The 144,179-nt window shown below is 41.5% G+C and overlaps 1 protein-coding gene and 1 pseudogene across 2 annotated transcripts; one reads left to right on the forward strand and one right to left on the reverse strand.

The window, feature by feature from the left end:
* Positions 1 to 6,547: 6,547 nt before the first annotated feature.
* Positions 6,548 to 85,835, reverse strand: LOC105942607 (cytochrome P450 3A6-like). 2 transcript variants are annotated; one of them, XM_058680836.1, is made up of 13 exons: positions 85,765 to 85,835; positions 77,416 to 77,509; positions 71,207 to 71,259; positions 58,007 to 58,106; positions 53,221 to 53,334; positions 52,789 to 52,877; positions 50,708 to 50,856; positions 16,889 to 17,016; positions 16,605 to 16,671; positions 13,504 to 13,667; positions 10,892 to 11,118; positions 8,222 to 8,384; positions 6,548 to 6,625 (listed from the first exon to the last, which is right to left on the reverse strand). In XM_058680836.1, exons 1-13 carry the CDS (start codon positions 85,833 to 85,835, stop codon positions 6,548 to 6,550), a joined length of 1,497 nt encoding a protein of 498 aa, XP_058536819.1. The 2 variants fall into 2 exon arrangements, with proteins under 2 accessions (XP_058536819.1, XP_058536818.1); XM_058680835.1 differs by having other exon boundaries at positions 77,410 to 77,509.
* Positions 85,836 to 101,834: 15,999 nt separating this feature from the next.
* Positions 101,835 to 108,711, forward strand: LOC131477938 (cytochrome b5-like; annotated as a pseudogene).
* Positions 108,712 to 144,179: the final 35,468 nt, after the last annotated feature.

The raw sequence follows: 144,179 nt of genomic DNA on the forward strand, positions 1-144,179 counted from the left end.
AAAGCAATATATACATTCAATGTAATCCCAATCAAAGTACCCAAAACATTCTTCATGGAACTGGAAACAATGATCCAAAGGTTCATCTGGAAACACACACACACAAAAAAAACACGAATAGCTAGAACCATCCTGAAGAACAGGAAGTTGGCAGGGGGAATACCAGTTCTGGACCTCTGGACATACTACAGGGTGGTGGTTAGCAAAACAACCTGGAACTGGCCCAGAGATAGTGAGGAGGACCAATGGAGCAGAATAGAAACAACAGATGGGAACCGACGCAGATACAGCCAAATAGTCTTTGACAAAAACCAGACGACAATCCAAGCAAACGGGAAGGTCTTTTCAATAAATGCTGTTGGGACAACTGGTTAATAGCCTGTAGAAACAAGAAGATAGACCCACATCTCTCACCATACGCTAACATCAAATCTAAATGGATAACAGACCTAAACCTACATCCAGAAACCTTCAAACTTTTGGAAGAAAAGGTTGGAAACACCCTACAAGAGTTAGGGGTAGGTCCCGACTTCCTTACAAGGACACCAAAAGCAATAGCAATCTAGACCAGAATAAACAAATGTGACCTCATCAAACTAAGAAGCTTTTGTACAGCAAGGGAAAGAATCAACAAAGCAAAAAAGCAACCCACAGAATGGGAGAAGATCTTTGCTCACTACATAAGTGATACAGGGTTAATCTCCAGAATATACAAAGAACTACAAAACAACCAAACTGCCAAAACAAACAAACCACTCAAGAAATGGACATGGGAAATGAGCAGACATTTCACAAAGGAGCAAATCCAAATGGAAAACAAACGTGAAAAAATGCTCAAGTTCCCTGGCAATAAGGGAAATCCAAATTAAGACATCAATGAGGTACCACCTAACACCAGTAAAATTGGCCCACGTACAGGGAAACCACCAACAACACTTGCTGGTGAGGATGCAGAGAAAAGGGTACCCTTCTTCACTGCTGGTGGAGTCGCAGTTCGGTACAGCCTCTATGGAAATCAGTATGGAGAACACTCAAACAACTCAAAATCTGCATAACATATGATCCAGCAATAGCACTCCTAGGAATATATCCAAAATGTTACATAGAAACCAACATGCACCCCCATGTTCATAGCAGCACAATCAGTAATTGAAAAAACATAGAAGTTACCCAAATGACCTTCTCCAGAAGACTGGATAAGAAAGCTGAGGTTTATTTACTCCAGGGAATACTACTCAGCTATTTAAAAAACGCAAAATGCAATTCTTTGTGCCGAATGGGCCCAACTGGAAACCATAATGCCAAGGGAAATGAGTCAATCTCAAAAGGTCAGATACCACATGTTTGCCTTATTTAAGATGAAATGATGTCAGTATGTAAAATAGTACATATAAAACATAATATTATCTCTACATTAAACAGCCTATCACCTATCGCACATGCAATAAGACTTTGGGAAGTCAGACTGCTTATGATCTACATCAAAGAATTGCACAACCTAATATACTTTTTAATGCCCTATATTATTTCATAACAGTGCAGGAGAGCGGAGTAATATTCCATCACCCTACTAGATGTGAGGGAGACATGAAATATTAGTTACTCCTCACTAGGATATTGAGGATTTCTCTGCATACCTCTGCTGTAATTGTTCTGCACCTAAACTGTTGACAAATGTCTCCTTGGAGTTATTAGCCAGTCTGGAATATCGGAAAAAATCCCAAGTTCAGCAAAATTATGCCTCAATGCTATAAAAGGCTAAATATTATAATGATTGGCCCGGCAGCATGGCCTAGCGGCTAAAGTCCTCGCCTTGAATGCCCTGTGCTCCCATATGGGTGCCGGTTCTGGTCCCGGCAGCTCCACTTCCCATCCAGCTCCCTACTTGTGGCCTGGGAAAGCAGTTGAGGACGGCCCGAGGCTTTGGAACTCTACACCCACGTGGGACACCCGGAGGAGGTTCCTGGTTCCCGGCATCAGATTGGCGTGCACCGGCCCATTGCGGCTCACTTGGGGAGTGAATCATCGGACGGAGGATCTTCCTCTCTGTCTCTCCTCCTCTGTGTATTTCTGACTAATAAAATGAATAAATTTTTAAATAAATAAATAAATAAATAAATAAATAAATAAATAAATAAATATAATAATGAAAACAGACAGAAGACAGCTGAACAGTAATCTATAGCTATTTTAAGATGTATAGAACCCAGTTGTATTTAAACTAAGATTGAAATGTCAATGAAATAGTCACAGGATGCGGTTAAGAACTTGCATTTATTTTTAACATATTGGTTGCTCAATACGATGTCAATTAATTCCATAACATTATAAATTATTGCTGATGTTATGTTGGAGCTTCTAATTGATCAGGATTTTACTCAGTTGGCTCTACCTTCAGACCAGACAAGGTCTCCCCAAGAAGCCATTGAACTTGACTGGACAATAAGATGCTGGACTCTGTGCTTGGTATATGCTTGCAATGAAGGAATCTCAACTGAACTTGAATTGTGGTTATGCAACAAGGTGGAGGAATCCATCATGGGGGAAGGTCAGGGGAGGGTTGGGGTGAATCCCAGTGCCTATAAAACTGTGTCACCTAACACAATGCAATTAATAAATTTAAAAAACAGCTAGGGCTTGTTGCATGTCTGCAAGGCCTATATCCCAGGATCTGACAGTGAGTGTCAGAACAGGTGATAGGTCACATTAGGCTGGCCCATGACACAAACCAGCATGCAAGATAATCAAGTTCAGGGGTAGATTCTTTAGGGGATATGTGGGTCTAGCCTTGTGGAATTACAAGTCCCACTGGCTAGTTTAAGAGTTTGGGAGGTGAGGCATTGAGATAGGCATGACCATGGAACCTGCCAACACTGGGGTTCTGTGAATAGGCTCAGGCTAAGCAGGTCCAGACTGCAGCACCCACATGAACACAATAAAAGAGGATGTAGAGCAGACTGGGATACAACATCCCCTAGCTCATACAAGGCTATGGTGAGGGTAGGCCGCCAGATGTCTAGGCAAGGGCCTAATACCCTCTGGTATGTGTGACATGTCTAGGAGCAGGCTAAATGGGAGAACTTGGGAAACTCCATTGGTAGCTCAAAGCATCCACTGGTGAACAGGTGGTCCAGGTCTGGGTTGGGCAGCCTAGGCAAGATAGTTCCATCCACTGGCAAGTTTGTGGGTTGGTTTTGGATGTGGGTGGAATAGGCTGGCTGAGCAAACCTTAGCCTAATGGTGAGTGCAGAAACCAGGCTGGAATGTCAGTCATGCTGTGCTAAGGTGTCACACCTACTGCTTTACATGAGCCAGGGATGGGAGCAGACTGAGCACGGCCAGATTGCAGCACCTGCCTGCAAGTATCAGGACTGGTTGCAGGCAAGATCAGGCCTGGCTGTGGCACCCAAACCCAAAGTCAAAGGCCAAAACAGGTACGAAGCTATACAAAGATGGGCCTGGTAGGGGTTATTCTACCTCACTCTGACTAGGCTGCAGCTCCCATTGGTTTGCATGAACGCTAAATGTGTGTGGTGAAAAGGATGTGGCTAAGCTGCAACACACATTAATTTGCTCAGAAGACAGGATTTGAGACAGCTGACCCAGCCATTGGCATTAACGCTTTGTGCATAGGTTGATTTGGATGACAGACTGTGCCAGACCCTGTATTGGCAATTGGATCTGGGATTACCTCAGATAAAGTTTCTTTTGGAATCCCCCCAACTGAAGTGCTGGCTAAAAAGCTCCAACCATGGAGGAAATTGCAGGTTCCATGGTCTGAACATGGAATGTATGTGTCAGATCTGGGCCTCTTCAGTGGTTTTGAAGGAGCGGTGGACAGTATATTCAGATGCATATGGAGGATATGCCTTACACTGGAGCCTGCAGAGAACAAATGGAACCATAGTAGAGGATGGAAGATTTGCTTCTGGCCATACAGTGCCTGGAGGCAGCTTGGTTTCACCCCAGAATCTCTTAGGCAGCCTCGGGTGACCTATGGACTAACATGGGAGATAGAGAAGTCAGCCTGGGATCTTGCTCAGATGAACAGGGGATGGCAGAGTGGAGGGGGTCTGGGGTCTTTCACTCATTCTCACTCTCTTCATTTCATATTAAACAGAATTTAAAACAATGCCCAAAATGGAAGCAGGAATTCCTTAGGCCAAGAAATTCTGTACAGAAAGCCATGAAAAAGAGACACAGGGAAAAGCCTCAAAGCATTTCTTTAGGACTGATAACAAGCAACAAATCACTTGTACAAGGGACACAAAGTACATTTCTGTGCTGTTTTATCATTGGATTTCCAGTTTGCATTTGGGTGTCTGCAAACACAGAATCATTGTTGTGCATGCCCTGAGAGGAAAAAAAAAAATTTATTCAATTCCTTAGGATCCAACAGTACACCAAAAGAAACATAATGCCTGTCCCTAGAACAGGGAACACAAAAAAGCACAGTATATACCAAATGTGCACCTAAGTCAAAGCACATGTTTAAAGATTTTCTGTTACTAATTTGACTTAAAATAAAAAGAGCACATGGGAATTTTACCTTCTTCTAACTATACATCACAGAGATGTGAAAACAATGCAGCAACAATTATTATTTTCACTGTCTTCACCACAGTTCCCAACTGTTGCCACCAGAGTGAATGTCTCCTTTTTCCAGTTTGAAGTAATAATGGACTTTATATTCAGAATTGGCTCGCTAACAGGTTCACATCTGAAGCTTCTCTATGAAAAGACAAATTCACAGGAGAAAAACACACGAAATGCAAGAGGATGTAACATGCAGAATCTATTTAACCATAGTCACCTCTGTGTCCCTGGTCATTGGGAACAGCAATGCTCCATTTATTAAAATACAGAGGGGCACACTCAAGCAGGAGCATTATATGATCTGACTCAGGAGAAAATGACTAGGGTAGGGTCACTGACCTTCCTTCTGCCGCTTTCCCAATGCCAAGAGTCTGTACGGTAGAAGTACGTGTCCTGAATAATATCGATATCAACACAATGACACCAGGAGAGTCCCTCACTGCATTTCTTTGTCCAATCAGACACTGAGTCCACAGAAAGAGAAAAATCATCAAAATGCGTTTAAGGGATAACCCATAACTCTGCCACATGGCACAGAGATTGGGAAAGGAAAGGGACAATTAGGGGGGAGAAGATGTTGGGGTAGTTCTTCAGTCCAGAAATACAAGTAGTCAAGAGTGTTGCCATAAAATTCTCTTCTTCACAACTCACAGGGCAACATCTCTGAGGCTGATAATGGGAATGACTGAAACTCAGAAATTTCTCTCCAGAATCCAGCTAGTCACTCTGAGCAGTGACCTCCAGGGATTTGATCTGGAACATTGAACTTACCACATTGTTTATGAAACTTGTTGAGCACTCTAGGAAGAAATGATTTGATTTGCACACATCAATGATACAATAATGAGCCACACTATGATGTCTCAATACATCTATACAGCATGTATTGATCAAGTCAGATTAATTAGCACTGACATTGTACACCACTGCTTTACACTTGGGACCTTTAATCTCTTCTAGCTCTTTATTAAAAACAAACAAAAAAAACTGTTAGTATGAACTGCAGTCACCCAGCAGAATGTGATGTGGAGCATTCACAATTATACCTTCCATTTAGCCATTTTGGGACCTGTTGTCCAATCTTGAAAAACACTACCTCTTCTAATTCTTCTCCACAACTTCACAACAATTTTTATAGGTTTTCTTGAAAATAGCCATTATAACTGGCAGGAGGTTACTTTCCATTGTAGTTTTGACTTCCATTGCCTGGTTACTTGAAATATTGACAATCTACTCATATTCTTTATTCTATTAATTTCTTAGTTTTTGATCAAGGTACTTGGGGTTTGCTGTTGAGTTCCTTATATAATCTGGAAAATGATGAACAGTGTTTAAATATACTCTCCCTGTAATATACCTGAAGAATCAATCTGGAATTCCTGAAGTGGCATCACACAGTGTGTTCATGTGGATGTAAAATGTCAGCCATTGGTTCTCACTGATTCAGTACCATAGATTGCCATTTAAATAGGAAGAATATATTAGAAGAAAAAATTTTTAAAGAAATTGGCATATTTAATGGTTATTCTAGTAAATACAAGCAAGAAAAAATACAAATGTCGCTACTACGGTGACCTCATTTATTCAAATCTTTGTTTTTAGTATTATTGGTAAACTACTAAGAATGTTATATTGTGTGATCCAGCTAAGCAAGTGATGAGAAGACTAAAAGAAGAGGAAGAGAGATGATCAACAAGAACCAGAGTGTTTGAATCTACATATCTGGCACTGATTTAGTCAGCTCCTCTCTATTACACAAAAGAGAGTACTCTGCACACACAGATGGTTGTATGTGCCCATTCCCTGCAATGCTTCTTTGTGTGCCACAGGTTAGTAACAACATTATTTCCAACCATTATTATGAAAATGCATTGTGGTCTCTGATGGTTTGTGTACATCTTTCATGAACAGCAAAGACGAACTCCACAGATAATCAAGCACAATGTACATTTCAATTTCTTGACACAATCTTTAGAATAATGGGCTTCTCAGGCTTGAGGATTCCTTGTGTGGTTAATTTAAGGGGCATCTGCAACAATGAAGTAAACATACAAAGGAACAGAAAAAAAACACAATCAATAACAGAAGCAAAACAGAAAAGCTACAAGAATAATGATACTGAAAAATGCTAACATCATTCCTGACCATATGGTTGACACATTTAGAAAAGTCTCATGAAGTTAATTTTTCTATGTTGAAGCGTAAATTACTCTTGAGTGGATAACATATTTCAAGTGTATAAATAATTCTGACCTTATGGAAAAGTCAATTGCATTTAATGATGCAAAAGAAAATATGTGCTTTTTGTTTCTAACATTCCCTCTTGTTTTCCAACTGTACTATGAATTGTAAATGCGGGAATTCTGAAGTTCTGAAGAGCTTTCATGAATCCTCTTAGCTCCATTATCAGGGATCCATTCAATTAGTGTGGGAAAGCATGTAATAGGTCTCATCTCAGTAAAGAGAAGCTGCAGCAATTTCTTACAACGTGAGGAAGAGCAGTATGAAGATGACTGGAAGCCTACCAAGGAGGAGGTATCCCATAGCACGTGTGGCAGAGACCTGCTTTCCCAAGTGATGACTCCATTTCTTCACACACTTATAAACTTACACACTGGATTTCAGTTGGTGACCAATTCTACCCTCCTAGGTTCCTCTACAGAAAACATACTGAGGTCAAGGAGATGAATATTAAATGCAACTTAAACTCTAGACATAAGTTTCTTAGGGCCTTCCCTGGTAGGAATCAATGTGCCCATACTCTGTAATGATGCTCTGCCACAGTTCGTCACAGGACCAAATCCAGAGAAAGATGGAAAAAGATGAACCCTGGACAGCTCCTGACAACCACTGGAACTGGGATTTTTAGCAGCCATTCCACACAATCACATGGCAGTTCAAACCTCTGTTACTGCATTTTCATGGCATTAACAGTTTGCAGTTGAAGATAGAATCAAGAAGGCTATAAACTGAAACATCCTGGGAGAGGAATTAAAAGCACTAAATCAGAAGTAATTGTAAAAATGCTAATATTCACCTGAGGGTTATGAAAGTATGTACTTCAGAACATCAAAATATAACAATTAATTTGCCTTCTAAAGCATAGGCAAAGTCACAGATTAGTTCTCATCTATCTTGATCGTCACATTGAAGTTCTGAAACAAACCCTGACAGATGTGATGCTGATGATCAAATATAATGAGCTATTGATTCTCACTGATTCTGTTCTATAAATTCTCACATTAATGGACATGAAGGCAAAAGATCATTGTTTACTATGAACATAACAAGTGATCATATTTAAATTTGAAATTCCATTTATACACATCCATTGGAGAAATACAGAGATCTCTTGATAATATTGTTTCAAGTGAATTCCAAATCAAAGTCAAATCATTCTTTAATCATGTTTTTTGCATGCTGTAAGTGGGATGAGCCCCCTAAAACACATTATTGAAGATTTATTCAAGGACAATAGATTTAGGGAAGCATTCAGAGATGTAGGAATAACCGAACCAAACCTAATGATGTAATGACAAAACATTCTATTCGAACACAACAACATTCAGTTTTTTTTTTTAGAAAGTTGCCAGAAAAGCATTCTTACTACATGAAGTACACTAACCTGAGTTTCCTCACAAGGCTTGAAGGAGAAGTTCTGTATTAATCTGACTAGAGCAAGTTTTACATTTATGAGAGCAAACCTCATGCCAATGCAACTTCGAGGACCAGCTCCAAAGGGAAGGTATACATAAGGATTGATTTTGTCCTTGTTTTTCTTATTGAACCTGATTCCACAACAGAAATGAGCACACGTTAGTGATGCGTAGAACCACAAGAATCACTTAGTTGGAGTTATCAATTGGACCTTTGAAATGATTATGGCTTGGCCATTCAAATCTTACTGTTATTGAGCTTTAAGGGTTCTAAATTGGAGAGGTGTTCCAGTTAGCAATTACCCTCACCACACAGGACTTTTCTGTCTTGTTGGTGAGATAATGTGAGTGCTGTTTGAAAAGACACTTACCTTTACACCTTAAAATTACATTAAAGGTGGTGATGAGCTCACATTTTGGAACACATATGGAAAGTAAGGATGGTGAAAGGAAAAGCAGGTTCCTGCTTCAACTGACAACCATATGAACATATGTTAACTAAGGAAGAAGATGATGCCTTTTAGCATCTAAACAAAACTAGCCCCAATTTCTCTCTTCTCCAGCCTCCTTCTCACCTGCTTCCTCCTCATTCTCTTTCACCGTTCACTTCACTCTTTTTCTATATACTTAGTTTCTTTCCAAATTCTCCATAAAATACTTTTTGACATTACTCCCCACCAGCATACTCCTTCTCTCTTGCCATAATTGTTTAAGTGAGATACTGACACGACATCTGATGCTATCATACTTTAATGACATCAGTGATATATATCTCTTCATTCAGGCCATAAATTATTTGAATATAAAGCTATCATTTATTCATGCAATTCCTGATAGTTGATGGTTTTGAGAAGATAATGTTTATATTGGAAAAATGACCATGGAATATTGTTCTTTGATTTTAAAATAGAGCTACAGTTTTGTACAATATTCTTAGATTTCTAGATTTTTTTTCTTTTTAAAGATTAACCTATCATTTTTATTGGGAAGTCAGATATACATATAGGAGGAGTGACAGAGAGGAAGATCCCCATCTGCTCTTTCACTCCCAAAGTGGCCACAATTGCTGTAGCTGAGCCAATTCAAAGACAGGAACCAGAAGGCTCCTTTAAGTCTTCCACATGAGTGCAGGTTCACAACCCCCTGGTCCATCCTTGATTGCCTCCCTGGACATTAGCAAGGAGCCAGATAGGAAGCAGGGATTCCAGACATTAACCAGCACTCACATGAAATCCCGGTGCGTGCAAGGCAAAGACTTCAGCTTCTATGCCAATGCACTGGAGCACTATAGGTTGCTTTGCTCACAATATCTTATCAACAGAAGGAGGGCAGTAAATATTTCAGTCGCAATAGCATATCATCAGAGCAATGTAGTGTATGAGAGAGCTGACATAGGTGCTTGGTATTTTTACAAGTATTAGGCCCATGCAGATGCAGTAGAAGTGCCCCCATAGACTTGTATTTCTCTGTTACATATGGGAATATTTCAAACATTCTCCAGCTTCAACATTGATAACATCCAATGTTCTCATTGCTTGGCCCAAGCACTGACACTTAAAGGTTGGTGACTAATATATAAATAAATTTTTAAAAATCTGAAAAAAAAGGTTGATGACTAAAGCAATCAAAGAGAACCCTACGGACTTATCACTGAACATGAATGAAGCTACAGAAAGTAGAAGTCCTGGCCTCAGGACACAAAGAATTCATGGCTTTGAAAATAAAGGGTTATGAGAACACTAATTTACTTGACTTATAATTACCACATGAGCACTCTGTGTCATCAGTAAGGTCAAAATGCCCACAACAAAATTTCTGTCAGCAGAAAGTCCATCTGTTGGCGATAAAAATGTCTTCATTCCAAGACTTCTGACTTGCCAGCCAGTGTTCATTTTTCCTTGCCAAAGCAACAATGGTAGCTGAGCAACCACTTCCAAAGTGTACAATGTCCAAAAGCCTGGCCTATATTACTATTCCAAGAATAGCAAACAGCTTTGAGAGCCAGTGACTTCACAGTGAAAGAAGGATTCACTCACTACTAAGTAAGCGTGTGGGCTGCCAGAAGATAGCAAGTAGAACCAGGATCAGGGTACCCAGACTCTCCTGACTTGACTGAATCTTCTGTCCATCCATGATGAGGACTTCTCATTAGCACAGCCTGTGGTTTTACAATTGGTTTACAGGAAGAGGCCACCAGATTCAAGGTGGAAAGCTTTTCTATAAGTACTGTGACATTTCACCGCCAAAGTAATTAGCATAGGAAAACTGGAAAGAATTTTTTAAAGCCTGTACACTTAAAATAAACTACAGTCAATAAATTACAGCTAAATGCAAATATTACCAAAATTGTATCAATAGTCCCTAATAGAAAATTACATAGCATTTTCAGAGCCTCCTGTGTAATTTAAGCTCACCAGATGCAACAACGGTTTGGATTCAAGGATGACAATCGTACCCTTTCTCCAGTTACCACTTTGAACAATTTTGAAAACAATCATTATTTTTCCATAAGAAAAGCTTCTAAAATAACAGACACAAATGATTCTGTTCTCATGAGTTCCTCGTCTTCACATAGATTTACCACATATGCTTGAGCCAGATTGTTTCAACATAGGTTCCCCTTTCCAGGGATCCTGTACCTTTCAGGGCGGAATTCACAAGGCTCTGTCCAGTACTTCGGATTCCGGTGGAGGACATACATCGGAATTGCCACAATTGTCCCTTTGGGGATGAATATCCCATTTATTTCAATGTCTTTCTTGCATATCCTCTCAAATCTGCTACCAATTGGGTATAATCTGAATGATTCATTCACCACCATGTCCAGATATTCCATCTGCATGACAGCATCAGATGTGACAAGTGTCTGGGTAGAAAGAAACACATTTTGACAAAATGAGATTTGAAATTAAAACAGATGTGTCCTCCATCCTGTTCAATGAACAGTGCATTCCGATGTGGAAAGTAGTTGTGAACAAGGAGATTTTTTTTTTTAAATAAAGCAAACATTTATTAAACTGTGATGAAAACATTCTATCAAATTACAAAACCTGAGTAAGAAAAACAAACAGCACATGCTTAACTGTAGTTAACATTCAAATAAAATTTGCATTCCCAAAATATTATACAGTAATTAGAAAATACCAGCCAAAGTAATATTAGGATACTTTTACGTGCGGTCTCAACAAATTTGAACAGAAGCAAATTTTAACAAAGGTAAATTTTACAGTGAAACATAGCAGTAGATTAAGGATCTTAACATGTTTATTTTACTGCTATTTGACACTATGATACAAAAGTATCAGAGTATTTAAGTATAAGAGTATTTACTTGACATTTTTAATAAATATCTCATGGGCTGTTGAGTGCCTTACTGGTGAAAAGATTTAACTGGCTAATCTCATCAATCCATTTTGTACATTTAGTAAGCATCAACTCTGCCCTACATAACTCTTAATGCAATTCACAGCACACAAATGGCTGTCATATTAAATACATAATCAACCCGGACTTCTCAACAACGAAGAAATTAGTAAACCATCAAATGGACTGCTTATCATACACTTTCCTCATAACTAAATAACACACAAAAAAATCAAAACAATATTTGATTTAACAAGTTGTGAACAAGGAGATTTTGAGGACAAACCCCTAACCAGGCCCAGAAAACATAAGCATGGCCTTACAACACTCATGCTGCTTCATGTGTATGAAAGAGATAAACACTGGGCATGGTGTGGTTGCCTAATGGCTAAAGAACTCGCCTTGCATGTGCCTGGGTCCTCTATGGGTGCTGGATCTAAATATGGCAGCCCCACTTCCCATCCAGCTCCCTGCTTGTGGCCTGGGACAGCAGTTGAGGACAGCCCAAGGTCTTGGGACTCTGCACCTGCATGGGAGACCCAAAAGAAGCCCCTGGCTTCAGATTGGCTCATTTCTGGCTGTTGCAGCCACTTGGAGAATCAAGCATCAGATGAAAGATCTTCCCCTCTGTCTCTGCTCCTCTCTGTATATCTGACTTTCAATTAAAAAAAAAACAAAAAATGACAAATCATTTTTAAAAAGACAGATGAACAGAGTAGAACACTGTGCTTAAAGAAAATATGCAAAGTCGCAGTCACCTCTCAAAGAGAGGCTACAATACTGCCAACAAACTGGAACATTAAAAGCAAAGAATCCCTTAACCTGCCTCAGAATTTTCTCCTCAAAAATTCGGGTTAGAAACTGGTTTGACCCCATATAAAATATCAGAAAAGGCCAAGATTGGCATGTAGCAGGCGAAGCCACCACTTGCAATGACACCATCCCTCATGAGGGTCAGGAGGTATCTATTCCATTTTCATCCGTCTCACAGATAATGATCTGGAAATGGCAACACAGTGCATTCCAGGACTTTCTGTCCCGGTCACCATTAAGGGAGCCCATAAGCAACTCTGACTCTTGCCTTCATCTTGATGTCACACTTGGCATTGTGGACATAAAAGAGTGGCAAGAATATGAAATCTCTCTCTATCCCTCCTTCTCATTTTTCCTTTCTCTGCATTTGTCTTTCAAAATAAAGAAAGAAATAGTTTTTCTAAATAGTCCTACTAGGCCCCCATTATTTTTTAATATACATATTAATATGACAATAAATTCAGGTCAAGTGAGGTTCTACAGAGAAAAGAAAACACTTTCACTTCACATATTATTTCTAGAACAGTCCCTCATGCATAGCTTAAGGCTATGTTTATCTGGCCATCGAACAGCCATGTCACGCTAGATTTCAGGCTCCTTCACAATCGACAGCAAACACCCTGGGTCATCTCATGTCCTCTTTAACACTGGTGGTGTGAATGGAGGATGAGAATGGCAGGAAACAGAACACAGTCTTCCGCCCTAGGCAGTCCTGGACAGCCCAGGCCAGCTTCACTCAGCCAGCAGCCCAACCAGACTAAGTTCAGCCAATGGAAGCAGAGCTAATGACCACAGACTTGAGTAACAAAGACTCCTTCTAGGTGCCATTGTGGATTCTTGTAACTGACACGCAGGACAAACACTGATTTACCAAGTTGTTATAGTTCTGTGAGTAGCACCTTCAGCCCTTTTTCCAAATGAGTTTTTCTCTTTAGATTATTCCTTTACTTGTAAATGAAGTATCTTCACTTCATACTTTGCAAGCAGTCCCCTGAACAGTGCTCTGGAGGCATTCTATCAAGACACTACTCCTGCCCCACAGTGCACCCATCCCAAGTACCACTCATTCACTCACCTTCTTTTTGGAAAAAGCTGCATCAACCTCCTGCTGCAGTTTCTGCTGAACATCAGGGTGAGTGGCCAATAAATACATGATGAAAGAAAGAGTATTGCTAGTGGACTCATAGCCAGCAAAAAGAAAAGTAATTGACTGAGCTACCAATTCTGTATCAGTCAGAGCTAACAAGAGAAGAAAAACATTTTAAGCAAAGTAGGTCATTGTGAATCACCCTATAGTAGATGAAAAATCCATATATGAACAGATGTTATTGTACATCAAGTTAAGCTACTGCCTACAGAGACAGCATTGCATTTGACTGCTGGATTCACGTCCAGGTTCCTGATTCCAATTCAGCACTGTGGTAGTGATTCTGGAAAGGAATAAATATATGGCTACACTACTTGTGCCCCTGAACATGCACAGAAGATTTCCAGGTTCCTGGATTATCCCTGCCCAGCCCCAGCCATGGCAGCCATGTGTGGAATCAACCAGTGATGGAGAAATACTCACTCTCTGGTTCCCACTTTAATTCTAATTTTAAATAAATAAATACTTAAAGGAACGAAAAGATTACAAAAGTTTCAAAGTTCTGGTAGGAAAAAAATGTGTAAGTACCCAGCAGGTTGGCTCGATTGGCTAATGCTTCACCTCCCATTGCCAGCATCACATATGGGTGCCAGGACTTATCCTAGCTCTTATACTTCCCATCTAGCTCCCTGCTTACAGCCTGGGAAAGCAACAGAGTAGGATCAAAGATAAGGGTTATGCAATGGAATGGGAGAGTACGAAAAAGCCCCTGACTCTCGGTTTAGGATTGGCTAAACTCTTGCCATTGTGGCCCTTCGAGAGTGAATCAGTGGTTCAAGTCTTTTCTGTCTTTCCTTTACTCTGTAAATCTGATTAGCATTTCCAATAGACATTTTTAAAAAGAAAAAAAATAAAGAAGAAATTCAATGTCAACAGGTGAATGTTATTCACACAGTCAGGAAAAAAATATTTCCTTGAGTTCACTTTATCCCAGCCTATCCCATGCACTGCTATCCTCTCTTTATTACACTATCCTTATCACCAATTCAGTTAGGTGATGTCAGGAGAAAACTTCCCTGTCACACATGCACAGTGCAACCAGTACACCATTTGGATAATATGTGGTAGCATTGTCCTTAAGGAAAATACATCGAATTCTTTTTATATATATATATATATTTTATTCATTGATTACATTGTATTATGTGATACAGTTTCGTTGGAACTGGGAATCACCCCACCCCTCCCCCTGCCCTCCCCCCATGTGGAATATTCCACCTTATTGCATATCCACTGATCAAGTACAGTTGAGATTCCCTCTTTGCAAGCATAAACTAAACATAGAGTCCAACATCTTATAGTCCAATCTAGTTCCTCAGCTTCCTGGGGAGACCCTGTCCGGTCTGAGGGCAGAACCATCAGATTATCAACCCAATCAATTAAAGGCTCCAACGTATCCTCAGCATGTTGCTCGGGGTTTGTGGTCCGCAGCCCCGAGCTGTGTCAGGAGGCTCTATGCCCCAGCCCTGGTGCCAGGCCTTCCCCCTGCAGCTCCCACTCAAAGTCGTTGCCCCGCTGGGAGACACACTGCTCCACGCCTCCGTCCGCGTTAGTTGACTCTGCTGAGCTGTGTCTTGCCTCTTGGGCTCAGGGCCTCTGCGCCACCTTAACCCACAGGTCCACAAAGTCTTGTCTTGCCTCTTGGGCTGGGGACCCGTGCTGCACACTGCGGGGGTCTCTGTCCTGGGCCCTTGCCTCCTGTGGTTTGGAATCTACACCCTAGGCTGGGTTGGAAAGATCCATCAAGTTCTTCTCCCTGGAATTCCCACTCAAAAGAGTTGTCCCACTGGGAGATGTACTACAGCGACTCCGCTGCCAGGCCAGCAGGCTTTGCTTAGCAGCCTCCAGCTTCTACGGGCTGGGAGAACTTGCCCTGTGGTTCTGCAGAACCCAGAACCGGCTTTGCTTCGGGGTCTCCTGCTGAGCTGAGCACAGCAGGGGATCTGCTCGAGTTCACAGTCCTGCCCTGCCCCCTTTACAAGGCTTTTCTTTATTTTTTCTCTCTTTTTTTTTTCTTTTTTTTTTGCACTTTCTCAAAGGTGTTCCGCCTTTGGGAGCAGAGCCATGGGAGTCATGTAGCCATGCTTTCACCAGCCTGCACCTCTGTCCAGGGAGGCTCTACCAAGTGTTGCCCTGCTCCTAGTGCTCAGGCTGAGCCCAGCAACAGTTTCCACTGGAGTCTCTTGCAGCTAGTCAACCATTCGGAGCTGAGTTGGAGATTACTGTAACCAGGTCCCAGAGTGCAGCTCCAGCCCCCTCTGCACTCTCTCAAAGTTGCTCACCTGCTGAGAGGCACGTTTCTGGGCAACCCCCCCTCCCCCACTTATCTTCGTGGGTTGATGGCCCCTTTGTTCAATCCAGTAGCCTCCTTAGGGTCTCCTGCACTCCAGTGGCCGGTGCCCCTGTCGATGTGGACGCCTGTCCTTCCAACCGCCTTTGTCCTCCCTGGAACGGCTGAGATTCCACCGCCTTCCCCCTGACTGGGATCGCGACTCATCAAAATTCTCACAGCATGCTGTCTCCTCTTTTTTCCTTTTTATGGTTGTCTCTCCACGCTGTGTAGATCTTCTAACTTCAGTGAACTCCAGTGACCTTCCTACACCTATCCCCACAATTCTGTGTCTCCTGGTTTGTTTCTCTGCTGGATTGGTTCCCCTCTGTTCCCACTCTGCCCTACACCAGCTCTCTATGGTCGGCCATCTTCCCACACATAGAGAATACATTGAATTCTACTTAAAATATTTGAAAACACTGAGTGTAAAATAATAAGACTTTACTGTATAAAAACTAAAGGATGTTTCACTTACGTATATGTGAGTTAAATTAAGGGGACAAGAAGGGGCTACAGATAAAATTGTGACATTTAGAATGTAGTCCAATGATGAACTGCACCTAGGAGCTCATGAAAAATTCAGATTTCCAGCAACAATTACACAGGTCAACATGGAAATTCTTCAGAATTCTGAAAATAAATCTACCATCTGACACAGCCATTTCTCCCTCTGAGCTTCCCATGTATTCTTGGTTACCTTTGTAGGAATCAACTTCCTTGGAATTCTGGGAGTTAATCATGAGTTGCAGAAAGTCCACTCGGTGCTGAAAGAGAGGTCAAAGACAAGATAACCCCATATCAGAAGTCCATCAGGAGCTCAGCACTGCGGCTTCTCTCTGAGGAGACCACACTCAAGTCTAGAGGTCTGCCTGGAGTGGCCTGAGTCATCATCTTAATGCTATATCTCAAAACAATCATATGGCTGAAACCCCAAAACCTGGGGAAAAAAGAACATCCTCATGCAAGTAGCATCAGATTTACCTTTTTGTTATCTTTGAGACGTTCTTCTTTAATCTTTTCAACAAAGGTTTTCAAAAAATCTGTAACATCTCTGGGGTACCTACTGATATTCAATGCTTCACATACTGGGGTAAGGAAAGGAAAGAGTGCTACAGGAGAAAGAAAAACAGAAATGATAATGAAAAGCAAAATTTATGTGACACAATTACAATCTCTGAATCAGGACAGTAAAAGTCCTCAGGGTTCTCAACAAGGAAGCATTCCCTCACCATTTTCTTTAGTTTTCCAGAACAAACACTGAGCAATTGCACAACCACATACAGAGGCCATTGCTAGAATGGACCATCAATGACCTTTTCTCCATTTTTGCAATGAAAGGGCCCTGGACTGAAACTCACTGGATAGAATGGCACAAGTGACTGCAAATGAAGAACAGGGTACTGAACACATTCCTTAAAATGAACTGTAGACCCATGGTGACGCAACGTAGAAAACAACCTAAGAGAAATCTAATCAGAAGTGCAATGACCAAGAGCAAAAGAAGAGACAGGCACAATGAATAGTATAATGCCTCCCCCACAAAAAGAAGTAAACATTTTTATCAACTGTGAAGTAAACTGAGGAATGCATTGAGGAAATGGGGGATAAAGAATTTTAAAACTGAAATTCCTTTGCTGAGATGGTGAGGGGATGGGGAGGGGTCAGTAACAGCTCATGGGAGTCTGAGGATATGGGCTTGGTAGGGGGAGGAGGACATATCACCAGTGGGGCACATGAGGGCCTTAGAGTTCACATCTAAGCAGGCAAGCAAACCAGGAGAATTCCTCATGTTCTTGGTGCCAGGTGAGGTGAGGATAGGGGCAGGCAGAGCCACAGGGCAACATGCTGCCATGGTGAGCTGGCTGACTGGGCCTGGAATACTTCAATAGGCATGAATTATGGGTGGGTAAAGGGGTAAAGCAATAGGCTAGCACATGTACCAGGAGCTTGGGACTTCGGTGGGCATGTAGAGCTCTAGACCAGCACACCACTCACTACGCTTGCAAAGGTTGAGCTGCAGAACACAGGCACTGATGGACACAATGATTGTGGATTCATTAGGGAAAGGGGTAAAGGGATATGGGGAAGGCAGGACCACTCAGGGAGTTTGTTGCAGTAAGAAATGATTCCTGAGGAACTCCCAGCAACAAGGCCATTGTACTTGAGAGCTGACCATATGGAGGGAGAGGCTAGGTCTGGGTCTGACTGATGGACTGCAAAATGGCAGAACTGAGTTGGGCTTGTTAGCATGAAACACTGCTGACCACCACATGCCAGCTCACACAAAAGCTAGGGCTAGGGTCCTTCCTGGCAGGATTAGATCACAGTATCTATCAGTGCCATCATAGGGGAAGGGTAACATTAGGCTGGCCCATGACACCAGCACAATAGAGAAGCAGGTCCAGGGGTCGATTCTGTGGGCAATATGTGGGCCTAATCCTGTGGAATCACAAGTACTGCTGGTTAGCCGAAGATTTGCGATAGTGCTGGGCTGAGCTAGGCATGACCATGAAACCTGCCAGCACTCATGGATAGTGGGGGTAGGAACAGGCATAGCAGGTTCCAGTTGCAGCACCTGTATATGCACCACAAAACAGGGTATGGGGCAGACCAGGCCAAAACATTAACCAGCTCATGAAAAGGCTGGGATGAAAGGGCAAGTTATGCCAGGTATGGATCTATACCACCTGGCCTGTGTGAGGTCTAGGTCTGGACTTGCACAACGTGAGGAACTTTGGAAACTCCCCTGGTGGGCCGTAGTTCTCGCTAGTGAACACATGTCTCAGGTCTGGAAAAAGGGCATGCTTTGCATGGTAGCTCCACCCAATGACAAGTGTGGAATGGTTTTGAAAGGCTGTGGAACAGGCAGGGCCAAGCAAACCTTAACGAAATAAGAAATGCAAAAACTATGCAGTAGTTTGGGTCATGCCAGGCTTGGCTATTATATCTACCAGTTTACATGAGGCAAAGATGGGAATAGACTGGTAAGGCCTGGATGCAGCACAGCCTACAAAAGTTGTGAGTAGGGCCATCCAAGTCAGGCTAGGCTATGGCATCTGAAGGCAAAGTACAAGACAGGGGAGGGGATATACCAAGCTGGACCAGAGCAACCAGTGCCGTGCACATCATCTGTGCCTGGGAACAAGCCTGGTTGTCGAGTTAAGGGAATGATCAGGCTGAATAATGTCATAACTGGTGAGTGTAAGGTTAGAGTGGGGGCTGTAATCTGGTCTGGACATGGCTGTAATGTACCTCAGCAAGGGTGTGGACTACATATGGTGTGTGACAGACTAGATTACAATTCAGAACCCACTGGTGCTCATGAGAACCAGGGTGGAAAAAGGACAGTCATGCTTGAACCATGCCTGGGTGTGGACCAGGCTTTGGTGGGCTAAGCACCCAACAATGTGTGAGGTCAGGTCAGGAAAGGCCATTGTTCCTGTTAGGATAGGGCATATTTTAAGTTGGCTGGGCATGGAGCCACCTGTATGTGAGAGACCTGGCACTGGAACAGTATCTGAGGGAGGAGCTTAGGGAACTCCTCTGTTGGTACACAGTCCCTGCAGGTAAACACAAGATTCAATGCAGGAAGCAGCCAAGCCCAGGCTAGTTTATGGCTCAGGTCTGGGGCAAGCCAGGATGGGCCAATTCATATGACCCTCTGGCGAATCTGAGCACAGCAATGCAGTGTGGGTTGGACAAGTTGGACCACAATACCAACCAGTTCACATTATGGCCAGGACGGGAGGAGGAAAGCAAGGCTGAGCCATGGTAGAACACCAACTAGCAAATGCCGATGTGAGGGGCTCATGCTAGACTGCAAAACATTTAAAGCAATAAAGAACAGCACATAGTGATCAAAGAATCCAAACAGCAAGGAGATCAACTGACAGGTTTATTAGGATTTTTTTTTCATCTCTAAATTAACTTGTTTTTCTCTTGCTTTTCTTTGCTACTCTGGGTAAAACAGTGCTTTGTTCAACTTCTTTTAAAAAATAGCATTTTCCTGAGAACAAGGACTGGAGGCAGACCTGACTAGACAGGTGCTGATACCCACTGGCAAGAGTGTGGGGTGGAGGGTGGAGTCAGCTGAGATGAGTTAGGCTGCAATGGCCAATTATGTGTACAAGAGCTGAAGGGAAGGTAAGACAGACTGGACCAATCCATTGCATATGCTGGCAGACACAGAAACTAGGACTTGGGTCCAGCTCAGTGGAAGTTTTTGGAGGTCACTCTGAGTGGACTGTACTTCCCAATGGTGTACATGAGGGCTAACTATGTGGAGGACAGGGTTGGGGTGGGCCACAGCACCCATTCTTTTGTGTAAGAAATGGGACTGGAGAAAACCAAGCTGGTGGAATAAGGCTATGACACATTTGAATAGACAAATATTAGCCAGGGTCAAGCAGAGAGGACACATACCAGGAAATAGGAGAGGACAGACTAACATCAGAGGGGCATTTGGAGACTGATAGACATAGTAAAGCAGTGAATACAATGGTGTGGTGCTACAGTGACTGAATACACCAGTAGCATTCAGCAAGTGGTGATCTGAACTGCACCAGGAGCCAGAAATCCACCAGAAACCAAGTGAGAAGTGGGACTCCTTGAGAACTCAGGAGGTGAACCCAGTCAAAGCATTGCCCAACCTGCTGGTTTGTTTGAGTTGACCAGGAGCAGAGAAGGAGCAGCAAATTTCAAATAGGTGGTGCGGGAACATGGTGGCTTTTATAAACTAAGTCCACTAAAGCCAAATCGAGTGCCCTCTTGTGTAGGGAGGTAATGGCTATGGGACAGAACTGTGCATGAACTAAGTTGTAAGTGAACACATTTGTGGCTCAATGAACTACAACAATGTGGCATCCTTCAAGTTTCACCCAAAATGGGACCAGGTGGCCCCCAGACCTAATGGCCAGCAGATGCAGAACTCCACAATTTTCACATGAGCTGTCATTTGGTACAGTGTGGCAAAAGCTTTGCCACTGTAGGGACAAGAGTGAGCTGCACATATGCTATCATCTTGGGAATTACGTAAATTGAAACTGCGAGAAGCATTCAACAGACAATGGTGCAAGAATAGTGCAGGGTTACAGGAAATAGAGAGTGGTGAGCCAGGAGCTGAGATACGCAGACCGTGGTAAAAGTCTAACATAAGAGCACAGATATGAGACTAGCTGAAGGAAGTGGTAAAAGTGACTGCAAATGAACAACCATGTACCAACCACGATAAGTAAAATTGAGTTGCAGACCTGTGGGTGACAGAGCTTGGAAATCTGCCCCATAGAGATGAATCTGATAATCAGAAGTAAAATGACCAAAACAAAAGATGACACAAAAGCACAATTTATATTACTGAAGAATCCCCTGCAGAGGAGCAAAAATCTTTGCCAACCTCAGGAATCATTGAGGAAGACATAGAGAAAATGGGGGATACCGGATTCAAAACACTTGTTATAAAGCTTCTTATCAACAACAAGAAGCACTTAAAGAAGGAGTTCAAGGAGTTTAAGGAATATGTTACACAGGAAATAACAGGAATGGATCAAATGAAAGCTGATATATCAGAAATTCAGAATAGAGTGGAGCAAATTAAAAGTCCAGTAGAGAATCTCCAAAATGGAATGAAGGAAGCAGAAGAAAGAATTTCGGAATTTGAATATATTTCCTTTCAGCAAGGGGAAGCAAACAAAAAGCTGCAAGCAGACCTGGGTCAAGCTGAAAAATGTATTAAAAAACTGAGAAACACTATTAAAAGGACAAATATAATTGTTATGAGAGTCCCAGAAGGTACAAAAAGAGAAGCTGGTTTGAAAAAACATAGTTAAAGATATAATAAAACAAATCCTGCATAATCTGGAGAAAGAATTGGGAAACAACATTCTGGAGGGGCACAGAACTCCCAACAGGATTGAACCAAAGCAATCTTTACCATGACACATGGAAATCAAGCTCTCTTCAATCAAACATAAGGAAAGGTTCCTTAAATATGCTAGTGAAAATAATCAATTGACATACAGAGGAATGGCAATTAAATTGACAGCTAATCTCTCACAGGAAACTCTACATGTCAGAAGAGAATGTTGCAACATATTACAGATTCTAAAAGCTAAGAATTGTCAGCCCAGATAATGTTCACAGCAAAGTTGTCCTTTGTCTTTGAAATGAAATAAAAATTCTTCCACAATAAATAAAAGTTAAACGGATATGCCTCTTCCAAACTTGCCCTACAAGGGATAGTTACAGATGTTCTCTTGACAGAAAAAAAAGGAATAGCCCCACCAAAATGAAAGACAAATGTGAAGAACATTGCAGTAAAAAACAACAATAGACTAAATCAATGAAGAATCCATTGCTAAAATGACAGGACCACATTGCCACCTATTTATATTCACCCTGAATGTAAATGGCTTAAACTCATCAATCAAATGTCATAGGAAGTAGACTGGATTAAAAAGACAAAACCCATCTATTTGTGACCTACAGGAGATACATCTCACCAGCAAAAATAAGCAGAAACTAGATCTCATGGATTTTGATGTTTTAGTTTAATTTCTTCAAAACAGTTTTATTTTTCTCATTAATCTTTACTGAGTCAGGTCATACAGTAGCATCATTTTATTCATAATGGTTTTTTATTTCCTTTTTTTATTTCTTCAGCAACACATTAGTCACGCGGTAGCATGCTACTTAACTTCATGGTATTTTTAATTTCTTCTTTTCTTTCTGTTGTTGATTTTATTTTGTGGCCCTTCACTTTGGGGGATTTACACTGTGTAATGGAGAATAACATGTTCAGATGTGAGGATACCGTGCAGTATACAATTCTACTTCTGGATCGAGAATGCACTTCCAGTGAAACTGTTGAAAATGTGCCTTAACAATGGAATGCTGTCCATGCCCACAATGATGGATTTGTGACACTCTAGTTTGAACTATGCTGTTGCAGTGGGTGGGGTGGGGTTAGAGAACGGGATAATGGAAATTCCAGGGTTGATGGAACTGTTTCATAGAATGATGATAATAATAAAAATAAAGCATATAAATAATTAAATAAAACTAAAAAATAAAGGGGGCTCAAGATGGATCTTACCTAGTAATTGCAATTATCAGTGTGAACATAGGATGATATGGGAGAAAGAACAATCTGTACCCATGTAAGTGGGTGCACACAGAAGAGTTGGGTCTGAAACCACAGGGGACAAGAGTGCTTCCAGGATCCCAGAGCAAAACTGCTAGACTCATAACTCCAACCATGGAGAGAGTGGCAGTATCAGCAGTCTGTCAATGGAGGTGCATGTGTCCCAATTAGGCCTCCTCAGTGGCTTTGACAGAGCAGTGGACAGCACATCCAGAAGCACATGGAGGATATGCCAGGCCATTGGAGCCTACAGAGGACACCTAGTACCATAGCAAAGAGGTCAGAACAAACTGGACAACTACCCCAATGAAGCATGACAGCACATATCAGAGCCAACTTAGAGGTGGACTGTGCCAACCAATGAACCTTGAAAAGATATCCTCATCCTTGCATCTGTGAGATCAATGTTGAAATCTCTTGAGCAAAACCCTTGAGACATGCTTCAATTCAATGACTTTGCAATGACATCGGGTGCCATGACCCATTCCTCGGGTACTGAGGTGTTTTGGAGGCTGGGTGTGGCTTTTCCCTTTACTCTCTCCTTCCCCATATACAGGAAGAAGGAGAGGAAAATGTGGACACAATGGTTTCACCCATTTCCCCCTGATCCTACACGTTTTCTACATCAATTGACTTATAAACATCACCAAAAAACTTTAAAAAAAATAAAAATAAAAACTCATTCTCGTTGCAATGTGTAGTTTTTTAGTTTCAATTCATTTTTTATCATTTCCTGCTTCCTGTTCACTTTTTCTGTTTTAATAATCCTTGAGATGCATTATCAGGGACTAAGATGGCTGACTGCGGAGAGCTAGAATAAGGTGGAGTAGAGAGAGAGGGAGACCGATCCAGCAAAGAAACAAAGCAGGAGACACAGAATTGCAGGGAGAGGAGAGGAGTTCACTGGAGTTCACTGAAGTAAGAAGATCTACACAGCGTGGAGGAACAGCCATAAAATGACAGAAAGGAAAGACAGCACGCTGCGTGAAACTTAGTGAGTTGTGGTCCCAGGCAGGGGGAAGGTGGCGGAGTCTCAGCCGACCCAGGGAAGACAAAGCCGGCTAAAAAATAAAAAAAGTACCCACACCTGCAGGGACACAAGCCATTGGAGTGCTGGAGACCCTAAAGGTAGCTACAGGACTGAAAATAGGGGCTATCAACCCGTGCTGAGGTAGTGGACAAGCAGAGGGGGTTTTCCAGCAACGCGCCTCCCAGCAAGTCAGCAACTTTGAGAGAGTGCAGAGGGGATTAGAGCTGCGCTCTGGGGCTGGATTGCAGCAATCCCCGAATCAGCTCCGAATCAACTGTGGACTAGCTGCTAGAGACTCCAGTGGAATCTTCTGCTGTGCTCAGCCAGAGCCCCAGAGGCTGGGCAACACTCGGCAGAGCCTCCCAACCTGGACAGTAGGGCAGGCCAGCAGGGGCATGGCTACGTGCCACCCACGGCTCCGCTCCTTTGAGAGAGTGCAACAGGGAAAGAAGCCTAGCACAGGAGCAAGGCGGGGAGTTGTGAACTGGGAGCAGCAAACAACTGAAGACTCAGGCAGATTAGCCTGCAGTGTTCAAACCCCAGAGGCGGGACTTTGCTCAAAAATCTGCCAACCCCAGCGGGGCAGCACTTTTGAGATAAAGCCCCGGGGGGAGGAGCAGGGCACTGGGGTCGGATCCACAGAGCTTTCCTAGCCAGCTCAGGGCTGTGGATACCTAGCGGTGGGCAGCTAGAGGCTGGGGCAGAACCCCCTGCTGGGGTCGGTTCAAGCACCAGAGGCAGAACGCTGCTCAGCAGAGTCTGCTAATGTGCACTAGTAGAGACACAATAGTGTGTCCCCCAGCAACTGTGGGTGGCTAGAGGCAGGAACAGAGGCCCCTACTGTGCTCGGTTCAAGCTCCAGAGGCAGAACGCTGCTCGACAGAGTCTGCTAACGTGGACTAGCGGAGACACAATAGTGTGTCTCCCAGCAGTGGCAGGCGCCTAGAGGCTGGGGCAGAACAGCCTGCTGTGCTGGATCCAAGCTCTGGAGGCTGCTCGGCAGAGTCTGCCTATGTGGTCTAGCAGGGACACAATATTGTGTCTCCCAGAAACACAGCGTCTTTGAGTAGGAGTTGCAGGGGAAGGGGCCTGGTACCAGGGCTGGGCCTCAGAGCCTCCCAACTCAGCTTGGGGTTGTGAACTACAGACTCTGAGCAACAAGCAGTTGGAGAATCAGGCACAATCCCCTGCTGTGTTCAGCTAGAGCCCCTGAGACAGTGGTGCCATCCAACAGATCTGCTGATCCGGCAAGAAGTACAGACAAGCAGGGCAATAGCAGTGTGCTTCCCAACAGGGGAGCACATTTGTGAGGGTATAGTAGGGTAGGAACCGCATGCTCTACATCTGCCCAAAGCAAAGATAAGAAGCCCGAGGTTGCAAAGTCTCTCATCTACACCATATCCCCGCTGGCATACGCAAGACAACACCTAACCAACTAGCTGCAATGGAACCAGATTGCAGAGATATAAACCCAGGCACAAATGAAACAACCCAACACCCACCCCACCATCACCTGCTGTCACAAATAGAGTAAGAAGAATTACGCTTATGCCAATGTTCCATGCAGCAGCAGGTGGGTCACACTTCCTATAGGCTACAGCACGGAGGGCAACGGCTCTGGACAAGCAAGTCAGAGATTAAAATTCCAAAATGACAAGAAACAACACCACAATGAGGAGAAGTATCAGAAAAAGTAATGACTCAGAAGAAAGATCAAGCACTCACCTCCCCAAAAAAAGACAAATCTCAATATCAGAGATGCAAGATGAAGACATAGAGGAATTACCAGATAAGGAATTGAAGAAATTAGTGATAAAATTCATCAAAGGCAGCGAGAAGCGCTGAGAAGAGTCCAAGAAATTAAAAAATCATGTCACTGCAGAAATAAATCAAGTCAAAAAGGGAATCATCGATCTAGAGCACAAAATTGAGAGCCTAACCAACAGAATGAATACATCAGAGGACAGAATATCGGAATTGGAAGACAATCAGAATGAAAGGCAGCAGCTCATCAAACACTAGGAGACAAATCTGGAGAAAGCCAACAGGTCCATACAGGAAATGAAAGACAACCTCAAAAAATCAAATATAAGAATAATAGGCCGGAGACAAAAAAGATGGCCGACCTGGGAGGATGGGCATAGAAACGGAAGCACTGAAAGAGAGACAGGGTGCAGCTGGAGAGAGATCTGCAGACCAAAGAACCACAGGAATGAGTGCCAGAAGCTCCCTGGACATTGAGCATCCAAGAAGAAACACATAACTTGGAAGAAATCCAGAGAAGGAATGCAGGGAACACAAAGACCCGGTAAAAACGTGGTGAGACATCCCAGGAAAAGGGTGCATCAGCGGGAAGCCCAGAGGACCCAGGGCAAATAAAGACAGCGGGACGGGTTGCCTTTTGTGAAGGCCCCCACCAGCAGCAGTGACCCCTCCCCTCCTGGCGGAACACCCAGCAACCAAAGCTGTGAGACTGCTTGGCGCTCTGAGCAACACCGGCCCCTGGAGGCACCTGGCTTAGCGGCTTTGTGGTGCTGGCACTGGTGGCGCCGGGACGCCCAGGAACCCAGAGAAGCGGAGTGCACCAGGGGTGGAAAAACCCCTCGATTTTCGTGATTTTTGCTCCCTGAGAGAACCATACTGAGAATGACCCTGCTCAGTGCCCCTCTCTCCTACAGAATTCTCCCAGTCTGAGGCTGTGCAAGAACTGAACACTCCAACTTGTGTGGGGGCCAGGGCGTAGAGCTCTTACGGGTCCCCCAGTGGTGCAGCGCAAGAGGCTTGCACAGCCTAACTTTCTCTACGGGACATCGCTGGTTGGACCACACAGCACAACAACGTCTGGGGTGTGTACCAGCACAGCTTCTCACTGCTGTATGCCCGTGACCCCACAGAGGCGGGCGCCAGCGGTGGGGAGTGCTGCTTCAGTTCCTCTGAGGGATCTCCCTAAGCAAAACCCTCAGCACAACAACATCTGGGGTGTGCCAGCACAGCTTTTCACTGCTGTACGCCCATGGCCCCGGAGACCAACACAGCTTCTCACTGCTGAATGGCTGTGGCCCGCACAGGCGGGCAACAGCAGTGGGAAGTGCAGCTTCATTTCCTCTGAGGAATCCCTCTGGGCAAACCCCTCAGCACACCAGCATCTGAGTTTCACATAAGGACAGGGTTGGGCAGCTCCACAACTAAAGGCTCTGAAACACTGTCTCAGATACACATAGCTAGAGCCCCTGACAGACTGACACATACTCCCACACAGGGCTGAGGGACGCTAGGGGTCTTCCAAATCCACCCCAGAACTAGAGACCAGGGGCCCTGAAGCTACAAAGTGCTGCTACTAAGCTCTACCCCTGAAGACGCACACAGGACGAAAGGTCTAACCAACAGACCTTAGAGAAACCAAGCTACAGAGAGTTATAGACATCCAGGTGTTGATAAAGCTATCCCCCCTCACCAAACGTCTCCAATAGAACTCAAAGAAATTCTCCACCGAATGTAAACCAAAAGAAAGCAGCGAACTCACACCTACTCCAAACTACTGCACAGAGACCAGAAGCTGTAGATTAAACAAATCAGAGAATACATCCCCGAAATCAACAAGAAACAATAACACAATGAGAAGAAACTTCAGAAAAAGCAATGATCCGGACGAGAGAGCCAGTACCCCACCAAAAAAAGACCAAAAGCCAATATCTATTTTAGATAGCGAGATGAAGACATAGAAGCTCTACCAGACAAGAAACTTTAAAAAATAATGTTAAAAGCTGTCAGAGACAATGAGAAGAACTGGGAAGACTTCAAGGAATTCAAGAACCACATAGTTACAGAAATGCAGCAAGTCAAAAACAAAATCCTTGACTTAGAGCACAAAGTTGAGAACCTAACTAACAGAATAAATGCAGCAGAAGAGAGGATCTCTGAAACTGAAGACACACAAAATGAAAGTACCCAGCTCATTAAACAGCTAGAAACAAGCCTGAACAAAACCAACAAGACCATACAGGAGATGAAAGACAACCTAAGAAAATTGAATATCAGAGTTGTAAGACTTTCCAAAGGAGCAGAAAGAGAATCAAGAATGCAAACGGTGCTCAATGAAATTATACAGGAAAACTTCCAAAACACTTGGAACATGAACCAAGGATGGACAGAGAACTCCAAATAGATATGATCCAAATAGATCCTCAACCAGACAGATGGTGCTCAGTTTTCACTCCAATGAAGACAAAGAAAGAATCCTGAAACAGGAGACTGAAAAAGATGGCCGACTGCAGAGAGCTGGTGTAGGGTGGAGTAGGGAAGGAGGGGAGCCGATCCAGCAGAGAAACAGGCCAGGAGGCGCGAAACTGTAGGGAGAAGAGCGAGAAGGTCACTGGAGTTCACTAAAGCAAGAAGATCTACACAGCGTGAAGGAACAGCCGCAAAAAGTAGGAAAGAAAATACAGCACGCCACGAGAAACCTGGTGAGTCACGATCCCAGGCAGGGGGAAGGCGGCAGAGGCTCAACCGCCCCAGGGAAAACAGAGGCGGCTGGAAGGATAGGCGCCCACACCGACAGGGGCACCAGTCCCCTGGAAGGCAGGAGCCCCCAGAGGAGGCTACTGGACTGATCATTGGGTGCATTATCCCTGCAGAAGTGGAGGAAAAGCTGGGGAGATTTCCCAGAGGCTTGCCTACCCGCTGCTCAGCGGCTCTGGGAGAGTGCAGAGGGAACAGGAGCAGCGCTGTGGGACTGGGGCTCAGAGATCCCCAAATCGGCTCCGAGCTGTGGACTGGCTGCGGGAGAGTCAGTGGATCCTGTTGCTGGACTCGCCCTGAGCCCCACAGGCTGGGCAACGCTCGACAGGGCCTCACGTCCTGGGCAGAGGAGCAGACTAGTGGGGGCACGTCTCACCTAAAGGGCTCTGTGCCTCTCAGAGATCCGCTTCCATCCCTGAGAGAGTGCAGCTGAGGAAGTGGCTTCTTCAGGGAGGAGTCCCCAGCTGGGCTCAGCTAGAGAGGCCAGACCGGAGCAGGCTCAGCTGAACTGGCCGGACAGGTTTTCCCAGCAGGAGCCCGCTCGGAAAGACCTGCCTGTGGTGTTGCAGCCCTCAGTGGAGCAGCGCTTCCGAGTTTGGCACTGGGGCCGTGGAGATTTCCAACCCAGCACAGGCCGGGGTTGGGGATTTTAGGCTCCGAGCAGCAGGAGCCCTTGCTGTGCTAACCTCAAGCCCTGAAGGAGAGTCTCGGCTCAGCACTGAGGCAGAGACCCCCGCTGTATTAGCCTTGTGACCCAAAGCCCAGGCGCGGCTCGGCAGAGTGAATCTGTAGGGCACCGCCTTTGAGAGGGAGCCACAGGGGAAGGGGCCTGGCACTAGGGCTGGCCCACAAAGCCTCCTGACCCAACTCGGGGCTGTGATCTACAGACCCTGAAAGCAGCTGGTGACTCAGGCAGTAAGCCCTGCTGGGCTCAGCCGGAGACCCCAAACCAGAGCCGGCTCAGCTGAATCACCGCTAAAATCTCAAAACAACAAGAAGTAAAAACACAATGAGGAGAAGTATCAGAAAAAGCAATGACCCAGAGGAAAGATCAAGCACTCCCTCCCAATACAACCAAAAACTAATCCCAATATCTGAGATGCAAGATGAAGACATAGAGGATCGACCAGATAAGGACTTTAAGAAGCTAATGATGAAATTCGTCAGAGAGAGTGAAAAGCGCTGGGAAGAGTCTAAGGCATTCGAAAACCATATCACTGCAGAAATAAATCAAGTCAAAAAGGGAATCCTTGATATAGAGAACAAAATTGAAAGCCTAACCAACAGAATAAACACAGCAGAAGACAGAATATCAGAATTGGAAGACAATCAGAATGAAAGGCAGCAGCTCATCAAACAGTTGGAGACAAATCTAGAGAAAGCCAATAGGTCCATACAGGAAATGAAAGACAACCTCAAAAAATCAAATATTAGAATAATAGGCCTTCCCGAAGGAGTGGAAAAGGAGACAGGCTTGCAACGAGTGCTCAATGAGATAATACAGGAGAACTTCCAGAATACTGGAAATATAAATCTAGCACAAATCCAGGAAGGACAAAGAACCCCCAGTAGATACGACCCAAACAAATCGTCTCCCAGACATGTGGTCCTCAAGCTACCTTCAAGTGAATACAAGGAAACCATTCTAAGACAAGTAAGAAAAAAGGATAAGATTACTTTCAGGGGAAGGGAAATCAGGATCACAGCCGACCTATCAGAAGAAACGCTCCAAGCAAGGAGAGAATGGGGTAAAACCTATCAAATCCTGAAACAAAACAACTGCCAACCAAGAATAATGTACCCAGCAAAGCTCTCGTTTATATTTGAGAATGAAATCAAATACTTCAACAGTAAAGAGAAACTCGAAGAATACATCAACACAAAACCAGCTCTGGAAAATCTCCTCAGGAAGGTGCTAAACCCAGAAAGAAAAAATACAAACCAAAATCAAAGATGGCAAATGGGAAGACCTCCCCACTAAAATCCATACAAGAAAAGTCAACCAATCAAAAACTCTAATAGTCGCAAATACACACTTGCACACTTACACTCATGGCAGCCCAAAACCAATTCCTCTCAATATTATCTCTAAACACAAATGGCTTAAACTCACCAATCAAAAGGCATAGATTAACGGAATGGATCATCAAACAGCACCCAACTATATGTTGCCTACAAGAGACACATCTAACCAGAAAATCCTGTAAGAAATTTAAAGTGAAAGGATGGAAAAAGACATTTCATGCCAATGGACGAGAAAAAAAGGCTGGCGTAGCTGTTCTAATCTCAGATGACCTAGACTTCAAGCTGACAGACATCAAAAAGGACAGAGAAGGACATTATATATTGGTGAAGGGACTGATCCATCAAGAAGTAATTACAATCGTGAACATATATGCACCTAATTCCAATGCGCCTAGCTTCGTGAAGCAACTACTTACAGACTTAAGGGGAGACATAGATACACACACAATAATAGTGGGCGATCTTAACACCCCGCTAACAACTATAGACAGATCAACAAAACAAAAACTCAACAAAGAAACAACAGAGCTCGTACAAACATTAGAACAACTGGACTTGGTAGACATTTATAGAATTTTTTATCCTAAGACCACAGATTATACATTTTTTTCAGCAGTACATGGCACCTTCTCCAGGATCGACCACATGATAGGACACAAAGCAAATCTAAATATCTTCAAAAAGATAGAAATCATACCATGTACCCTCTCAGACCACCACGGAATGAAACTGGAAATCAGCAATTCAAAATGCCCAAGGAAATATAGAAACTCTTGGAGGTTGAACAATATGCCATTAAATGAACAATGGGTCAGGGAAGAAATTAAAGATGAGATCAAAAAATTTATGGAAACCAATGAAAACTCTGATACAACATTCCAAAACTTGTGGGACACTGCCAAAGCAGTGCTACGGGGTAAACTCATCGCAATTGGAGCTCATGTCATGGCCCAAGAGAGGCGCCAAATACAGGAACTAACCACACACCTCCAGGAATTGGAAAAGCAGCAGCAGATGAGCCCCACACAGAATAGGAAACAAGAAATCATCAAAACAAGGGAGGAAATCAACCAGATAGAAATAAAAAAAACCATACACAAAATCAACAAATCAAAAAGCTGGTTTTTTGAAATGATAAACAAAATAGACACACCGCTGGCCCGACTGACAAAGAAAAAACAAGAGAAAGCAAGAATTAACAGCATCAAAGATGAAAAAGGCAACATAACAACAGACATTACAACCATTAAGAACATAATCAGAAATTACTACAAAGCACTGTACTCCAACAAATCAGAAGACCACCAAGAAATGGAAAAGTTCTTAGACTCACACAACCTGCCAAAACTTAGCCCAGAGGCAACAATCAACCTGAACAAACCCATAACTGAAGCAGAGATTGAATCAGTGATTAAAGACCTCCCAACAAAGAAAAGCCCAGGACCAGACGGCTTCACTCCAGAATTCTACAAAACATTCCGAACAGAACTAACCCCAATCCTCTACAAACTCTTCAAAACTATACAAAAGGAAGCAACCCTTCCAAACTCATTCTATGAAGCCAACATTACCTTAATCCCAAAACCGGGCAGAGATCCTACAGAGAAGGAAAACTACAGACCTATCTCTTTGATGAACATTGATGCTAAGATTCTCAACAAAATCCTAGCCAAGAGAATTCAAAAACACATCAGACAGATCATTCATCCAGATCAAGTAGGATTCATCCCTGGAATGCAGGGATGGTTCAACATTCGCAAATCCATAAATGTGATACACCACATCCAAAAACTGAAAAACAAGAATCACAAGATAGTATCAATAGATGCAGAAAAAGCTTTCGACAAAATCCAGCACACCTTCCTGCTAAAGACACTAACCAAGGTAGGCATAGATGGAAAAATCCACAACATAATCAAAGCAATATATGCAAAACCCAATGCCAGCATCATACTGAATGGAGAAAAACTGGAACCCTTCCCACTGAAATCTGGAACAAGGCAGGGATGTCCGCTTTCTCCGCTGCTATTCAACATAGTTCTAGAGGTACTCGCTGAGGCCATAAGACAAGAAAAAGAAATCAGAGGAATCCAAATGGGAAATGAAGAAGTCAAACTTTCACTATATGCAGATGACATGATTCTTTATATGGAAGAGCCAAAAGGCTCAACACAGAGACTACTAGAACTTATACGAGAGTTCGGTAGAGTGGCAGGGCACAAAATTAATGAACAAAAATCAACAGCCATAGTGTATGCTAACAGCCCCAAGTTGGAAAAAGATCTAACCAGCAAGATACCATTCAAAGTAACAAAGGAAAGCATGAAGTATCTGGGAATTAACCTAACCAAAAATGTAGGAGACCTACTTGAAGAAAACTACAAACTGCTTAAAGAAGAAATTGAACAAGACCTCAAAAGATGGAGTAACATCCCATGCTCCTGGATAGGTAAAATCAATATCATTAAAATGTCTATACTGCCAAAAGCAATATATACATTCAACGCAATCCCAATCAAATTGCCCAAAACATTCTTCACAGATCTGGAAACAATGATTCAAAGGTTCATCTGGAAACACAAAAAACCACGAATAGCTAGAACCATCCTGAAGAACAGGAAGTTAGCAGGGGGAATCACAGTCCCAGACCTCTGGACATACTATAGGGCAGTGGTTATCAAAACAGCCTGGTACTGGCACAAAGATAGAGAAGAAGATCAATGGAGCAGAATAGAAACACCAGATGGGAACCCACACAAATACAGCCAAATAATCTTTGACAAAAAGACAAACGACAACCCAGGCAAATGGGAAGGTCTGTTCAATAAATGCTGTTGGGACAACTGGTTGATAGCCTGCAGAAACAAAAAGATAGACCCACATCTCTCACCATATACTAAGATCAAATCCAAATGGATAAAAGATTTAAACCTACATCCAGAAACCTTCAAACTTTTGGAAGAAAATGTTGGAAACACACTGGAACACTTAGGGGTAGGCCCTCACTTCCTAAAAAAGACTCCAAATGCAGTAGAAATCAAGACCAAAATAAACAAGTGGGACCTCATCAAAATAAGAAGCTTCTGTACAGCTAGAGAAACAATCAACAAAGTAAAAAGGCAACCCACAGAATGGGAGAAGATCTTCGCACACGACTTAGGTGATAGAGGGCTGATCTCCAGAATATACAAAGAGCTACAAAACGACCAAAATGTCAAAACAAACAAGCCACTCAAGAAATGGGCACGGGAAATGGGCAAACACTTCACAAAGGAACAAACCCAAATGGCAAATAAACATATGAAAAAATGCTCAAGTTCCCTGGCAATAAGGGAAATCCAAATTAAAACATCAATGAGGTACCACCTAACGCCAGTAAGACTGGCCCACATGAATAAAAGCACCAACAACACTTGTTGGCGAGGTTGCGGGGTAAAGGGAACCCTACTTCACTGCTGGTGGGGCTGCAGGCTGGTACAGCCTCTATGGAAATCAGTATGGAGAACATTCAAACAACTCAAATACAACATACCGTATGATCCAGCAATAGCACTCCTAGGAATATATCCAGAACACTTGTTTTATGAGAAACCAACATGCACTCCTATGTTCATAGCAGCACAATCAGTAATTGCAAAAACATGGAAGCAGCCAAAATGCCCATCAACAGAGGATTGGATAAGAAAGCTATGGTTCATCTACTCCATGGAATACTACTCAGCTATTAAAAAAAACAAAATGCAGTTCTTTGTGGCCAAATGGGCCAAACTGGAAACCATAAGGCTAAGGGAAATGAGCCAATCCCAAAAGGTTAAATACCACATGTTTGCCTTAATTTGATATGATGTTATGTATAACAAGTTATGTTATGAATGTTATATGTTGTGTATAAACCAAAATTGAAATGTCAATGAGGTGGTCACAGAAGGTGGATAAGAAATCGCATTTACTTTTACCATATTGGTTACTCATTACTATGTCAATTAATTCCATAATGATGTAAATTTTTGCTGATGGTATGTTGGAGCTTTTAATTGATCGGGATGATACTTTGCTGGCTCTGTCTTCAGACCAGAGAGGGTATACCTAAGAAGCCGTTGAACTTGACTAGACAATAAGATGCTGGACGCTATGTTTGGTATATGCTTGCAATGGGGGAATCTCAACTGAACTTGAGCTGTGGTTATGCAACAAGGTGGAGGAATCCACCATGGTGGGAGGGTTTGGGGAGGGGTGGGGAGAATCCCAGTACCTATGAAACTGTGTCACATAATACAATGTAATTAATAAATTTAAAATAAAATTAAAAAAAAAAGTTAAAAAAAAAAAAAGAATCCTGAAACAAGTACAAAGCAAAGATCACATATAGGGGAAAACCAATCAGAATCACTGCTGACTTCTCTGAAGAGACCCTACAAGCAAGGAGAGAATGGACAAAGATCTTCCCAATCCTGAATCACAACAACTGTCAACCAAGAATAATGTACCCAGCAAAAATCTCATTTATATTTGAGAACGAAATCAGATACGAACATAGCAAAGAGAAACTCAAAGAATATGCCAGCACAAAACCAGCTCCACAAAATCTCCTTAGAAATGTGCTAAATCCAGAAAAAACGGGGCAAATCATAAGCAAAGATGGAAAACAGGAAGGTTTCCCCACTAAAGTTCACACAAGGAGGGGCAATCAAACAGAAACCAACACCCACAAAAACACATATGTATGGCAGGGCAAAATCGCAACCTCTCAATATTGACTCTTAACACAAATGGCCTAAACTCACCAATCAAAAGGCACAGATTAACGGAATGGATCATCAAGCAAGACCCAACTATCTGTTGCCTACAAGAGACACATCTAACCAGAAAAGCCTCTAAGAATCTGAAAGTGAAGGGATGGAAAAAGATATTTCACTCCATGTGGATGAGAAAAAAAGGCTGGGGTAGCTGTCCTAATTTCAGATGATATAGACTTCAAGCTGACAGACATCAAAAAGGACAAAGAAAGACATTATATATTGGTAAAAGGATTGATCCATCAGGAAGTAATTACCATCGTGAACATATATGCAGCAAATCCCAACACTCCTAGCCACGTGAAGAAATTACTTACAGACTTAAGGGAAGACATAGATATGCACACAATAATTGTGGGTGATCTTAACACCCCGCTAACAACAATAGACAGATCAACAAAACAAAAACTCAACAAAGAAACAACAGAGCTCACACAAACAATAGAACAACTGGACTTGGTAGACATTTATAGAACTTTTTACCCTAAGACCACAGATTACACATTTTTTTTCAGCAGAACATGGCACCTTCTCCAGGATCAACCACATGACAGGACACAAAGCAAATCTAAATAACTTAAACAAGACAGGAATTATACCAGGTACCCTCTCAGACCACCACGGAATGAAACTGAAAATAAGCAATTAAAATGCCCAAGGAAATACAGAAACTCTTAGAGGTTGAACAATATGCTATTAAACGAACAATGGATCAGAGAAGAAATTAAAAATGAGATAAAAAAAATTTATGGGAACCAATGAAACCTCCGACACAACATTCCAAAAATTGTGGGACACAGCCAAAACAGTACTACGGGGTAAATTCATTGCAATTGGAGCACATGTCAAGTCCAAAGAGAGGCGCAAAATACAGGAACTAAATACACACCTCCAGGAATTGGAAAAACAACAGCAGAAGAGCCCCCCACACAACAGGAAACAAGAAATCATCAAAACAAGGGAGGAAATTAATCAGATAGAAATAAAAACAACTATACACAAAATCAATGAATCAAAAAGCTGGTGTTTTGAAAAGATAAACAAAATAGACAGCCCACTGGTCCGACTGACAAAGAAAAACACAAGCATCAAAGATGAAAAAGGCCACATACCAACAGACACGGCAACCATTAAGAACATAATTAGAAATTACTACAAAGCGCTTTACTCCAACAAATCAGAAGACCACCAAGAAATGGAAAAGTTCTTAGATTTATAAAACCTGCCAAAATTTGGCCCGGAGTAAACAAACGAACTGAACAAGCCCATAACGGAAGCAGAAATTGAATCAGTGATTAAAGACCTCCCAACAAAGAAAATCCCAGGACCAGATGGCTTCACTACAGAATTTTACAAATAATTCCGAACAGAGTTAACCCCAATCCTCTACAAAATCTTCAAAACAATAGAAAAGGAAGCAACCCTTCCAAATTCATTCTATAAAGCCAGCATTATCTTAATTCCAAAACCAGATAGAGAGCCAAGAGAGAAAGAAAACTACAGACCTATCTCAGATGAAAATCGATGCTAAGATACTCAACAAAATCCTAGCCAACAGAATTCAAAAGATCATCAGACAGATCATTGAACCGGACCAAGTAGGATTCATCTCTGGAATACAGGGATGATTCAACATACGGAAATCCACAGATGTGATACACCACATGCAAAAACTGAAAAACGAGAATCAGATGATAGTATCAATAGATGCAGAAAAAGCTTTCGACAAACTCAAACACCACTTCATGCTAAAAATCCTAACTAAGTTATGCATAGAACGAACAATCCACAGCATAATCAAAGCAATATATGAAAAACCCAATGCCAGCATCATGCGGAATGGAGAAAAACTGGATCCCATCCCACTGAGATCTGGAACAAGACAGGAATGTCCGCTTTCTCCACTGCTATTCAACATAGTCCTAGAGGTACTTGCTGAGGCCATAAGACAAGACAAGGAAATGAGAGGAATCCAAATGGGAAACAAAAAAGTCAAGCTTTCACTATATGCAGATGACATGATTCTTTATACAAAAATGCCAAGAGGCTCAATACAGAGACTGCTAGAACTTATGCGAGAGTTTGGTAGAGTGGCACGATACAAAATTAATGAACAAACATCAACAGCCATAGTATATAAAATCAGTCCCAAGATGGAAAAACAGCTAACCAGCAAGACACCATTCAAAATAACAGAGAAAAGTATAAAGTATCTACAAATTAATCTAACCAAAAATGTAGGAGACCTATTTGAGGAAAACTACAAACTACTTAAAAAAGAAATTGAACAAGACCTCAAAAGATGGAGTAGCATCCCATGCTCCTGGATAGGTAAAATCAATATCATTAAAATGTCTATACTGCCAAAAGCAATATATACATTCAACGCAATTCCAATCAAATTGCCCAAAACATTCTTCATGGACTGGAAACAATGATCCAAAGGTTCATCTGGAAACACAAAAAAACACGAATAGCAAGAACCATCCTGAAGAACATGAAGTTAGCAGGGGGAATCACAGTTCCAGACCTCTGTACATACTATAGGGCAGTGGTTATCAAAACAGCCTGGTACTGGCACAAAGATAGAGAAGAAGATCAATGGAGCCGAAAAGAATCAACAGATGGGAACCCACAGGTACAGCCAAATAGTCTTTCACAAAAGGACAAACGACAATCCAGGCAAATGGGAAGGTCTGTACAATAAATGCTGTTGGGACAACTGGTAAATAGCCTGCAGAAACAAAAAGACCCACATCTTTCACCATATACTAAAATCAAATCTAAATGGAAAAAAGATCTAAACCTACATCCAGAAACCTTGAAACCTTTGGAAGAAAATGTTGGAAATACTCTGCAAGATCTAGGGGTAGGTCCTGACTTCCTAAAAAGGACTCCAAAAGCAATAGAAATCAATACCAGAATAAACAAATGGGACCTCATCAAACTAAGAAGCTTCTGTACAGCAAAGGAAACAATAAAGTGAAAAAGCAACCCACAGAATGGGAGAAGATCTTCGCACTACATAGGTGACAGAGGGCTAATCTCCAGAATATACAAAGAACTACGAAACAACCAAAACACGAAAACAAACAAGCCACTCAAGAAATGGGCACGGGAAATGGGCAAACACTTCACAAAGGAACAAACCCAAATGGCAAATAAACATATGAAAAAATGCTCAAGTTCCCTGGCAATAAGGGAAATCCAAATTAAAACATCATTGAGGTACCATCTAATGCCAGTAAGACTGGCCCACATGAATAAAAGTACCAACAACACTTGTTGCCGAGGTTGCGGGGAAAAGGGAACCCTACTTCACTGCTGGTGGGGCTGCAGGCTGGTACAGCCTCTATGGAAATCAGTATGGAGAACATTCAAACAACTCAAATACAACATACCGTATGATCCAGCAATAGCACTCCTAGGAATATATCCAGAACACTTGTTTTATGAGAAACCAACATGCACTCCTATGTTCATAGCAGCACAATCAATAATTGCAAAAACATGCAAGCAACCAAAATGCCCATCAGCAGAGGATTGGATAAGAAAGCTATGGCTCATCTACTCCATGGAATACTACTCAGCTCTTAAAAAAACAAAATGCAGTTCTTTGTGGCCAAATGGGCCAAACTGGAAACCATAATGCTAAGGGAAATGAGCCAATCCCAAAAGGTTAAATATCACATGTTTGCCTTAATTTAAGACAATATGATGTTATGTATAACATGTTATTTTATATAGTTATATGTTGTGTATAAACTAAAATTGAAATGTGAATGAGGTGGTCTCAGAAGGTGGTTAAGAACTTGCATTTACTCTTAACATATTGATTACTCATTACTATGTCAATTAATTCCATAATGATGTAAATTTTTGCTGATGGTATGTTGGAGATTTTAATCGATCGGGATGATACTCTGCTGGCTCTGTCTTCAAACCAGAGAAGGTATACTAAGAAGTCGTTGAACTTGACTGGACAATAAGATGCTGGACTCTATGTTTGGTATATGCTTGCAATGGGGGAATCTCAACTGAACTTGAACTGTGGTTATGCAACAAGGTGGAGGAATCCACCATGGTGAGAGGGTTTGGGGAGGGTTGGGGAAAATCCTAGTACCTATGAAACTGTGTCACATAATACAATGTAATTAATGAATTAAAAATAATAAATAAATAAAAAAGAACACCAAAAGCAATACAAATCAAGACCAAAACAAACAAATGGGACCTCATCAAACTACGAAGCTTCTGTACAGCAAATAAACAATTAACAAAGTGAAAAAGCAACCCACAGAATGGGAGAAGATCTTCGCCCACTACGTAGGTGATAGAGGGCTAATCTCCAGAACATACAAAGAACTACGAAACAACCAAAACACGAAAACAAACAAGCCACTCAAGAAATGGGCACGGGAAATGGGCAAACACTTCACAAAGGAACAAACCCAAATGGCAAATAAACATATGAAAAAATGCTCAAGCTCCCTGGCAATAAGGGAAATCCAAATTAAAACATCAATGAGGTACCACCTGATGCCAGTAAGACTGGCCCACATAAATAAAAGTACCAACAACACTTGTTGCCGAGGTTGCGGGGAAAAGGGAACCCTACTCCACTGCTGGTGGGGTTGCAGGCTGGGACAGCCTCTATGGAAAACAATATGAAGAATATTCAAACAACTCAAAATCGACATACCGTATGATCCAGCAATAGCACTCCTAGGAATATATCCACAACGTCTGTTTTATGAGAAACCAACATGCACTCCTATGTTCATAGCAGCACAATCAGTAATTGCAAAAACATGCAAGCAACCAAAATGCCCATCAACAGAGGATTGGATAAGAAAGCTATGGCTCATCTACTCCATGGAATACTACTCAACTCTTAAAAAAAACAAAAATATAGTTCTTTGTGGCCAAATGGGCCAAACTGGAAACCATAATGCTAAGGGAAATGAGCCAATCCCAAAAGGTTACATACCACATGTTTGCCTTAATTTAAGAGGATATGATGTTATGCATAACATGTTATGTTATGGATGTTATGTCATATATCATATATAAACTATAATTGAAATGTGAATGGGGTGGTCACAGAATGTGGTTAAGAAATCACATTTACTTTTTTAACATGTTGTTTGCTCAATACTATGTCAATTAATTCCATCACAATGTTAATTGTTGCTGATGGTATGTTAGTGCTTTTATTTGATCGATTGATACTCTGCTGGCTCTGCCATCAGACCATAGAGGGTTTCCCCAAGAAGCAGTTGGACATGCCTGGACTATAAGATGTTGGACTCTATCTTTAGCATATGCTTACAAAGAGGGAAACTCAACTGAACTCGAACTGTGGTGATGCAACAAGGTGGAGGAACCCACCATGTGGGGAGGATGTGGGGAGGTGTGGGGAGAATCCCAGTTCCTATGAAATTAGAACACAATGTAATTAATGACTAAATTCAAGAAAAGAAAAAAAGAAAAAAAGTGATGCATTATCAGGTCTTTTATTTGAGATTTTGATTGCTTTGTAAGCATCTCATGATATAAATGTCCTTTGTTTTGGCCACATATTATGAGTTGTGATATTTTTTTTTCCTACAGATTTATTCAGTGACACATAGACCACACAGTAGCATAGCTTCTTCAAGAAAGTTTTTATTTCCTTTTTCATTTCTTCAGTTTCACATTGGTCATTCAGTAGAATGTTATTTAACTTCATGGAGTAAATAATCTCTATTTCTCCTGTTCTTGATTTTTCTATGGCTTTTCATTATGGTCATATTTAATGACTATGTCATACAGTCTTTCATGCACAGGAGTGAAGATACAATGCAGTATGCAACTCCACTTTCAACTACAAATGGTCTTCCAATGAAACTGTTAAATATATCTTAACAATAGGATGATGGCTCTCTGCCATTGTCCATTTCTACAATGTCAGGATACACTTAAAAACAGAATGATGGACTGTTTATGATGGAATATACTATTGTAATACTAAAAGAGATACTAATGAAGGGAAGGTGATTTAGGAGGTGGGAGGGGAAATCCCAGAAACAATGGAACTGCATCAAAAACTAATACAATTAATTAATTAAAAAATACTTGGAAGAATATAAACTTTCAGATTCATACTATGAAACTAATATTACTCTGATAATAACATTAGATATCAAGGCCTGTGCAGTGGCAACCTGACCAATAATCTGTCTGCAGATTAAATGACTCAATCAGGGTCTGGCAGAGTAGCCTAGTGTCTAACATTCTTGCCTTCCATAAGCCAGGATCCCTTATGGGCACCAGTTTGTATTCCTGCTACTCCTCTACCCATTCTTGCTTGTGGCCTGGGAAGGCGGTAGAGGTGGCCCAATGCCTTGGGATCCTGTACCTGCATGGGAATCCAGGGAAGAAGCTCCTGGCTTCTGGCTTTGGATAGACTCAGCTCCTGCTGTTATGGCCCCTTGGGTAGTCGACCAGTGCATGTACAATCTTACTTTCTGTCTCTCCTCCTCTCTGTAAATCTGACTTTCGAATAAATAAATGAATCTCTGCAACAGCCAGAAAAGGATGTTAACTACTGGCTTCAGATTAGCTCAACTTCAAATGTTATGACTATTTGAGGAAGGAATCAGCAGACAAAAAATCACTCTCTCATAACTCCCAGTTTCAACATACTGAAAGCTAAAAAGAACACAGTAAATGGGGCATGGCCTTCTGTATAGACGGAGATCAAAGTAATGGAAGTTGAGCCCAGAAGTAAACATTATTTCCATTTTTCCACTGAATAGCGTGAATGAGTTATTTCCATATAAGAGATGGGGCTATTCAGTTCAACATTTAGTGCTGGTACAATTGGATAGTGACAGACCAAAAGAAAAGAGTCAGGCCCTTATTTATTATTCTGTACAAAGCTAACTTCAAGGACTGGCACTGTGCTGTGAGAAACTAAGTCATTTTCTGCAGCAGAGGCATTTCATATGGGTTCTGGTTCAAGTCCTGCTGAAACCAATTCCCATCTAGGCTGCTGCTAATGTGCCTTGGAAATGCAGCAGAAAATGGCACAAGTTCTCAGGCCATGCACCATTTAAAGACATTCATGGAGCTCCTACTCCTGGATTTGGCTTTGCCCTGCCCCCAGTACTTGAGGCAATTTAGGAAATAAGCCATATCAGAGATGAAAATTTCTCAATCCCTCGTTCTCACCTCTACACCCAACCTCACTCGCTGTCTCTGTAACTCTGTCATTCAAATCAATAAAAATAAATCTTTAAAACCTTAAATGCATCAACAGCAGATATAAAACTATACAATTCTAGCATAAAAGCCATAAGCGTTGAGTTCATGGTTTCAGACTTGGAAATGGATTTTTAGAATTGATACCCAAATCACAAACAATAAATGGAAACACATAAATTTTACATCAGCAAAAGTTAATCATTTGCACTTACCCAGATACTATCTATACAGCTAAAAGATACCCACAGAACAGGGAAAAGTAGAATGCTGCACCCTTTGCCATTTCTATACCTGCAGGATCAAGGCATGTCTAAATAGCACAATGAGTGACATATGATTGCTTATTAATCAACATACTATTGCAATAACATAGGGGAAATCAGAGGAATGAGGATTTGAAGAGGGGTAAAAGAAATTCAAGGGTCTATGGAATTGTAGTATAAGATAAAAATTAGTTAGAAATTAATAAAGGGAGACTGAAAAAGATGGCCGACTGCAGAGAGCTGGTGTAGGGTGGAGTAGGGAAGGAGGGGAGCCGATCCAGCAGAGAAACAGGCCAGGAGGCGCGAAACTGTAGGGAGAAGAGCGAGAAGGTCACTGGAGTTCACTAAAGCAAGAAGATCTACACAGCGTGAAGGAACAGCCGCAAAAAGTAGGAAAGAAAATACAGCACGCCGCGAGAAACCTGGTGAGTCACGATCCCAGGCGGGGGGAAGGCGGCAGAGGCTCAACCGCCCCAGGGAAAACAGAGGCGGCTGGAAGGATAGGCGCCCACACCGACAGGGGCACCAGTCCCCTGGAAGGCAGGAGCCCCCAGAGGAGGCTACTGGACTGATCATTGGGTGCATTATCCCTGCAGAAGTGGAGGAAAAGCTGGGGAGATTTCCCAGAGGCTTGCCTACCCGCTGCTCAGCGGCTCTGGGAGAGTGCAGAGGGAACAGGAGCAGCGCTGTGGGACTGGGGCTCAGAGATCCCCATATCGGCTCCGAGCTGTGGACTGGCTGCGGGAGAGTCAGTGGATCCTGTTGCTGGACTCGCCCTGAGCCCCACAGGCTGGGCAACGCTCGACAGGGCCTCACGTCCTGGGCAGAGGAGCAGACTAGTGGGGGCACGTCTCTCCTCAAGGGCTCTGTGCCTCTCAGAGATCCGCTTCCATCCTTGAGAGAGTGCAGCTGAGGAAGTGGCTTCTTCAGGGCGGAGTCCCCAGCTGGGCTCAGCTAGAGAGGCCAGACCATAGCGGGCTCAGCTGAACTGGCCGGACAGGTTTTCCCAGCAGGAGCCCGCTCGGAAAGACCTGCCTGTGGTGTTGCAGCCCTAGGCGGAGCAGCGCTTCCGAGTTTGGCACTGGGGCCGCGGAGATCTCCCGCCCAGCACAGGCCGGGGTTGGGGATTTTAGGCTCCGAGCAGCAGGAGCCCTTGCTGTGCTAACCTCAAGCCCTGAAGGAGAGTCTCGGCTCAGCACTGAGGCAGAGACCCCCGCTGTATTAGCCTTGTGACCCAAAGCCCAGGCGCGGCTCGGCAGAGTGAATCTGTAGGGCACCGCCTTTGAGAGGGAGCCACAGGGGAATGGGCCTGGCACTAGGGCTGGCCCACAAAGCCTCCTGACCCAACTCGGGGCTGTGATCTACAGACCCTGAAAGCAGCTGGTGACTCAGGCAGTAAGCCCTGCTGGGCTCAGCCGGAGACCCCAAACCAGAGCCGGCTCAGCTGAATCACCGCTAAAATCTCAAAACAACAAGAAGTAAAAACACAATGAGGAGAAGTATCAGAAAAAGCAATGACCCAGAGGAAAGATCAAGCACTCCCTCCCAATACAACCAAAAACTAATCCCAATATCTGAGATGCAAGATGAAGACATAGAGGATCGACCAGATAAGGACTTTAAGAAGCTAATGATGAAATTCGTCAGAGAGAGTGAAAAGCGCTGGGAAGAGTCTAAGGCATTCGAAAACCATATCACTGCAGAAATAAATCAAGTCAAAAAGGGAATCCTTGATATAGAGAACAAAATTGAAAGCCTAACCAACAGAATGAACACAGCAGAGGACAGAATATCAGAATTGGAAGACAATCAGAATGAAAGGCAGCAGCTCATCAAACAGTTGGAGACAAATCTAGAGAAAGCCAATAGGTCCATACAGGAAATGAAAGACAACCTCAAAAAATCAAATATTAGAATAATAGGCCTTCCCGAAGGAGTGGAAAAGGAGACAGGCTTGCAACGAGTGCTCAATGAGATAATACAGGAGAACTTCCAGAATACTGGAAATATAAATCTAGCACAAATCCAGGAAGGACAAAGAACCCCCAGTAGATACGACCCAAACAAATCGTCTCCCAGACATGTGGTCCTCAAGCTACCTTCAAGTGAATACAAGGAAACCATTCTAAGACAAGTAAGAAAAAAGGATAAGATTACTTTCAGGGGAAGGGAAATCAGGATCACAGCCGACCTATCAGAAGAAACGCTCCAAGCAAGGAGAGAATGGGGTAAAACCTATCAAATCCTGAAACAAAACAACTGCCAACCAAGAATAATGTACCCAGCAAAGCTCTCATTTATATTTGAGAATGAAATCAAATACTTCAACAGTAAAGAGAAACTCGAAGAATACATCAACACGAAACCAGCTCTGGAAAATCTCCTCAGGAAGGTGCTAAACCCAGAAAGAAAAAATACAAACCAAAATCAAAGATGGCAAATGGGAAGACCTCCCCACTAAAATCCATACAAGAAAAGTCAACCAATCAAAAACTCTAATAGTCGCAAATACACACTTGCACACTTACACTCATGGCAGCCCAAAACCAATTCCTCTCAATATTATCTCTAAACACAAATGGCTTAAACTCACCAATCAAAAGGCATAGATTAACGGAATGGATCATCAAACAGCACCCAACTATATGTTGCCTACAAGAGACACATCTAACCAGAAAATCCTGTAAGAAATTTAAAGTGAAAGGATGGAAAAAGACATTTCATGCCAATGGACGAGAAAAAAAGGCTGGTGTAGCTGTTCTAATCTCAGATGACCTAGACTTCAAGCTGACAGACATCAAAAAGGACAGAGAAGGACATTATATATTGGTGAAGGGACTGATCCATCAAGAAGTAATTACAATCGTGAACATATATGCACCTAATTCCAATGCGCCTAGCTTCGTGAAGCAACTACTTACAGACTTAAGGGGAGACATAGATACACACACAATAATAGTGGGCGATCTTAACACCCCGCTAACAACTATAGACAGATCAACAAAACAAAAACTCAACAAAGAAACAACAGAGCTCGTACAAACATTAGAACAACTGGACTTGGTAGACATTTATAGAATTTTTTATCCTAAGACCACAGATTATACATTTTTTTCAGCAGTACATGGCACCTTCTCCAGGATCGACCACATGATAGGACACAAAGCAAATCTAAATAACTTCAAAAAGATAGAAATCATACCATGTACCCTCTCAGACCACCACGGAATGAAACTGGAAATCAGCAATTCAAAATGCCCAAGGAAATATAGAAACTCTTGGAGGTTGAACAATATGCTATTGAACGAACAATGGGTCAGGGAAGAAATTAAAGATGAGATCAAAAAATTTATGGAAACCAATGAAAACTCTGATACAACATTCCAAAACTTGTGGGACACTGCCAAAGCAGTGCTACGGGGTAAACTCATCGCAATTGGAGCTCATGTCAAGGCCCAAGAGAGGCGCCAAATACAGGAACTAACCACACACCTCCAGGAATTGGAAAAGCAGCAGCAGATGAGCCCCACAAACAAAAGGAAACAAGAAATCATCAAAACAAGGGAGGAAATCAACCAGATAGAAATAAAAAAACCATACACAAAATCAACAAATCAAAAAGCTGGTTTTTTGAAATGATAAACAAAATAGACACACCGCTGGCCCGACTGACAAAGAAAAAACAAGAGAAAGCAAGAATTAACAGCATCAAAGATGAAAAAGGCAACATAACAACAGACATTACAACCATTAAGAACATAATCAGAAATTACTACAAAGCACTGTACTCCAACAAATCAGAAGACCACCAAGAAATGGAAAAGTTCTTAGACTCACACAACCTGCCAAAACTTAGCCCAGAGGCAACAATCAACCTGAACAAACCCATAACTGAAGCAGAGATTGAATCAGTGATTAAAGACCTCCCAACAAAGAAAAGCCCAGGACCAGACGGCTTCACTCCAGAATTCTACAAAACATTCCGAACAGAACTAACCCCAATCCTCTACAAACTCTTCAAAACTATACAAAAGGATGCAACCCTTCCAAACTCATTCTATGAAGCCAACATTACCTTAATCCCAAAACCGGGCAGAGATCCTACAGAGAAGGAAAACTACAGACCTATCTCTTTGATGAACATTGATGCTAAGATTCTCAACAAAATCCTAGCCAACAGAATTCAAAAACACATCAGACAGATCATTCATCCAGATCAAGTAGGATTCATCCCTGGAATGCAGGGATGGTTCAACATTCGCAAATCCATAAATGTGATACACCACATCCAAAAACTGAAAAACAAGAATCACATGATAGTATCAATAGATGCAGAAAAAGCTTTCGACAAAATCCAGCACAACTTCCTGCTAAAGACCCTAACCAAGGTAGGCATAGATGGAAAAATCCACAACATAATCAAAGCAATATATGCAAAACCCAATGCCAGCATCATACTGAATGGAGAAAAACTGGAACCCTTCCCACTGAGATCTGGAACAAGACAGGGATGTCCGCTTTCTCCGCTGCTATTCAACATAGTTCTAGAGGTACTCGCTGAGGCCATAAGACAAGAAAAAGAAATCAAAGGAATCCAAATGGGAAATGAAGAAGTCAAACTTTCACTATATGCAGATGACATGATTCTTTATATGGAAGAGCCAAAAGGCTCAACACAGAGACTACTAGAACTTATACGAGAGTTCGGTAGAGTGGCAGGGTACAAAATTAATGAACAAAAATCAACAGCCATAGTGTATGCTAACAGCCCCAAGTTGGAAAAAGATCTAACCAGCAAGATACCATTCAAAGTAACAAAGGAAAGCATGAAGTATCTGGGAATTAACCTAACCAAAAATGTTGGAGACCTATTTGAGGAAAACTACAAACTACTTAAAAAAGAAATTGAACAAGATCTAGAAAGATGGAGTAACATCCCATGCTCCTGGATAGGTAAAATCAATATCATTAAAATGTCTATACTGCCAAAGGCAATATATACATTCAACGCAATCCCAATCAAATTGCCCAAAACATTCTTCACAGATCTGGAAACAATGATTCAAAGGCTCATCTGGAAACACAAAAAACCACGAATAGCTAGAACCATTCTCAAGAACAGGAAGTTAGCAGGGGGAATCACAGTCCCAGACCTCTGGACATACTATAGGGCAGTGGTTATCAAAACAGCCTGGTACTGGCACAAAGATAGAGAAGAAGATCAATGGAGCAGAATAGAAACACCAGATGGGAACCCACACAAATACAGCCAAATAATCTTTGACAAAAAGACAAACGACAACCCAGGCAAATGGGAAGGTCTGTTCAATAAATGCTGTTGGGACAACTGGTTGATAGCCTGCAGAAACAAAAAGATAGACCCACATCTCTCACCATATACTAAGATCAAATCCAAATGGATAAAAGATTTAAACCTACATCCAGAAACCTTCAAACTTTTGGAAGAAAATGTTGGAAACACACTGGAACACTTAGGGGTAGGCCCTCACTTCCTAAAAAAGACTCCAAATGCAGTAGAAATCAAGACCAAAATAAACAAGTGGGACCTCATCAAACTAAGAAGCTTCTGTACAGCTAGAGAAACAATCAACAAAGTAAAAAGGCAACCCACAGAATGGGAGAAGATCTTCGCACACGACTTAGGTGATAGAGGACTGATCTCCAGAATATACAAAGAGCTACAAAACAACCAAAATATCAAAACAAACAAGCCACTCAAGAAATGGGCACGGGAAATGGGCAAACACTTCACAAAGGAACAAACCCAAATGGCAAATAAACATATGAAAAAATGCTCAAGTTCCCTGGCAATAAGGGAAATCCAAATTAAAACATCAATGAGGTACCACCTAACGCCAGTAAGACTGGCCCGCATGAATAAAAGCACCAACAACACTTGTTGGCGAGGTTGCGGGGAAAAGGGAACCCTACTCCACTGCTGGTGGGGCTGCAGGCTGGTACAGCCTCTATGGAAATCAGTATGGAGAACATTCAAACAACTCAAATACAACATACCGTATGACCCAGCAATAGCACTCCTAGGAATATATCCAGAACAATTGTTTTATGAGAAACCAACATGCACTCCTATGTTCATAGCAGCACAATCAGTAATTGCAAAAACATGGAAGCAGCCAAAATGCCCATCAACAGAGGATTGGATAAGAAAGCTATGGTTCATCTACTCCATGGAATACTACTCAGCTATTAAAAAAAACAAAATGCAGTTCTTTGTGGCCAAATGGGCCAAACTGGAAACCATAATGCTAAGGGAAATGAGCCAATCCCAAAAGGTTAAATACCACATGTTTGCCTTAATTTGATATGATGTTATGTATAACAAGTTATGTTATGAATGTTATATGTTGTGTATAAACCAAAATTGAAATGTCAATGAGGTGGTCACAGAAGGTGGATAAGAAATCGCATTTACTTTTACCATATTGGTTACTCATTACTATGTCAATTAATTCCATAATGATGTAAATTTTTGCTGATGGTATGTTGGAGCTTTCAATTGACTGGGATGATACTCTGCTGGCTCTGTCTTCAGACCAGAGAGGGTATACCTAAGAAGCCATTGAACTTGACTAGACAATAAGATGCTGGACTCTATGTTTGGTATATGCTTGCAATGGGGGAATCTCAACTGAACTTGAACTGTGGTTATGCAACAAGGTGGAGGAATCCACCATGGTGGGAGGGTTTGGGGAGGGGTGGGGAGAATCCCAGTACCTATGAAACTGTGTCACATAATACAATGTAATTAATGAATTTAAAATAAAATTAAAAAAAAAGAAATTAATAAAACTGGAATAAGCAAAAATGATTCACACACAGAAACTGTCAAGAGTGGTAAAAGATAAAAATCAGGAGAAATCTTACAAGCAATTTATCTGTCATTATATTTATCTAAAATATAAAGTTTTCTTGCAACTCAAAAACACAGAAAAAACAATTCAAGTATTATGACACTGGAAATTGGTACACAATTATTGAGAGAAGGCATGAAAATGGTAAATGTTGGTTAATGTGATTATCAATTTGAGGATGAACATTTAAACCAAAATGGGTTATGAATTCGATTCACTAGAGAGGCTATATGATGAAAACGATGGAAGAGTCAAGCACTGGCAAGGAAGAGAAAAAGTTGGAACCTTACATACTCTAGGTGAGAAAGCAAAATTATACAGGTTTTATGGAAAATCCTTGAAAGTTACTGAAATAGCTAAATAGAATTATTGCCACAAATTCTACCACTGAACTTACATTCAAAAGATTGAAATGGATATAAAATCATGAATTTAACATAAATTTTTAAAGAATGAACACAGTTTTCAAGACAAAGTAATAAAAATTCAAATGCCCAACAACTAATGAATCCATTGATTAAAAAAATGAAAAGTTACATAATGGAATAATGTTACTTGTTGCTACATAGAAATGATGTTATGACACACACACATCAACATAGAAAATCATTGAGAACTTAACAATGATTAAAATAAGCCAATCACAAGGGAACATGTATTACACAATTCCATTGGAACACAATTTAAGAAATAGTCACTATCTGGAGATAAAATATTAGTGGTACAGGAGCAAGGAGTGATGAGGGAAGGAACAGAATTGCTGGAGTGACAAAAATATTCTGGAATTGGCAACAGTGATGACAACTGTACATTTAAAATGGGTACATTGTTGCTTCTGAATTACTTCTCAAGACATTTTAAAAAGAGGAAGAAATGGTGCAATACTTACTGACTGAGAAAAGTAAAGGACTAAAGAAATTAAGATTTAATAGCCTCCTGAGGTTTTTTAAGAAAGGATCATGTGGGTTTCTAAGGGAATCAATGTTCACTCCAAACGATGTTGCAGTGATCACATCCATGCTGTATGCCTCAAAGATTCTGTGGAGAGAGATACAAGGACAATTAAAACCAGCAGCTACTTGCCATTCTTGAGCCACACATGTAGCAGGAAGTGCTGAGAAAGCACATGTCAAGCAAAACAGCAGAGAGCCAAACAATTCCTGGACCACATCTGGAAGCAGGCATTGAGGCTCAGTGGCTGAGGTTTAGTAAGCACATATCACCAGTCAGAATTCTGTTTCAAATCCAGCGACCACACTTCTGATCTAGCTTCATGCTAACACATCCCGGAATGCAAAAGCTGGTAGTTTAACAGCTTGGTTCCCTATCACACATGCAGGGCATGCATGCGTTCAAACAACCTAGTCTGGTGAACCAGCAAATGGAAGATAGCTCCCTCTCTACCTCTCTCTCTCTCTCTGTCTGTCTCATTGAGATAAACATCTTTATTTTAAAAAATAGAACTACCATCTAGATCATCAGAATGATCATTACTACTGTCATTCACATTCAAACATATCAAGGGTGGAAGATACAGTTGTCTTTGCCCTGGGTAGCAGGGACTCTAGTAAAATTAGAGATGCATCTAAGCTCAAGCAGAGTTAAAGACCATAATCACACAGGTTACAGAACTCTGTATTTGGATGTAAGACCTAAGCTTTAGCAGGATAGCTGGAATAATTCACTCTTCCCTGGAACTCATGAAGATGGCGCTCAGCCAGGTCTTCCCTCACCTTAGAAACTGTCTGCAAAGATGATTTTTTCCTAACACATTACTAAATATCAACACTCTGATCTGAATTACAGAACAATCAATCCTTCCCTTCATTCATTTACAAAGCTCTAAAATACACCCTCTTTTCCATCTCCAGAATCTGAGGTGGCCTTGAGGGTAGAATTCCCTTTAAAAGGTATATCCAAGGATGACTGTGGTTAAATATAATAACTTAACATTAAACTTATTAACAAGAAGAATTCATAACTGTGTGAAATGCTATCTGCTTCTCCAGGAATTCATAGTTTACAAAGCAGACTCCTGAATAATTCAAAGTTAGTACATTCTGACTGGGAGAGCAAAATTTTCAAAAATTTCAAATGATGCTAATTTTGATGCTGTATTTCATATGTTAGTCCTCTGTCCAAATAGCAGCTCCACTAATAAATTCCAGCGAATGCACATTCTTGGAGATACCATGTATTAAGTCAGGCACTTGCGTCATTCCACCCCCAGGTGAGACTAGATTGAATCCCTAGCTCTTGGCTTAAGCTTGGCTAATCCCTAGTTGTTGCAGATATTTAGGATCAGGACACAGAATATATCTCGTTCTAGTTCTTTCGTCACACCAAATGAATATACATAATATAAATAAATATTCAAGTTTAGCTAACAAATTATTTTGTTGCCATCCCCAAAGGCTTTTCTGGGCCTTCTCTCTCCACATATTCAAGAAATTTGAAGTAAAAGATATACTTCAGTGTTTAGCATTTTTCTAATATAATCAGCAATTCCATGAAGGCATTTTGGTTCTTCCCACACACACACACACACACACACAAACACACTCTGGGACTCTCCTGGCATAGACCCTGCTTCCCGATTTATACCAAATTCTTCCCTTAGTTCGCAATCCCAATTCCATACCATCTTAAACAAAACACAACAAAACAAAACAAAAACAAACAAAAAACTTCCACAGAATCATATTCCTTCTTTCTACACATGAATTTTGCCTCTCAAATAGCCAAAGTGATAGCCAAACTGGTAACTGTATTATGTGCTCTATTCCAAGAAAAGCCAGTCTGTCCCCAACTTCCTTTGTGTTGTATGTTATCCTTTCTGGTGGAATCACTGGAGTTGTAACACAACATACACTCTTTCGTATGTTCACTCTAGGGATTCCCAAAGGGAAATTTCAACTCCATGCCATGTACTGAAAGAGCCCAGAACCCCACAAATACATTCTTACTTACTTGTTCAAATTGACAGGCTTGCCTTTCTCTGCTTCCTGACTCAAATTTTTCACCAACACATCTCCATAATGGGCAATGATGGGTAGCATCTAAGTACACACACACAACACCAGCCACAGTGAGATGCAGAGATCCAGGTCACATAAGGAAATAGTTTTCTAACGAAGCAGGAGTGATAAAATGACTCTATACACACCACTTCATCCACAGTTAAAAGTAAATATTCAAGTCAAAAGGATTGGATTATCAAAGCAGAGGTAGTTCATCAACATTTTTAATGAATGCAATTCTCTTCTAGATTATAAAGAGAAAAGCTCAGTTTAAGGAACATTGGTGCCAATAAACTTTCCGCTTCAAATGGACTAGGATCGTCTCTCCATTTTTTTTTTCAGACTCAGTTAAGTTTGTAATTAACATATACTAATTTGTTACCTCCTTGATTTTTCCACTAGTGAAGGTTGGAGACAACAGTGTTCTTATTCTCTTCCATTCTTCATCCTTAGAATCGGTGATGGAGCTTTTCATAAATCCCATTGGTCCAAAAGACTAAAATTCAAATAAAGATATTTTGCCCAATATAAGTTCTGAAGATCATCACTGTTGTGTTTATTACATGCACATCAGGCATTTCAAACTATTTAGTAGAAGTCTACCACTTGGTATGCTAAGATTATGTGCTCATTAATATTATTCTAAATCCCTAGCCTCATAAGAGAGTAGATGCGCTGTGTTCTGAGGCATTTATTTTCCATTTTCCTATAAAAATCAATTCGCCATATATCAGAGAATCTGTCATTCCAGGAGACTAAACAGAAATAGAAACATCCTCTAATATAGAGCACAACAGATACGAATTGCTGGTGGACATCCAGATGGCCAAAAAAGCCTGTATGTTTCTTTGAAACAATTTTGTTTTCCACTCTGCCCTACTCTCTATACACAAAAACATGCACATGAACAACAACTGATAAAAGAAGAGAACTTTCCTTACAAAGTAAAAATACATTTCATTTAGGTTTAGATATTCTGCTTTGAGATATTTATTCCCCCACCAAACCATGAAATCATAGTATCAAACAAAGAACTAAACACTGAAATCCTGTTATTCACAGCACAATGGATGGAATGGAAGCTTATTATATTAAAACAAATAAACATTACACAGAAAAGCAAACACCAAACGTTTCTCTTATGTGTAGAATTTTTATAACACATTCTGAACAAAAAAAGAGTCTTTGAAGCACTGCAAGAGGAAATAGAGAAGGATTTTGAATGGCAGGCACCATAACACTGTGTCGTAATAAGATTCAGCATCTGATACAGAGTGGCACATCTATACTTCACAACAACTTATTTTTTTATTGAATGAAACACTGAAAGAGAAAAACTCATAAGCCCTGGCATAAAGAAAACTACAAGAAAATACAAGGAACAGTATCAGTGGGACCCCATAACTGCACCTACTGTGCTATTTATAATCCAGATGCCTGCTAATGGCAGAGCAAGGCAAAGGAGAATAACCAAAGTGTTCTGGTTCCTGCATCCATGTGGAAAACCAAGAAGAAGCTCCTGACTCTGACCTTCATATGGGCCAAACTCTGGCCATTGCAGCAATCTGGGAGTGAACCAATGGATGGACACTCATGCTCTGTCTCACTCTTGCTCTCTTTCACTCTCTGTTTTATTCTTTCTCTCCTGCCGCCATCTTTTTCAGTAACAGGTTTCTGGCATATTTAAATGAAAAATCCTTTACAAAATTAAAGTCTAAACATGTTAACATGTAAACATGTTCACTACCTGATTCTACTTTTATTGAAATATCCTACAGTAAAATAAAAAAATGTATTATATGCAACCAAAAACATAGTTTTTATGATCACTTTTTAAGATAGATAATACCTCTGAGACTGCAAACCTATCGTGAGGCCAGTATTTGGCACTGCATGCTAACCTTCACTCATTGCAGTTCTGACATCCTATATCAACCCTTACATGCTAGATCAGCATTCTGATCCTGCTTCCTGCATATACCCTAGAGACACAGCAGTGAATGGTGAAGTCATCTGGTACCTGCACTAACATGGGAGATCCAGAAGAAGCTCCTGGATCTGAGCTTTAATTAAATTCACTCTGGCCATTGCAGCCATTTATAGAGAACCAGTAAATGAGAGACTTCCCTCTCTGTCTCACCTTCTTTCTCTGTAAAGTCTGCCCTTCAATTACAAAATAAATAAATCTTTAAAAAATAAACTTATTTGCTATTCTGAAGAAATATGAGATTGCATGGAAGTCCATTTGTCTCACACCTCAAAGAGAAAAGGAAAAGGAGAATTATAACGACCATCCTCAGACTGGCCTAGCAATTCAAAATTCTAGGAAACATTTTCCAACTTGTAAAACTATACTTAGTTTTAAAATGAACATTTCCAATACTTATGCATAAAAAACCTAAATACAGAAATACAGCAAATTTCTTCAACTTAATTAAGAAAAAAAAAATCATGTTGTTATACAAAAAGAACAGAAGAAAAGATTCTCAGTCAGTACACAATGTAATGGGGAAACTCAATATTTCCCATTCCCATCAGTCAGAACACAAGACCAATGCACAGAAATCACTTTCATGTAAAAATTTATGAAGACATCATACAAATACAATTGCAGTCACTTCTGATAAACATAAACAATTTAAGTAGAAAGTTTAACAGATACAGATATAGATATAGATGCTGATATACATATAGAGAGATGATAGGTAGATAGAATATATATATGTGCATATATATATTGCTATATGTATATGTGTATATATATATTGCTATATGTGTATATATATATAGACTATATGTATTGCTATATGTGTATATGTGTATATATATATTGCTATATATGTATATATATATATATATACATGTATATATATATATATATATATACTGATATTGCTATATATGTATATATATATATATGTATATATATATATATGTATATATATATACTGATAGCAATATGTAAATGAAAGGAATCCAAGAAACCTAACACAATGGAGAGGCATGCTATGGTCATAGACTGACAGACTCACAACTCTAAGGACACAGACTCTAACACAGCTCATCTGTGGTTTGTTGTAGATAAAAATGAACTATCCTAACTTTGTATGGAATGACGAGAGACCAAGAACAGCTAAGCCAGTTCTGAAAAATAAAATGGGAGAATTCACTCTACATGTTAAAGGTTATTATAGAGCTACCATTACCAAGACACTATGGCATTATTGGAGGATTAGACAGAGTGATCAGTACAACAGAACAGATAATCAAACCTAGACCCACACAATCACTACTAACTGATTTTCAAAGGTGATAAAGCAATTTGAGGAAGTGAGTGAAGGAGTGTTGAAACAATTGGGTAGCACATAGTCCAAAATTAACACTAGTCTAAACCTCAAACCTGACATAAATATTAGGTCAAAATAGATTATATGCATAAAACATAGCCATAAAATTGGAAAAAAAAAACAGAAGTGCTAGGCAAATAATTTTTAGATTTGATATCAAAAGCACAATGAACAAAAGGCATGCATGAGACTGTCAGTCATTTTTTTGTGAGTTAATTCTTGTGTACCAGGGCCCTAATGAAGAACAGCAGAACTAGATCTTTGTTATTTATGGGCAGTACAAGCAATAGTGAGAAGAGGGACATTGTCTCCTACATGATTGGGGGACACTCCAGTGGCATCAAAATGGCCTTGGGAAAATTCATGGAAGACACACATTGTGAGACTGGAGGGGATAAAAGAGGAGAGGGCAGAGAACTTGGAGGAAAGGGAAGAGAGACTCCAGCGCCAACTAAACTTTATCTAAAAAACAGTTTTTTTTATTATTATTATTATTTAACTTCATTAATTACATTGTATTATGTGACACAGTTACATAGATACTTGGGTTCTCCCACCCCTGCCCAAACCCTCCCACCATGGTGGATTCCTCCACCTTGTTGCATAACCACAGCTCAAGTTCAGTTGAGATTCCCCCATTGCAAGCATACACCAAACATAGAGTCCAGCATCTTATTGTCCAGTCAAGTTCAACGTCTTCTTAGGTATACCCTCTCTGGTCTGAAGACAGAGCTAGCAGAGTATTATCCCAGTCAATTGAAAGCTCCATCATACCATCAGCAAAAATTTACATCATTATGGAATTAATTGACATAGTAATGAGTAACCAACATGTTGAAAGTAAATACGAGTTCCCAGCCACCTTCTGTGATCACCTCACCTATACTTCAATTTAGTTTATATACAACATATAACATTCAAAACATAACATGTTATACATAACATCATATCATCTTAAATTAAGGCAAACATGTGGTATTTAACCTTTTGTGATTGGCAAGATACCATTCAAAATAACAGAGAAAAGTATGAAATATCTGGGAATAAATCTAACCAAAAATGTAGGAGACTTATTCGAAGAAAACTACAAACTACTTAAAAAAGAAATTGAACAAGACCTCAAAAGATGGAGTAACATCCCATGCTCCTGGATAGGTAAAATCAATATCATTAAAATGTCTATACTGCCAAAAGCAATATATACATTCAACGCAATCCCAATCAAATTGCCCAAAACATTCTTCATGGAACTGGAAACAATGATCCAAAAGTTCATCTGGAAGCACAAAAAACCACGGATAGCTAAAAAACAGTTTTAAAAATTAAAAATTTAAATAAATATTTTTCTTTCAACTTTGAAAATATAAAATGAACATTAGGCAAAATCTAAGTAAAAAAGTAAAGATTCCTATAAGGAATCTATTAAGGAATCTATTAAAAGTAATGGATGAGATGCATGTTGTGGCTCCAACAAAATAGTAAGAGGGAATCTCTGTAATGAAAGAATTCTCATCTTGTTTGTGCTGCTAGTTACACAAATCTACATATCTGCTCCATGTGGCTAGCTACACACACACACACACACACACACACACACACACAGAGAGAGAGAGAGAGAGAGAGAGAGAGAGGTGAAACATGAAATCTGATATGAATAATGTTTGTTTTCTACTTGCCACTGGAAAAATAAACTAATTATGAAATGAATGAAAAACAAAATGAAACACACATGAAACTTCCCTGATAATTTTGGTACTATATAATATTTAAGAATAAAAGCTTAACAATTAATACTTAAACTTGAATAATAAGCATGCCTACCCGTCGGTTTGTGAAGCTGGAGTAACATTCTTTTAGCAGCACAGTTTTCAGCATCTCTGGATCAGTGATGACCAGCACAGGCTGTCGACCATCATACAATCTATTATGGGAAAACAGAAATGATTAAACACAGCAAGCCTAATGCAATAGCCACAGCCAAGCCCAGGAACCACACTTGGATCCTGATGTCATCTTTCTCATACTCCTTTTGTATAACACAGCAACATCCCTTTTTGGTTCAAGTTAGAGTAGGATGTACAGTGAGATTCCAATCACAGAAGACACACTTGTCTTCATAAAGGCAAGATCACTCAAGTAAAATAAATTTAGAAACTAAACAGCTCATCATGAAAATCACACATATAGAAATAATACTAGATTGCTGCCATGGTGGCATAGCAGTTGAAAATCATCACCGGAAAGGCTGCTCAACATTAAAATCAGCTCACAAGTAGCAGCCTGGGAAAGCAGCAGAAGATGGCCCATGTGTTTGTGATCCTGACATCCATGTTGAAGATTGAATAAGCCTCCTGGTTCCTGCCTTCCTTGGTCTCATACAAGCTATTTGGCCACACAGGGACTCAAAACCCAAAGGGAAAATATCTCTTTCTCTGTTTCTCTTTGCCATTATGATTATGAAAACATAATCAATAAATATTTTGAAAGAATTTTAGAGCATTTCTTAGATCTAGGTTCAAAGAATTTAAAAGATAAGAGAATTTCAAATTTCACTAAGGAAAAGATAAGCTGAATTTGAGGTAAAGTTTCAACTTAGGCATAGTTTGTTCATCATACACAATTTCAACAAACCCTTTTGTAATACTATGTATTTCATTATTTTTTCAATTTCCCATTTTGTTATTTTATGATACAGTTCCATAAATGCTTAGATTACCCTTCCACTATATTACTATGGTGAAGTCCTTCATAAACAGTCACAAGTCCAACATTCTGCTCTTTAAGTATCCTGATATTATATGTATACATAGTAGCAGAGAGTCCAGCATCCTGTTGTTATGGTATATGTAACACTTTCATTGTGAGTCCATTTGTGACTTTGAACTTGAGATGCATACTACATTGTGTCTTCATGTCTGGATATGATAGTCTCTCTTACACAGCTACCATACATACCTTTACATGAAATCCATAAAACAAGATGAAGAACAGGAAGAAAAATAGAAAATTTACAACAGCATGAAGTCAAATAAGGGAGTGAGCATTTCCTTACTAGTGACGATGGCAGTCAGTCACCACATCCTATACTGCATTGGCTGAGTGCAAATTGAAGATCCAACCCCAGACTCCATATTATGTCAAAGAAGATCCTGAGGTACAGAAGGTGACGGGTGGTTGCTTCCTGTCACCCTCATGGGAGATCTGGATTATGCTCCTGGCTCCTCCCACCTACCACCCCTAGCATTCTTTGGCATTGGTGGCATGAAACAACTAATGGCAGAGATGCTCTTCTTTCTGTATGTCTCTTAATTTTTAAAAAAATGGTATTATGCAATTAAAACACAAAGGCAAGTGAATCATTTAAGACTGACAAATACTAAATCCTGCAAGGGGAATTTAGGATTGAGTGAAAAGAGGTCCAGTGCTGCATGTTCTTAGAACACTTTTGTAGGCCATGTCACCTCAGAAGCTCCTGGACCAGTTCTAAGAGTTTGATGAGACAAGATCTGAAATTAAAAAAAAATAGGAAGAGGCAAAGTCTTCTCCCATTTGCACATAGGTTTCAATCCTATCAGTTATACCTCTTTATGAATGCTGAAAATGAAAAGTGTGCCCTGTATGTCATCAAGTATATCAATCCAAGAGAGACCAAATAGTTCAAATAACCCTATGTTTACTCACTAGATTCAGGGGAAAAAAAGCAAAGAAATTTGTATACTTATCTTTGCTAAAACTATTGGTTTAAATTTTTGAAAACCAAAAAAAAAAAAAAACCCATACACTTGCAGAGACTAATACATACATATAGGCATATATATTGCATAGATATGATGTATATATACAACATATTTACTTGTACCTCTCAGTTATTCTCTTTTCTAAAGAATTCAATTCACTCATATATTTTTTGAAGGTACATTCCACAGAGAAGGAATGATGCAAAAAGGAAAATTTTCAATCTTCTGATTCACTCCCCAATTGGTCATAAATGCCAGAATTGAACTGAAGCAAATATATGAACAGGAGATTCTTTCTAGTTTCCCATGTGGGTCAGGGGCCCAGTTTTTGAGTCACTCTCCACTGCGTTCCCAAGCAGTCAGCAGAGCATCAGATCAGAAGTGCAGCAGCTGGACACACACTGGAGTTCATATAAAATGCCAGGACTGGGCCCGGCAGCGTAGCCTAGCAGCTAAAGTCCTCGTCTTGAAGGCCCCGGGATCTCATATGGGCGCCGGTTCTAATCCCGGCAGCTCCACTTCCCATCCAGCTCCCTGCTTGTGGCCTGGGAAAGCAGTCAAGGACGGTCCAAAGTTTTGGGACCCTGCACCCGCGTGGGAGACCCGGAAGAGGTTCCAGGTTCCCGGCTTTGGATCGGCACGTACCGGCCCGTGGCGGCTCACTTGGAGATTGAAACATCAGATGGAATATCTTCCTCTCTGTCTCCCCTCCTCTCTGTATATCTGGCTTTCTAATAACAACAAAATCTTTAAAAAAAAAATGCCAGGACTAATAGGTGGAAAAATAACCATCTATACAAACAGCTTTACCAATAATCATTCTTTCAAAATCACATTCTAAATATGATCTTTAGGTAACAGAATTTAGATACTTTGTTAAAAGCAATCAACATAGGGGGAAAAATGGCCGACCATGGAGGGTTGATGTAAGGGGGAAGGCAGAGAGAGTGGGCCAAAAAGTGCCAGAAGAAGGAGCAAGTATAGTTAGAAACAGTATAAGCAGGTGTGCAAACCTCCCAGGACACTGCGGAATCAACAAGACCCATGCAATCTGGAGAATCAACCAATAACAACAACAACAAAAAAAAAAAAAAAAAAAAAAAAACAAGGCAGCGCTTGGCAGCTCGGGCGCCTCGGCTTGTGGGCTCGAACAGGGTGAGTTAAGAACCCAGCAGGGGAAAGGCCGGCAGGAATTTTAACCGGAGGATATACAGGCAACTTTAGGAAATCATTGCACAAAGCCCCTCCAGTGGCGGCTAGAAACTGCAGGAGTGCTGAAACCTCTAGCACTGGTGGTGATATTAATAACCTTGGCAAGACCCAGGCAAAGACAGGGACGGCTACCTAACACACACTCCCCCATAACGAAACACCACGGTACCAGGAGGGCATTAGGACCCTGAAGTGCAGTAGCTGGCAGCTGCTGCAGCGAGGGTGAAATCCCCAGGTTCACAGCTAATCTAAATTCTGGGACAACCCAGTCCAGGGAAAGAGGCGGTGGAGTGGGTCCGTCAGATTCCGTGCCTCAGACATAAAATCAAAGCAAACCAAATGAAACCAAATCAAGCTAAACAAAACAACACCACAAACAACAAAAAACCCAAGAGATGAGACCCGGGCACCTAGGCACTGAAACCTGAGGCGCTGAAACCTGAAACCCTGAAGGGAAAAAAAAAAAAACAAAAAATCAAAAACTCCCTGGTCCAGAAGGAAAACAAAAACCTCGGCCAGCTAGACCTCAGGCCACCCAATGGTGGCAACAGAGGTCAAGGGTGAGAATCCAGCAACACCCTGGGCCACAAATATGGGACGTAATAAGAGAATTAGCTAAGTAGAAACAGCTAGTGCCACCCCAAAAAGCCACCATAAAGCCTGGTCAATCGCAGAGATTACAGATGAAGAAACTGAAGACGTCTCTGATAAGAAGTTCAGAAAAATAATTATAAAACTCTTCAGAGACAATGAAAAACAATGGGATGAGCTCAAAGATTTCAAAACCACATAATCACAGAAACAAAATTACTCAAAAATGAGATCCTAGACTTGAAGCACAAAGTTGAGAGCTTAGCCAACACAATTACAGCAGCAGAAGACAGGATATCCGACTTGGAAGATTTCCAGAATGAAAGCAGGCAGATTATTAACCAACTAGAGTCACAACTACAGAAGGCGACCAAGACAATCCAGGAGATGAATGACAACATCAAGAAGTCAAATATCAGAATCATGGGGCTCCCAGAAGGAGTGGAAAGAGAGACAGGCATACAATCAGAACTTGAGGAAATTATGCAGGAGAACTTCCAAAATACCTGCAACATGAACCCAATCCAGATTCAGGAAGGCCAGAGGACTCCCCACAGGGTGGACCCAAAACAATCCTCCCCAAGACACGTGGTAATCAAGTTACCCTCCAATGAATACAAAGAAAGAATCCGAAGGTTAGCACGAACCAAAGAGAAGCTTACATTTAGGGGCAAGACCATCAGAATCACTGCCGACTTCTCAGAACAGACGCTCCAGGCAAGAAGGGAGTGGAACAAAATCTTTCAAGTACTGAAAGAGAACAACTGTCAACCAAGAATACTCTTACCGAGCAAAGATTTCATTTGTATTCGAGAATGAAACTAAATACTTCCACAGCAAAGAGAAATTAGAAGAATATATCAACACAAAACCAACTCTACAAAATCTCCTTAGAAATGGAAGCAAGCCAGAAGCAAGGATGGCAATCTGGGAGATCTCAATAAAGTTCATCCACAGAAACGAGAATCAATTACCAACAACCTCAAAAACACAGGCATATGGCATGGCAAAATTATAATTTCTCAATATTAACCCTCAACACAAATGGCTTAAATTCATCACACAAAAGGCACCAATTAGCAGAATGGGTTAAAAATCAGGACCCAACTGTATGCTGCTTGCAAGAAACACATCTAACCAGAAGAATCTCCAAGAAACTAAAAGTGAAAGGGTGGGAACAAATATTCCATGCCAATGGACGAGAGAAAAAGGCTGGTGTGGCAGTCCTATTCTCAGATGATATGGACTTCAAAGTAACGAATGTCAAAAAGGACAGGGAAGGGCGGTACATTTTCTTGAAAGGGAGGATCCAACAAGAACCAATCGTCATTATGAACATTTATGCTCCTAGCCCGGATGAACCCAGCTACGTGAAACAACTACTTTTGGACTTAAAGGGAGACATAGATGAACATACGATAATTCTGGGAGATCTGAACACCACACTAACACCAATAGATAGATCAACGCAGCAAAAGCTCAACAGAGAAGCCACAGAACTCACACAAACAATGGAACAACTGGACCAAGTAGACATCTATAGAATATTTCATCCTAAGGCCACAGACTACACCTTCTTCTCAGCAGTGCATGGCACCTTCTCCAGGATAGACCACATAATAGGACACAAAGCAAGTTTAACTAACTACAAAAATATCAGAATCATACCATGTACCTCCTCAGACCATCACGGAGTGAAACTGGAAATCAACAACTCAAAATGTCCCAGGAAACACGTAAACTCCTGGAGGCTGAACAATATGCTAGTAAACGAATAATGGGTCAGAGCAGAAATTAAAGACGAGATCAAAAAAATTATGGAAACCAACAAAAACTCAGACACAAAATTCCAAAACTTATGGGACACTGCCAAAGCAGTGTTACATGGTAAGCTTATTGCAATTAGCGCGCACATCAAAGCCCAAGAAAGGCAACAAATGCAGGAATTAAGCACACACCTCCAGAAACTGGAAAAGCAACAGCAGATGAACCCCACAAACAAGAGGAAACAAGAAATTATCAAAACAAGAACTAAATCAGAAAGAAATTAAAAAAAAAACCATCCAGAAAATAAATGAATCAAAAAGCTGGTTCTTTGAGAGGATAAACAAAATAGATACCCCACTGGCCAGACTGACAAAGAAAAAAGAAGACAAAGCAAGAATTAGCTGCATCAAAGATGAAAAAGGCAACATAACAACAGACACTACTACCATTAAGGAAATAATTAGAAATTATTACAAAAAAAATATACGCCAACAAATCCGATAACCACTTGGAAATGGAAAGATTCCTAGACTCCCACCACTTACCAAAACTCACCCCAGAAGCAACAGAAGACCTGAATAAACCCATTACTGAAGCAGAGATAGAATCAGTGATTAAAGAGCTCCCAACAAAGAAAAGCCCAAGCCCAGATGGCCTCACCACAGAATTCTACAAAACATTCCATCCAGAGCTAACCCCAATCCTTTACAAGCTCTTCAAGACAATAGAAAAGGAAGCAGCTCTTCCAAACTCATTCTATGAAGCCAATATCACCTTAATCCCCAAACCGAATAGAGAATTAACAGAGAAGAGAGACTACAGACCGATCTCCCTGATGAACGTTGACGCTAAGATTCTCAACAAAATCCTAGCCAATAGAATACAAAAAAACATCAGACAGATCATTCATCCAGACCAAGTAGGTTTCATCCAGGGAATGCAGGGATGGTTCAAAATAAGGAAATCCATAAATATGATACATCACATCCAAAAACTGAAAAACAAAAACCATATAATAGTATCAATAGATGCAGAAAATGCCTTCGACAAAATTCAACACCACTTCATGTTAAAAACCCTAACCAGGGTGGGGATAGAAGGAACAATCCACAATATAATCAAAGCAATATATGAAAAACCCAATGCCAGCATCATACTGAATGGAGAAAAACTGGATTCCTTCCCACTGAGATCCGGAACAAGACAAAGCTGCCCACTATCACCACTGCTATTCAACATAGTCCTAGAGGTACTTGCAGAAGCCATAAGACAAGACAAAGAAATCAAAGGAATCCAAATTGGAAATGAAGAAGTCAAGCTTTCACTATTCGCAGACGACATGATTCTTTACATAGAAGAACCAAAAAACTCAATACAAAGACTCCTAGAACTCATACAAGAATTTGGCAGAGTGGCAGGATACAAGATAAATGAACAAAAATCAACAGCCATAGTGTATGCAAATGGTCACAAGATGGAAGAAGATCTAACCAACAAGTTGCCATTCAAAATAACAGAGGAAAGCATGAAATATCTGGGAACAAATTTAACCAAAAGCGTAGAAGACCTTTATGAAGAAAATTACAAAACACTCAAAAAAACAAATAAAACAAGACCTCAAATATGGAACAGAATCCCATGCTCCTGGATAGGCAAAATTAATACCATCAAAATGTCTATACTACCAAAGGCATAATATACATTCAATAAAATTCCAATCAAATTACACATAGCATTCTTCATCGAACTGGAAAAAATGATACATAGATTAATCTGGAAACACACACACAAAAAAACCACGAATAGCCAGAACCACTCTGAAGAGCAGAACTTAACAGGGGGAATCACAGTACCGGATCAATGGACATACTATAGGGCAGTGGTTATCAAAACAGCCTGGTACTATATCCCAACTTCCAAGGAGGCCACAGAGAATTGGATGCGCTCTGAGGCCGAGTACTCCTCACCACGGTTTTGAGGATTTTCCTGCACACCCCCCCACAAAAAAAAATGTTCTGCAGCTTAATTGTTGACAAATGTCTTGTTAGAGTTACGAGCCAGTCTAGATTATCCTAAAATCTGCCAAGATCAGCAAATCATACTTCAACACAACAAATGGCTAAATACTAAAATGAAATAGACACGAGACAGCTGAATGGTACCTTATAGCCATTTTAAGGTATATAGCAGCTGGTCCTGTATATAAACTAAAATTGAGATGTCAATGAGCTAATCAGAGGTTGTGGTTAAGAACTTGCTGCTGCTTTTTTTTTTTTTTTTAACATACTGGTTACTCAAAACCATGTCAATTCTATAATGTTGCAAATTGCTGCTGATGTTATATTGGGACTCTTAATTGACTGGGATGATATTGTACCAGCTCTAGCTTCGGACCAGAAATGGTCTCCCCAAGAAACTGTTCAACTCCCCAAGAAACTGGACAATAAGTAGCTGGACTCTATGCTTGATATATGTTTGCAAGGAAAGAATCTTGATTGAATTTGAACTGTAATACTGCATCAAGGTGGAGGAATCCACCAGGGGGAGGGGAGGGAGAGGGGTGGGGGGATTCCCAGATCCTATGAAACTGTCACATAATGCAAAATATTTAATAATAATAAAGAAAAATCTAAATGGATAAAAGACCTAAACCTACATCCAGAAATCTTCAAACTTTTGCAAAAAATTTGGGAAACACACTGCAACACTTAGGAATAGGCCCTGACTTCCTAAAAAGGGCTCCAAAAGCACTAGAAATCGAGACCAAAATAAACAATTTGGACCTCATCAAACTAAGAAGCTTCTGTACAGCTAGAGATACAATCAACAAAGTAAAAAAAAACAACCCACAGAATGGGAGAAGACCTTTGCACACTACATAGGAGATAAAGGGCTGATATCCAGAATATACAAAGATCTCCAGAGAAACCAAAACACCAGAAGAATCAAGCCACTCAAGAAATGGGCACAGGAAATGGGCAGACATTTCACAAAAGAACAAACCAAATGGCAAACATATGAAAAAAATGCTCAAGTTCCCTGGCAATAAGGGGAATCCAAATGAAGACAACAATGAGGTACCACCTAACTCCAGTAAGGATGGCACACATACATAATACCAAAAACACTTGCTGGCGAGGATGTGGGGAAAGGGAACACTTCTCCACTGCTGGTGGGACTGCAGACTTGTACAGCCTCTATGGGAATCAGTTTGGCGAATACTCAAACAACTCAAAATCAACATACCGTATGACCCAGCAATAGCACTACTAGGGATATATCCAAAACATCTCCTACACAAGAAACCAACATGCACGCCTATGTTCATAGCAGCACAATCTACAATCGCAAAAACCTGGAAGCAACCAAAATGCCCATCAATAGAAGACTGGATAAGAAAGCTATGGTTCATCTACTCTATGGAATACTACTCAGCTATTAATAAAAAAACGAAATGCAGTTCTTTGTGGACAAACGGGCCCGACTGGAATCCATCATGCTAAGAGAAATGAACCAATCCCAAAAGGTTAAATACCACATGTTCGCCTTAATCTGAGATGAAAAGATGACAACTTGGAAGATAGTACCTGTATATTGTAATATTAGTGCAATCTCTAACAATCTGTATCCAATGCAATAAGATAATGTGATACAATCTATAAACCAACAATTAATGTCAGAATACTTAAGATCTACATCGAAAAACTGTAAAGCCTACTATACCCCCAATACGCTATGTTAACCGGTAATGGGGAGAAAGTGCAGGGAAGTCTTTCAGGACCATAAAAAGAGTGAGGAAAAAGCAAAATATAGCCTATCAAGATCAAATCTGATAACTCATAGACAACAAACGCAAAGCAGCACTAAACAATAGTAAAACTAGTATACCAATGCATGAGTGGGGAATCGGGTGTGATCCTGACAACCTCCTAACAGGAGGTCATGTGCGTGGAGCAGGGGGGCACTCCAGAGTGGAGCAGATGGTAAGGAGGAAGCTTGGATCCCAACCATGAAGACCCCCAGACCTTCACCACAAACTATTAATATGAGCAACAAGGACTATATCCCAACTGCCAAGGAGGCCACAGGGAATTGGATGCCCTAGGAGGCCGAGTACTCTGAGGTCACCCACCCCCCAACCGGAGCTTCCACAGGGGACGGAAGAAGTCCAAACTCTACCGTGCAAAAACCAACGTCATCGGAAAGACAACCAGAAGCCCTGAGCGGTCCGCAGAAACAGAAGAACAATAAATGTCCTTTGGGACCAGGGAGGAGAGCTTTCTCTGGTCCGAGCGTGGCTCCACCTCTGGACCCCCAACCTCCCTCGCAATGACCATCGCGATTGCTCCGAAAACCCCTCATGGCAAACAAACAATCAGATAAACTAAAAAAAAAAACCTAAAATAAATAGACAAACAACAAAAAGTAGAGCTTGGAATCTGACAGGAAAGAGCTGGCGTGGATTGGCTTATGCCTTGCTGGGTGGGACAGAAAGATTAGTTACTCCTCACCACGGTTTTGAGGATTTTCCTGCACACCCCCCCCCACAAAAAAAAAATGTTCTGCAGCTTAATTGTTGACAAATGTCTTGTTAGAGTTACGAGCCAGTCTAGATTATCCTAAAATCTGCCAAGATCAGCAAATCATACTTCAACACAACAAATGGCTAAATACTAAAATGAAATAGACACGAGACAGCTGAATGGTACCTTATAGCCATTTTAAGGTATATAGCAGCTGGTCCTGTATATAAACTAAAATTGAGATGTCAATGAGCTAATCAGAGGTTGTGGTTAAGAACTTGCTGCTGCTTTTTTTTTTTTTTTTTAACATACTGGTTACTCAAAACCATGTCAATTCTATAATGTTGCAAATTGCTGCTGATGTTATATTGGGACTCTTAATTGACTGGGATGATATTGTACAAGCTCTAGCTTCGGACCAGAAATGGTCTCCCCAAGAAACTGTTCAACTCCCCAAGAAACTGGACAATAAGTAGCTGGACTCTATGCTTGGTATATGTTTGCAAGGAAAGAATCTTGATTGAATTTGAACTGTAATACTGCATCAAGGTGGAGGAATCCACCAGGGGGAGGGGAGGGAGAGGGGTGGGGGGATTCCCAGATCCTATGAAACTGTCACATAATGCAAAATAATTAGTTTAAAAAAAGCAATCAACATGCCTGTGGGAAACTTTCCATGGCCTATTCTGGGCTGTTTCTATCATGCTTCTTGCGCTTACCTGCAGGGACTGTGTCCTGCCAGAGTGTTGCCCAGGCTCCTCCATCACAACCCCTCCCAGTGCCAGATTTTGCACAAACCAGGGGGTCCATGAGCCAGTACTACTCAGTTCACCTCCTGTCCTATCAGGAACAGTGGCTTTTTTTTTTTTTTGGCTGACTTTCAACCCATTTTGGTTCATGCTGTTGGATGTTACAGCCCAGGCATGGCTCGTCCATATCCACATACGGATCACAAATGGCTCAGTAGGGGTTAAGACCTAGCCTAATCCGTCCCACATCTACCCTGGTCCTCCAGGACACCAGACGGTGTTGGGGTCTGGCCTGGCCTGGTGCATCCAGTCCCAGTCCACACTAGTGCCAAGGGGAACTATGACTGTTGCCTTAAAGTTTTATGCCCCTGTTCCTGGATAGCATCAGGAATCCTGTCTCACCTACACTAAAGCTGGCCTTATTCATGGGTGTCTCCAAGCAGCTATTCCGTATCATAAAAACCTCAGAGCTCGCCCAAAGCTAAGGACCCGCCCACCACCTCAGGGCCATGGCTTTGGCCTGGGTCCCTGGCTGAATTCCACCTCCGAGGGGCACCTCCTGCCGCCGCCACCCTGCAGAAGTTTCAGGCCGCCCCCCACCTTAAGAATGAAAAGTTTACCACAGGCATACACTTGGCATGAGTCGGGGGCAGACCCAGCTGAATCAGTTCATGTCATCCACTGGAAAATCTGAACACCAGAACAGAGTGTGGGTTGAGCCATGTTTGGTGGCGACAAAAACCAGTGCACAGTATGGAATGCCAGGGTGAGGTTGACTGTACTGGATGTGACTGCAGCACCTAACCAGCAAGTGTGAGAACCAGGAAGGGAGGGGGCAGAACCAGCAAGAGTATTAAGGGGCTGGTTCCCTCGCTGGACAGCTACTCCTACTGGAGAGCGTCGGCTGGGATGGGGACAGACCAGACTAAGCAGGGCTGCAACACCTGTGTGCTGCATGTGGACCAGATCAGGGAAAAGCCTGGCTGGGCTGATTATTCCTGCTGGTGCAAGCATAAATTATAGTGGGTGAGGGTTGTTTGGGATTAGCTGCAGCATCAGTTGGCAGAAGCTGGCACTGGGGACTAATTCTGTCAAGTCTAACCACAGAACCACCTGGAGAGTGTATAAACTGGGACTGAGAGAGAATGGGGAGGGAAATAGTGGGTTCCCCCTCTTGGGTTGCCCCTCCCGTGGGAGGGCATGAAAACTAGGACGGGGCCTGAGGTGGCTAGACAGAGAGGCACTCAACAACATCCGTGAGGGCTGGATAGTTGAGCTGGTTTGATGGAACTAAGCTTCAATATCCATTGACATGTACGAGAGCCAAATGGGATGTGGGACAGACTGGACTAGTCTGCTACACATACTTGCAAACCAGGGTAGGGGGCGGGCCTGGTGGGGGTTATTGTGGGTCGCTCCAACTAGGCTGCAGCTCCCACTGGTCTATGTGAGAGCCGAGCATGTGCTGGGCAGAACCAGGCTGGACTGCAACATTGGTTCCAGTGCAAGTTGGGACTGAAAACAGACCCAACCCAACAACTACAACCACCAGCTGATTGGTGGTGATGGACTGTGCCGGGCCCTATGCTTGCTAGAACAAACAAGAATCTAGTCTGGGAACACCTCAGACAAAGTTTCTTTGGAGATCTCCCCAATTGAAATGGCAGACTCAGAACCCTAACCAAGAAAAGAAAGAAGAAAGAACAAGCCAATCAACCACCTCAGCTATATGTTGGCAGCGAAATACTGGACAAATGGAGTCTCTATGTTGGACTGTATCAAACAGTAGATTGTTCAACGACCTCATAGTGCTTGGCGTGGCGAGACTGGCAGCAATTCATGACTGGTGAACTACCAAAACGACTTAAGTGAGTATCTTAGAGCATGCCCCACAACCGGGACTTGGTGTGGGTGGGAAACTGGGTGGGGCCTCTCCTTCAATAACCCCCTTTACCTCCGATACATGAAGGAAACAATATGGAAATAATAGTCTTACCCACTTCCCTGTAGCCCTTGAACCTTTTTACCATAATTAACTATGTAAAGATTGTCGAAAATATAATAAAAAAATAAAATAACCTTCAAAAAATAAATAAAAGGAATCAACAGACAGAAGATATGCTATCACGCAGACACAAACGCATATTAGAATGTAATGGAAAAATGTATTATACTCAATTATTGATCCAAAAGCAACCAAAATATAAAGCAACCATGCTCTGTTCAGATTGGGGTCCCTTGGTCAACAACAGCTGAAAACGTTGATGACCTACAACATTTACTCCAAATTCAGACACTGACACCTGGGGTATATGCAGTCTTTGGTAGAACAAGCCTTTACAACTTTACCCTGGATAAGTTTATATCAAAAGGCTCTGAACTAATGTTGTCCCTTATACAGTGAGTACCTCACCAGAATGAGGAAGCTTTCCAAATACTCACCCCCACGTATTTCCGTATTTTTTAAAACATTTCATGTCCAAATCCCACACACCCTGTGAAGGGAAATGAAAGGATATGTGATTATTATTGTAAACAGAGTAAACTTGATATCCATTTGAAGTAAACTGAACAAAATGCAATTACAACTAGCTTAATACTATTATACTTTAATTATCCAGAATCTCAAAATTTGCAGGTACCTGGGAGAAAAAGAGAGAAGACATTTGAAGTGCAGAATTCAAAGGCAATTTGGAGTTTCCCTAAATATTGTGGAAACCCGGTGGCTTAGCCTTGTCTACAGATATGACACAACCCTTGTCACTGTGAAGAATTTTCCTGGGCCTTTGTGATCTCCATAAATCTCCTAAGCCAGCAATTATTTTCCTCCATAAGCACTTGAGGAAACTGAGACTTGAGGAAAGCTGTGAGGTTCACAGGGATCCATCCACTCACTTCTCTAGATCTCATGAAATTTCTAGACTTCTGACAGAATTAAGAAGCTAAAGACATCAGTTAATCTCTTTTGTTGTCAAAAATGTAGGTCACTCTTGGGTATGTTTTTTGAGTAAGAAAATGCATTGGTGAAAGAATGCATGTGAATTCACCTTCCAGTTTTGGATCACAGTATGGGCAAGAGGAGCAAATATCACCTTTACACACAGAACCCAGCATACTATTTTTTAAAGATATATTTGTTCTTATTACAAAATCATATATACACAGAGGAAGAACTTCCATCCAGTGATTGACTCCCCAAATGATTGCATTGGCCTAAGCTGAGCCAGTGCGAAGCCAGGAGCCAGGATCCTCTTCTGGGTCTCCTGCAAAGGTGCAGGGTCCCAAAGATTTGGACCATCTTCTACTGCTTTTGCAGGCCACAAGCAGGGAGTTGAAGGGAAGCAGGGCCACCGATATTAGAACTAGTGCCCATATGGGATTCCTGTGCTACAAGGCAAGGTCTTTAACTGCTAGGCTACTTAGTTGTGCCCCGACCCAGGATCTTATAATAATTGCATATGGACGTGCGTTCCAGCATAGTAGCTAAGTCACTTCTCTTATATTTGAGTATCTGTGTCACATATCTGGGCCTGCCTCCTCACTTTAAATTTCCACTGTTACACATCCTAGGCTGAATGAGGGATGGCTCAACTAACAGGGTACCTCCATTCTACTCAGAAGACCTGGATTCAGTTGAACTTCTGAGATTCTGAACCAGTGTAGTCATGGATATTGAAGGCATTTGCAGAGTACACAGCACATCAAAGCTGAATCTCCTCTCCCCGAACTACTTGTTAACAAATAAACACATAAAATACGTTCAATATTCTGGTTGTAAATAGCTATGTGCCTAATAAACTAAAGTTTCAAAGCTATGCATGGAGAAGAGACCAAACATTATTATGACCTCTGCTGCAGTCAGGAAAACTGGAATCTTGAGCATACAGCTTCATGCGTCAACATGGTGTCCACATGCTGCATTGTCCAAATACCAAGCTCTGCTTTATGTTCCTGAGAAAGTGCCAAAGAAAACTGAAAGTTCTCTTCATAATGCTCACACAGTGTAAATATCAAGTCACAGCTGAACATCGAGTGTTGATGAAACACAAACATTCCCTATTTAATTATGTATTTATTTTTAATACAAAGTCAAACAGATAGATAGATAGAAAGATAGATAGGAAGATAGACAGAGATGAAAATCTTGTGTCTGATGATTCACTCCCCAAGTGACCACAATGGCCAGATCGTTGCTGAACCAAAACCATGATCCACAAGATCTTCTAGGTCTCCCATGTGGGTGCAGGGTCCCAAAGCTTTGGGCCATGCTCAACTGCTTTCCCAGGCCACAAACACAGTTAGATTGGAAACAGAGCAGCCGGGATTAGAACCAGAGCCCGTATGGGAACCTGGAGCATTCGAGGTAAGCACTTTAGCTGCATGGCCACCATACCAGACTCCAAAATGCCCTCTTTTACTGAGGCAAATAGGATTTTCAGCCCAGACTAAACTTCTCCATTACCTGGACGCGATCCAAACATATGTCAGAACGTTAGTAAACTAAAACTTGTCAGGATTCCAGGATTCTGGATCTTGGGGCTGGAGGCAGCTTACAATTCCCCACAGTGTGGTGGCTGTGGCGGGATGCTCCTGCCGGGCGGGATCCTATGCTGGGGACTCAGGCCAAGGCCATTACCGAAAGGCAGTGACTGAGTCCTTGGATTTGGGGGGCCAGTGCATCAACTGGTGCCAGGCTCTGCCTGCTGGTGGCCCAGTGGCAAGCTCTGCGGTTCTTACAATATGAAATAGCTGCTTAGGGACACCCATGAGTAAGGCCAGCTTTAGTATAGGTGAGACACGAATTCTTCGTGATTACCAATAACATGGTCAGGAAACTTCAGGGCAATAGTGGGACTGAGACCTGATGATTTCAAGGGGAATATGCAAAAGATCTATTTGGGCCAGACTGATTCACCAGCCAAATTAGGAATCCTGAGATGGGTTGTTAGCATAAAGCATCACTGAATGCCACACACCAGTCCACACCAAAGCTGTGGATGGGGGCCTGTCTGGCAGGGCTAGGTACAATTACTTGACTGGGTGGTGGAATAGTGGACTGGTCACATTTGGCAGGGTCAAGACACCAACTAGTGAGTGAGAGAATTTAGTCGAGGGGTAAACTCTATGGGGGAATGGTGGGCCCAATCCTATGGAAATACAAGTCCCACAGGCTAGCTCGTGAGCTGGGGTGGCGATGGGCTAAGCTAGGAGTGACCATGGCACCTGCCATCACTTATGGGTAAAGAAATTGATGGCAATCTGGCAGGTCAAGGCAGCACCACCCGAAGGTGCATCCTAAAATAGGATGTGGGTGGACCGAGATGCAACCAGAAGGGGGTGGACTGGGTAGGGTCAAGCAATCTTCAACTCACAGAAAAGAATAGAAATCAGGAAATTAGAGTGTGTGAGGGTTGGTTGGGCTTTGCCACATGAGATGGCAGAGGCTGGCACCGAGCGCCAATTCTGTTAAGTTAAATGTTAGAACCACCTGGAGAGTGCATAATCCAGAAGTTGGAGTGGCCTAGTAGACAGATAGTGGGCACCTCCTTCATGGTTAGCTACTCCCACTGAAGAGCATGAAAACCAGGACAGGGGCAGGGGTGGCTAGACAGAAAGGCACCTGCCAGTATGTGTGTGGGCTGGATAGTAGGTTAGTTGAGTTGAACCAGGCTTCAATGTCCATTGACAAGTACCAGAGCTTAATGGGATGTGGGGCAGACTGAACAAGCCTGTGGTACATACTGGCATGCATGGGAACTAGGGAACGGAGCAGGCCTGGTGGGGGGCTATAGGGAGACGCCCAACTAGGCTGTAGCTCCCACTGGTTTGCATCAGGATGGAGTAAGAAGTGGGCAGGATCGAGTTGGAACACAATACCCATTGGTTCAAGTATATGACAGGGCTGGAAACAGAACAGACCCAGTGGAGATTGGTCACATTAGACAGGGCCATGACATTAACAAACACGCTTGAGAACCATATCAGGGGGAAGATTCTGTGGGGGAGGTGTGGACAAAACCATATGTAAATTCTAACCCCATGGGTTAGTTCAAGAGATGGAGTGGTGATGGACTAAACTAGGTGTGACCAAGGAGCCTGTCATCAATCACAGATTAAAGAACTGACAACAGTCTGGACTGGTCAAGGCAGTGGAACCCGAATGTGCATTCTGAATAGGGTGTGGGGTGGGCTGGGCTGCAATGTTCACCAGCTCATGCAAGGCCAAAAGGAAGGCCAGACTATGCCGGGCACTGGCCTAAAACCCAATAGCATGTATGAGAACTAGGTCTGGGAGGGGATGTAGTGGAGGAACTTGGGAAACTCCCCCGGTGGGTCATAGTTCAACTGGTGAACTCGTGGTTCATATTTGGAGGTCGGACAAGCCGGGCAAAGTCACTCCAACAACTGGTCAATGTATGAAATGGCAATGGAATGGGCATACTGGGCAAAACTGAGCAAACCTTTGCCCATATGTAAAGTCAGAAACCAGGATGGAGCACAGACATACCGAGCTAGGTTCTTCCACCTACTGGTCTACGTGAGCCACTGACATTAAGCCACAGTGTCTAAGGCAAGGGTTGGGACAGGTGAGGGGCAGCACCAAGCTGAGTCAGAGCAACCATCTATGGCTGGGAACAGGACCAGTTGGGGAGCTAAGGCAACACCCTAGCTGGGTTGAGGTGCCCACCAAGGGGCACATGGACTGGAAGAGAGGCTGTGTTCTGGTCAGGATACAGTTGCAGTCCTCATTGGCACAAGTGTGGACTAGACGCAATGGGCCAGGCCAGACTGCAACACCTTCGGGTGTTCTGGAGGACCAGGGTAGATGTGGGATGGACTAGGCTGGGTCTCAGCCACTACTGAGCCATGTAGGAGCTGTATGGGTGATCCATGGCTGGGCTGAATCATCCAACAGTAAGAGCCAGATTGGGTTGAGGGCCAGTCAGGAAAAGCCACTATTCCTACTAGGACAGGAGGTGAACTGAATGGTGCTGGCTCGTGGACCCACTGGTGTGCACTAAAGCTGACATTCTGAGGGGTTCTGATGGAGGAGCCTGGGTAACTCCTCTGGCGGGACACAGACCCTGCAGGTAACACAAGACGCATGAAAGGAAGCAGCCCAGAACAGGCTATGGAAATTATCCCACTGGCATACATTTGGCAAGGGTTGGGTGCAGATCAGGCTGAATCAATTCGCGTCATCCACTGGCTAATCCAGATGCCAGAACAGTGTGCGTCAAGCCAGGTTTGGTTGCAACAAAAGCAGTACACAACACAGAAAGCCAAGGTGAGGTTGCCTGTGCCAGATGTGACCACAGCGCCCAACAGCACATGTGACAACCAAGAAGGGAGGGGGAAGAGCCGGCAGGGGAATAAGGGGTGGTTCCCTTGTTGGACAGCTACTCCCACTGGAGAGCGTGAGGTGGGATGGGGGCAGACCAGACTAGGCTAGGCTACAACACTTGTGGGTCTCATGTGGACTGGATCAGGGAAAAACCAGGCTGGCTGATTGATCCTACTGGTGTAATCTGCAATTAGAGTGGGTGAGGGTTGTTTGGACTTAGCCACAGCAGTAGCTGACACTGAGGGCTAATTCTGTCAAGTTAAGCCACAGAACCACCTGGAGAGTACATAATCCGGGAGTGTGAGTGGCCTGGGAGGGAAATAGAGGGCTCCTCCCTCTTGGGTTACCACCCCCACGGAAAGGCACACAAACCAGAACAGGAACAGGTGGCTAGACAGAGACAGCCAACAACATCCGTGAGGGCTGGATATTTGAGCTGGTTAAATGGAACTAAGCTGCAAAATCCATTGACATGTACAATTGCCGAATGGGATGTGGGACATTCTGGACTGGTCTGCTACACATACTGGCAAGCCAGGGTAGGGGGTGGGCCTTTTGGGATTTATTGTGGGTCGCTCTGACTAGGCTTCAGGCCACACTGGTCTGTGTGAGAGGGCCGAGTAGTGCTGGGCAGAACCAGGCTGGACTGCAGCACCCATTGGTTTCAGTGGAAGACAGGGCTGAAAACGGAACCAACCCAGCAGTTGCAACCACCAGCTGATTGTGGAAATGGACTGTGCCTGGCCCTGGACTTGCTAGTACATACAGGAATCTGGTCTGGGAACAACTCAGGCAAAGTTTCTTTGGGGATCCCTCCACTTGAACTGCTGGACTCAGAACCCTAACCATGAAAAGATTGAGGACAGAATAAGTTAACCACCTCAGCTATGAGTTTGCAGCGAAAAACTGGGCAAATGGAGACTCCAAATGGACCAAGTCAATCAGTGGATTCTTCAACGACTTCATCATGCTTGGAGTGGCGAGATTGGCAGCAATTCATAACTGTTGAACTATCAAAACCACTTGAGAAAGATCCTCGGAGCATGCCCCACATCAGGGACCTGGGGTGAGAGGGAGACTGGGTGGGGCTTCTGCCTTAAAATTCCCTTTTACATCAGATGTATGAAGGAAACAATACGGAGCTAATTGTCTTACTCATCTTCTTGTAGGTTTTGAAGGTTTTTACCCTAATTATGTAAAGATTGTCAAAAAAAAATAGCATGTCCCCTGTGGAGAACTTCATTTCATAAACCACAACAGTCTATGCAAATATGTGAAGAAAAACAACAGTTCAAATGACACTCACCTTGCGGTAACCCATGAGCGTCCCCAGGAAAGGTAGAGGTGTTGGCCCAGGAATTCCCAGCTTCTTAAAAAGGCCATGTGTAGAGGTGCCATATCTGTAAAGTCAAGGAGGAATCACGTCACAGGTGTGATAGCTTTTTTTGTAGTTGACATCTGCTCAGATACCAGAATAGACAAGCTAGGGAGGTAACACATAGCCAAATGATTAACAGCAGATCTCGTTATCTACTTCCTAATTACAACAACTCCACCAAGAAGTCGTAATGACTTGATAAAGACTCTGAAGTCTTCAAAGCCCCAATCCTGGACTGAGTCCCTGAAAATCTCCCCCAAATGACAATGATACTGAGAGGTTCAGGCTGGAATGCCCGCAAGTTATGTCATTCACTCAAACACAGTGAAGATTCCTGTTCTGGGTCCAAACTGGGGAAAATAATTTTTCTTTGCTCTGAGTACAAGTTGTTGCATAACTGCCTCCAACAAAGATGGGAGTCACTAAGAGTCTGTGATATCATTACTCTTGCAGGTTGCTTTCAATTTTAGGCTTTACATTCTGTTTCTATAACCCATATCCTATTTAGGGCATGGCGCTTCTTAAATCTGCCTTCACACCATATATATATATATATTTTTTTAATTTTATATAAATAATAGATATTACATATTTAATATATAGATTTTTGTTTGAATTCATGTTTGGGGGTACTGCCCTATATGTAAGATACGAACAGGGAGAAAACTACTCAAAATGAATTATTGGTATCCCCATTTCAACAAAATTAAAGTTGTGTTTGCAGGTTTCATTGGGCATCAAAAATATGAGCAATTTTCAGCAATGTAAGTATTTTCTTTTCTATTCTTTTTTAATATTTATTTATTGCATTGATTTACATATACCTTACTAGGTAGGACACAAATGATTAGTTACTCCTCACTAGGGTATTGAAGATTTCTCTGCACACCCCTCCTAAAACTCTACTGCACCTAAACTTTTGACATATGCCTTGTTAGACTTATAAGTCAGTTTTATAACCCTAAAAGCTGCCAGGTTCAACAAAATTATGCTTCAACACTATAAACTACTAAATAATAAAGTGAAAATAGACACAAGACAGCTGAATAGCACCTTGTTGCCATTTAAAGGTGTATAGAAGCTGGTTGTATACAAACTAAAATTGAAATGTCAATGAAGCAGTCACAGCATGTGGTTAAGAACTTGCATTTTTTAACATATTGGTTACTCAATACCATGTCAATTAATTCCATAGTGTTATAAATCATTGTTGATGTTGTGTTTGGGCTTTTAATTGATCAGGATGATATTCTGCTAGCTCTACCTTCAGACCAGAGATGGTCTCCCCAAGAAACCGATGAATTTATCTGGACAATGAGATGCCGGACTCTATGCTTGGTATATGCTTGCAATGAAAGAATCTTGACTGAATTTGAACTACAATACTGCAACAAGGTGGAGGAATCCACCATGGGGGGAGAGCACGGGCACAGGGGAATCCCAGAGCCAATGAAACTGTGTCACATAATGCAATGTAATTAATTTTTAAAATAAAAAAAGTAAAAAGAAGATTTATTTATTTTATTGGAAAGACAGATATGCAGAGAGGAGGAGAGACAGTGAGGAAGGTCTTCCAATGCTTCACTCCCCAATTGACCACAACAGCCAGTGTTGTGCAGATCTGAAGCCAGGAGACAGGAAACTCCTCCAGGTCTCCCATGTGGATGCAGAGTTCCATGGCTTTGGGCCATTCTCGACTGCTTTACCAGGCCACAAGCAGGGAGCTGGATGGGAAGTGAAGCTGCTGGGATTAGAGCTGGTGCCCATATGGGATCCCGGTGCATTCAAGGTGAGGACCTTAAACTCTACGCTATCATGCCAGGGCCAATGTAAATATTTTCTTAACACAATCTAGCTGATCTGAACTTGGGAATATGTGAGTATGCATATCTTCCCTTAACTAACACTCAAGGATTCATACCCAAGCCATGCCTTCTCTCATGAAAACCACAATTACAACTGCTGATACTCACCTTATAAACACGACACCAGGCACATTCACTCTTTTCAAGATGTTCAGTCACAAAGCACCAATTTTCTTTCTTCTGCCTTTCAACCATTTCTGAACCAAAACCATGGAGGCCAATGCACGTCAGGCCATACATACCTGTAACCTGGTTTTACTGTCATATATAGACTCCAATATTTGAGGTCCTGGATCCTTGTTAATGCTCACTACAGTGACACTGAGATAGCAGACCAGAGGAAGAGAAGCAGAAGTGGAAACCACTTTAAGGCTGAAGCTGCAAAATCCACATGGATGGCCACATGGTGGGAAATTTAGAAAGCGTTACTAAAGTATAAACTTTTTACAAATGATTTCACGTATACAGCCACTCTATTAGCAACAAGTCTTCCACTCTTCTTCACAGTAACAGGTGCATACATTATGGAATACATATGACATGTTTTATATGATGTGAATTATGATCTAATAGCCTGTTGAGATATTAGTCTTTAGGGCAGGATAGGGTACCAAAATTGTCAACTCAGTAGCTCTTATGGGATTTCATAAAACTGAAAAATTGCATGAACACTCATGCATTTGATTGCCAGACACCCCAAGCTATTACAATAGGGCATTGCGATCCCTCCAGTAGGACAAATATTGAAAGTAACACACCAGGTGCCAAATTCTGCAGGGCTGAAGGGCTTTGCTTATTCCCACTCCATTGCATGCTTTATTATTGCCACAATAGCAAAGAAATTATTTTTTTCTACTATGTTCCAGTGCCAGCATCCTATTAAAACATTAGTTCAAGTCTTGGCTTCTCCACTTCCAGTCCAGTTCCATATAATGGTTTGGTAAAGTAAAGCAAAGTCATCCAAGTGCTTGGGCCCCTGCAACTCAAATAGAACACTCAAAAAAGTTCTGGCTTCTGGCGTCAGACCAGCTGTTGAGGCTACTTGTTGAATCAACAAACAGATGAAAAATCTTTTTCTCTTTGAATTCACTCTCTCTGTAATCTTTCATTATTCATGTGTAATAAACCTTTTTATTATACATAAAATGTATATAATATATGCATATAATCTCTAATCTTTCCGTCTGTCACATAACCTCTCAAATGAAATTGAGAAAATAATTTATTCTGTCACCAGCTCTGTAGGGAGACACTATGTTATTCATAAGTTCAGGAGACAGCACAGTTGAGTAGAAGTTTAGTCATGAGCCTCTGGAGCAGGCATCCCATATGGGAGCAGTTCATGTAAAGGTTCACTAGTTCATATCCACCTTTCTGTATTTGACTTGAAAAAGTGAAGGATTGGGCCCGGTGGCATGGCCTAGTGGCTAAAGTCCTAGCCTTGAAAGCCCCTGGATCCCATATGGGTGCCGGTTCTAATCCCGGCAGCTCCACTTCCCATCCAGCTCCCTGCTTGTGGCCTGGGAAAGCAGTTGAGGATGGCCCAATGCATTGGGACACTGCACCCACGTGGGAGACCCGGAAGAGGTTCCAGGTTCCCGGCTTTGGATCGGCGCGCATCGGCCCATTGCGGCTCACTTGGGGAGTGAAACATCGGATGGAAGATCTTCCTCACTGTCTCTCCTCCTCTCTGTATATCTGGCTGTAATAAAATGAACCAATCTTTAAAAAAAAATAATAAAGAAAAAGTGAAGGATTTTCAAGTTCTTGCAACCTGCATCAGCATGGGAGACCTACAAGAAGCTCCAGGATCCAGGCTTCAAAACAGCTCACTTTCAGTCACTATGACCATTTGGGAATGAAAAAGCAGGTGCTAGGAAACCCTGTACCTCCTTAAAACTGTTGACTCTGCCTTATAAATAAAAATAAATCTTAAAAAAGGAATAGTAGGTTTACACTAGACAACATAAAAGTATAGTGTAGGTTGGGGAATCGTTGGCTTCCTATTGTCAAAAAAAAAAAAAAACCACAACAAAACAAACACACAAAAACAATAACACTATGTAAACAAAGTGAAACTCTAATATCATCAGAAAGTTAAGTATTTACCACAAGAATTCCTAAACCTTATTTCAAGTGTCAAGATTTGCAGCTTTTATTTTTGATTCAGTAAGATTCACGAATCCCCACAGATGTATAAAAGAAGTAGAGGTCAAATGTGACATGAATGATGCCTCTCCCATACTCAATCCAAATGAACCCTGTTTCTCAACTGCTCTGTGAGACAAGGAATCTTACCATAAAATCCAATTCCTCTCTTGGATGTCCTAGACGGTTTTGGTTCATGCTCTTGTGTGAGAACTGATTAGGTAGGGGAACACTTGAAAATGGATCCCAAGTCCATGCTCCTGCATAGGTTGCCTTGTACCTGGGCAAGTGTTGCACTGCTGAGGAAAAAAAATACAAGTGGCTTGCAGAGATTTGGGCCTGGCTAATGCCAAATCTGTGTTACCTATACTGGCAGGCCAGGAAAATTTCTGACTTTTTCTCATGATTAGTGAAGAATACAGAGGATTCCCAGCAGGCATACATCACTCTGGTCTCTGTATGGCAGGCAGCATTGTGGTTGGTTTGGGAAAGAGGAACTGCTGAGTGCATTTTGACAAGGAAGGAATGACTTCTGGGGTCTTCCACCCTCCAGACCACTGAACTTGCAGGTAGGTGAGGGAACCAATACAGTGGTTTAGGAATGGGGAAAACAGTAGGGCACTTCTGCATAAGGCCAAGGCACTGACACATGAGAGATTCAGGCTGGGTTAAATGGCTTTGTCCACCACCTGCTGGCACTCCCAAAAGCTGTGGCTGGGGAATATGACTGGCTAGGCTAGGTCACCGTGCCCATCTGCTTGTAGTGCAGAAGGAGTTGCTACGCATCTGGCTCAACTACAGAACACAATAGAATGTAAGGAAATCAGATCTGGGACTAGATTCTTTAGGGAACATATGGGCTCACCTCTGTGGGACTACAGCATCTGCAGCTTGGGGGCAGTGAAGGGCCAAGCCAGGCTGGACCACATAACTCACCTGAAAGGAATCTAAATGACTCTTGTGGGAGCTGGGACTGGGAGATGCTATAAAATGCCATTCTGCATCACTTACCAGTACATGCAAGGACCAGCACTAAGAGCAGATGATGGCAAGTAGGGTACACATAAAATCTGGAGCTGGGAGCTGGTCTGGGAGTGGAAGTTAGGGAATGTTTCTTTTCAACTGCAGATTCCACTTGGGAGCACAAGTGTCAGGGTTCAGGGCAGGCCAGGTCAGGTAAGTCTGCAGCATTTGTCAGCATTTGTGTCTGCCAATGTCTGGGGAGAGGTCAGGCTGGGCCAGGCCACAGATCCTGCTGCAACACACAGGAGCCAGTACAGAGTATGGGTCATCCAGCTGGGCTGGCTACAACACCTGCCAGTGGGAGCTGAGACTATGGAGAGGCCATGACTGGTTGAATTGAAACACCCACAATCTTCGCTAACACAGAACACCCAGGAATAGTAGGGTAACTCTCAGGACTTCTCATCTGGATTGTAACTCTCAGTGGTAAATATGACAATCAGGGCTGTGGGTGGACCATGCTGGGCAAGGCCCCATCATCCATCAACATGTACTGATTGGGTTTGGACAGGCTGAACTGGGCTGCACTCCATCAGTCACTGGTACTCAGGAGAGACAGAATGGGTATGGGACAGGCAGAGCTAGGCTACAGCACCTGCTGCGTCACAAGAGAGCTTGGTTTGGGAGTGGACCAGGCTGCGTTAGGTTGTAGTACCCATTGCTATGAACCAGAAAAAATTCAGGCCAGTTGGGTTAGGCCAAAGTACCCACTAGTGAGAGCCAGGACTGAGTCTAACCATGCCAGTCTGGGTAGCAACACCTGCCAATATATGAACGAACTATTGCTAGGAGCATGCCTGGCAGGGTAACATGGGAAACATCCATGCTGGGCACAGATCCTGCTGGTGAGCACAAGAGCTGGTGTTGTAAACAGGCTAGACCAGGATGGGCTGAAGCACAGATTGGCATACATGTGAGCCGGGACAGTGGGTGGTCCAGGCAGTGTTAGTTTATAGCACACACTGGCACAATTGAAAGGCAAGACAGGGTGCAAGCCAAGTTGGGTTGGACTGCAATGCCTGCCAGCCCATGTGAAGGCTGTGTGTGGGCTAGGTTGTTCCACTGTCAGTGGGATCTTGGGTTGGGGATCGGCAGGCTGAGCCAGGTTGCAGCACTTGCTGGTGAATGCTGAAATTTGAGGAAGGCAATTTTAGACTGCACTACAGCACCTGATGGCACACAAAATTCTGAAGGCTGGGAGCAAGTCCAGTGGAGAAATTCAGGGCCTCCCTTGCTTACCTGCTGCCTCTGTTGGAGTGTATGAGAACTGGGACTGTGGGTGAACTCATCTGGAATTGGGCTGGGCAGAGTTGGACTGCTACACAAGCTAACATGTGCCTGTACTGTTTATGAGTTGTGTTAGGCTGAACTGCAAAACCTTCTGGATGGCATATGATTCGGTGCTGTGAACATCCCTTGCTTATGAATTATGGCCACTCACCTGCTAGGCTGTATCTATTGCTGGTGAACACAAGAACCAGGGCTGAAAGTGGGCCAGGCTGGACAAGACAGTGATGACACTTGGCAGCATGTCAGGGCTGGGTCTTTAAGTGAGGCAGGCTGAGCTAAGCCACAGCACCCACAGGTGTTCATGAGAAACAGATATAATGTGGACTGAGCAGGGCTAGGCTGCAGCAGAAGATGGCAAAAACCAGGGCTAAGAGCTGTCCTTGTTGGGGTCTTCGGGGGAACTGATCAAGCAGTTGCATGCACTGGTTCATGTGTTGGTTGCAATAAGTGACATAACACACCTGACCTTCACTGAAAGTCAAGAATCAAGAATGAGTTACTCCAAGTGAGGTTTCTTAGAGAACCCAAAGAAACTACTAGATTCAGAAGCAGGCCTCAAGGAAAATCACAGGATATGTGGTGCAGCTTTGGGGAACATGTGTTGGGACTGGGCTGCTTCAGTTGTTGATGCCTGTATGGTTGACAGCATGTCCAGATGCATGCCTGTGTCATGACAGTAAGTTGCTCTAGGCCAGTAGTGGATATCAAATGACTCATCTGAGCATGGCAAACAGAACGTGTTGGACAATTCTGGCCAAGCATTGCAACATGTTCCTAGGTTTCTGTATGCAATAGGTGGACCTTGTTAATCATCAGACCTTGGACAGAATTTCCACTGGAGTAAAGAAAGCAACAATTTCTCAAAAGTATCAAAACTACAGAAATAACTTCCTTGAGACATTCTTCTCAAACGTGGTTCTCTAAGGCATCATCAAAAGACTGATCCCCATTCCTAACATCTCAGGTAGTCTGACATCAAGGAATAAAACCTGCTGCTCACTCCACTGCAGACTCAGGACAAAACAAACAAAATTGAAGCATATGTCATGCACACATTCCTCCATACCTCAATCTCTCACCCTAAGCAGAACTCTAATAAATGGACATGGGTCCCTCTCAGTAATGCACAATTTTAAAAGAAAAACAAAAAAATGAAAGAGAAAATATAAATTTGATTTGGTGGTGTTCTGGTTTCTTGAGGCTTATTTAAAGAGGAATATCAGAGGGAAAATAAATGTCTATACTAAATGCCAATTTCATAGAAACTATGAGAAAAAGGGAAAGAAATCTGTGGGGTTACTGGCATGTATGCCCTTCTCTGAAAATCACCATTCACCTAGTGCAAGGCTGAGGACTGAATTCATAGGAGAGAGCTGAGAGAAGCGGAGTTCTGGGGTGGGAGCACTGGGGAGCAGAAGAACAGATTCTGAATCTCCACTGAAGCCTGAGGCACTAGACTGCTCGGTACCTAGGATGCCTGTGCAGTGGAAGGGAGAAGCAAAAAAGCCAACCAAGCACAAGGGAATGACTTTCCACACTCCTCCAGCACTGATGCAGACTCAGAAGGCAAAGCTACTGCAAATCAGTGCAAGTAAACCTCTTCTTTCCTCAGAATCTCTGGAGTGTAGGCCCTGGCTGAGGATCTCATTGCACTTCGCAACCATGTTTTTATAACCTATCTCAATCGAATTATAAGTAGATAGCATGGGTCGAACTGAGAGTCAATCAGCATCTTTTCTCAGAAACAGACGCCATTAAGCATTCCAACATACAGAAATGTGAAACTGGACACATTATCTGTCTCACATAAATCAGGAATTACCTTCCTATTGCTGTCACTCAGCTTTTGGACAACTTCCTCTCTTATCATCAAAATAGACAAATGCAATGCAAGCCTCATTACCATTCCAGATCCAAGACTACAGGAGAAATCAGATGGACAGCTACTCACAGATACAGGAGCACCAGGCTTGTAGCCACCAGAACCCAGGTTTCTAAGGAAAAGTCTAGCATCAGGTCCATTGCCACTCGCTGCTGCAGCTCTCTCCTCTGAATGTTCTCTGCAGCTGTGTGTGCTGCTCTTTTCTGGGCTGTGCGTGCACAGCTACTCTGCCCTGTAAGCTGTGATCTAATCAAGGTGACTGGAATATTTATGTACTGAGGAAATAGGTGTGGCTGGAACTGCAAGAGTAGAAAATTTACTTTCACCCTGCTTGCCATCTGGGCTCACTCCAATTTGGTAGTTGGCAAAGAATCTTAGACACCCCTTGGTTATCTCTTAGGCTCATATTCTGTGTGAAATCAATTTGAAAAAAATAAGAAATGTTATTGATTTTCTAGTTACATCAGAAACACATGTGAAACTATGGTAGCAAATCTCCTCAAACTATCACTGTCTCTACAGCTGCCAAAATTTAAATAATCTGAAATTCACACAAACAACCTACACCAAGGCATCTTGCTCATGAACCTTTCTCTGATTAGAATGACCCTCTGCCAATAGATAGGAGTAGGATCACTGCTACTTTTCCCTCAAATCCCAAAGCACACAGAAACCCTACTGGTAGCATCATTCTTCACCAAACTTCTCTAACACACCATGCACTCTCTCCTCCAGGTATCACCAGACCCATACACTCATTTGTGTCACTGTCTTCATTGCCTTTCAGCATCACCATCAGCTCCACCTGTGCTTTCATTATCACATCACATCACAAGCATCTCAAAGCCATGCCCTGGTTCTTAGTCTCTGTTATACCTCTAGTGTCTAGCACAGTGGGTGTCATCAGGTTGGTTGAATCAGGTAATATTGCTAGATCCTCTATAACCATCTTAAGTGACCCTGTGGAGAACATTACATCTTCCTGGATTATTACCACAGCAAGACTGGACATGGTGGGTGATCCACTAGGATTCTGTTGCCACAGAGTTCCTGAAGTGTGGATCAGATGGAACTGTTGTTGCCTTTGGGCTACATTAATTCAGGCTGTGTTCTGTGCACTCAGAGCCCAGCAGTAGATTAATTAGATTTCATTCACTTTGGTTCTCTATCTACAGAAAGATTATGTACCCCAAGAATGGGTGTGAAGTAAAAACACAAGAGAATAGGCCAAATGTCCACATGGATCTCTACCACTTTGGGCATCAAAGTTGTGGCAGATGTCACCTTAGGTAGCATAGACTACACCCAGAGTTTTAAAAAGATAACTCTGTATTTCTTCTTTGGGACTAAAGGGATAGAAAAACATACCATCCAACTTTCTAGTCAGTAGGAGGCATATTTAATGGATGGTTTCCATACCTTAATCTGGTATGGAAAACAGCCCACAAAGGCTGGGAGAAGGCATAGGATGTCCTTTCTATCCTCCTTGCACTGCTCTGAAGCTATTGAACAGAAGTCAAGTAGGACTTTATCATTAGTGCACACGTTCTAGCTCCTCCTGCAATGCCTCTCTCCTGATAGACAACTCTTGCGCCTCTCCACAGCACTGCATGGCTTACAAAATATCTCACACCTTTCTTAATCAATCCTCATGGCAGCCCTAGGAGATAAGCAGTAGTGATAATGTGCTGGTTCCCACCTTTGTGGGAAGTCATGCAGTTGTGTCAGATGACATGGGTGTGTAATGAGCATTGCTCTTCGGTTAGCAAGGCTATGAGGGGTTTTTGGCTGGTGGCAAAACAAGGCAGAATGTGTCTGGTCACCTCATTGCTGCCTCACCCTATTATATGGATACTCAATCACTTTTCTGTTATTTCATGGAATTCTCCTGAGGCTGCTTGTGGTGCTTTTCTACAAATTTGAAATGATTCTTGTAACTGGTATAACACCTGAAACTAATCAATCAGATGATGGTAAAAGTGTCTTTAGCAGCTTAAGTCAATGATACTCAGCTAAAAGCATACAATAATGCAATTGAGCTCACAATGTTCCCCAACATTTTGTTATGTGCCAATCTTTGGCCTGGAGCTTGCCATAATATAAGGATTGTTTTCCTAAAGAAATGGCTTGATAATATCTTGGAACAGATGGCAATAATTGAGGTACAAAGAGTTTGTTTATTTGCAGGTTTCAACTGTTACTACACATGAAATGATGCATTTTGACTTCTCACCATGGAAAACAAAAAGTATATGGTGCATCTTATAAAGGGAGACAAATGTGAAACTTCAAAGAACAAGGGTTTAAAACTTGAAACTTGAAATGCAGCCTTCCAGAGGGAGGGGAAAGGGAGATAGACTTGCAATGGGTGCTCAATGAGATATTACAGGAGAACTTCCAGAATACCGGAAATATAAATCGAGCAGAAATCCAGGAAGGTCAGAGAACCCCCAATAGATTCGACCCAAAGCGATCCTCACCCAGACATGTGGTCCTCAAACTGCCTTCCAGCGAATATAAGGAAACAATTCTAAGACAAGTGAGAAAAAAGGACAAGATTACTTTCAGAGGAAGGCAAATCAGAATCACAGCAGATCTCTCAGAAGAATCACTAAAGGCAAGAAGAGAGAATGGGGTAAAACCTTTCAAATCCTGAAGCAAAACAACTGCCAACTGAGAATAATGTACCCAGCAAAGCTTTCATTTGTATTTGTAAATGAAATTAAATATTTCAACAACAAAGAGAAACTAGAATACACCAGCATTAAACCAGCTCTAGACAACCTCCTCAGGAAGGTGCTGAGCCCAGAGAGAAAAAATGAAAACCAAAATCAAAGATGACAAATGGGAAGACCTCCCCATTAAAATCCATAAGAGGATATTCAACCAGGCAGAGATTCTAATAGTCGCAAATACACACTTGCACACTTACGCTCATGGCAGCCCAAAATCAATTTCTCTCAATATTACCTGTAAACACAAATGGCCTAAACTCACCAATCAAAAGACACAGATTAACGGACTGGATCATGAAACAGAACCCAACAATCTGTTGCCTACAAGAGACACATCTAACCAGAAAAACCTCTAAGAAACTGAAAGTAAAGGGATGGAAAAAGATATTTCATGCGAATGGACAAGAAAAAAAGGCTGGGGTAGCTATTCTAATTTCAGATGATATAGACTTTAAGCTGACAGACATCAAAAAAGACAGGGAAGGACATTACATATTGGTGAAGGGACAGATACATCAGGAAGTAATCCCCATTGTGAATATATATGCATCAAATTCCAATGCGCCTAGCTACGTGAAGCAATTACTTACAGACTTAAGAGGAGACATTGATATGCACACAATAATAGTGGGTGATCTTAACACTCCGTTAACATCAATAGATAGATCAACAAAACAAAAACTCAACAAAGAAACAACAGAGCTCATACAAACAATAGAACAAGTGGACTTAGTAGACATTTATAGAACTTTTTATCCTAAGGCCACAGATTATACATTTTTTTCAGCAGAACATGGCACCTTCTCCAGGACAGACCACATAATACGACCCAAAGCAAATCTAAATAGCTTCAAAAAGATAGGAATCATACCGTGTACCCTCTCAGACCACCATGGAATGAAATTGGAAATCAGCGATTCAAAATGTCCCAGGAAATACAGAAACTCTTGGAGGCTGAACAATATGCTATTAAATGAACAATGGATCAGAGAAGAAATTAAAGATGAGATCCAAAAATTTATGGAAACCAATGAAAACTCTGACACAATACGAAATTCCAAATCTTATGGGACACGGCCAAAGCAATGTTGTGGGGTAAATTGATTGCAATTGGAGCCCATGTCAAGGCCCAAGAGAGGCGCAAAATACAGGAAATAAACACACAGCTCCAGGAATTGGAAAATCAACAGCAGAAGAGCCCCACACACAATAGGAAGCAAGAAATCATCAAAACAAGGGAGGAAATTAATCAGATAGAAATAAAAAAATGATACACAAAATCAATGAATCAAAAAGCTGGTTTTTTGAGAAGATAAACAAAATAGACACCCCACTGGCCCGACTGACAAAGAAAAAACAAGAAAAACCAAGAATTAACAGCATCAAAGATGAAAAAGGCAACATAACAACAGACATGGCAACCATTAAGAACATAATCAGAAATTACTACCAAGCACTATACTCCAACAAATCAGAAGACCACCAAGAAATGAAAAAGTTCTTAGACTTATACAACTTGCCAAAACATAGCCCAGAGGCAACAAACGACCTGAACAAACCCATAACTGAAGCAGAGGTTGAATCAGTGATTAAAGATCTCCCAACAAAGAAAAGCCCAGGCCCAGAAGGCTTCACTGCAGAATTCTACAAAACATTCCAAACAGAACTGACCCCAATCATCTACAAACTCTTCAATACAATAGAAAAAGAGGCAACTCTTCCAAACTCATTCTATGAAGCCAACATCACCTTAATCCCAATACCCGACAGAGACCCAACTGCCGGAGTCCAGCTCCAGCCTGGGTTTCGGTTCTCGGGAAGGGTGCGTGGATGAGGCGCAGAAAGAAAGAGACGGACCACTTGGATTCCATGATGATAGTGGACACGGCAATAAAGCCGTCCGCTTTATTTATACAGAATCAGTTGAACTCTGGCTCAGACTTCCCATGTCATGGTCAAGTGGGTGTTTCTAAGAACAACCCTGCCATCTGCTTTATCCAAAACAATAGAAATTCCTGCTACCATTCTTACCCTACAACCTAATCTTGTGTCACAAAGAAAAGGAGAACCTAAAGATTAAGAAAAGAATGAAACCCTAATTACAGGTCCCTTGATTAACATAAGGTCAATGGAGACAACCAAGACAGTAGGAATAATAGAAGGCCCTTTTGTAAGACATTATTATTGACATTAACCACTAAGCTCACATTGTGTAAAAAGCCAATCTCACAGTAGCAAAAATGCCTGGACAGATTAGAATTCTTCCGCTGAGCCGGCATAGTAGGCATGGCGAATGTCCAAGCGAAAAGCACTGACACACGGAGACCATGCTGGTGGTAGAAATGCTGGGAGCAGTCTGCTCCTAAGCCTCTTTGTTACATATTATCTCCTCTTCCCCCCAAGTCCATTAACAGGACAATAGGACGTCAATGAGTCTGCACAGGCCAGGTGCTACTGCCTTAGGCCTGATTCCTGGGTGCTCAGCTAAAGTAATGTAAATCAGCTCCTCAGCCCACAACACCCAGCTGAGAAGGAAACCTACAGACCTATCTCTCTGATGAACATTGACACTAAGATTCTCAACAAAATCCTAGCCAATAGCATTCAAAAAATCTTTTGACAGATTATTCATCCAGAACAAGTAGGATTCATCCAGGGAATGCAGAGGTGGTTCAACATACGGAAATCCATAAATGTGATATACCACATCCAAAAATTGCAAAACAAAAACCACATGATAGTATCAATAGATGCAGAAAAAGCTTTCAACAAAATCCAACACCACTTCATGCTAAAACCCTAACCAAGGTAGGCATAGATGGAAAAATCCACAACATAATCAAAGCAATATATGAAAAACCCAATGCCAGCATCATACTGAATGGAGAAAAACTGGAAGCCTTCCCACTGAAATCTGGAACAAGACAAGGATGTCCGCTTTCTCCACTGCTATTCAACATAGTCCAAGAGGTACTCACTGAGGCCATGAAACAAGAAAAAGAAATCAAAGGAATCCAAATGGGAATCGAAGAAATCAAGCTTTCACTATACGCAGATGACATGATTCTCTACATAGAAGAAGCAAGAGACAAAATACAGAGACTGCTAGATCTTATACGAGAGTTTGGAAGAGTGGCAGGGCACAAAATTAATGAACAAAAATCAACAGCCATAGTGTACGCAAACAGCCCCAAGATGGAAATATACCGTTCAAAGTAACTGAGAAAAATATGAAGTATCTGGGAATAAACCTAACCAAAAATGTAGGAGACCTATTTGAAGAAAACTACAAACTACTTAAAAAAGAAATTGAACAAGATCTAGAAAGATGGAGTAACATCCCATGCTCCTGGATAGGTAAAATCAATATCATTAAAATGTCTATACTGCCAAAAGCAATATATACATTCAACGCAATCCCAATCAAATTGCCCAAAACATTCTTCACAGATCTGGAAACAATGATTCAAAGGTTCATCTGGAAACACAAAAAACCAAGAATAGGTAAAACCAATCTCAACAACAGGAAGTTAGCAGGGGGAATCACAGTTCCGGACCTCTGGACATACTATAGGGCATTGGTTATCAAAACAGCCTGGTACTGGTAAAAAAAATAGAGGGGAAGATCAATGGAACAGAATAGAAACACCAGAAGGGAACCCACACAGATGCAGCCAAGTAATCTTTGACAAAAAGACAAACAACAACCGAGGCAAATGGGAAGGTCTGTTCAATAAATGCTGTTGGGACAACTGGTTGATAGCCTGTAGAAACAAAAAGATAGACCCACATCTCTCACCATATACTAAGATCAAATCCAAATGGATAAAAGATCTAAACCTACATCCAGAAACCTTCAAACTTTTGGAAGAAACTGTCGGAAATTCTCTACAAGATCTAGGAGTAGGTCACAACTTCCTAAAAAGGACACCAAAAGCATTAGCAATCAAAATCAGAATAAACAAATGGGACCTCATGAAACTAAGAAGCATCTGTACAGCAAAGGAAACAATCTTCAAAGTAAAAAAGCAACCCACAGAATGGGAGACAATCTTCGCGGATCACATAGGTGACAGAGGGCTAATTTCCAGAATATACAAAGAACTACAATACAACCAAAATGTCAAAACAAACAAGCCACTCAAGAAATGGGCATGGGAAATGGGCAAACACTTCACAAAAGAACAAACCCAAATGGCAAATAAACATATGAAAAAATGCTCAAGTTCCCTGGCAATAAGGGAAATCTAAATTAAAACATCAATGAGGTACCACCTAACGCCAGTAAGACTGGCCCACATGAATAATAGCACCAACAACACTTGTTGGCGAGGTTGCAGTGAAAAGGGAACCCTACTCCACTGCTGGTGGGGCTGCAGGTTGGGACAGCCTCTATGGAAATCAGTATGGAGAACATTCAAACAACTCAAAATCAACATACCGTATGACCCAGCAATAGCACTCCTAGGAATATACCCGAAACACGTTTTTTATGAGAAGCCAACATGAACCCCTATGCTCATAGCATCACAATCAGTTATTGCAAAAACATGGAAACAACCAAAATACCCATCAGCAGAAGACTGGATAGGAAAGCAATGATTCATCTACTCCATGGAATACTACTCAGCTATTAAAACAACAAAATATAGTTCTTCGTGGCCAAATGGGCCAAACTGGAAGCCATAATGCTAAGGGAAATGAGCCAATCCTAAAAGGTCAGATACCACATGTTTGCGTTAATTTAAGAGGATATGATGTTATGTAAAACATGTTATTTTATGTATATTATGTTATATGTTGTGTATAAACTAAAACTGAATTGACAATGAGGTGATCACAGAAGATCGTTAAGAAATTGCAATTGTTTTTAACATACTGGTTACTCAATACTATAACTATTAGTTACACAACGAAGTTAATTGTTGCTGAGGGTATGTTGGAGCCTTTATTTGATCGGGTTGATAATCTGATGGTTCTGCCCTTGGACCGGACAGGGTCTCCCCAGGAAGCTGAGGAACTAGATTGGACTATAAGATGTTGGACTCTATGTTTAATTTATGCTTGCAAAGAGGGAATCTCAACTGTACTTGATCAGTGAATTTGCAACAAGGTGGAATATTCCACATGGGGGGGAGGGTTGGGGGAGTGGTGGGGTGATTCCCAGTTCCAACGAAACTGTATCACATAATACAATGTAATCAATGAATAAAAAAATAAAATATAAAAAAAGACAAATAGTGCAACTTAAATATAGCACAACATCTGAACAGACCTATATCCAAGGAAGAGAACAAGTGCTTAATAAAATGGTTTGCTTCATTAGCCACCAAGGAAAGGCTGATCAAAACTATAGCCACACACCAGAAGGGCCCAGTACAGTCAAAAATCCTTGTGGCAAAAATCCTTGGCTTGTATCCAGCAGGATCCCATATGGTCATCAGTTCATATCTCAGCAGCTCCAATCCCCTTCCAGCTCCCTGCTTGTGGCCTGGGAAAGCAGTAGAGAACGGTCCAAAGGTTTAGAACCCTGCATCCATGCGGGAGATCCAGAAGAAGCTCTTGGCTCCTGGCTCCTGGCTCCTGGCTCCTGGCTCCAGATCAGCTCAGCTCTAGTCATTGCAGATACTTGAGGAATGAACTAGTGGACAGAAGATCTCTGTTTCTGCTTCTCTATAAATTCTGCCTTTTCAATATTAAACAACAACAGCAACAACAACAGATAATCTGTCATCACAAAGAGAGAGTGTCCCTAATGTGGATGAGGGTGTGGAGAACGGCAAAGGTCATATTACTGGTATGTGGGGCCCAAAAGGTGAATAGGTCTTTAAGTCAACAAGATGGAGACTAACAGTCAAGGTCACTGGGTTACACATGACAAGCAAAATGACAGCCAATGGCAGAACCCTGGGTGTAAACCAGGGTGGGGATCAAGTTGCTTTAAAGAAAGACTGATTAGACAGGGGCCATGTTGCTCACCTGCCCCTGGCCTATGGAAGGCGGCTTTCACAGTCATGCTGATGACAATTAGCTCCTAACTCTCTTCTCCTTGAATTCTGGCCTGAGCTTGTTTACTGTTCCATTAAAAAGTGTGCGTTTCCCATATAAACCGTAACTGCTTAAAACGAAAAATTACTGATTTCATAATTTATAGTTCCTATTCAGAAAAATAAATGCAGTGTGTTAAATCCAATAAACCAATATTAATTTGGTGGATTGTGTTTTTTCTTTTTTCTTTTTAGTGTGCTCCTTCAAGGATTGTTATTTGATACCATGATTCTCTTTATTTTGTTGTGTTTCACTTTCATTTGCTTATTTTCTATGTTTTATTTAGAATTGTTTTATTTATACAAAGATAATATCATGATACGTTTCATTACAAAGTCTTGATTAAGTAATGGTCTTTGTAAAGCAATTGCAATTAAATGTCCAGATTAAATTTATTTTTTGAAGTGATGCTACAGCCCCTTAATATTTTTCTTAGCATATAGGTAAAACCAGTCTTTGTGGTATAGTGCTATTTTTTTAAAAAGTTAGCTGACACTCTCTAGAAGCTATTGCTTTCTATTCCTGTTATCACAACTACAGGAAATGGCTTTTCAAGAGTGGTTTGTGGCCATGTATTGAGATTTTAAAATCAACTACAAACATTTCAACTTTTTTTGTATGTAAATAAATTTGTTTTACATTCCAATTTTGGTGAACTTTTAAACTCCTCTGGTATGTTGCTAAACAATTTTGAAGAGTGTATAGGTGTTTTATGTATTACAAATTTTAATTAAAAAATAAAAGCTAAGAACTAAAACAATCGTTTATGTTCCCATTTGACCTTTGGAGACACATAATTATGTAAAGATTGACAGTCGTGCAGGTGGCGACAATGCATCCACGTGGCACCCAGCTTTCACATAAGATAAAGCTTTAGCACTTGCTCTACTCCTGATACTACAGGAAACAGATGAAAGGTAAGTGTAGGAAAAAATGCAAGTGACTTTTCTACACATCTCCATATTGTGAACAAGAAGATAAGTCCAAATTCCCATTGTGTTGCATGTGTAACTAAGGAATAAACATGCAGTTAGCTATGTATTTCAAGATGTCAGCTGGTTCATACTAACCACAGATGCTCATGCATACCAATAATTTCCAAATATTTTTCCACTTGTTCTTTTTTAATTTTTTACTTTGTTTTATTATTATCACTTTATGATGCAGTTCCATAGGTCCTGAGATTTCCCTTATCCCTTTCCTAATTCCCTCATCAACCTCTCTGTGTTCCCCTATATTATTACAGTTCTTCATAAACAGTCATGTCCATCATCACGGGCATTGACAATGACAGAGACTGCAGCATCCTGCTGTCAAGATACAGTAAATAGTTTCATTGGGAGTCCATCTTTAGTCTGGAAGTAGAAATGCATAGTGTATTGTATCCTCACATCTGGATATGACAGTCTCCATTACAGTTACTACGCTTCCCCTTAAATGAAAAGCCACAATGTAAAATCAGTGACAGGAAGAAAAATAGTTACAATGCCATGAGGTTAAATAGCATGATACTAAATATGATAATCTCCAGTACACAGTAGCTATACATTCCATTAAATGAAAAGCCACAAAATGATAGTGACTCATAGATCATGCAGTCGAATCAATTTCTTCAAGAAGTTTGTTGATTTTCTTTTTCATTTCTTCAGCAAAACGTTAGTCATTCAGTACCATGCTATTTAACTTCATGGTGCTGTTAATTTCTTTTTCTTCCTGTTGTTGATTTTGTTTTTGTGGCTTTCCCCTTATTCTTAAACATGTGAAATTTTTCCTCTATCTTAAAATTCATCACTGGTGTGCCTCACTTTCGCTGATGCATCATTAGTGAAAATTTACATCTCTAAGGCTTATGTGCTAAAACAATAGCATTTTTTGAATATTGGGAAGAATTACCTCCAGTTAAATCTTTCCCATGAAGAACTGTGCCCAATAGGTGCTACTGACAGTTTGGTTAGGACTCTTCTCTATCAAATCCTCTACCAGGCATCAGAAAAATCTGCCATTATCTGATTAGTGAGTTGGTAAAGATAAGGAGACCTGGTTACATATTTAAACAAAGGGACATAGCTGAGTGTGGAGTGTCATGTAAAATAGCATGCTTCCACCTTGCCCTCTCAAGGAAGGCTCCAAGAATGACCCTCGTGAAAACCAGCTTTCCTACCAGAACTCAGATGTAATTCCCACTTGACAGAACTGGGTTAGGATTCAATTTACTCCCACCTCTTGGGTAAACCTCTTACGTTCTTTCTATCCATAGTTTAAACAGAATCCATCCTGGTTATTTGACTCTGTATTCAAAGATCACATAGAGAAAATGTGGGTTGGGAGAAAATCTTGTAAATTGGGTAATTATTTTGGAGAACCTTGACACTTAAGGAAAAACAAGCAGATTTTTTAATCATGTAAACAATGCCTACCTCAGCCCCATAGTTTTCAAATATTTATTTTGAATACTTGTATTATTTTTCCATGATAGTTATTTTGACACATTTTGCAAGTGGGCATATTCCAATTTTGTGTGTGTTTCATAAAGAAAATCCCCACTGGAAAAGAGGTGAGGTCAACACATCTATATTAGAAAAATCACCCATCTGAAAGCTGGTGACTGAACATGGAAATTATAAGGTACAAGATGCAAGCCCTGACTGCTTTTAAATATTTGTGAATAGCCCTGGCCTCAAGTGACAAACACAGCAGGAACTGAGACTCCTGGGGAAGTTGGCAGGATGATTCAACTGCCCCCATAATTTGTTTCAAGTGCAGATATTGCTCATTTTGGCTTACAAAAATGATTGATAGTCTGCAGAAATTTCCTCAAATGCACAAAAGTATGCCCTGCACCAAATAGCAGTAAGGGAAATAGACTTAGTTACAACAGATTGTCCTTAAATCCCCATAGAACCTTTCTCTGAGATGTTCCCAGACCAAACTCCTGTGTGTACCGGCAAGAACTGAGCCCATCACAGTCCATCGCCTCAATGAGCTGGTGGTTGAGGTTGCTGGGTTGGTTCTGTCTTCAGTCTCACCTTCCACTGGAACCAATGGGTATCCACATTCCAGACGGGCTCTACCCAGCACATACTCGGCCCTGGCCCAAGCCAGTGGGGGCAGCCGTCCTGTTGGAGCGACCCACAATAACCCCACCAGACCAGCCCCCTGCCCTGGTTTGCCAATATGTGTGTCCAGTATATTTCACATCCCCTTCTGCTCTCATACATGTCAGTGGGCATGAGAACCATGTCCCATCTAACCAGCTCAATTACCCAGCCCTCACAGATGTTGTTGGGTGTCTCTCTGTCTAACCACCCCAACCCCTGCCCTAGCTTTCGTGTCCTTCCATGGGGAGCTGTAACCCGAGAGAGCAGCCCACTGTTTCCCTCCCAGGCCACTCACACTCCCGGATTATGTAGTCTCCGGGTGGTTCTGTGGTTTAACTTGACAGAACTAGCCCCCAGTGGCAGTTTCTGCCAGCTGATGCTGCAGCCAAGCCCCAACAATCCTCACCCACTCTAATTGTAGATTGCACCAGTAGGAACAATCGGCCCAGCCTGGTTCTTCCCTGTTCTGGTCCACATGAGGTGCACTGGTGCAGTAGCCCTGCCTGGTCTGGTCTGCCCCTCATCCCTGCTCATGCTCTCCAGTGGGAGTAGCTGTTCAGCAAGGGGACCACCCCTTATTTCCCTGCCGGTTCTGCCCCCTCCCAACTTGGCTCTCACAAGTGCTGGTTGGGTGCTGCAGTCACGTCTGGCACAGGCAACCTCACCTTGGCATTCTGCATTGTGAACAGCTTTTGTCACGACCAAACCTGGCTCCATTCATACTCTGTTCCAGTGTTCGGATTTGCCAGTGGGTGACGTGAACTGATTCAGCCTGGTCTGCCCCCGACCCTTGCCAAATGTATGCCAGTTGAACACTTTCCATGACCTCTTTCTTGGCTGTATCCTTCCATGCTTCTTGTGCTTACCTGCAGGGTCTGTGTCCTGCCAGAGGAGTTGCCCAGGCTCCTCCAGCAGAACCCCTCCAAGTGCCAGATTTTACACATACCACTGGGTCCTTGAGCCAGCACTACTCAGCTCACCTCCTGTCCTAGCAGGAACAGTGGCCTCTCATAACTGGCCTTCAACCCATTCTGGCTTTTGCTGTTGGATGTTTCAGCCCACATATAGTGCATCCATACCCACATATAGTTCATATATGGCTCAGTAGGGGTTGAGACCTAGCCTAGTCCATCCCACATCTACCCTGGTCCTCCAGAACACTAGAAGGTGTTGCAGTCTGGCCTGGCCTGGTGTGTCTTGTCCCAGTCCACACTTGTGCCAAGGGAGACTACAACTGTAAGGGATATTAAGTTTTATTTCATTCATGTTTATTTATTTAACTTTGGATTTATTGACATTTACTGGAAACACAGATTTACAGAGAGAAGGAGAAGTACAGAGATCTTTTATTTGCAGGTTCACTCCTAAATTGGCCACAATGGCCAGATCTGAGCCGATCCAAAGCCAAGGTCCAGGAGCTTCTTCCTGGTCTCCTACATAGGAACAGGCTGCCAAGAATTTTGACCATCCTTTGCTGCATTCCCAGGCTACAAGCAATGAGCCAGAAGGGAAGTGGAGCATCCAGGACACAAACTGACGCTCATATGGGATCTGAGCACTTGCAACGGAAGGATTAGTCAATGGAGCCATCACTCAAGGCCTTTCACTTGCATCAAAAACACAAAAACATTGAATGATCAAGTGTAATTTGCTTTGTGAGGCAGATACAAAGACACAGACCATCTTCTCTGCACTGATTCATGCCTCCAGTACATGCACTGGCCGAGGTTGACATACGTGGAAGTCAGTAGCACAAAAGTTCAGGCTCGTTTGATCTGGGGGTGACAAGGACCCTGATCCTTGAGTCACCCTGCCAGGGTGTGCACGTGCAGAGAGGTCGCCTCAGAAGGGCAGCCAGGAGTGGAAGTCCAAGCCCAAAGAGGGGGTGAGGTTCAGGGTGTCACATGCTGTCAACTGTCCTATAGGCCTGTCATCTAGGGCTGACCTTGGAGCTGGCCCTAGGGCTGTATTGGGAGTTCAAAGAGGGAGAGAACACTCAGCACAGTGTCTTAGCAGCCTAATACTCCAATGGCATGCACTGGCAGCCCCTATGGGCACCACTTTGTGTCCTGGCTGCTCCACTTGTGATCTAGTTGCTTGTTGATTTCCTGGGACACAGTGGAGGATGGCCTGAGCCCTTGGAACACTGCACCCATGGGGGAGACCTGGGAGAGTCTCCTGGTTTCAGATGGTATCAGCTCTGGCCATTGTGGCCCTATGGGTAGTGAACCAGTCAGCAGATGAAAGATCTCTATTGCTCCATGTCTCTCTCTCTCTAGCTTTGCGTTTCAATTTAGCAAGACACATTATGTAGAAAAGGAACCCCCCTTCCTCTCTAGAGTAGGCTTTCAGGCTGCTACTTGAAACACATGCATCACTCCATTGGCATTCCTGGCTGTAGCTCCCAGCTCTGGCTCCTGATGCCAGCTGGCTTCCCACCAACAGACCCTGGGAGGCTCACCGAACTGGCATCCTGCTATTCTTGGGCAAGACCTTGATTGTGTTCATGGCTCATGAATTTTGCCGCAGCCCAGCACCAGCAATTACAGATCCTTGTGAAAGGAATCAGTAAACGGGAGCTCCCTTGATTTCTAATATATCCTCTTTGGGAATGCCACTTCTACTACAATATCCAGGTGCCTGCAATATAGTATTTTACCTCCAGGACCAACCTTCAAGAAACATTTTGAAAAATCAATTCAAATTCCTTGTGACCAAAAAGGCCTGATACCTGCAACTCCTCAGGACCTAACTGTTCCCCTGAGTCATGACACTCACTAGACTAAGGAACTGGACAAGTGAAAGACCAGCTTTTCACAGAAGGCCTTGCTCACTGGTTAGACCCTCCCTGTGAATGATCCCAAAGAGGTGGGGCATGTAAAAAATGAAAGAGGTGTGGCCTGGGGCCATAGTCTGCTGGCTTAATTCTTACCTTAATCCTTACCTTAATCCTTACCTCCGGAGCCAGAGCTCCGGTTTGAGTCTTTGCTGCTTCACATCCCATCCAGCTCCCTGCTTGTGGTCTGGGAAAGCAGTCAAACATGGTCCAGGCTCTTGGGACTCTGCACCTGAATGGGGCACTAACAAGAAGCCCCTGGCTGCTGGCTTCAGATTGAGTCAACTCAGGACATGGGGTACTGAACCAGCAGAAAGAAGAGCCTTTCTGAATCTCTTTCTCTCTGTTTCTTCTCTGTGAATCTGCCCTTCAAAAAATAAGAAAATTCATTTTTAAAGAAGCAGGAAGAGAAGAGAAGAGAAGCAGGAGAGCAAGGGGAGGAGTAGTGGGAGGAGCGGGAGTGGAAGAGAAGGAGAAGGGGGTTAATAATAAACATAAAAAGAAAAAGAGAGAAAGAAGATGAAGGAGGAGCTTGAGGGAATCCAAGTGATATGAAGTGAGGGACGTGATCATTGGACAAAGGTTCCCGCTGGGTGCTGTGCCTCCCAGTGCCCATCCAAAGCAGTGCACCTGTAACTTCCAGAGCCCTATTGGAGGTCACAGCCCCAAGGGCACCTGCTCCATCAGGGACACAACTTGCTGCCCTCTAGGGCAGAAAAGTGACTGCACTATCCCCGCACCCAAGCCCCACGCCACGCCTCCACATTCCTGACTCACACACAGATATACTGAAGGGAACCTACCATGGACCAGAAAGCAGCTCCCCACAGCAGGGCTGGGAAGTGGCTTGCCTCGTTGCCCGGCAACCGGGGCGTGGCGCGCCTCCATCTCCTGGGAGATGCCCTCAGTGACGTGGCACATGCGCACTCACAGGCATTCTGGGCTGGCCACAGCTCCAGCTGCCTCCTGCTGTGGGCTTTGGATCCTTGGTGCTGGTCAGAGCAGCAGCAGAGCTGGACAGGGTCCAGGACCACAGCTTCCGGCTCTGCCCTGCCTTGTCACCCTCGCGCCGCTTGTGTGGGACTCTTCCAGGTAAGGCCCTTTGTGTGCCAAAGACAACCTGTCAGAATCCTTATCTCCCCTTAGCCAGAGTTTAAATAGAAGAGATTAATGACTTGCCCAAGATCACGGTGTAAATGTGTGACCAAGAACAATCAACACCTAACATGGTCTCAGGTTTGGTAAATGGCTCTTTCTCCATTGTTAGGTGATGAAGTTATAGTCTTTTTAACATTCCTGTTTTATTAGCATAGATAGATACTCAGTAATAAATACAAAACTGACAATCCTGGCAATAAGAGAACTATGTCACAATCCCAAATCAGTACAGATGATTTTCTTTAATTAATTTTGTATGGAGGGATGAGGTGAGTCAGTAAAGGTTTCACAAAGGTATGAGATTTTATGGAGTAATGGGGGATGAATAAGAATTTGCCAGAAGCCAGACAGAGGAGGAAGTGTCCATGGAAAGGCAAATTGAGGAAACATGGACCTTTTGAAACTATAGACTCGCTAGTCATTTAGGATGGATGAATTTATCAAGTTGAAAGTGAGAAATAATGGTAGATAAGGCTGAAGAAGTGGGTAAAGCTAAATTAAAGACGATCTTGAAGTTGTGCTAAACAACATGCACTTGACCTTCAAACTGGTGCTTCCCAAAAACTAAACACTGAGGTCTTGGTGTCCTTTTTTTTTTTTTTAATCATCTATTTTTATTGGAAAGGCAGATCTACAGAGAGGAGCAAAGACAGAGACGATGATCTTCCATCCAATGGTTCACTCCCCAAGCGGCCGCAATGGCTGGAGATGAGACATTATAAGCCCAAAATTCAGCAGATCCCTTTGCGTCTCCCACATGGGTGCAGGGTCCCAAAGCTATAGTTCGTCCTGGACTGCTTTCCCAGGCCACACTCTGGTAAATGGATGGGAAGCGATGCTGCTGGGATTAGAACAGGCACCCGTATGGGATCCCAGCATGTTCAAAGCCAGGACTTTGGCTGCTACGCTATCACGCCTGGTCCAGTACCCTAACTTTTGTCCCATTTGTATTATCAATTTTATTTAATCATTTTATTCAGAAAAAATTCACTTTGAAAATATTTAACTCTCATAGTTAAAAATACATGTGAAAAAAACGGGTTTCTGGTTTTGGTGTACATTTTTCCTAATACACATTAATATATACACAGAACTCTCAAATGTAAAAAAGAACTTTTATTTTTGTGCCATCTACAATAAACCTTTGAGTCACTGGGGCTACATTCAACATTTGCGGGGACATTCTTGATCTCTTAAACACAAATTAGCAAGGTTTGAGTTAATAGCAAGAAAGTACCAGGGCATGTCATTGTTGGTTGTGTTAAGCAAGTTAGGATAATGTCAATGGTTGAGGCACCACTGGATCTAGTGAGTGTTACCAAAAATATAGAGTTGGTCACTGGCAATAGGATAATAGAAAGACAAGCAAACTAATATTTGTCGATAGCATGGATGTTTGATGAGCAGAAGTTTTAAGTATGGAATGAAGGAAAAAAGAGAAGAGAAAGATTTTATTTCCTACTCCAGATTTCTAGTTTGCTTTATGAAAAAAAAAAGGAAGCAAGGAAGCAAGCAGAGAGTGGATGACACTAGATCTCTCAGCTGAGTGCTATTTGTGGGACATTCAGGTAGAACTTGAGCTATTGGATGCATGAGTTGGAGCAACAGATAGATTTGGAAGTTAAGTATATGGGGGTGGTCTCTTTGGTCCATGGCTTTCACTGCTAAAGGAGAGTGTGTATGCTGAGAAGAGATATGTGCCTGAGACCACATTCTGATAAAAGGATATTTACACTTCAGAGTGAAAAGGTAATTTACCTTTGTGCAATATTTCCTGAATTACAGACCTAATTCCTATGATCACGGTCTCAACCTTTTCCATGAGAACACGAGCTGTGACTGTTTTCCAGGTTTAACTCTCATTCACCACCCTTTGAGCAGCTTGTGGGGGAGCAGGCAGCTTATTGACTTTCTCTAACTCCTTGCAGTATATACTCCATGGGGGCTTCTGGGACCTCCTAGCAATGTCCAGTAAGCAGGCATGGAAGGGAGAAGATCCTGGACAGAAGATGAGGGTAAAGGTGAGGATGGAGGTAGAGGGTAAAGGAAGGGAAAGGAGTCAGGAGTTTACCTCTTTGTGCTGCCAGAGGCTGCTTCCAATTTTGACCAACTCCAGTATGACCCGAAAATGGAGCTGGCATTGGAGGTGAGAAGCAAATTCTCAGAAACCAGTGACTGTCCTAAGCTGTAGCACTAGCAATGATGCAAATGTTATGTTTGGTTTCCTGGACTGTACAGAGCATCTACATGTAACACCAGTGAGCTCTGAGCCTCCAGCTCCATGGTAAAGAGGCTGTATGGTCTGTGGTGCTGACTGAGCCATTCACCATCCAATAAGTGACCTCAGAAAAGGCAGTCACCAAATATTCCAAAGATACTTTAACAACAGAATTGTCTTTAGCTCAGTCTACTACGGTGTCCAAACACAACCTCGCCTGGAAGCTAAAAAAAAGCTCTATTCTGGTGTGCACTTCTTCTGTCAGTGACGTCAAGATACTTTCCTGTAGCCTTCCTCCCAACCACTTATACTGCAGGACTCCCCCCCCCCCCCATTCTAGGAACACCCATATGATTAGAAGGCCTTGGCAGTCGCTCTCAGCAGCATAACCAACAGAGTCCTCAGGATAGGCAGGTACAATCCTCTGAACCTGGTCATGTCACATTTTCTGTAAAACATCAGCCTGTGGGTTGCTTTCTTGTAGTCAATGTGAATAAAATGCAGCAAAAACCTTTTCCTTTCTTACCCTGGCCTGAAGGGTGCAGAAGAGGCTCTTTTGCAGGCGAAAATGGAATTGCAAGTTTCTCCCTGACACAGGAGAAGAGGGTCAGTGATCAATATACTTAAAACAGAGAATGGGGAGAAACTGGTCTTTGACCTGGAGTTTGAGTCTTGACCAGAAGCAGCAGTAGAAGCTGCTTCCTAGTGACTAAGGGGAGGAAGGGAGGGTAAAGAGTTTGGAGGTGAGTAGGACGAGTGAGGCTGCTTCCATATCTTCTGGCACATGCTTGGAAAGGGAGCTAGAAAAAGTTTTCTTTAGACCCTGATTTTTAAACTGTAAGCAACCAGAAGGAAAAGGAGGAGACTATGCCACCCCTCTTGAGTTCGTGTCTAGGGAGGGGCAAGAGGAAAAACAGGGTGCACCTATGAGAAGATGGCAATAAACTCAACACTGGGAAACATGTTTTTTGCTCATGCACTAAGGAGAGCTCTACTGCCAAGGCTGGGGCAGAAAGACAGGTGGGAGAGCATTACACAGTAAGAGAGTTTTCTGGATCATTCTGTGCATGCAGCAGATGAAGTAGAAGCAGGAGAGATCAGGTTTGCATTGTGGGGTGGGATGGGGATAAAGGGAGATAAATGATTGAATAACAAAGGAGATTCCTAAAGGATGAAACTATGCATGACTGCAAGACTCTGCCTACCTGATCCAAAGAGAAAGCACAGTCTTAGCAATAAATCTCAATCACAAGCACATTGCTTACTCACTTTCCTGACACTCCAGCCACCCTCCAAAAACTGCATGGCATTGGTGCTGAAGAGACTAACACCATACTCCCTCAGAAATCTCTGACTTATGCTGAGGGAACTTGTGCACTGAACCCAGTCTGCAATGGATTGGAGAAGTTGATGAATGGCAGAAATGACTTCAGAAAAGTAGAATCTATCCCTTATGGAAACATTGGATTAGAACAAATTTTCAGATTTGAAGGATGTTTATATAAACATTTTCAAAGTATGAATTAAAATATTTGATGTGTCAATAAGAAGCCAGCATAATAAGTACCAATGTTTGGAAGGTCATTGGAGGGGCATAGTTTTGCATGCAGTATAAAGTTTTTGTTCGCACATCAATTGGGGCAGGTAAGAATACTGGCCTGAGGTTGCATTGTAACTAATAATATTTGAATTTTCAACCTGTTTGACTGGCTCTGGAGTTCTGATCATTGGCCTCACATCTGTGAGGCTGGACATGGGCCTGCCTGCAAGGTGGTTGCTGGATGTCTGAATCCCAGTGATGGGGGTCCAGCATGGCCCAGGTCACTGACGCAGGTCCATTAGCCCACATAGGACAACTGGTCCTCCACAGTGTAGAAGATGGAATGTTGGGCCTGGCGGCATGGACTAGTGGCTAAAGTCCTCACCTTGAATCCACCGGGATCTCATATGGGTGCCGGTTCTAATCCCGGCGGCTCCACTTCCCATCCAGCTCCCTACTTGGGGCCTGGGAAAGCAGTTGAGGACGGCCCACTGCATTGGGACCCTGTACCCGCTTGGGAGACCCGGAGGAGGTTCCTGGTTTCCGGCTTCGGATCGGCGCACATCGGCCCGTTGCGGCTCACTTGGGGGGTGAATCATCAGACGGAAGATCTTCCTCTCTGTCTCTCCTCCTCTGTGTATATCTGGCTGTAATAAAATGAATAAATCTTTAAAAAAAAAAAGAAGATGGAATGCTAGAATGCACACCATGTTGCACATGGAAGAACATGGTAGCTCATTGGGGCCTGCAGAGGACATCTGGTACCATAGCAGAGAATGGAATACAGAACATATGGACAACTACTTCAGCCAAATGATGAGAGCAAATATCTGGGTGATTGGAGACTATAAGGTCAATGGTGTCAGCATTGGGAGGGATTCTTCATCCATAGATTCATGAAATCGGGAGCATTTTTGGAAACTATTGCATCCTCTTGGGCAGAACTTTCTAAACAGGGGCTATTGTAACTCTGGATTGATATCAGGTGGCCATTCCCCATCCTCGAGTACTGGGATGGTTGGCAGGTTTGGTGTGGCCTATCCTCTTATCTGTTTTGTCCCCCCAGAATTGGGAAGAAGAAATAGAAAGTCTAGAAACAATGATCCTACCCACTTCTTCCTAACCCTAGGTGCTTTCCAATCTGATTGACTACATAAACATTATTGAAAATAAAAGTTAAAAAAAAAGAATTTCATACATAGCTAAAGACATAATAATGGTAATAAGGAAAAATAACTGATAACAGATGAAATGAATTCCTTATAACACAAGTCATCCAAATTCACTGAAGAACAATAATGTATTTTCACATTGTATTTCTTAAAGAAACTGAATTGGAAATTTAAAGGAAGAAAAAAAAGTTCTTTCCAGATAATCTCTAGGCCTAGATGACTTCATGGCTCCACAAAACCTTTGATGAAAAGAAACACAATAAAGCATCCATCATCATCTATTTTTTAAATATGAGGTAGAAAGAACACCTTTCAACTTAATTTCCTGAGGGTAGCAAAATACTGTTATTAATACCAGAGATGCAAACTTGCATTTTGGCTGAGTAAGTAAAGCTGAAACGTGCATTCACTGTAGATTTGGTTTGTATCCTAGAAGCTTCTGCTGTGATACAACTCCCTGCCATGGCCTTGCAAAAACAGGTGATTGAAGTGTTCGTGCCCCAGCCACCCATGTACAAGACCCAGTGTTGTTTCTTGTATCAACACAGCCGAGAATTGACTGTTGGAACCATCTGGAGAGTGAACAAGCAGATGGAAGATCTCTCTATTCCCACTCTGCAACTGACTTTCAAATAAATGAATCAATAAATCTTAAAAAAAACTCTGAGAAACACATTACAAGGAAAAAACACCCTGCAAAACAACAATCCTTACTGTGCATAGACTATATGTGATAAAATATTAAGAGATCAAATGTGGCAATATAATATTATGTCATAAACATGTGATACCTTAATAATCCAAAGTTATCATGATGTTTAAAAGCATCAATTGGTGCTGATATTGTGGCTCAAGAGGCCAATCCTCCACCTTTAAGAACTGGGATACCATAGGAATACCAGTTTCAGTCCAGCTTCTCTACTTCAGACCCAGCTCTTTGTATGTGGACTGGGGAAACAGGAGAGAATGGCCCATGTGCTTGGGTGACTTTACCCACATTGGAGACCTAGCAGAATCTTCTGACTCCTAGCTTCAGATCTGATCAGACCAGCTCCAGCAATTGTGGCTGTTTGGGTAGCAAAACAAGATTTCTTTCTCTCTCTCTCTCTCTCTCTCTCTCTCTCTCTCTCTCTCTCTCTCTTTCTCTCTTTCTCTCTCTCTCTCTTTCTCTCTTTCTCTCTTTCTCTCTTTCTCTTTTCTCTACAGGCCTGCCTTTCAAGCATGAATAAATAAATCTTTTTAACATCCGCATAAATTGGGACCGGGTGCCATAGCTTAGATGCTAAAATCCTTGCCTTTCATGCATCAAGATCCCATCTGCATATCGGTTATAATCTTGGCAACCCCAATTCCCATCCAGGTCCCTGCCTGTGGCCTGGGAAAACAGTGGAGGACTGCCAAAATCCTTGGGTCCTTGCACTAGCATGGGAGACCTGGAAGAGGCTCCTGGCTCCGGTCTTCAGATCGGCTCAGCTCCGGCCATTGCAGTCACTTGGGGAGTGGATCATTCGAAGGAGGATCTTCCTCTCTGCCTCTCCTCCTCTTAGTATATTTTTCTGATAAAAATAAAATAAATATTTTAAAAATCAGTATGAGTTGTCAAATACTTTATCAAAAGAGATAAGATATCTTGAGACACTAGCTGTGTTCCACTCATATTGAGTGACAGCCTGGCTCGCAACGTGAAGAAATGGCCGAGCAGTGCAACCAAGTACTACACCCTGGAAGAGATTAAGAAGCACAACCACAGCAAAAGCCCCTGGCTGATCATCACACAAGGTGATCATTCACCTGACCAAATTCCTGGAGGAGCATCCTGCTGGGGAGGAAGTCCTGAGGGAACAGGCCAGAGGCGATGCCACAGAGAACTCTGAGGATGTTGGGCACCCTATACACACCAGAGAATTGTCCAAATCATTCATCATCAGGGAGCTGCATCCGGAAGACAGATCAAAGCTGAGCAAGCCCATGTAAACTCTTACCACCACCGTCGATTCTAATTCCAGCTGGTGGACCAGCTGGGTGATCACAGCCATCTCCGCCCTAGCCCTGCACTGATGCATCAGCTCTACATGGCCCATGACCTAGGGCCTGCCCGAATGTCAGTGAAAAGCAGAGACTGCTGAGACGAGGGAGAAAAGCAGCTCATGTTAATCACTCAACTGACAACAACCCTGAACCTGAGAAATCATTGTAATATGTCTGTCACCCTTTCCTTCTTCTTTCAACACAAACAGGAACTGTTCTATTCTCTCTACTCTCAAACTTTACTATGTGGCTTTTTATCCACCAACTTTATTTTGACATTTCTTCACAATGTAATTTATTTATTGTAAACATGATCTTTAAAATATATGGCTTTTAAAATATAAAAAGAGACTATATTTAAGAGACAGACAAAAACTGATTAACAAAATCCATAATGCATCTGTGATATGATATGGAAGCAAACTGGATAATGAAAAGAGGTTCCTCATTATTAAAAATACTGTCGTCTAGAAGACTGTACAATAGAAACTGTACAATAGAAATCATATCTAGATGTGATGATACAATTCAATAGGCATCTTTACTTACAAATCAAAGATGAACTCCCATTGAAACTGTTAAATATATCTTGACAATAAGATGCTAGACTCTGTCATTGCCTGTATCTATAATGTCAGGATACACTTAAATAGCAGAACGACAGACTTACGACTGTTTATGAAGACTCTACTAATGTAATAATACAGAGGAAATCAGTGAGGAGAGAGGATTTAAGGAGGATAGAGGGTAAATCCAAGAGCCTATGGAACTGTACCAAGAACAAAAGATAAAAAAAGAAAGGAAGGAAGAAAATTTCTAACTGAAAAACTCTTTAGCAGCTTGTTTTCACCTAAAATTAATGTAGAAGGTACAACAAAAAATATTCCATTTTTTGTACAAATGATACACAAAACATTGAAATTCTAAGCATAAATTTCAAATGATGGAATAAAATTACTTGCCAAGAGATCAATACAGAGACTGCTAGAGCTTATATGAGAATTTGGTAGAGTGGCAGGATACAAAATTAATGAACAAAAATCAACAGCCATAGTGTATGCGAATAGCCCCAAGATGGAAAAAGACTTAACCAGCAAGACACCATTCAAAATAACAGAGAAAAGTATGAAATATCTGGGAATAAATCTAACAAAAATGTAGGAGACCTATTTGAGGAAAACTACAAACTACTTAAAAAAAAATTGAACAAGACCTCAAAAGATGGAGTAACATCCCATGCTCCTGGATAGGTAAAATCAATATCATTAAAATGTCTATACTCCCAAAAGCAATATATACATTCAACACAATTCCAATCAAATTGCCGAAAACATTCTTCATGGAACTGGAAACAATGATCCAAAGGTTCATCTGGAAACACAAAAAAACACGAATAGCTAGAACCATCCTGAAGAATAGGAAGTTAGCAGGGGGAATCACAGTTCCAGACCTCTGGACATACTATAGGGCAGTGGTTATCAAAACAGCGTGGTACTGGCACAAAGATAGAGAGGAAGATCAATGGAGCAGAATAGCAACAACAGAAGGGAGCCCAAACAGGTACAGCCAAATAATCTTTGACAAAAAGACAAACGACAATCCAGGCAAATGGGAAGGTCTGTTCAATAAATGCTGTTGGGACAACTGGTTAATAGCCTGCAGAAACAAAAAGATAGATCCACAGATCTCACCATACACTAAGATCAGATCTAAATGGATAACAGAACTAAACCTACATCCAGAAATCTTCAACCTTTTGCAAAAAATTTGGGAAACACACTGCAACACTTAGGGGTAGGCCCTCCCTTCCTAAAAAAGACTCCAAAACCAGTAGAAATCGAGACCAAAATAAACAATTGGGACCTCATCAAACTAAGAAGCTTCTGTACAGCTAGAGAAACAATCAACAAAGTAAAAAGGCAACCCACAGAATGGGAGATCTTCGCACACGACATAGGTGATAGAGGGCTAATCTCCAGAATATACAAAGAGCTACAAAACAACCAAAATGTCAAAACAAACAGACCACTCAAGAAATGGGCAAGGGAAATGGGCAAACACTTCACAAAGGAACAAACCCAAATGGCAAATAAACATATGAAAAATGCTCAAGTTCCCTGGCAATAAGGGAAATCCAAATTAAAACATCAATGAGGTACCACCTAACGCCAGTAAGACTGGCCCACATGAATAAAAGCACCAACAACACTTGTTGGCGAGGTTGCCGTGAAAAGGGCACCCTACTTCACTGCTGGTGGGGCTGCAGGTTGGTACAGCCTCTATGGAAATCAGTATGGAGAATATTCAAACAACTCAAAATCAACATACCGTATGATCCAGCAATAGCACTCCTAGGAATATATCCAGAACACTTGTTTTATGAGAAACCAACATGCACTCCTATGTTCATAGCAGCACAATCAGTAATTGCAAAAACATGGAAGCAACCAAAATGCCCATCAACAGAGGATTGGATAAGAAAGCTATGGTTCATCTACTCCATGGAATACTACTGAGCTATTAAAACAAACACAATGCAGTTCTTTGTGGCCAAATGGGCCAAACTGGAAACCATAATGCTAAGAGAAATGAGCCAATCCCAAAAGGCTAGATACCACATGTTTGCCTTAATTTAAGATGATATGATGTTACGTATAACATGTTATGTTATGAATGTTATATGTTGTGTATAAACTAAAATTGAAATGTAAGTGAGGTGGTCACAGAAGGTGGCTAGGAACTCGCATTTACTTTTAACATATTGGTTACTCATTACTATGTCAATTAATTCCATAATGATGTAAATTTTTGCTGATGGTATGTTGGAGCTTTCAATTGACTGGGATGATACTCTGCTGGCTCTGTCTTCAGACCAGAAAGGGTATACCTAAGAAGCCGTTGAACTTGACTGGACAATAAGATGCTGGACTCTATGTTTGGTATATGCTTGCAATGGGGGAATCTCAACTTAACTTGAGCTGTGGTTATGCAACAAGGTGGAGGAATCCACCATGGTGGGAGGGTTTGTGGAGGGGTGGGGAGAACCCAAGTACCTATGAAACTGTGTCACATAATACAATATAATTAATGAATTAAAAATAATAAAAAATAATTTAAAAAATTACTTGCAACTAGAAAGCTTTCTACTTAATTATCAATACTATCATAGAGATGACATTACTTCTTAATTTACCCAAGATATTTTTTTTAATTTACTCAAGATATTTTAAGGTTATATTTTTCTAATGATATTTTAAATAAAATTTCACAGTGGAATTTCAAAGTAAAAACATGATAGGAACATTCGATCTGCCTGAGTTAATATATTGAAATGCTGTTTTAACTAGAATCTGTAATATTTATATTTATGTGGACATTTCTTCAAATTTCACAATAAATGCAGCCAATATTTGCCTAGCAATTTCACCCCAGTGCTCAATATTTCACAATAACACCCAAAATCTTGCAATCATAATGAGAAAAAAAATCATTCTCTTAAAATAATTACAGTGTGGGGCCCAGTGCAGTAGCTCAGCAGCTAAGTCTTCATCTTGCACTCACCAGGATGCCCTATGGGCGCTGGTTCTAATCCAGGTGGCCCTACTTCCCATCCAGCTCCCTGCTTGAGGCCTGCAAAAGCAGTTGATGGCCCAAAGCTTTGGGGCCCTGCACCTGCATGGAAGACCTGGAAGAGGCTTGAGGATTCTGGTTTTGAATCAGCTCAGCTCCAGCCATTGTGGACACTTGGGGAGTGAATCATTGGACAGAAGATGTTCCTCTCCATCTCTCCTCTTTGTATATCTGACTCTGCAATAGAAATAAATAAATCTTTTTAAAAAGGAAAAATACAATGTGATATAGAAATCATAGCTTTCCAAACATGAAGGTACACACCATCCTGCACTGGGAAACAACCATATATATTGCTCATGATGCCGGAAAAGTACATTACCAATATGAAATGAATGAATTTGATAAATTTGGGAAATGGCCAAAACAGACTCTAAAATATATGTTTATTTGGATCAATATCAGTACAATGCTCATCTTACAGAGAGCCACATGAGACAGCATGGCTGTTTGAAGTGATAACATTTTGCTCGGGCTTTTTAAACCAATAAAAGCAGTTTACTGCTCTTTTACCATGCAGGGCCACAAATCCACCCCCCAAATTAGGGATTTACAATGTGTTATCCTGAAAGAGTCGCTGACCACTGTGTAGACCAGGATTTTGATGAAGGTGGTTACTGAACCTGGAGCAGTCCCTTCTGAGTAGAGATTAGAATCCACTCTTCCCTGATATCCACGAGGCTGCGAGGCAGAAACCATGATAAACACATCATTAGCTGACAACTGTAAAAGGAGAAACATCCTTTTCACATGTTGGTTCCAGCAAATGTAAGCTGATAGACTTGAAACAGTTTCATGTTTATATGCTGGAAGGTCTTATTTTTCTGGCCCACTCTTTCTAAGTTTTTGACACAGAATGGTAATGCCTAGCCTGCCTCCTGGGTGCTTTTTTGTTCAAGTTAAGGTTTTAATTTTGATGTAATTAAATATTTGTATGTAGTTTCAAGAAATCACGCAGATATTCCTTGTACGCTTCACTCAATTTCTTCCAACAGTAGCAACTTTCAAACTATTCACTGTAGCACTGCAATATCAAAACTAAGATCTTCAGATACATTTAACTAAGATACAAAATTAAACAATCAACACAAGGAATCTGATTATTTTATATTTTATGAGAGTTTTATAGTTTAATATTGTATATCTTACCCTTGTCATTTATCCATGAATAATGAAAATCACTGTAGATGTTTCAAGGATGAGGACAGGAAATTTGCCTGAATGGATGTCAATTCAAATGGATTAGGGACCTTTTTTCTCATAGTCCATTTCATGTGAGTCTACAAGTACATGCAGTTGCCAACACTCTTTTTTTTAGACTTATTTTAGTTGTTACTGGAAAGTTAGATATACAGAGAGGAAGGTCTTCTGTTCTTGAATCACTCCCTAATCCGCGGCAACGGCCGGAGTTGAGCCAATCTGAAGCCAGGAGCCAGGAGGCTCTGCCGGGTCTCCTATGTGGGTGCACTATCCCAAGGCTTTGGGCCATCCTCGACTGCTTTCCCAGGCCACAAGCAGGGAGTTGGATGGGAAACGGGGACATCGGGATAAAATCCGGTGCCTATAAGGAATCCTGGCATGTGCAAAGCAAGCACCTTAGCTGCTTGACTACTGTACCAGGCTGGCCAACAGTCCTTCTAAAATAGAAGCTGAATTTATGTGTTCTACATTTATCATCTGGATATTTTGGTTGTGTTGTTTGAGATCCAAATAGAATATAGACACGCAAGCACAAACACACATATATATGCGCAAATGTGTTTTTTCTGGCTAGCTGTTGCCCCTCCCCCATTGCCTACCCTTCACGCGCAGAAATCTTCGATTGGTAGGATGCCGTCACCCACCAAGCTCAAGTCTAGTCTCCACAGCAATTGGCACAGGAGGACAGGAAGATTTTCACTTTGGTGGGTAGGAGACAGCAGAGGCTCTTGAGGTCCTCTGTTGAGTGTGAGGAAGATGTTGGGAATTGATCTTGTCTGGGTGTTGTTCCCAGGACAAGAGCCTCAGGAAGATCCTCAAGGCTGCCAGCGTGGGGGAAGCAGCCCACGGAGGGCAGCTCCTCTGGCTGAGAGTAAATGACATGAATGGCAGAGACCAGAGCAGCTAACTGGAAATGGGGGGCAGCGGTGACAGGAAAGAAACCAGGCCAAAGCGGGAGAAATGCCCCCTCCCCACACCCAGGCAACTCTTCAAGTCCAGCAACAGGAACCCAAGGGCACCCTGGGTGTCTTGGGAGTGGCTACAACAAAACCCAAACTTCAGCCAGTTCCTGTCTACTCAAGAGTTCTTACAGCGCACTTTATTGGATATGTAACCAACCAAATTAAGTCTACACCGTTTGCCTTTAGTGCACATAGCTTAAAAAACATTTCTATATGCATTAGAAAAATAGACTTGAAAGAAATAATATCCATTACATACCAACTTCTGGGCTGAAATTTTTTTAAGTAGATCAAATAGTTATTTCATACCCCTGTGCACGTGTCTGTATTTACTGAACTATATTTACTGACCCATGTTCTTGAATAGCAAGATTCATCTGTTTTCCAAGCATGAATTCTTTAGCTGTTGTTCTATTTTGCTAAACCACAAACAACATGAAGGTTTTAAATATTTGAGTTACACATGTTGTCTTTCATTGTTTCGATGCATTAGTTAGTTGGTGAAATGCCTGACCTTCTAGCTATAAACATATGCTGTTAATTTTCAAAAATTAAACATTTTATTGCTGGCTGAACAGACCTATAAGTGAAGGGAGCTAAACAAAAAATCCAGGAACATGCAAGCATACTTAGGAATTTAACAGGTGATGGAAATTACATTTCATATTACTAGGGAAATGTGAAAATCATTTGTAAATACCTGCAAATTTAGGCAAGCTGGCCACATATCATGTCACGGTTATAGAATAAATATTAGCAGTTTAAAATATACAAAACTTAAAAAATGCTAAAACACAGTGCCCATCAACAGCCTTATGTGGTTCAGTCTGTGTTACCTCAAAACCAAGCATTTTGAAGGAATTAAAGTCAGAATTAAAACACATTCTTCTCTCTGTAAGTTTGTCAATATTGAGAGAAGTAGAACATACACTGCTGCTTCAAGTTTACTTAGCCTGTGACTTTAAAAATACACACTTTGGGGCTAAGTATTGTAGCCTATTTAAAAACCTATGCCCTCCTTGTATAACACAAAAGTAACTTTTATAGAAGATATTTGTTTTTAAATAGTACATCAAATAGCTTCCCAATATCTCATATTTTGTTTTGTAAGCTACAGTGCATCCATAGTATGCAGTATGTGACCACTGAGAGTGCCAGAGGGTATATGTGAACATGTGCAGATATAACTGGTAAACCAAATGAGAAAAACAGGTTTCAATATGAATACAACAGAAAATAGCCTTATATCAGTTAATAAAAGGAGCAAAATATAAACTGGATATCTGTTGACACTATAGGCATCTGAATTTTATGTAACATTTCTTTTTTATGTTATTTCTACAATGAACATGCAAAAATATTTAATTCAAGTTTGCTTTTTACAAATCCTTGAAAACGGTTGAAATGAGTCCTGTCAGATAAAAATTTCTAACTTGCAATTAAATTTTTGCGGACATTTTAACATCTTCCAAATATTTTTCTCCATGCTTGCCAATTTCACTCTCCATGCCTTTAATTGTATACATATTTTGACAATTTGATAACATATTGTGCTGATCATAATTTTATATTAGCTCTGTTCATGTTAAATTTAATGCTCAGAACTGCTTTTAAAAGAATTTCTGTATTTTATAGAATTTTTCTTCAAAGATATCCAACTTTGCTTATATACAATACCAGCTGTATTTAATCTTTCTGGAACTCTGTTTGTCAAACATAACCTGAACACATATGGTGTAATAGGTATATTCAATCAGGACTTAAACATACTTCACACCTTTATTTTCTTGGCTGGTCATAGCAAGTTGAATTTTAAAATGAATTTTAAAAGGCTTCAACTGAAGCCTTTTCTCTTCCCTTTCAAACAAACATTATATCTGTGTACTAGGCTTTTTGTGTGTGTGTGACAGAAGCAGAAAAAAAAATCTTCTATCCTTCTTAACCCAAAGGTTCTATGTGCCATAAGCTGAAGATTTAAATTTAGAGAGCTTTTTGTTATATTGAGAGGAGGCAATTCATAAAGCTTGCGTATTCGTTTTGACTTGGACTTTGGGAGACTCAGAATCTAAGAGTGCAAATTGACATCTGTTGTGCAGCAGAAATTGCAACATGTGGGTGGAGGGAGAATGATGTGGGGATCCAGGAAGCCGAGAAATAACTTGCTTCAGACTTCATTTACCTAATCTTTTATGGGAACTGCCTTCAGAGGTCATGCCTTGACCAGCTACAGCCCTCCTACTTTAGCATCATGATTGTAGGTATCATAATTACCTTCACCTGAATCCACTGATCATTGCCATAAGAGTTGGGGTACCAAGTCTCTAGTAAGTACTCGGGCCTTGGAGGGTACCGAAATTATTATGCAACACACAACACTGCCATTGAAGCGATGAAAGAGGGTTCTGGGAGTAGAAGCCCAACAGAAAACAGACTATTGTGAAAAAGAGAGGCACATGTATCGGGACCCTTGTTGTTCCAGCAGAGTCTCCCTGAGGTATTTTAGTAACTGTGGAGGTGCTTGAGGGCTTGCTAGTTTACATGAACCTCAATAATGCAAGACTTACATAAAGAAAATAATTGTATTCTGTAATATTTACTGGTTAAATCTGAAAATGTTATATAGATTCCTGTATGCTTTATGTCTTTAGAATTCAAAAATCTCAGATGCTTCATGAGATCCCTTGTATTGTTTCTAGAAGGAATGGGACCTTCTAGAGGCACACTGGTTAGTTTTTTTTTTTTTTTCAGAAAAGGTTAGCAAGGGACTAGAATAGAATTTCACCTCAGGCTGTCAGGTTTGTTCCATTTAGGTTACCAAACACCAATAACAAGCAAACAGGTCTTTTGTTGAACCTTCAGGACTACAGTAACTATTAGTTTTCAGACTTGGTTGTAATATTAAGGGTGAGTCTTCACTGAATTTTAAAAGTGATGAGCGAATTGAAACCTGAAATAAGTAACCAAAAGATTTCTTAAAGCAAAGGTCAAATTTTAATTATGTCTCCAAACAATCATTGACAATAAAGAGAGCTGACCTCTCACCAGATTCACACACTTTTCTTGTATATTTTTCTCTAAAGGCTTTCTAGAAAACCTGATCCTAGTGATCCATGGCCTACACCAGAAGTGAAAGAGTTTGATTTTGATTCCAAGGTAAATGCTCTATTATGAAATAAGTACTCTTGACCTGAACCAAATTTTACATACTATTTACTTGTAAAATTAAGTATTCTATCAGCATCTAATACATGTAATGGAAAGTTGATCACAAAAACAATTTTGAAGGAATAGGACATTTTGCAATTTTAACATATTTTTATAAATAACAAAAAATTTTAACCACTTTGATGAAGTTAGGGGTGATAAGAAGAATGAGCTGAACATCTTACAGAGAAACATTATTAGGGAACTCTTTTACAACCTTAGAGGAAATACAAAATTTGATCAACTTTTTTTTACATTTACATTTACAAATAAATCATTCACATATACCATTAGTTCTTACAGTAATCATGGAATCTCCCTGATGCCTTTTATTTTGAAAACTGAGTAACACTTCCTGTAGAATGATATTTTTTCCCTTGGGTCTTGTTTTTTCTGTTGTTATTGTCTATGCCTTGGGTCTATTCATTGAATTATGTGTCTATGCCAATGTATCCAGTGCTTCCATGATGAGTTATTCCGGGTTGAACCAGTCACAGCATTGTCTTCCTGCCTTTTCTTTTGGGGACCGCTGGTGTGTTAATTTTGTAAATTTTTTTCAACCAAAAAATATCTGTTTAACTGGATTTCCCTATGCTTCCTGCTATTACTTCATTGAATAAATTCTCTAAAAAATTCTGTTTCCCAATCTTTCAGGAATGTCTAATACAGGTACATTTTGTCATTTGACTGTATCCTATAAATCCAATTGTTCCTGAACACTTTTCATTCTTTTCTGAATTTTTGTTGTTATTCTGACTATGATATTTCAGAATCTTTTATCTACCAGATCAGATATTCTTTTGATGGCCTCACTTTGTCTTTTGCTCAAACTTTCCAATGTATGTTTTAATTTAACATAGTGAATTCTTCATTTCTAACATTTCAATTTTGTTGCTAGCTACCACTATTTTTATTTCACAAATGTCTCATGTCATTCATAGATTTGTTTAACTATGGAATTGCTTCTCTATTTTTCAATATTCTTACAACCAATCTTTTGACTTCCTCACAGATATTTTATCAATACCCTTGTCTTGACAGTTCAAAATTAAAATATTACTGTGTCTTTTAGGGAAGTTGTATTATCCTTCTTGTTCATACTTCATAGATAGATAGATAGATAGATAGATAGATGATTTTTATTCATCTGGAGAAAGACTTATAGATATTTCCTCGGAAGTTTCTGTTCTTGGAGAATTTTCTACTTGGCATAATGCACAATCAGGCACTATCTAGAGATATGTGTTTCGCTGGGCCATAGAGTTCTGTCCAGCATCTGTGGGTGGGACAAAGGACAAAGTCCAGGGTGCCACCATAAATATGTTAGAAAAAGATATCCTAATCCAACGTTGGCAGGAGTATAAATCAGGATTTGTATTACTGAATACAGAATGGAAATTCCTTAGAAATCTGACAGTAAAGTGACGATATGACCCAGCCATCCCATTCCTGGGAATTATCCAAACAAGATGAAATCAGTACATGAGGGGCAGAGTGCTGTGGCACGTAGGTAGATACACCACCTGCACCATCAGAATCCTGTACTGGCACTGGTTGGAGTATAGACTGCTCCACTTCTGATCCCATCTCATGCGAATGTGCCTGGGAAAGCAATGGAACATAGCCAGTGTCCGTGGGCTTCTGCAACAGTGACAGAAACCCAAAAGAATCTCTTGACTCTTGGTTTTGGACAGTCCAGCTCCAATCACTGCAGTCATCTGAGGAGAAAATCAAAAGATGCAAAATCTCTCCTCTCTCCTTTTCTCTGTATTTTGCTTTTCAAAGGAGTACAGTTTTAATAAGAAATGAGAATAAAGTAGCTAATTAACCCCCATATTTATTGCATCTTAGTTCATAACAGCTAAGATATTGATGCAACCCAGATGTCCATCAATGGATGACAGGGTAAAGAAAATGTAGTATATATACATGGTGGAATAGTACTAAGCTATACAAAGAGTGAAGTACTGTCTTTTGTTGCAGCAAAATGGATTTAAAGAGGAATAATCATGTTTAGTGAAATAAGACATTCTCAGAAAAAAATATGTTTTCTCTGATGCATGGCAGCTTACATAGAATACCAAATAGGTATTGGTATAAAATGATCACTGGGATATCATTGTTGTTTTCAGAACTTGTTCATATTCCTGTGAACTTGTGATCTTCCCATTATTCACATTTTGAGTCTTATGGTTATTGGTCATTTAAGCTCATGACTGTAGAGTTAACTAAATTGATGTATGCTCGAAAAGTGATGAAGAAAGGGGAAGGGGAAAGATGGATTATTAGAGAATGGGGGTAAACGAAGTGTGGGTATCTTTTTCGAACTGTACCAATGAAATACACAAAAGTTCTCCTATAAATAACAGATTTTGGAAAACTGTTTTTTTTTTCTGAATGGCAAGAAGAATCAGACACAGGTAGATATAGTTCCCAAATACTCCAAAGGTAACTTTTGGTCCAGGACCATTGCCAGGAAGTAATTTTCAACATGTGTATCAGAAACTCAAGGATCATCACTTTGCAAAAACAAGATAAACAGGAACCCAAGACCAAAGAGAGAGTTAGATGTCCAACTGAGACACTAAGGTTGGGAAGCAGGCAACGAGATTACCAAGTCAAACTGTCTTTCCACATCACTAACAAATACGCGCATGACCTTCATTGAAACATGAAATAAGATATTTAATTTGTTGTAGTCATTATGACATTTCATTCATATTTCTTCACTGTATAGATGTTCCACTGCATTTTTTTCAGATTCCTCCTAGTTAGAATGCAATTGAAAATGGAAGAAGAAAACTATGTATGGGTGGGCTAAAGCCAAGATAACGCTGAAACTGGAAATGCATGCCAGGACTCCACTATGGGTAAAAGGACATAGATAATAGGACCTGTCACCTGATGCAACTGTCACAGCTGGACATCAAATCCAGGCACTGCCAAATTGATGCTGGGATCCCACTTGACATCTTAACCACTAAGTAAAATGCCTTAGTGTGGTGATTTTTGACTTTTATTTCTTGCTTTAGGGTATGTATATACTAATTCTTAAATGTTTCATCCTATAGTTAATACCTCAATTAATTTGCTGACTATATTGCTGCTGGATAGGACAGTTCAAATTTGCAAGGTTTTTGGGGAGCGTTGTTTTCTTTCTAATGAAGTCAATAAGGTATAGTGTGAAAATAAAGCTCAGGGGTCAACTAGAGTACTGAAATTAAGTCTATTTAAAAAGTAAAGAATCATTCCAGCTTACCGTATGGCTAAATGTATAATTCATAGTATTACTAATGAGATTAAAACAGTTCAGACTGTAGTTTTCTATAATATGCAACTTGAAAGGAGAATGTTAGGGACCCTGAAATATGAGTACATTTTGTTTGTCAAGAAGAGATCACAGGAGCCTATGGAACTGTATCATAAAATGATAATAATAATAATAAAATGTTTTTAAAAAGAAGAGAACACCAAGAAACATAGAAGAAAAAATCCTGGAGAATATTAAATATAGAGGACTAGATTGTGTTTAAATAACAAAAATGATGTTTGATAAATAAAAACATACTGAAAAGGGTGCAGGGTTCCAAGGCTTTGGGCCATCCTCCACTGCTTTCCCAGGCCATCAGTAGGGATTTGGATCAGAAGTACAGTAGCAAAACATGACCATTTGCTGTACGCTGCTAGTGCTTGCCAATGGAGAACTGGCTAGTTGAACCACCTCGCTGGCCCGTAGGATTAAATTCTTTATTTCAGCTAAACCATGGCCACTGCACTTGTTCAGAGCTCTCTCAGGATTAGTGGATCTCTCTCACACACACTCTCTCTCATCCCTATGTTTCTTTAACACTACTTTGCCTCCATATCAGAATGCTTGTGTTCACATCCTGGCTATGCTCCCAGTTCCAACTTCCTGGGTACACTGTAAAAGAAAGCTGCTAACTGGAGTAGCCCAATCTGGAGTCAGAAAGGATTTTATACTGCAATTAAAATGCTTGCCTTTAAATCTCTATTTTAACTACAACAACAAGAAACCACTGGCAATTTAAACTCCAGAAGAAATTAAGAAGAAAGTGTAAGTCAATTTGAGACATCTTCTGCATATTTTGAAACATGTTCATGAAACAGATTTTAGTGAACATATTATATGTAATAAATAAAACTTTTTCAGAATATTGAGTATATTTAAAAATAATTTTAAAATGTTTTAAAGTCTGATATTTTATAAATTAGACACACATATTTTCACATAATAAATTTGGGCTCCTTTGTATTTCACTATCACATATTAGGCCTTCCCTTCCCCACCAGAAAAAAAAACAAAGAAAGTAAGTAAGTAATAGAAAAAAAACTATCTTTAGATTAGAAAGTAATTCAAGGTCTGCCAATGCCACGACAGTCTACAAAGCCATCAGATATGGGGAAGAAGTGCTAGGTGTATTAACAAAAACTAGTCAAATGCTTGCAGTTAACTGTGTATACATGCACAGTTTTGTATCAATTCATATAATCACCATGTGGTATTAAGACATCCAATCACAAATGTGTGTAATCATATATATGAGATAAAGTTTTAAAACGTCACTTTTCAATATTTTTGGATAGAAAACCTAAGATGCCCATGTTCCATATGAGAGTGCCTGGGTGCGTTTACTGGATCAGGCACCGAATTCTAGCTTCCTTGCACTGCAGTTTCCAGGAGGCACAGCTTATGGCTGCAGTCACTGGATCCCTGTAACTCATATGGGAGACCAGCTTTCTTTTTCCTGCATCAGCCATAACCCTCCACCACCCCACCTTCCTCTATGCTCCCTTCTTTCCACTCCGTCAACCTTCTTACAAAAAAAAACAGAAAGATTCAGTTTCAATATGACATTTCTTTTGCTTTTATAAACTGAATTTAGTTGGGAGTAAAAAGGACAGTCGCTTCTTAGCTCAACATCAACTGGGATGATTTAAAGCTGATGAACAGAATCATCATGGGCTTATTTACACACATGCCTAGAAAATAAACCTGGTATCTGATGGGGCCCTTCAGTGGGAAGTCAGGACACAAATATGATGATTTAGCTTTGGTTTGAGATTTCTCAAATACAGATGCTGGGTTCACTTCAACCCTAGGATAACCTAACCAAAGGAATGACCACTCTAGCTCAATAGAGCAACTGATTCTAAACACAAACTGAACTTTTCCTTGATTGTTAATTATTTGATTGTTACTAGTGCAGGGTACCTTAAGGATAAATGATTCCCCAGCTTTTTCATTCTGCTTGTGAAATATACAGGAAACTTAGCAAAATGCAATTCAGAGTGTTTTGGAATAGATTTTTGTGGGTCCTGTAATGCCAGAATGCCATATGAACTCCTATTTGTGTCATACCTAACTCTTCCCCTGATCCAATTCCCTGTTACTAATGCCCAAGATGGCTCTAGTGCCTGGACATCTGTCAGTCCTGTTGGAGACCTGGAAGAAGCTTCTGGATCTTGCCTTTGACCTTCCCAGTCTTGGCCATTCTGGTTAGATAACTGGAGAGTGAGCCAAAAGATGAAGGATCCGTTTCTGTGCCTCCTGGCCAGCCTCTCTGTGTAACTCAAATTTTGAAACACATAACTTTAAAATTAATAAATCTTAAAAAAAGGAAATGAAATGTGTTCCACATAGAGGGAGTGTGTGGAAGCCCTGGCAGTAGTGTTATAGCCTAAAAACCCTTGGAAGTTCTGTAGTAGTTTGTGGTCACTGACTTAGCTATCTAATTCTCCTCTAAAGATTACTGCTCCAAATTGTCCCTCAATGTTTAGTGTTTCTCAAGAAGTGGGAAAAATCAAGAAACCTGAGGCATGTGATAGTTTTCAAAGTAAATTTCTGAAAACGTCTTTGCAGGACAATTTCTTAAATCTCAAGACTGGTTAACCTTTTTAAAAAGATTTCAACTGTGTATCTTTAAGGTCTGCAACATGTTTATGTATATTTATTGGGAGAATAAAACCATTATTTCAGTTAACAAAATCAATGTGCTCATAATGTCACAATTACCATTTAAAGACAATTTTGCTAATGGCATTCCCATGAATGTTGTAAGGACAGGCATGCCAGAGACAGTGGTGCTCCCTGGTCACCATACATCACTGATAGCCATTTCCCACTGTTTTGAATCATCTATTAATTAGGAATCTCCCTACTTTGAATAGTTAAAAATGTTTGTACTTAGTAGATATGCTCTGATAAACCTGCAGTGTTAAAAAAAACTGTGGAGTAGAAAACAGCATTTACTCCCATTGCCAGGTGTTTTTGTTTGTTTGTTTTTAATGCAAGTCAGTTAAATATTAGGGAAAAATAAAATATTAAGAGTTCGTCTTTTGTCATGTTAACAGATCTACTGTCATGTTAGCAGAGGTCAGAACCAAACTTCTCCTGGAGAAACAGCAGAACAGATGTTTACTCAACACTCTCACTGGAAGGCCTCTCCTGGAGTCAGGCTGCGTTGGAAATGTGAACAACACTTTAGAACTAAATAGACATCTAATTTCACAAGAAAACTTAATGATCCCAATCTCAAGACAGCAAGCTTCACATAACGGCATGGAGGATTATTTATTTATGGTTCGGTTTTCTTTTTCCTTTTCCTTTAATTTTTATGCCATTTTACTTTTTATTTGGTAAAGCACTGGATTTTACTGACTTATGCATGTTAGTCACATAATTGCTACAACTAACACACAAAGGAAGTAAATTTTACATCATCCAATTTTTAATAATTTCATTCAATAAATTTAATCAAGTTGAAAGCTTTTAAAATTTCCTGTAAAATTGCTTTTCAGTTAGGTTTTAGAAACTGAACAACCCTGCCTAATAACATAGAATACACTTTGAGGAATTTGGCTCAGTGTCTAGTTGATTTTCACTGGACTGCAGTTCAAGGTTTTGTTGCACTGTAAATTTCCCCACAATCATTGTGAATGATTGGCATATAAATTCTTTTAACAGATGAATGTTTCATTTTAAATGAATTCAAGATAAGTCGTGAAGCCTGCAACACTAACAGAGATTTCTGCTTTCTATTTCTTTCTTTGTAACAGTACATACCTAATTGCTCTTACTAATAGTTGTTATGTATAAAATGTGTCCATTGCCAGGAAAATGTGCAATTTAAGTAATTAAATAAAGCAAATACCTTGCCATGACTTGAACAACTGATGATTATGCTGACAAATCTCAACTGCAAATACCAGCAAATATAATTAATTACATTCTTCCTCTTCACAAATCCATGTAAGCTGCACATTGTCCCCATCTCACAAAAATTCAGTTTAACAGACTTGAATAGATTTTTTTGCTAAAGAATTCTTTGCTAATGACTGAAATATTAAAAGGTCATTCTTATTTTATAAAGAATATATATCACTTTCAAACAAAAAATTTCATTCCCCGTTCTCTTCTTTGCAATAAAATACACATATTTAGTATTGCTTGAAGCTGCCTTCATAGATTAATCTTGTTGCCGATGGTTCCTCAACACCAACAGTTCAAATGGGGGAACTTATATCCTCTTAATTAAATTTGAGTATATTCATTTTTATTGATTTTGTTTTATTTTTTGTGATAGTTGATCAGGGTGGTAAGGGTTAAAGATTAAGGGGAAGTGGATGAGACCACTGTTTCCAAATTTTATTTATCTTCTTCCTGTATCTGAGGGAATGGGGGAGACAAAGGGAGAAGCCGCACCCAGCCTCCCCACTGCCTCAGTACCCAGGGATGGGGAACTGCCAACCAATGTCATCCCAAGGGAGAGTATATTTATTTATTTATTTTTATTTTTTTATTAATTATTTTGCATTATGTGACAGTTTCATAGGCTCTGGGAATCCCCCCCACGCCCCTCCCCCCTGGTAGCTTCCTCCACCTTGATGCAGTATTACAGTTCAAATTCAATCAAGATTCTTTCCTTGCAAACATGTAAGAGTATTTTTATTTTTAAAACAATTTTTTGCTACCTCAAATAGATAACAATGTTACATTGTAATGTATTTTGTTAATGAAAAAGCACTAACCGTATTTTCTAACTTGTAATTTCAAGTGTATTAGCATTGTTAGCATTTGTAGTGCTTTGTCACTGTTGAATGACTTCAAATATTTCTATTTCTGAAACCTTCCATTCAAGTCTTTCCATCTCTTAAAAATAGGAATGAGTTTTGAAGGTATCTAGTATTATGTTCAAGTCAAGTAGAAACACATTCTTCAAGTGTTGCATGGTTCTGGTTTTAGGAGTGGGCCTGGGGCTCTGGCAGTACATGTTACTCCCCTTACTCTTCTGAATTTTGAATATAGGAAATCAATGCACTCATTTTGTTGCTAACACATACCAACAAGAGAATTTGACTTAGAGGTGCGAAGAGTATGGGGTACCAAACTGTCACATCAGATTAGATAATTTGCTCAGCAGTTGAAAACAGGAAAGAAATGCTCAACACTCACTTCCAAAGCAGGCAGCTTACTACAGAGATGCCAACACTCTCTCACCCATGATTTTGTGAACACACATCTATTCCAAAAGAGGTAGATCCAAGCATCCACACCCAAAGGGCTTCACCCAAATCCCCTGAGGAAGGTGGAGCGAGACTGAGCCCATGCATTCCAACCAATGACTAGAAGTTGGGTGGACGTAAGTATGCTAGTAGGTAAAGAGCTCAGGTCTGCCTTTCCATTGTCTTATAAATAAGCAGCTACAAAAATAATTCACTTGTGGATTGACTTGTGTAAACCAAGCTTATTTCAAGACAATTACTATCATAGGGGAATTCTCTCAACAGTGTCTTGTTTCAATTAAAATTTTCTCTATGGTTAAAACATGTATTTTACAAATTAAATACACTGAAGGTTGCTAATACAACAGAAGAGATGCTAATTTATGTTCCTTTATTTAAAACATCAGAAATGATAGCTAGTTAGAAAGCTGCTCTTCTATGTCTCATGCCTGAAAATTATTGAAAAATTGCTTTAAGTGCATTTTGTCAATTGTATTTTCAATCAATACATTTTTTCCTGAGTATAGACAGTGCCTAGAACTCCATGCTCATTAATAAGACATAAGTCTGTTTCTGGCAGCTAGTCAAATGGGTCTGACCTCACCCTTCTAAAATAGAGCATATTCAACACACTCATGCTAATTTTGTTTATAAAATTAATACAAATAGCATTATAATATGGTCAGCTTAAAACAAATTAGAACTTTATTTATGGAATTATTCTATTCAAGATATCCACAAGTCAGTTATAGTATTATTTTTTAAATTTTTATTTATTATTTATTTATTTAATTTTATTAATTATATTGCATTATGTGATAGTTTCATAGGCTCTGGGAATCCCCCAACCCCTCCTAATGCCCTTCCCCCATGGTGGATTCTTCCACCTTGTAGCAATATTACAGTTCAAATTCAATCAAGATTCTTTCTTTGCAAACATATACCAAGCATAGAGTCCAGCATCTTATTGTCCAGATGAATTGAACAGTTTCTTGGGGAGACCATTTCTGGTCTGAAGGTAGAGCTGGCAGGATATCATCCCAATCAGTTAAGAGCCCCAACATAACATCAACAACAACTTACAACATTATGGAATTGACATGGTTTTGAGTAACCAGTATGTTAAAAAAACATGCAAGTTCTTAACCACATCCTGTGATTAGCTAATTGACATTTCAATTTTAGCTTATATACAGAACCGGCTGCTATACATCTTAAAATGGCTATAGGGTACTACTCAGCTGGTTCGTGTCTATTTTCACTTTAGTATTTAGCCGTTTGTTGTGTTGAAGTATAATTTTGCTGAACTTGGCTGATTTTAGGATAATCTAGACTGGCTTATGACTCTAACAAGACATTTGTCAACAATTAAGGTGCAGAACATTTTGTTTTTGGAGGGGGTGTGCAGAGAAATCCTCAACACCATGGTGAGTAGTGACTAATCTTTGTGTCCCACCTAGTGAGGTATGAATAAATCCACGCTAGCTCTTTTTTTATTATTATTATTTAACTTCATTACTTACATTGTATTATGTAACACAGTTACATAGATACTTGGGTTCTCCCACCCCTCCCCAAACCCTCCCACCATGGTGGATTCCTCCACCTTGTTGCATAACCACAGCTCAAGTTCAGTTGAGATTCCCCCATTGCAAGCATATACCAAACATAGAGTCCAGCATCTAATTGTCCAGTCAAGTTCAATGGCTTCTTAGGTATACCCTCTCTGGTCTGAAGACAGAGCTAGCAGAGTATTATCCCAGTCAATTGAAAGTTCCAACATACCATCAGCAAAAATTTACATCATTATGGAATTAATTGACATAGTAATGAGTAACCAATATGTTAAAAGTACATGCGAGTTCCCAGCCACCTTCTGTGACCACCTCACCTATACTTCAATTTAGTTTATACACAACATATAACATTCAAAACATAACATGTTATACATAACATATCATTTTAAATTAAGGCAAACATGCGGTATTTAACCTTTTGGGATTGGCTCATATCCCTTAGCATTATGGTTTCCAGTTTGGCCCATTTGGCCACAAAGAACTGCATTTTGTTTTTTTTAATAGCTCAGTAGTATTCCATGGAGTAGATGAACCATAGCTTTCTTATCCAATCCTCTGTTGATGAGCATTTTGGTTGCTTCCATGTTTTTGCAATTACTGATTGTGCTGCTATGAGCATAGGAGTGCATGTTGGTTTCTCATAAAACAAGTGTTCTGGATATATTCCTAGGAGTGCTATTGCTGGATCATACGGTATGTTGAATTTGAGTTGTTTGAATCTTCTCCATACTGATTTCCATAGAGGCTGTACCAACCTGCAGCCCCACCAGCAGTGGAGTAGGGATCCCTTTTCCCCGCAACCTCGCCAGCAAGTGTTGTTGGTGCTTTTATTCATGTGGGCCAGTCTTACTGGCGTTAGGTGGTACCTCATTGATGTTTTAATTTGGATTTCCCTTATTGCCAGGGAACTTGAGCATTTTTCATATGTTTATTTGCCATTTGGGTTTGTTCCTTTGTGAAGTGTTTGCCCATTTCCCGTGCCCATTTCTTGAGTGGCTTGTTTGTTTTGACATTTTGGTTGTTTTGTAGCTCTTTGTATATTCTGGAGATCAGCCCTCTGTCACCTATGTCGTGTGCGAAGATCTTCTCCCATTCTGTGGGTTGCCTTTTTACTTTGTTGATTGTTTCTCTAGCTGTGCAGAAGCTTCTTAGTTTGATGAGGTCACAATTGTTTATTTTGGTCTCGATTTCTACTGCATTTGGAGTCTTTTTTAGGAAGTGAGGGCCTACCCCTAAGTGTTCCAGTGTGTTTCCAACATTTTCTTCCAACAGTTTGAAGGTTTCTGGATGTAGGTTTAGATCTGTTATCCATTTAGATTTGATCTTAGTGTATGGTTAGAGATGTGGATCTATTTTTTTGTTTCTGCAGGCTATTAACCAGTTGTCCCAACAGCATTTATTGAACAGACCTTCCCATTTTCCTGGATTGTCGTTTGTCTTTTTGTCAAAGATTATTTGGCTGTATCTGTGTGGGTTTCCTTCTGGTGTTTCTATTGTGCTCCATTGATCTTCCTCTCTATCTTTGTGCCAGTACCACGCTGTTTTGATAACCACTGCCCTATAATATGTCCAGAGGTCCGGAACTGTGATTCCCCCTGTTAAGTGCCTGTTCTTCAGGATGGTTCTAGCTATCCGTGGTGTTTTGTGTTTCCAGATGAACCTTTGGATCATTGTTTCCAGTTCCATGAAGAATGTTTTGGGCAATTTGATTGGGATTGCGTTGAATGTATATATTGCTTTTGGCAGTAGAGACATTTTAATGATATTGATTTTACCTATCCAGGAGCATGGGATGTTACTCCATCTTTTGAGGTCTTGTTCAATTTCTTTTTTAAGTAGTTTGTAGTTTTCTTCGAATAAGTCTCCTACATTTTTGGTTAGATTTAGTCTCAGATATTTCATACTTTTCTCTGTTATTTTGAATGGTATCTTGCTGGTTAAGTCTTTTTCCATCTTGGGGCTGTTCGCATACACTATGGCTGTTGATTTTTGTTCATTAATTTTGTACCCTGCCACTCTACCAAACTCTCGTACAAGTTCTAGCAGTCTCTGTATTGAGTCTCTTGGCTCTTCTACATAAAGAATCATATCATCTGCATATAGTGAGAGTTTGACTTCTTCGTTTCCCATTTGGATTCCTCTGATTTCTTTTTCTTGTCTTATGGCCTCAGCGAGTACCTCTAGGACTATGTTGAATAGTAGTGGAGAAAGTGGACATCCCTGTCTTGTTCCAGATCTCAGTGGGAAGGGTTCCAGCTTTTCTCCATTCAGTATGATGCTGGCGTTGGGTTTTTCATATATGGCTTTAATTATGTTGTGGATTTTTCCATCTATGCCTACCTTGGTTAGGGTTTTTAGTAGGAAGTGGTGTTGGATTTTGTCGAAAGCTTTTTCTGCATCTATTGATACTATCATGTGATTCTTGTTTTTCAGTTTTTGGATGTAGTGTATCACATTTATGGATTTGCGAATGTTGAACCATCCCTGAATTCCAGGGATGAATCCTACTTGATCTGGATGAACGATCTGTCTGATGTGTTTTTGAATTCTGTTGGCTAGGATTTTGTTGAGAATCTTAGCATCAATGTTCATCAAAGAGATAGGTCTGTAGTTTTCCTTTTCTGTTAGTTCTCTGTCTGGTTTTGGGATTAAGGTAATGTTGGCTTCATAGAATGAGTTTGGAAGGGTTGCCTCTTTTTCTATTGTTTTGAAGAGTTTGTAGAGGATTGGGGTCAGTTCTGTTCGGAATGTTTTGTAGAATTCTGTAGTGAAGCCGTCTGGGCCTGGGCTTTTCTTTGTTGGGAGGTCTTTAATCACTGATTCAATCTCTACTTCAGTTATAGGTTTGTTCAGGTCGTTTGTTGCCTCTGGGCTAAGTTTTGGCAGGTGGTAGAAGTCTAAGAACTTTTCCATTTCTTGGTGATCTTCTGATTTGTTGGAGTACAGTGCTTGGTAGTAATTTCTAATTATGGCCTTAATGGATGCGGTGTCTGTTGTTATGTTGCCTTTTTCATCTTTGATGCTGTTAATTCTTGCCTTCTCTTGTTTTTTCTTTGTCAGTCGGGCCAGTGGGGTGTCTATCTTGTTTATCTTCTCAAAAAACCAGCTTTTTGATTCATTGATTTTGTGTATGGTTTTTTTTATTTCTATCTGGTTGATTTCCTCCCTTGTTTTGATGATTTCTTGTTTCCTATTGTGTGTGGGGCACGTCTGCTGTTGTTTTTCCAATTCCTGGAGGTGTGTGTTTAGTTCTTGTATTTGGCGCCTCTCTTGGGCCTTGACATGAGCTCCAATTGCGATGAGTTTACCCTGTAGCACTGCTTTGGCAGTGTCCCACAAATTTTGGAATGTTGTGTCAGAGTTTTCATTGGTTTCCATAAATTTTTTGATCTCATCTTTAATTTCTTCTCTGATCCATTGTTCGTTTAATAGCATATTGTTCAGCCTCCAAGAGTTTCTGTATTTCCTGGGGCATTTTGAATTGCTGATTTCCAGCTTCATTCCATGGTGGTCTGAGAGGGTACATGGTATGATTCCTATCTTTTTGAAGTTATTTAGGTTTGCTTTGTGTCCTATCATGTGGTCGATCCTGGAGAAGGTGCCATGCACTGCTGAAAAAAATGTATAATCTGTGGCCTTAGGGTAAAAAATTTTATAAATGTCAACCAAGTCCAGTTGTTCTATTGTTTGTATGAGCTCTGTTGTTTCTTTGTTGAGTTTTTGTTTTGTTGATCTGTCTATTGTTGTTAGTGGGGTGTTAAGATCACCCACTATTATTGTGTGCATATCTATGTCTCCCCTTAAGTCCGTGAGTAATTGCTTCACGTAGCTAGGTGCGTTTGAATTTGGTGCATATATGTTCACAATGGTAATTACTTCCTGATGGATCAGTCCATTCACCAATATATAATGTCCTTCCCTGTCCTTTTTGATGTGTGTCAGATTGAAGTCCACATCATCTGAAATTAAGACAGCTACCCCGGCCTTTTTTTCTCGTCCATTGTCATGAAATATCTGTTTCCAGCCTTTCACTTTCAGCTTCTTCGAATCTCTTCTGGTTAGATGTGTCTCTTGTAGGCAACAGATAGTTGGGTGCTGTTTGATAATCCATTCTGTTAATCTATGTCTTTTGATTGGTGAATTCAGGCCATTTGTGTTAAGAGTTAAAATTGAGATGTTGTGATTTTGCCCTGCCATACTTGTTTTTGTGGGTGTTGATATCTGTGTAATTGCCCTTCCTTGTGTGGACTTTAGTGGGGAGATCTTCCTGTTTGCCATCTTTGCTTATGATTCACCTCCTTTTTTTCTGGATTTAGTGCATTTCTAAGGAGATTTTGTAGGGCTGGTTTTGTGCTGGCATATTCTTCTAATTTCTCTTTGCTGTGAAAGTATTTGATTTCGTTCTCAAATACGAATGAGATCTTTGCTGGGTACAATATTCTTGGTTGACAGTTGTTCTGATTCAGGATTTGGAAGATCTTTGTCCATTCTCTTCTTGCTTGTAAAGTCTCTTCAGAGAAGTCAGCAGTGATCCTGATTGGTTTTCCCCGGTATGTGATCTTTTCTCTGCTTCGTACTTGTCTCAGGATTCTTTCTTTGTCTTCATTGGAGTGGAACTTGAGCACCATATGTCTGGGTGAAGATTGCTTTGGGTCATATCTGCTGGGAGTCCTCTGACCGTCCTGGATTTGGGCTGGGTTCATGTTCCAAGTGTTTTGGAAGTTTTCCTGTATAATTTCGTCGAGCACCATTTGCATTCCTGACTCTTTTTCCGCTCCTTCAGGAAGGCCAATAATCCTAATATTCGATTTTCTGAGGTTGTCTTTCATTTCTTGTATGGTCTTATTGGCTTTGTTCAGACTTGTCTCCAGCTGTTTAATGAACTGGGTATGTTCGTTTTGTGTGTCTTCCGTTTCAGAGATCCTCTCCTCTGCTGTATTTGTTCTGTTGGTTAGGCTCTCAATTTTGTGCTCTAAGTCAAGGATTTTACTTTTCATTTGTTGTATTTCTGAGGCTATGTGGTTCTTGAATTCCTTGAAGTCCTCCCAGTTTTTCTCATTGTCTCTGACATATTTTAACATTATTTTTTTGAATTCCTTGTCTGGTAGATCTTCTATGTCTTCATCTCGCATCTCCGAAATAGACATTGGCTTTTGATTCTTTATTGGTAGGGTGTTGGCACTCTCATCTGGATCATTACCCTTTCTGGTATTTCTTCCCATTGTGTTAGTGTTTCTTTTTTGAGAGACCTAGGCACCAGTGTGCTGAGGGGTCTCCAAGCACTATCCTGTAGAGATCGGAGTCTGCAGGCGTGGAGTAGCAGGGTGTGGGAATTTTCAAGGCACTTTTGGTGCGTCTCCAGAACACTGGACCTCAGGGCGCCACTTCCAGGGCCCAGCGGATTCAAAGCGCACTCTCAGCTCGTCCCCTACAGGTATGCTACCACAGGGCGTGGGGGAGTGAAGACACTCTCTGTGTGTGCCCCCTGTGCGCAGGATCACAAGGTTCCGAGCACGGGGACTATAGGGCGTGGGGTGTTCCAGGTGCTCTCTGGAGGCGCCTCCTGCGCAGGCCCGCCCACCCCAGCGCTTGCAGGGGACTGACCGCCCCAGCGCTAGCACGGGACTGCCCAGCCCAGAGGCGTGCTTGGGTTCCTGTGGGATAGCACCGCCCAGCTGAGTGCCAGACCGCAAAGGCACAGGGGAGTATTCAGTGTGCCTTTTGCCTTTCTCCCAGACACAACTTTGGCAGTTTCAAGGCACTCTCCCGGTGTCTCTAGACGCTGGAGTCTCGGGGGGGGAGGGGCGGGGAGACGAGCACCAATTGTGTTCAGGCTCTGTGCATGCCCCTGGGGGGCCAACTCCCGAAGCCTCCAACCCACTACTGTCCCTACCCAACTCACTCAAACCTCAGGTTCTTGCAGTTTGCCTCTTCCTCTGGTGGGAACGCTCGCCGCAGATGCGTCTCCCGTCTACTGCGTCAGTTGCTGGTCTCGGCGGGTGTAGGCGGGTGGAACCTGGAGGCTGCAGCGGTCCCGGCGGGGCTTGGCGACCAGGGTGGGCGGATGCCAGCGGGTCCCGGTGACTCAGGGTCCTGGTGTCCGCAGTGGGGGGAGTCCTGGCGGGTCCTGGTGACCAGGGTGAGCAGATGCCAGCAGGTCCCGATCACTGCCGGTCCTCACGGCCACAGCCTCTGCGGGTCGGTCGGGCGGCTTTCAGCCTCTGCGGTTCGGTCGGCGGCTTTCAGCGTCTGCATTCAAAGGTGACTCAGCAGGTCAGGAGCGGAAAGTCGTCTTCCCTGCCCTTCTTTTTGTTTTTCCCTGGTTGCTCTTCCGAGTTGTGTGCATTTTTTTGGTTCCACACTGTCCAGGGAACTTCACGTTCTTCTCCCTGTAGTTCTATGCTGCTCCACTTACGCTTTTGTCGCGTTCTAGCCCTCTCTGTCTGTGAGCTCTCTCACAACCTTCCTCCTATGTCGGCCATCTTGCGAGTCTCCCCCACGCTAGCTCTTTCTTGTCTGATTCTAACATACAAACAAACTAAGAAAACAAAAACCTAGAATAAATAGACAAACAACAACAAGTTGTAGTATTATTTAAAGGTTGCATTTTGTAAGTGATACTACATTCCCATACCTTGTGCTGATATCTTGTGAAACTTCTTTCAGATGCTGGAAGAGAAACAAACCAACCTAAGTAGAGACTTAGATGAGGTATGTTGATAAAAATTGTCAATTAAATTTAAGTAAATAAAAAATGGCATTCCTATCATACCCTACTTTAATATATGACATTTGATACATCTAATAAAATACATGAAAACGAACATTCATATTGAATAATATAATTCATGATTCAGTCATCATGTTATGTATCTTTTTATAAAATATGAAACTTTTTCTGCCATTGCTCTGGCACTGATAGAGTATTCAAATCATACTAAGAACTGGCACTATCAGAGTCTCAGTGTATAGTAGTGACACAGTAAGAAAAAATCCAAATTCATCTAGAACTAGCCAGTCAAACAATTACAGCTGAGAAGCTGTTGTTTGACTGATTGCATGTAATAGCCCTAGTCATTGCCTTAGTCCTTTAATTACATTTTATCTTCAGGGAAATTCCAGGTTTCTTGACATGGAATTTAAAAAATTGAAATAAATTTGGTTCTATTAATCCAAATTAGATTATTTAAATTCCACAAGTCTTTCTCTCTTTATCTTTTTTGAAAATACCCTGCTTCCCTGTCTTTCTGGTACACTTTAGTTTTCTGGCAGGTACCAGCATCCATTCCACCTCCACCGAAAGGCCTACCATAGTGTCATAAAGGTAGATGTGTGTCCCATATTTGTTTTCCAGTAGCACTCTGTTGTACTCCTGCCATGTATAACTCTTTGTAGAAACTGCCTGTACATCTATGGTCTTCACTTTGCAATGTTACTGCTTAGCACATGATTACACAATAATTGGCTGAAGAATAAGAAAATCAGGACTCTTGATAATAAACAAACAGTAGTAATTAATTCTTGTGCAACTGCAGGCAAATGGTATATGCAATATCAATTTTGTACTACAGTTATACATATACAATTTTTCATTGTTAAAACTGATAAAGTTCTTAACTGTGAAGTCTCTGAGATAAAGAATTTACTTGTCTTTCCAGCTATTGCTGAACTTGGATCTGGATCTTATAGAGCCTTTCTCTAGCATCTAACAGAGGTAAAATCTAAACCAAATTCGAGTTCTGAGATCATTAATCTGTACATACGTAAAAGAAAAAATATGTATTCTCTGAGTTAATAAAATTTTCCTTGGTGAACTCAAAATCTTAATGTTTCCTATTTAAAATATGACATGAAAAGTTTTACTAAAAGAAAATATTTTTGTACCTGTGTGAGTATAAAATTTTATAATTTGATTTCTCTTCAAATTGTATAACTCTTGCTCCTTTATACAACATTTTATCTTATTTTTAATTGTTCGATATTTGGAAGACAGAATGAGAGGAGAGAGAAAGAATCCCCTTTCTCTGGTCTGTTATGGAATTCATACATTGTTCATTGCTTGGCCAGATCATAGCAAGGAGCCAGAAATTCCAACCAGGTCTCTCACAAGTGTCACAGGAAACCAATTACTTGGGAAATCACCTGGGATCCTCTAGTCTGTGCATTAACAGGAAACTGAAACCTGTAGTGTGTCTATGACTTGAACTCAGGTACTCTGACTTGGGTTGTGAATGCCCCAACCAAGATCTTAACTGCTGCACCCAATATCTAACCTTGCACAGAATATTATTCTTCTCATTGGTGTCTGCAAATAACTTTTGAGATGTATGCCAGTCATTACACAACAGTTAAAATTTTTTTCATTCATAATTTCGTGCAGTTAACTTGTAGCTTATTCTTATTTACCAATTTTTGCCATTATATGAAAATCTAAATCTCTAGGCACCATTTTGGTATACTGATATTGTGGCCTTTGTCAATGTTTGGACATAGTTCAGTCTTCATAATTCCATAAAACTGATGCATTTTAAGTACTGACTAAAATAGACCATCCTCACAGGGAAATAAGATTTATCTAAGGCTTTTCACATTTTCTGTTCATATATGTATTATGTATTTTTCTTGACATTTAGAAAAATTTAAGACTGAATTTCCCACACTAGTGTTAAGAATATCCTCCCTTAACCATTAGAGAATAAACTGATGATGACGTGTAACATCATCCCTGATTACTCTAGTATCTAGGTCCTACAACTGAGAATATTATTCATATGATCATACAATCTTCATAATTGGAAGGGATGTACTATTATATTCTATCTGTTATCCTCAGATTACACCATAGACTGCTTGTCTACAGTGTCTTCTCTAGCCTAAGAATCTCATTCAAATGCATGAATTGGATTCAACCATTACATTCCTTAGATTCCAAATGTCTGGAATAGTTCCTCAGTCTCTCTTCAATTGGTAATTAAAACTGCATCTTTAAAAAGTAAAGTCTAGTGTTGCACAATATCTGTCAAATGCATTTAAATGACTACTGTTGACACAGCTTTGTTTACTCAGAAAACATCCTGTGATCTCTCTGCACAATATCACATGATCTATTTTTATTTTGTGTTACTGCTAGTGTTAATAGTATTAATGGTGTCTCTTGGATTACTTCTCTATGTTTCTTTTTCACTTCACAATTGATTTTCAAGGGGAAGAAGATTATTTGACTCAGTGTAGATATTGCTGTTGCTTTTGAAATTTCCAATTTGTTCATTGACTTACATCAGTATGGATTGATGATTTCTTATATTTGGGGGATTCTGTTTTGTCGATATCATTTTAAATGCTTATTTTAGAAATATTCTATTTCACACTTACACAAAATTGTAAGAACAGCACAAAGAGGGGCCAGTGCGGTGGCTCAACAGGCTGATCCTTTACCTGCCAGCACTGGCATATCATTTGAGTGCTGGTCCATGTCCTTAATCTCTGCTTACGGCCTGGGAAAGCAGCAAAGGATGACCCATGTCTTGGTACCTTGCATCTGTGAGTGTGGCACAGAAGAAGCTCCTGGCTACTGATTGGCTTCAGATCAGCTCTGCTGTGGCTGCTGTGGTCATTTGGGTATGAAAATGTTGTAGGGTACAAGACAGATCATGCCAGACAAGTATAGGATGTATTAAGGGATCTTTATTAACCAAGTTTGATGATACAGGGGCCACTAGAAATCAGCATATAGCAACTCCGGTGGCAATCCGGTTTGAATGAAAACCCTTAGAGAACAAACGATAATTACTGTGAAATCCTTCCATTAAACTGCCTATGTCCTAGCTTCCCCAACAATATAAAGTATTCTAAGGGACATGCCGCAAACAACCAGGACACACTTACAAATCTACACACATTCATCTTTTCCTGGCTTCTCTGTCCATATTCCATTACTGCTAGGCCTCACCTCTACTGCAACTCTTCAAAATACACAAATTAGAAATGTTGGGTTTTAAAACGGACTTAAAGTTTATAAAGTTTTTACATTGCTACATGCAGCTAATTCCCACAGCCAAGTCCTCTTTTACCTTAAGCTGAAAACACCAGACGCGATGAGATATTAGGAGGTCTTTATATTCCAACAGGGTAAGATTGGAAGTGGGGGTGGAGGGGGACAAAACTAGAAGCGACGCATCTCCTGACATGGCAGGATGGCGGCTGCCAGGGCAGGGGAAGGGGCAGCATGGAGGACTGGAGAGAGAAGAGAAAGGAGAAGAAAGGAAAGAAGGGGGAAAGAAGGGAAGGGAAGCGGACGGGAGGGGAGAGAGGGGAGAGGAAAGAGGAGGAAAGGATATGGAAGGGAAGGGAAGCGGAGGGGAGGGAAGCCGAGGGAAGAATGAGAAGGGATGGGAAAACAAGGGGAAGGAAGGGAAGAGAAGGGGCATAGGTGGAGGCTCATTCACACAACCCAGGTGAACCTGCAAGGTGTGGGCGGGGCATGGGCAATTGGGTTGGAGGGTCTGTGGGCAGGGTCCCAAAGGACTTGTGACAGGGATTATCTGAGCCACAGATAGGTGGGTGGAGACTAAAGGGTGGGATAGTGAGAGATTTGGGGGTGGGATTCTCACATAAGACATGAGGTTACATTTCATTGGTGGATAACCAGATGCCACTAATTTCACAAACAATGGGGAGAGGAAGCAGAAAGCTGCATCTGGTCCAAGATGGGATGTTCAAATCACTCCTCACAAGAAATACAAAATATTTGTTTAAACGTTGTGATACTTGCATACATCGAGGAGCTTAATTGGTGTTGTTGAGTTTCAGAACACTACCTCATTTAGAAAAAAAAAGAAGTTGAATAATGCATGTATATGCACATATATGTGAGAGATATAAATAAATAAATACATAAATAAACCTCATTTGAACAGCAGCATTACAGAGATTGTTAATCTGCTGGTTCACTCTCCATGTGGCCACAATGGCTGAGACCACACTAGATTGAAGCCAGGAGCCAACAACTCCACTGTGGTCTCCCATGAGGCAGGTACATGTACTTGGGCCATCTTTCAATGATTTCTCAGGGGCAGCAGTAGGGAGATGAAGCAGAAAAGAAAAAAAAACAGAACTTGAACCAGTGCTCACGTGGGATGCCAGAGTCACAGGTGGCAGTTTAACTTGCTGTGCCACATCACTAGCTCTCAGTGTTAAATGTTTAGCTAAAGTCATGTCCGTGTCATGATGTATTTGGCCTTGGTGAGAATAGAACAATTTCTACTCAGATGAAGTTCCTGGTTCCTGGATTAGCCTGGCACATCAGTGGCTTCTGGTCATTCAGGGAGTGAATCAGTGGGAAGAAGATCTCTGTCTCTATGTATTTCTGTCTCTGTTTCCGTCATTCTATCCTTCTCTGTCACTCTGTCTTCCAAACAAATTGGTAAAGTTCTCTGTGAAAAATTCATGAAAACTAAGAAACAATTTCAAGAAACTACAATTGCTCTATATTTTTCATTTTTCATTTAACCAAATCTTTGTGAACCATTTCAAGACTATACTCTTACATTTTAATCCTTGGTATTCTCTTCTAAATTGCTCTCCAATACGTCATATAACATTTATTATGTTTCTTCAAAATTAAACTATACATCCTTTTTAAAATGATTTATTTATTTTGAATGAATGTCAGATTTACAGAGAGAAGAAGGTACAGAGACAAAGATCTTCCTCTCTGTCTTTCCGCATCTCTGTATATCTGACTTTGCAATTAAAAAATAAAGAAATCTTTGAATTGAGAAATGAAAGGTTAGATCACAAATCACGTGATTCTCTGAGGCTGAACTTCTGAATTTAGTGGTGCAGTTGGGGCTTCTCCTGAGAAACCTCTCCTAAGGCGACCCCATGCCTGGCTGTTGCATATGCCAGCCAGCACAGGTTGCAGTTCAGTCGTCACTCATATGCACCTCCACACAGGCAATTGCAATTCCCTGGTTTGTTCTTTCCCCAGCCCCAGGTCCCATACAAACCGATGGATGCTGTGGCCCAGCTCCCTCCAGTGTGCCACAGAGCTGGCCCTTGCACACACCAGCAGGAGCTCAGCCTAGTTAGGGCAACCCCAGAGAAGCCCCACCAGAACCAGCCCAACTCCAGTTTCTGCACATGCCAGTATGTACAGCCAAATAGTCTGGTTTGTTCCACATTCTGCAGGCTGCTGTATACACCTATGGGTATTTCAGCTTAGCCTGGCCAACCCCACCCCATGACTCAGTCCACACATATGCAGACAGGCATCGCTGACTTGTCCAGGCTCTCATGCACTTCTGTAGGAGCTACAGCCCAGCAGAAGAGTGCCCACAGTTTGCCTATTAGGCCCAATCCAAATCCTGGATTTCACACTTTCCAGGGAGTACTGTGGTCCAGTCTGACATGACTGGTGCCCAGTTGTGGCAGTTACTATTGATGGTGTGACAAAGACCAATCAGTTGGCACTGACTCTGGCCCTTGCAAGCACCAGCAGATGAAATGGTTCTGACTAGCCTGGGCCTCCCCCAACCCCAACTCACAGGCAGGCTGATGGTTTTCACAGCCTTGCCCAGTCTGGTTCACCCCCAGTCCTAGTTCTCATAGCATTTCCAGCAGGTTTGCTGCTAGGCCAGGGTCTTGTTTGTGTTGATGAGTACTGCAAAACAAAGTGGCATGGCCCATCTCATCTGGGCATTCATTGGCAGGTGTTGCAGCCTGGCTTTGTCCACATGCCCCTAGTCCATGCTGGGTGGTGCAGCAGACTGGTAATGCCCAGCCCAGCCCCCAGTCCTAGCACTTATTTATTGCATTGCCACCCAGCCTGGCAAGCACCTCATCCTGATACTCACGCAACCCAGTGGGTGTTGCAGACCCCCATCCTGGACTTGCTCTAAACCTGACTCACTTTTATGACAGTGGACACTAACTCAGCCTCGCCTGCACTGCCCATAGCTTTGGTTCTCCCACTTACCAGCAGGGACTGTGTCAAAACAGGGGAGTTCCCCAAGCTCCTCTGTCAGACCAGCTCCCAGTGCTGGATCTCGAGCAATTGTTGTAAGTATTAGCCAGACTTGGCCCACTTCTAGTCCCAACATTCACTGCAGCCTTGCCACACACACTTGTTCTGGCTCTCATGTGAATACAGCCCAGCCCTGCCTGGCCCACCCACAGACCTGGCTCTTATGTGGATCAGGGGTGTCAACAACTAGCTCAGCCCATCCCATACTCTGGCTCTCATGAAGCCCAGGAGGTGTTGGAGCTAGTTTTAGTCTGGCACATCCCAGACCCAGGCCACACACATGACAAGGGATTTTGTAGCTGTGGTTCAACCTAGTTTAGCCGTATTCCTAGCTCTTGCAATGACCACTGGGAACTGCAGCCTAGCAGGGGGACCCCTCATCTCCTCTGCTAGACCTGTTCCCAGGCACAAATCTTATGCATACCAAGATTTGCTCTCACCATTGTGATTGGATTCTGAAGCCTGGCCTGCCTAGCCCACTCCCATCCTCAACTCCTGGTAGTGGGTGCTGCAGCATAAGTCTGTCTAGCCTGCCCTCATCCCTGGCTCCCATTCAGACTGGAGGGTGTGGTAGCCTAGCACAACTTGGCCCACACCACATACTGGCCTCTGTACCTGCCAATGTGCTACGGCTTAGCATGGTCCTGCTCAGTCCACCACCTATGTCAGGCCACTACTTGCCAACAAGTGCAGGTATGTGCTCATCAGTATGTGTTTCAATCCAGGAGAAGAGCACCTCAAGCTCCCCCACCAGGTCCTTTCCCAGACCTCATGTGTGTAATTGGATACTAAGCCCCTACTCAGAATAGTCTGCCCCCCTTCGTCTCGGCCTTTGTGTGCTGGTGAATGTTGTGTTCCTGCCCAGCCCACACTCTGTTCTTGGGTCATCTGTGGGTGCTGCAGCCTGGAATAGCCCAGCCTATTCCCAGCCCTTAAGGGTTGGTTAGTTCTGTGGTCATGCCTAGCTTGGCCAGTCACTACCCCCAGCCTTTGAGAAAACCAGTAGGTAGCTGATCCATAGGGGTGGGCATACAAATTCCCCGCATGAGCTACCCAAAGACCCTGATCTCTTGTTTGCCAGTTAGTGTCATGACCCAGCCTATCATGACCCACCCACTGCCCCAACAAGTAATGTGAACTGTATCCTGCCAGGCAGGCTCCCCAGCCCTTGCTTTTTAAATTTAATTTTATTTTTGATGATACTTACATTGTTGATCAGGAAAGGGTCGAGGATTAGGGGAGGGTGGTAAGACCATTCTTTCCACACTTTCTTCTTCTTCTTCTTGTATCTGGGAAAAGTGTGAGACAAAGGGAGAAACCACATCCAGCCTCCCAACTGCCCCAGCGATGGGAAATGGACACTCAATGTCATCTCAGGTTCCCTGATATGGAGCATGGTCTAAGGGTTCTGCTCTAGTGGTTTTGATAGTTCTGACATGCTGTCGATGTCACAGATCCAAGGATGACGAACTCCTTCCAAAGTCCATTTTCAGGCATAATCTCCATTCACACAGATAATCAGTGTCAAGCTTCAGAGAAATGGATGACCAACTTATTCTGTCATCCTTGCTCTACTGTGGTATCACATGTCCACTGCAGATTCCAATGGACTGCCACATCTTCCATGTGCATCTGGATATGACATCCACTGCTACGTCCAAGCACCAAGGAGGTCCAGTTCTGACACATCCACTCCATTTTCAGATCACAGGTCATGCCACTCTCCTCATGGTTGGAGTTCTGAGTCCAGTAGTCCATGTTGAGAGATCCCCAGTGGATCATACTCCAGCTCTAATTTCTGTGCCTGCTAGCATGCAGTTGACTGGTTTGGTCTTTTCCACATCCCATTCAGCTCTCCTATACATAATTGGGCCTTGAAGCCTAACTCAACACAACTGATTCCACCCTTCAGGCCACACTCAATTCAGCAGGTGCCACTGATTTTCCAGCCAGGCCTGCTATTAATACTGGTTCTCATGCTCACCAGTGGAAACTGCAACCATCTCAGGAGTAACCACAGTTTCCATCCTGGGCCCACTTCCTACCGCAGATCTTGCATTCTCCATGTGGTTCTGCAATCCAGCTCAATAGCACTGGCCTCTATTCCTAGCACTAGCCAGCCAATGTTGTGGCAAAGCCCGAACAGCCTGCCCTTATCTGGATCATGCCTGAACCAGTGGATACTGCTGGCCAGCCCAACCTGGCTCTCCCCCTAACCCACTTCACATGTAGGCTGACAGTGGCTGTAACTTTGCCAGCCTGATCTGACCCCAGTCCCAGCCCTCATGCTCACCAGCAGGAGCAGTGGTCCAGCATGGTAATCCCCAAAACTCCCCCACCAGTCTCTCAGCCTCCTCTAGTGGCTCACATGTGTTGATGGATATGCAGCACAGTATGGTATGGGACATTTCACCTCAGTATTTGACAAGCCCTAGCATTTGTATGCAATGGTCAATATTAGCTAATACAGCTTAGGTCTTCCAGTTTCCCTTCCTCCAAACTACGCTGTCACAGCCTTCTGGTGTACCTGCAAGAGCAGTGTTCTGGTCAGTGGAAGTTCCCCAGAGAGCATTCCTCACCTGTAATGTTCTCCTTCAGCATTCTTCCCTCCCACACATCCCATACTCCTTGCCTGAGCTTTCCACTGCCCCCATGCAGCGAGTGTGTAGGTCCCTTTCCTTGCCTTAAGATCCTTCATATCGAGGAAGATTTTTGCTATAAGGAATGAACCTTTTATTAGAAAAACAAATCTGTTACAGCTTTTAAATGCAGTAAACTTTATACTACTAAGTACAGTTCAGTAAGAGACTGCTGTTGTAAAACACACCGTATGGGAAAGGACAGCAGGATGTTATACCCCCATGGGCTCCGCTGACTGTGGATCAAAACTATGAGAAAAAGAAGTGGCAGCTGAACTGATCATGTGTGGACTTTTTCCTGCACGTATTCCAGAGGTGGACATGTCTGGTCTGGCAGCCATAAGACCCTGGCAAAACAGGAAGGAAACAAAGAGAATGTGGAAATGGTGATCTCACCCACCTTCCTGTAGCTCTAGGTCCTTATCACCCTAATCAACTGTGTAAAAATCATAAAAAATAAAAATAATATTTTTAAAAAAGAGGCCAGCAGAATAATTTTGTCTAGTCCTGCCAAGGCAACTGCTAGTGGGAATCTAAATTCAGTAAATCTATCATAATGCTATTTTTTTAAATTATTTATTATTTAACTTCATTAATTACATTGTATTATGTAACACAGTTACATAGGTACTTGGGTTCTCCCCACCCCTCCCCAAACCCTCCCCAAACCATGGTGGATTCCTCCACCTTGTTGCATAACCACAGCTCAAGTTCAGTTGAGATTCCCCCATTGCAAGCATATACCAAACATAGAGTCCAGCATCTTATTGTCCAGTCAAGTTCAACGGCTTCTTAGGTATACCCTTTCTGGTCTGAAGACAGAGCCAGCAGAGTATCATCCCAGTCAATTGAAAGCTCCAACATACCATCAGCAAAAATTTACATCATTATG

Source organism: Ochotona princeps, chromosome 24 (assembly GCF_030435755.1).
Source record: "Ochotona princeps isolate mOchPri1 chromosome 24, mOchPri1.hap1, whole genome shotgun sequence".
Classification (NCBI taxonomy): domain Eukaryota; kingdom Metazoa; phylum Chordata; class Mammalia; order Lagomorpha; family Ochotonidae; genus Ochotona; species Ochotona princeps.

What these genes read in the sequence shown, in the direction of transcription:
- LOC105942607 (XM_058680835.1), bottom strand. Translation starts at nt 85,835, where the DNA reads ATGGACCTGATGCTAGACTTTTCCTTAGAAACCTGGGTTCTGGTGGCT. An exon ending in TGGGTTACCGCAAGGTGAGT is followed by an intron (nt 71,260 to 77,409) that starts GTCATTTGAACT and finishes TTCCCTTCACAG; the next exon opens with GGTGTGTGGGATTTGGACAT. An exon ending in AAATACGGAAATACGTGGGG is followed by an intron (nt 58,107 to 71,206) that starts GTGAGTATTTGG and finishes TTCCCATAATAG; the next exon opens with ATTGTATGATGGTCGACAGC.